This window comes from Peromyscus maniculatus, chromosome 10, assembly GCF_049852395.1.
Source record: "Peromyscus maniculatus bairdii isolate BWxNUB_F1_BW_parent chromosome 10, HU_Pman_BW_mat_3.1, whole genome shotgun sequence".
NCBI classification, from domain to species: Eukaryota; Metazoa; Chordata; class Mammalia; order Rodentia; family Cricetidae; genus Peromyscus; species Peromyscus maniculatus.
Window position 1 is genome coordinate 48,632,365 of NC_134861.1, and position 144,179 is coordinate 48,776,543.

At 45.9% G+C, this 144,179-nt stretch overlaps 1 protein-coding gene and 1 long non-coding RNA gene across 12 annotated transcripts; one reads left to right on the plus strand and one right to left on the minus strand.

Annotated features, from left to right (window-relative positions):
* Positions 1-2,857: 2,857 nt before the first annotated feature.
* Ccdc149 (coiled-coil domain containing 149) lies at positions 2,858-98,542 on the minus strand. Of its 10 annotated transcripts, none has more exons than XM_042285991.2 (13): positions 98,479-98,542; positions 64,544-64,705; positions 61,595-61,633; positions 46,057-46,164; positions 31,824-31,940; positions 30,878-31,050; positions 30,152-30,224; positions 28,785-28,869; positions 26,108-26,252; positions 19,532-19,608; positions 17,983-18,015; positions 13,909-14,025; positions 2,858-5,220 (listed from the first exon to the last, which is right to left on the minus strand). In XM_042285991.2, exons 2-13 carry the CDS (start codon positions 64,601-64,603, stop codon positions 4,796-4,798), a joined length of 1,452 nt encoding a protein of 483 aa, XP_042141925.1. In that variant the 5' UTR covers positions 64,604-64,705; positions 98,479-98,542; the 3' UTR covers positions 2,858-4,795. The 10 variants fall into 10 exon arrangements, with proteins under 10 accessions (XP_042141925.1, XP_015850510.1, XP_076402406.1 ...); XM_015995024.3 differs by lacking the exon at positions 98,479-98,542 and adding an exon at positions 96,206-96,420; XM_076546291.1 differs by lacking the exon at positions 98,479-98,542 and adding an exon at positions 75,569-75,941 and having other exon boundaries at positions 13,909-13,975.
* On the plus strand, positions 18,276-30,955 carry LOC121832771 (uncharacterized). Of its 2 annotated transcripts, XR_013042901.1 has the most exons (4): positions 18,276-18,622; positions 20,417-20,496; positions 26,164-26,315; positions 28,260-30,955. It is a non-coding gene; the product is annotated as an uncharacterized LOC121832771 (long non-coding RNA). The 2 variants fall into 2 exon arrangements; XR_006076488.2 differs by lacking the exon at positions 20,417-20,496.
* Positions 98,543-144,179: the final 45,637 nt, after the last annotated feature.

A 144,179-nucleotide genomic window follows, 5' to 3' on the forward strand; every position in this document is an offset into this window, starting at 1 on the left:
CCTTCGTAGTTTTCACTACTGCCATATGATCAAAGAATTTCAGGTGACAGATTGCACGGAGTGAGTTGCTACAGAATGCGGGAAGCAAAGCCCAGCCTGGGCTTGGCCTCGGGGAAGGTTGGGGGAGGGTGGTACAGATAACTGCAGACCATTAATCCCCCAGTCAGCAAGGATAACACTGAAAAAGCATTCATTGTGTGTATGTGCACGATGTGGGGATGAGGGCGTGCACTTGCCTTGATGCATGTGATGTGTGGAGCTCAGAGAACAACTCTGAGGAATCCATTACCCAGGTTCTGGGCATTGACAAGTCAAGCACCTTTGCCCACTGAGCCAAAGAGCCCACCCTCCACTTCTTCCTTTTATGCATATGGTGTGTGTGTGTGTGTGTGTTCCAAACTCTCAAATGTACTGACTCTGGAGCTCACTGTTTTGGCTAGTATAGATATCTGGCTCCTCAGAGTCTGTCTGTACCTCCCAAAGGCTTGTACGACAGGAGACTGCCACACCCACCCAGATTTTACAAGGATGCTGGGCATCCAAACTCCAATCCTCAGCTGCACAGCCAGCTCACAACCAGCACCGAACCATCTCCCCAGCCTCCAGGCTTCTTTATTTCACGTAACTGTGGCACAAGGTCTAGTTAAATATGATACATGATGATGGGGGAACCCAGTTCACTGTGTAAACAAGTTACTCTTTCATTAAACGAAACTACAAAATAGCAAGTAATTTTAAAAAACAGTACCACGTACTTAAGGTGATTTTATGTTGTATGTGAGTGTCCATGCATGTGTGTGGAGGTCAGAAGAAAATCCGAGATGTTACTCCTTGGGCAAAGTCCATTATTTTTATTGTTTTGAGACAGGGTTTTAAAACCCTGGAATCCACCAAACAACTAATTTGGGTTGCCCGGCCAGCTCCAGGGACCCACCCACGTCCATCTTGTCTCAATACACCCGGCTTACAAGTGTGTGCCAAAACACCTGGATTTTTGTGGTTTTGTTTTGTTTTGTTTTTCTCACTTCCCTGCTGGGACTCAAACTCAACTCCTGCCTAACAGGCAAGCCCTGTTCTAAAGGAGTGGTCCTGGCCTCAGCTCAGATTCCCTCCCCACACATTCCCAGGCTCACACAAGACTGGCCAAAGTGAAACTTCTCAGTGTTGTGTGCACTGGCCCTCCACACAGCCGAAAGAAAACATTGTCATTTAGGGAGAGGTGTAAATTGCCCCCATGCTGTGTCTTGGTGTTTTGTTTTTGTGCAACCATACTCTAGAGAGCCTAGGTCTTCTTGCTTTTCCCTCTAATTAGACCCTCTCCTGCACCCCTGTTGGCTCTCTCTGATCTTACCCTGCTCTATGTTCAGCTGCCTAGGGGAAAGACTGCATTCAAGTGTGATTTCGTGGCCACCCTGTGACTTTCGGACAGCCCACCTGCTGCCTCCGGAGGGAGTGCTCAGAATCGGGAAGGAAGGATGCTTCCAAACACACCTTCCAGAACAGTCCAGCAGAGACCTCCAAAGAGGAGGGGGGGTGGTACCCAGGCATTCACAGGGCTACACAATGAAGCCAGGAAAGCACCTGGATTTGGGGGTGGGGGAGGGGTATAAAAAAACAAGAAGGACGAAAACAAGTTGACATTGTAAAGTGACAGACTTATATTAATGCGCAAGTAAAATGACCTTTTCCTGCTGGAAAGTGAAGCTGGTGCAGGTCTTCTCAGGCAGGGCTGTAGTAAGAAGCCACTGCGTGGAGTGCCACCAAGAGGGCCCTCACTAGACCCTGGCATCGTGACGGATGATGGGAGTGTGTTAGGAAGCTAAGAAGGAGCCTCCATTAAACCAGTTGGCTTAGGTTAACTGTGGGGAGGAGGCTCTAGCCGGGACCTCCTGGCTAGTGGGCCTCAGAGGGATGCTGAAGACAGTGGGGGGGGGCAGCCAAAGAGAGACAGGAGGGTCTTGGGGAGGGAGGAAGTAAGGATGAGCAAGTCTGGTTTCTCAAGCACCAATTCGTTTCGACATACCTTAGGACCATCCACGCTTGAGGGCTCACAGCACAAAAAATACAGAGTGCAAACACTCTGTTTAAGGACTATGAACTCGGCCTCACCTCTCTAGACTGCTCTCTGCACCTCAACTAACTAAGGTGGAAAACTAAGAGGACAGGGACACCTATGGAGGGAAAAAGGCTAGGAAACACAGCGGACCGGAATCAGGGAGGAGATGAGAGGACGTGGTCTTTCCCTAACAAACAACAGCTGCTCTCCAGCTCCATGAAAAAGATATGCAGGAGTCAAGTCTACTTAATTGCTCACTTTGCTGCCTAAGATGTGATTTTCTTTTGTCAATTTCTCTCTTGGTATCTTCCTATCTAGGGAGAACCCAGAGGGCAGACCTCGATGAGTCTTTACCCATCACAATAATAAAAATACGTCCCAGCTAGGTGTTTAGATATAGGCATGTGCTATTGTGTGACTAGTAAAGTATGACGGAAACCCGTTTTCCTTCTCCTTTGCCACTTAAAACATGTTTATACATATGTGGGAGAAATATCCTTGTGCCTGAACACAATGTGATACTAGGTGATGTCTGGAGCTGTTGCAACCATGAATGCAAAACAAAACAAAACAAGAAAAAATGAGAGATGGATGCCCAGATCCCTGGAAAATTCTTGAATGACGTAGTTCCAAGATGCTCGACATCTGAAGTCTTGGCCACACAATAGAGTTCATTACCCTATAGTATAAGTTCCTCTGAGTATGAGCTGTTGCTGGGAATATCACGATGGACACAGGATGGTGGGGTTGGGGAGAGAATGCCACAGCTAACTCTTTTAAAAAGACCAAAGGAAACCGTAATTAGTGGCTGGAACTCTCTTTATTGTCTGGAGTAGAAGAACCCTGTTGGACGGGCACAGCAGAAGTGGGGATGTGCATTGTCATGGTTACATGTGCAACAACATCAGCTTATTGGCTCTGATTCCATCTAATAACACAGGTCCCTCCCAAGTTGCCTGCATACAATGGGCTCAAGTTATGGATTCCTATCATCCTGGCTCCCTAAAGCAGAGATCCTGGGGCTCACTGCAGTTTCTTGCCCTACTAGACTGTGCCAGAGTTTACTATGAACCCCTCTCTCCTGAAAGTGATGAATGGCCCCGATGATGTGTACCTGTTGGATGTGCATCCAAGCCAGAGCTTCTGGGAGGTGCAAGTATCTATTTTCTTTTACTGAGCCACATCTGGCTGTTTCCCCTGGCAGCCTTGGTGTGCTATGCAGCAATACTGACCACGTGTAGCCAAACACATATCGCCACCTGAGGCCCCTATCCAGCAGAAAAAAAAAAAAAGGCACCTTCAGGACTACTGGCCTGTGTTGAACTTACAGCCTCAGGGCTTCCTCCTCCACGTGGCTGGACTTCATGGGGAAAGGACAAACAAATACAGAGGGATAAATAGAACACTGGGACCCTGTCTGAAGGTGTCTCCTTGTCCCTGGGAGTCCCAGGACACAGACGGGTTTTAGGATGAATGGGAACATGTGCCATCTCTGAGCTTCCCTTTCTAGCTGGAGTTTCCGAGATTCGGCTCTCAGAGGTAGTGTGAGCTTGGGGAATCTCAGCCGCCTCACATACCCGGGGAGAGGAACTGAGCCCAGCTCCAAGGACAGTCTGGGCTCAATGGCCCTGCAAATTTCTGTAGCTCATCTGCACTCTGTGAGGAAGCAGCAGGCAGAGTGGTCTACTCCCTCCTCCCCCGCTGGACCTTACACTTGGTGTACAGTGGTCAAGGCTGTAATGAACTCATCTCTGCTCCTTCCCTATTAGGCCGTGAGTTCAGAGTCCTGTGCACTGTAGAACTCTAGCACCTGGAGGCTCAGATGCAACATTCTGTTGATGGAGTGAGTGATTCAGGGTCTCAAGTGGTATGGGGAAATGGGATGAAGCTAAGCAGTGAGCTTCTCCTAGAACCCAAATATCCACATCATCCTGTGCAGCTTGGGCTGGATAAAGACAGCTAGTGTTTCTAATATCGTGTGAATAACAATAATAACAACAACAACAACAAATCAGAATGCCACGAGGAAGTCCCCTACCCCTGGCAGCTCGTTACCCTTCCCTTCAGGCCATCGAAAGCTCCAGACCTAGGCTAGAACACTTAGATCTGTACTCAGTCAACACACAGCCTCTCCAACCTGCAACCTGACTTTCCCAGGCTGCTCCGGTCCCTCCCACCTACCACTGTAAAACATTGGGTGCCAAGAACATCTACTTCTGGGGGATCCCCAGAGACCCCTCCATGACAAAGTGCAGCCATGGCCCCATGAACACATTTCATTCAATTACATCTTTCTTCCAGCTACCCAGTTATTCCCAAGACTGAGACCCAGTGGGGGAAAAAAAAAACCCCTTTCTTTGCCAGCTTGTCCCATCACTTTGATGGACAACATTAAATGCTAATAGAAAAACATCTCTCTAATAAAACAAATGCTGACAGGAAGGGATGTGGAAAGGCAGCCATATGGCAACTACGATTCTTGTGCCCGGCCGTGTTCACAGCGGCACGTCTTCGGCAGACAGAGGTGACACCAAGTAGCTCACAGACCAGCATTTAATAAATCAGACAGAGCTGGCGCCATCGGGTGCTCCCAGCTTGTAGCCGGATCAGAGCAGTTTTCTCATTTGCAGACAGGAAGGTGTTTTAGGCGAGAGTGGTTGGATGCCTGTTCTGAGCCTTCAGCCTTTCCTCGCTGTCCCTGGGGCCATCAGTGTGTCTCCCCGTCTGGCTCTGTTTCCCTCATGTTTGCACAGTGCTTCTTGTGTCTCCGCCCTCTGACAGCCCTCCGTCGTGGTCACCGTCCACACTAGACGCTTTGGCCTCCGGCTGCATGGAAGGCAAGGGGTCCTGCTGGAGAGCTGTGGTGCACCTTCCCTGGGGGGACAGGCCCGGCTCACACCTCTGTTCTTCCGTGGGAGCCTCCTTTGTGACCTCCTCCAGGTCTGCAGCCTCCCGTCCATCAGTCAGTTGAATGGCCTCCTTTCCCACCGTGTTTACGTCCTCTGAAGGTATCTGGGGTAACCAGGGATGAGGAGAATGTGAGCTCTGGTTCCTGTTGCTCGGCGGTGTTGGGGAGCTGACAGCAGGCTTCCCAGCATCCTCGGGCACTGTCAGCGCCTGGGCAGCTGCACAGCTTTCACCTCGCTCTTGCTTCTGAACCTCCCCTGCAAACAGACAGAGGACAGCATCAACCCTCTGGCGGCAGGTTGGACTCACCTTTCTCTCCCCTCTTCCAGGCAGGGCACTTGAGCCCAGGGGGATGAAGGACCCATGCGTAGAAGCCAAGCAAGCACCTTCTTGAAACCTCTGCCTTATTGCCAAAGAATCTCATCTGTCCATGGACGACTAAGTCTGAGGACAAAGGCTGTCTTTTGGAAGCTGAGGGAATACCTTTAGTCCTCTAGTGACAGAGATTCCAGCTGCCTTCAGGGCAGGAGGATAGCTTGGGGAGATTTAGTGTCATCCCCATCCTCATTCTCCATCAGCACCTCCCACTCTGAGGGGAATACACCATGTTTGCCCAGCTTCAGAGAAAAGACTGTGTGCAAACAGCTTCTGGCTCCCTCCCTCAGCACCGGACTCTTGGCCTTAAACACGTCTACCAATCAGCAATTCTAGAAGAGCAGCAAGCAGGAGGCAGAACACAAGGGATGAGCACTGGGTGCTGTGACCTTGTTCCCCATCTCCCTACTCACTTGCTTTGTGATCACAGCTTGTCTGGCCTCAGTTTCTCAGATAGGTGAAAGGGGGGACTCTAATGTCCCTCCTTGACCTAATAAGTAATGGTGGCATTAGGTCACCATCAGGGAAGAGGAAACAGCTCTTAGTACCAGGACATGTGTATTTAATACCAGGCTATGGGTTTTCCATAAGCTAGCGTGTGCTGGGACCTCAGGAACAGCAGTGATGAAGGACATGGAAGACGCAAAGCTGGGTGAGTCTAGCATGACTTGGAGCAAACACAAAGGCCCCGGGAATACTTCCGGGTACTCCTGACTGGAACTGTAGGGGTAGTAGAACAACAAACACTATAGTTAGGCCTGCCGTTGGACACGTAGAGGGATGTTCTGGGGTTCACAGCCGGTTGGTGGAAGACTGGCAAGAGGCAGAACACATATTCCTTCCACCTTCCCATGCCACACCTGTTGAGGGAGCCTTGCTGATTCCAGGTTAGCTTCGACACCATTCACTTTCTTTGCAAGGTCCTACTGGTCAGCTCCCGATGGCCTGCTGCCTCAGTTTCCAAGGTTGGCTCACCCACATGTGTCCTTCCAGCCATGTAACATACCTGTGATAGGTTTACTGTCAACTTGTCTGGCTGAAGAGGTATCTAGGACTTAGGAGATACATCTGTGTGTCTGTGGGGCCTTTTTAAGAGAGCACCGATGTGCGGGATAGTGACCGGAAAGGGAAGATCTGGCCGGAATGTAAGGGGCACCTTCCAGCTGGCAGCCCAGATAATAAACAGAGTCCGAGGAAGGCAGCAGAGTGGAAGTGCAGCTTACATCAGCTGATATCAGGCTTTCCAGCATAGGATCAATACCAGCAACTCTCTAGAAGCTTCCAAGCATTACAGCTCCAGCCTGGGACTGCTGGGGCATCCTGCTTTCTGCACTGAGAACCTGGTTCTCTGCCTGTCTGCTGTTAGACTACCAGTTCCTGTAGTCTAGAGTAAAGCCTATCCAATAATCCCTTTATCATTTATATATGGACCTTTTCTTGGTTTTGCTCCTCTAGAAAGCCCTGACTAACACAATACCCCTTAGGTCTCTGCACAAACCATTCCATTTCCTCTAGCTCTAAAGTCCTGGCTAGCTAGGACTTACTGGGTTCCCCTTTCTGCTAGGAGCTGCTCAACACACATGGCATGTTTTATCTTATTGTCGAATTTTGGTCCATGAAATCGGAAGCCTCCACTGTCTTGTCCACAGTGTCTGAACAACATCTGAGCATTCAAGAATATTTTCAAAACAGAACTTAACTTTTATTCTTGAGTAGAAACATAACATGTGTGGGGAGAACTGGAGAGGCCTGCCATGACTGTGACAAACACTGAGATAAACATCTTACAAAAAGAGAGAGGCTTTGCCTGGGCTGGGGTTGGAGCCCATGTTAGTGGGGATTGAACCTAGGGCCTTGCACAAGCTAGGCAATCTCTCTACCACTGAGCCACATCGCTAACCCTCGGATTTGGGCTCGCAGTTTTAGGGGTGCTAGCCCATAAGAAGCTGTCTGTTGCTTTGTGCCAGGCAGCTTGTTGCCATGGAAGCACAAGGTGAAGCAAACTCACATGGGACCAGAAGGAACAGAAGAAACAGTGGGGGGATCGGGTCCCACTAGCCACTTCAGGGCTGTGCCCAGACACCTGATGGCCTTGCTCTAGGCTCCACTTCATCATCATCCCATTGCTTTCCATTCCCAATTTTGATTAACGTCTTGGGTCTGTTTCCAACCCCTCCCTTGTGAGGTCTGTAGCGCTCAGGTCCTAACTTCTCCATTCAGTCCCTCTCTGTCTCCTCTGTGGCATGTGTTTCCACCAGCCACAGCCTCCTCCCTGGCTGGCTCTGCCTGTGGTTTCTGCAATAGCAGTTTTCTTCCGGTTCCAGTCCACTTCTGGGTGCACATAGATTACTGTCTTGTTTTGTGGCTTGTAACGAATGACCACCAACTTCGTGGCTTTAAAACACACATCTATTTCCTGACAGCTCTGGGGGTCAGAAGTCCTCTGTTGATCCCCACCCCCCACCCCCCGGCAGATCAGGAGCACAGACCTTGGGTGACTCTAGGGCACAATGCATTCCCGACTTTCCCCAGAGTTTGGGGGTTTCTTGATTTGTGGCAGAATTCTTCCAATGGCCATCTCCATAGCCACATCATCTGGCTTATCTATGTGGGCCATGCCTCTCTCTTGCCTCTGTCTTATAAGATGATCAATCCATTTAGGACTCAGCTGTACAATCCAGGATCATCGTCTCACCTCACTACCCACAGATGAATTCCATCTGCCAAGTGCTTTCATCATGGGGGATAACGCTAATTGGTTCCATTGGAAACCCCTGAGAACATCCTTTAGCCCTCAAGATACATACCCCCTCCTCCTCGTTTCCTTTGTTGACCTGCTGTCTACTCTAGTTCTCTGAGTATACCTTTCTGTGTATCTGTCCTGGTTCCTCGTCCTTCATTCCATCCAGTTATTGGCAATCTAACTCCCACCCATGAGGACATTCCTTGTGTCTGCTCATTACGTTTCCCATAGGAGATGTAGACTCATGACTCTAGTGTCCAGTCGGATCCACCCCCACCACCCCTACCACCTCCTGGAGAATCTGCTGTTACATTCTAGAAATGGCTTCCCCCCACTACCACTACCACCCCCCAACACACACACACACACACACACACACACACACACACGTCTCCTCCCATTGATTGTCTCAGCACTGCCTTGTGATCACATGGACTTCAGGACTTCAGACTTCAAAGCCACCTAAGTGTCCTTCCTTATCTTTTCTGCCGTTTGTGAAATGTAAAATCCCAGCTCTGTCCTTCAGCACTGCAGATGGAACACCGTGTCTCTCCAGATTCATGGGTGGAAGCCCCCTTCCACATCCCCAATTCAAAAGGGGGCATTTGGACGTGAGACTTTGGGAGAAGCTTAGGTGCATCATGGATATGGGTCATTCACCATGGCTGCAGTACCCTCATAAGAAGAGGAGACCAGAGCCTTCTCTTTCTCCAGCATGTGAGCCCACAGCCTGGAGGGAAGAGTGCCCTCACCAGACGCAGAGTGAAATGACACCTTGGCCCACCAAGCCTTCAAAACTATACGCACTACATAATGCAGCCAGACTGCTCGGCTCTGTTCTACAAACCCATGGTGCCTCAGAGAAATGCTTCTGGCAGCTCTCACTCTCACCCTTCCATGGCATCAGTCACAGCTTGGCTGTCTAAAGCCTCTCTGGTCTATGTCCTCTGGGTTCAGGGAGATTGCATCTCAACAAACAGGTAAGTGATACAGGAAACAAGTACACCCAGACCTCGATTTCAGACAGGGGTCAGGGGTATCCACTGTGTATGAGGCTAAAACACAAATTTGAGAGGATTCCTTATGGACGTTAGATGTGTTATGTATTTTAAAATACAAACCTATAGAGTTGAATACGTTAGGTATACTAAAACATGGAAAGTGGGTGTAATGTGAAAAGGTTGAGTTAAAACTGCAGCTTAGAATTTCTGCAACATGTGATAATTTATTACATCTATGATCCATTTTAACACAATGCATAAAAGTATTGATGAGTATGATTGGTAGGGGTTTTGAATATGTCTATTTAATTAAATAAATATTCACTGGGGGAGCCCTTAGCTACCTAGTATGCATTTAAAGGTTTAAGAAACTTTGAAATAGCTGTAAGGTTGACAGAATCTATCTGTAGATTTCCAAACAGTTGGTAGAGAGGCTTTTGAATGGCCCTACCACCTACAGTATGGCAAGTATCTGAGGTGGTGAATGTACCAACTGCTCTGATTCGGTCTTCATGCATTATGTCCATGTGCGACATGTCACATGGCATCCCATAAGTCATAACTAAGTACAGTCATTATATGTCAGTTTAAAATATCCTTAAAATGTCTGAACTTTGTTAAAGCAGAACTGAAGAACCCCAGAAGAAACTAAACTGAATCAGAAGCTCTACAAGGCTTAAGTGATACCACCAAGGTGGAGAGGGTGACTCGCACAGAAGGAAGTGACGCTGTGGGTGGGAAACTCTAGAGCCACTGGGAGGAGATGATGGGCTTCACCCACGCAAGGCAAGTCTTGCCTCTTGTCCCCAAACCTCTTCCTTCTAGTTCTCCTGATACAAATTTGACTTTTCACATTTTAAAGGAGCCATCTCATTTTCCACAGCCTTGTGGATAACCACAGGGGAACCCTAGAGACAGACTCTTCAGCAATTTTGTTTTTTTTCTCTCTCATTTTTCAAGTCTGTATTCAGTCATGGACACCTTGTGTCATTCTTTTCCACAGGTCTTATCCTGGAAAACGAGCCCAGCGCTTGACTTTACAGTGAAATATATGAACACATATATGAGTAAAGCAAGCCTTGAAATGGAAAAAAAAAATTGCCTGTTGTGATCTGTTCAGCCAAGATAACAGTGTGTGCAGTTCCCAATAGGGTCATGTTCTAATCTACACTGCCAAGCCAGGGGTCCCCCGATGGCTTTGCCATTCTGCTTGGGTCTATGGACTTGCACCTGGGATCTTGTTAGAACTACAGGGTCTCAGGCTCCACCCCTCATCGACTGGATTCAGAATGCACATTTTCTTAAGGTCCCAGGTGATGGGGGTTCCCATTATAGTGCAAGAAGCACTGTGACCTTGACACACAAGTCTCACTGTGTCTTCCTCCGTGTGGAAAACCTTCAAAGGCTGCAGATTCTGGGGAACAAAGGCTGAGCTTGTCACCTAGTGCTCATGCGTTCATGATCCAACACCCACTTCTCTTTGTGTCTGATGTCCCCACTCCTCTCCTCGTACCCTTCCAGCCAGTCACATGGGTCCCTTTTGTTACGGCATCTCTCCCATGGCCATCGTTGATTCCCTTTCTCCCTGGAGCTCCCACTCCTTTCTCCATTCCAAAGAGAGCCTTTGGGGGGCAGCCCAGACCCCACCTCCTCCGTGAAGATTAAATCTGGCCACAAGCCCCCTTTCTTGTGACAGGTGTCCCAGGAGGCGGTCTGGACCTCCTGAAACTTAAGAGCTTTTATTTTTTTCACCTCACTTATATCACGCTACCTTAAGTACGAAGTCTTGCCTGATTAATTTTTTAACTTTGCCAATGTACTATGGCAGAGACTCAATAAATATCTTACTAAGTGCTTGAATATATGGACTTATACATGTATTCATGAAAAAGTGAATCTATTAGCATACATCCTAAATACCATGCATCACTTTATGAAAGCAACTTAAATTTATAGTATTCATTTTAGGGTATATTCAGGTAACTACCCCCCAAACTTCTCAAAATGGTACTTTCTGCAAAGAGACAGAGATGTCTAACTCCTACAAATATTTAGCTACACCCGAGGCAGCTCAGGGAAGTAATCCCATCAATTTCAAAGCAACAAATGAAAATCCTTACAGTGGTTGTGGAGGGGCCTGAGACACACTGAGTCAAAGCCGACCGCGCTCTCAACAGAGTGGGGAAGTGTTATATTCAAAAGGAGCGAATTATGGTGTTTCCTGCAGCTACATTTTTCACCAGTGTGAGATGAATAAACTCCTTCTGGAAATTACTCTCATGAAATTACTTCTCCTGAGACAGTTAATAGTATATTCTGGTGCCCCTGAAAAATTAATTAACCTTCCTCAGAACAGTCTCACCCCTAAACCACTGGCAGTGTGTTTTTACTGTGGGTCAGCCGAGACCTTTGCCACCCTCATTTACATCTAAGGGGAGCTGGTCTAAATTATGCCAGGGCCTTTTGGTTGCTGGTGCTTCGCCGTGTGCTGTTTCCTTATATGATATTCCAATCCTGTCTAGATGTGTGAATCTTGTCACCATCCATCTTCCCCACCCCACCCCTTCTCCTCCTCTTCTTCCTTCTTCTCCTTCTCTACCCCCTCCTTTTTTTTTTTAATGAAAAGCCTTTGAGGTTACCAGGGAAACATTTTTAGTGTAGACTTTTGTTCAGGGGATGAGGAAGGTAGTCCCACTGTTATCACCATAGGCTACCGTACAGCCACAGGAAAGGGATAATGGACACCCAAAGAGGATGATAGACACCAGAAGGAGGTGGTGGACTCCTGAGGAGGACGGCAGATACTAGCTGTGACTCTGTTGTCTGCTCCCATTTACTTGGCTTTTCCTGAGAGAGGCTGGATAGTGCATCTTGGGATCAGAACAATACACATTCTGGAAATTGGGAATGTGGGTACAGCAGGGTTTACCAAGGCCCTTTCTCCTCGTGTTTCTCTAGAAGGCCCCCAGACAGCATGCTTAAGTCAATTATCAGGACACACAGAGAACTTCTTAAACATGTGACAGCCGTCAGGCCTTCACTAGAACCTCTGATCCTTTGCTATGGGAACCAAAGCTCTTTGCTAAGATTCTGGGGCGTTGATTCAAGCCATCCACGGGAAGCTTCACTTTTACTTACAGACTCACAGCGCTGACATCTCCATAAAAGACGTATGAATTAGCCAAAAGTTGGAAAATATTATTGCAAATAATAGTAATTATTCTGGGTTGCTGTCACAAACAGAATTAATTATCATTAATACTTATTAGTCACAATACACACATCAATAAGGATGAGGCAAATGCTTCATGACAGAGTAGAAAGAAAAATATTGTTGTTGGTTTTTTTTTCTCTAAAAGATGAAGAAGAAATAGTGTCATAGAAAAGATCGTTAGTCCCCTAAAAATATGTCCCCCGCTCATAGGCCCAAAGGGGACATTTGTCATCTTTTGTTGGCTCGCTAGCTGGCTGGGCTTTGTTGTCCTCCTGAATGTGGCAGCTTTCAGTAGGAATTAATCAGGCCACAGCAGTGATGAGGCCACTGGGACACTGACAGCCTCTCAGAGAACGTGTCCTTGTTCCCACCCGGAGCTGGCTCAGGACAGGCAGGAACAATGCACGCTGATGACGGGACTCTGGAAGCTATCATTTTGAATCAGTCCCTCACTCAGGCTGCCCTTGTGAAGATCAAGACAGCTAGAGCTCATTTCAGTACAGCAGGCTCAGGCCACCCAGAACAGTCAGAGGCTTTGGTGCTCCACGAGGACACAGGCTGCCAGCATGCCATGACCACTAGCCGCAATGCAAGGCCACAGTACACTGGAGGCCAGTATTACAGGCAGCACTTGCTATAGGCTGCAATGACCCAGTTCTGCTTTCTGGCCAGTGTGGATTCACCAGGGTAAGGGGCTGTATCCAGTGATTCTCCCATGGGTACCTGAGAATGTTACTCTTGAAAACCTAGCAATGTCTTCTGCTTTTACTGCTCCCACCCTGTGAAGAGCGATCTTAATAGTTAGAAGATGCTGGGTGAACCTTGCTGGCCCCAGCTCTGGTGGGCAGAACCACCTGTCTATCCCAGTGAGTCCTACATTGGTCCACTAATGCTCTAAGTTCTAAGCTGTGAGCTGGTTGGTTTCACAGTATGAACTAAAGGATAGAGCTGGCCAACTGGGCTTGATAAAAAGGTCGTCCAATCATCAGGGGAGGAGGGTGGGTCAATCGCACCATGGAGCTGAGAGGTAGTCAAGACAGCTAAGTGTAACTTGGCAACTCTGAGCAGGGTGAAAACAGGACGGCAAGGTATCACCATGGGTTGATCCTACAGCAGACGGATGAACATGGGAACTGAGCAAGGACAGATTGGAAGGTGGGGAGTTCTGGAGAGGAGCCTCCAATGACACAGTGAGTGCCCAGACTGAGCCACAAGTGGGAGACCCAAGAAACCCTGAAGGAAGACTTTGACTACAGGTTGGATGTGGATGGGGAAGAGATACTGATAGGAGTCGATGACTATAAGGTTTCAAGCTTGAGTAACAAAAAAAAAAAAAAAAAAAAGAGGAACCAGGAAGAGTTGGTGATGTCACATCAAAGAAGCCCACAGACTGCTGGGAAAGTTCAGTCTCTGAGAAATAGGAGATTGTAGGTACAGATAGAAGTGCATGCCCGTGTGTGTGTGTGTGTGTGTGTGTGTGTGTTTAGGTATAGGGTGAGAATGTCTTCATCGAGTCCCACAGTAGCTGTAGGAGGAGGTGCTGCTGGGCACTGGCATGTGCTCTGTAGAGGGTGCAGACCAGGAAGAAAGAGCAAACCTGAGAGACACTTACCATCCCTGGGGCTCTCCTTGTTCTCAGTGGGCTGTTCCACAAACTTCAACAGTGGGGACCTTGACCTCTGTATGGTGGGAAGAGTCTGGTCACTGAACAGTATAGTGTCTTTGCCCCCTATGAAGAAGATGGGAAAGTTGGCTTGTCATGTCACTGGTTTAGCTGGGTAACATTTACAACCCGTCACAGTTTTCATTGTTAACTTGAGACACTGTAGAATCGCCTGGGAAGAGAGTCTCAGTGAAGGGATGCCTTGATGAGGTTGGCCTCGGGTATTATTTTGACTACACTGATTGAGGTGTGAACACCAGCTCACTGTGGGTGGCACCATTCCCTAGTCAGGGGATTTGGGGCTGTGTAAAAGAAAATGAGCTGAGCATAAGCATGCACACAGTCTCTCTCTGCCCTAACTGGGGATGTGACTAGATGCTTCAAGTTCCTGCCATCTCGGCTTCCTACAATCTAGAATGGTAGGTTGAATGCACCCTTTCTTGCCTAAGTCGTTTTTGTCAGAGTGTTTCTATTGTAGCCACAGAAATGAAACTAAAATGCCCCCCATACAATGAACTGGCTATTTGGTTAGGATACTCCTTCAGCTGTGGGCAGTACAAGTAATGTAGCCAGTAGGTCGTTCCCTAGTGTGTGGATAGAGCATGGCAGTTTCTGTGATGGAAGACCTTGAATCATTTCCCAGTGGCTGCTTGGGAACAGCTGCCCACAAGTGCTCCCAGTAAAGGGAAGCTTGTATGGCTGTGAAGGAGTGAGCAGTTGGGTGGGATGGCAGCAGTGGCAGAAGCTTGGGAGGGACACTATACTAGCTGTGCTCCGGATAGAATCACCTGCTCACTGGGTGACAGCAAGGGCGTCACGTTCCTTCTCTAACCCTCGCATTTCTCATCATGGGTGGTTGTGAAGACAAAATGAAATGGCCAGGAAAAGGCCTTGGGTATTTAGAGAGCATTTAGCAAATGTCACCTGCTGAAGTCATCAGCACAGACTCCCCCACACCTGATAGCTGTCCTAATTGCATCTGGTCATGCCAACTACGTGACTGTCACAAGGCAGGTGGTATCGAGTCCTCCACATTATCCCAGCTGTATTCCCACTTGGAACATGCGCTCAGCTTGACCTTCCTGCTTGTTAGTGTGAGTTCCCCAAAGACAGTAGAGAGGTTTGGATGAGAGGCCAAGGTAAAAGGCACCGCCTTTCCATTGTAGAAGGCAGAGCAGGTAACACAGATGAGCAGCAGGGAGGAACAGCTTTGAACATGAGCATGACTAACAGACACACTGGCACCAAATGCATGGATGAACAGTGGTGCCATTAGGAGGTCAAGTGAGCCCATAGGCACGCTATGATGGCAAGTCTTGGCTTGAAAGGCCTAAGGATTCTCTGGTTGGAAACTGTTGGGCCCCAAACAAGTTGCCCAAGTTGTGAAATTCTGCACACTAGGTCAAAGGACCAATAATGCAGAAGGCCACATAGGCTTCTCATTCGGCTGGCACTTGAGTGGCTGCAAGCTCTGCTGATTCCATATGGCACCAAAGTCCTCATTCCTGCCTCTAAAAATGAACCAAGTACTTTCAACCCCCAGATTTTCTTCCACAGGCTGATGCCTTGGAGTGCAGACAGACTGAAAAATGAAAAGCTCAAATAGCTAGATTATAGCCTCTAGCCAGATCGTTTTCTCGCTTTTAGTATTTCTGTGGATTGTGTCTGTCTGTGTGCCTTCATATCTCTCTCTCTCTCTCTCTCTCTCTCTCTCTCTCTCTCTCTCTCTGTGTGTGTGTGTGTGTGTGAGAGAGAGAGAGAGAGAGAGAGAGAGGGGGGAGAGAGAGTGGGGAGCGGGGTCAAAGCTCTTAGATGGGAATCAGGACAATCTTGGATGTTGGTCCTTGTCTACCACCTCATTTGAGACAGGGTCACTTGGGCATTTGCTGTGTACACCAGGCTCTCTGGCCCATGAGCTTCCAGGGAGTCTGTCTCCCCATCTCATCTGGCCATCAGAGCACTGGGGTTACAGATGTGTGCTAAAATGCCTGGCTTTATGTGGGTTCAGGGATTCAAACTCAGGTCCTCCTGCTTGCACTTTACCCAAGAGCCACCTTCCAGCACATGGTGTTTCTTTGTAGAATGTGAACACAGCACTCCTTAGAGCTACCTATATAGACTTGAGAAGACCCGAGGGAAGGATGGCAGCCGGTAGGAGTAAAGGGATCAATCCTGGCTAGGGGGTGTGGCCTGCAACACCTACCATCTGGCTTCTTTACAGCAGGCCCTTAGCTTTGAAATTATCAAAGGACAGCCTAAACAGCTTGGAATAGTCTCAGCTATCTAGATGCCTTCTCTCTACAGCCTGACATTTGTCAAATACATTTACTCTTCAGCAAGATCACAAATTGACTCCAAGTCTAGCAACCACCATCAAGATCTCTATGATGGGGCTGGGGGAATCTAACTTATTGGTAGCAAGCTTATTTAGCATGCATTTGTTCCTGGGTTCAGTCCACAGCACTAATGAACACCGTGTGATAGTGGATGCCTGTGATGCTAATGCTTGGGAGGTAGGAGGAGGAGGATCTGGAGTTCAAAGTCATCCACAGCTACTGCAGCAAGTTCAAGGCCAGACTAGGCTCCATGAGACTATCTCATGAAATAAAACTAGATGGTGCTGGCCAGGAGAGTGCAGAGGAGGAAAGAGGGGAGTCACAAAGCCTCTGCCTTGTGGATTCTTTTTCCACAGCCCAATAGAGTCTCAGAAGAGGTTTTTCTGCCTTCCGGATTCCTCCTCCCTGGTCCAGAAACCAGTCTCTGCTTACATCATTTGCCCATGTATCTTGGCTCAGAAGGAACCATGTTCCTTCAGCACCCATCAAAGATGGCATGAAATGTGAAACACACAAATGCCATCTGCTATGACCTAATTGTCACCTAACTCCCTCCCTGTGTCCTGTTCTAATATGAGTATAGCAGACAGCTTAGGAAAGGGGAAAGTGTTCTTCCTCACGTCAGCTCTGACCGGAAGTTGGCCAGTATAGAAGACCGCTGCTACATCAGCAGAGAAAAATGCTGCGATAGATTAGCAATGTCTGTCACTGGTGTGAGAATGGTGTACACAACGTACACCAAGTATTCGTCATCCTGAACCTTCTGGTTCTTAACTGTTTTTCAGAGAGGGCCATCAGGCACCTCTACCCATCCTCTCTCTACTGCTTCTGTGTTGGTCACTCATTCAATGCTAAGCCCTTAATACTTTGTTATCTCCACCACTGCTTGATGGGGATTCATCTTACTTCTTGAGGTAGACTACAGGTTCACTGGGGATGGGGGCAGGCTGCCTGGCATGGTTGGTGCTGTATTCATAAAGCTGAAGCTCAAAATAGGTACCAGCCCAGGGATGAGCTGACTGATTGGAGGAGACTTTGCTCATCCCCTTTCAGATGCTGGTAAATGAGACAGTTCTCTGAAGCCAATGGCACTCGGCACATTCCACTGTGATGTAGCTGTTGCTGGGGGAAAGGACGAGAAAGAAGAAGAAATGGAGGAGGTAGAGGAGGTGTGAGGGGGAGAGGACACGTTGCTTCTTGCTTGGCCTACAGTAGGTTAAATGGAGACACGTAAAACAGAGACACGTGGGGGAATTGATGTGATCCACACAGGAAGTCACCCTACTCCCTGATTCTTCTCTCCAGAACTGCAAACACCCCCAAACAAGGCTACACCCACAGATCCTTCACTCGTGCCCCAAAACATGGCTGTTGCAATGACAAAGACTATGTCCAAAGGGGAAAAGTGCCACCCCCTGTCCTGTGCCCCCATTTGTATCTGTGTGGTGACCAGAGACTAGAACCCCCACGCCCACAGCATAAAACCCACTGAGGCTGGTCCCTCAAACTAACTGCTCACAAATGCTTGCTTTGTGCTAATTTAATTCTCTATTCCAATTAAGTTATTCTATCTAGAAAGTTCACAGAGCGGTGGACAGCAAATGTCTCCTGTTCATCCACATGGATGATAGACTGTGTCCCCGATTTAGCCCCCCCTAAAAACCCAAGTATTTCAAAATGAACGTACTCCCAAATCCGACTGAAACATTGTAGCTCAGGCCTTCCGCAGCAAAAAGAAGGGAAAAACAGTCATTATTGTAGAACAGCCATTTGAAGCCCCACCTGACCAAACAAACAGCAGCCACAGGAAATTCCCAGCTTTGATTCACCCATTCAACTTCCGTCTTTCTACATAATTCACACAAATGAAAGAGTGAGAAAATTCACCAAGTCATTCTGAGAGGGAGAAAAAAAAAAAACACCAAAGCTTCGGTACATGCACAAAAACAGCAATTTGACTGCACAAATAAATGGCAAATTTGTCTGTCTGTGTTGGAATTCAATGCAGTGGAAGAAAGGCCTTCACAGAAGATGAGGCTCCAACATCATCAAAAGCGGCTGGTACAGAAAGCGCCATTCAAATCCCCGGGACGGCACTCGCCGCTAATTAGTTCTGTGAGGTCTTTTGACATCCAGTTCAAGGAATCTCTGCGAAAAAATTCCAATTTATGAAACACACTCGCAGGCAACCTAAGGCGGCTATTCAGATTTCCACCAAGGAGAACGTGATGTTGTCCACCTCCTCTCCGGTGGCAATTTTCATTTCTCATCCGTACGGCAGCGCAGCCCACGGGAGCCGAGGGAAGAGACCGCTCTGCGCTGAAAGGGTAAGGCACTAAAAATACCCGGACAATGTTCCTTCCAGGGAACCAGGAGGCGGCAGAAAATGATAAATATAAGTTTCCAAACAGCGTCAAGACAAGGCGAAGAACTGATGGGGTCTCCTGAGAGGGGTATTTTACCGGGATAAACGGGATAAGTATAGCTCATTAGAGAGAATCACCACGGCCTCTCACACGTTGGACAACTGTGGTGAGAAAAATCTCCTCAGGAAATTTTTGTTTTCGAGCTACATAAAACCGTTGGGAGGGGGAAGGCAGGAGAAGGTGGCTGTGAAGTACATCTGGGTTGGAGAAATTGTTGGCGCTTCATTTTTAGTACTGGTGATTAAACTGAACAAATCTTTGCGTGGTTTTTACATTCCATTTTAGGGCTGATGATTAAATTGCACAAATCTTTGTAAGATCTGATATTCGGTTTTTAGGACTGGTGATTACATTGAACAAATCTTTGTATATTCTCTCATTCGTTTTAGGAGGGAGGGTTACATGGAACAAATCTTGATGATTACCGATAAGAAATGAAACAACTCATGGGCTTTCACAAAGGTTAGCACGCGCGCGCGCGCGCGCGCGCGCGCACGCACACACACACACACACACACACACACACACACAGTGGACAGCTTGAGAATTTAGGCTACGTAAACTTCAGTGCACCACTCACAAGATTCCTAAAATTCACTGTATATTTTGAGTTTGTCCCTTCTATGGACCTGCCATGGACCATGTTTCTCAATTTGAAACATCTGTGGGTTGTTTCTCAATAGCCTTCAAATCAAAGGGCCTCAAACAGGCAGAATCTTCTTGCAAATTGTGCCAGACAGTTCTTTTTAAAAGTGAACAGAATCCTAAAGAAGAAGAAAGCCACACCACTGTTCACAAGTTCCTGCTTACCTGGAAGACTCCACAAACCAGAAACTTCCAGAGTTCTTAGTTTCTTCTCCAGCTCTGCCACTCGATTCCCTAGGATTCTGGAAACGGCAGGAAAATATTAAGAGGAGAATGAGTCACATGTCAGGGCTTAGGCCTAGGTAGTAGTAAATGGGGAGGTCAGCACATTTAAGAACAGTGCTAAAAACAGAGCAAGTGTGCTCATGTGCACACGACACACAGTCTATTGAAAGTTCATGTGGAACTTGAAAATAAATAGAAAATAAAATTTCTCTCTCCCTCCCCCATCTCTCTCTCTCTCTCTCTCTCTCTCTCTCTCTCTCTCTCTCTCTCTCTCTCTCTCTCTTACACACACACACACACACACACACACACACACACACACACACACACACACACACACATATGCTTCGATTGAGTTCTGTTCCACAAGGCAATTCCCTGGAGGCTGAACAAATATTTCCTCACTGTCCAAGACACTGCAAGGAATTTCCATATGAGAATTGTTCACTGCTAAAGATGACAATTGATTTTGAATGCCCTTTAGTGGCAGCGACCCTCATTCTGTGAGAGTAGGTAACATAGAGGGCCACACTTGGAAATGTTTCTTCTGAGGCAATAAAGTAATAAGATCAGTTTTTGAAGACTCATACTAGGTGTTACTGATGCCCATGCCCTAGACATCAAGAACAATGTCTGATACCATGTAGGTGGCCAATAAATGTGTGTAATTAAACACAGGCTTTTTCTTTTTTTGTAATCTGCGATCATCTATGGTAAAAGTGAATAACAAGAATTTCAAAAGAGTTTTCAGTGGGACTATGGGATGGCTCTGCAGGTAAAGGCATCATCTGTCAGCAAGCTTGACAATCCAAGTTCCATCCCCAGGACCTACATGATGGAAGGAGAGAACTGACTCCTACCTCCACACACTAGACATGGCACATGTGCACCTGCCCCCAACACATGTAAGTAAATGAATCTCAAAAAGAATTTTAAAAATAATTTTCAGTGATTTGGGAATCACCAGGATAATGAGATTGCTTTCCAAATGGCCATTTGGACTCACTGGGATATCTAAGTTCTGAAACGTGCACTAGAGAAGATCAGACTGTGAGCTCGGAGGGCAGGCTTTGTGTGCATGAAAGGTAAACATCTGTTCATCCGCTCCAGACATTAAACATAGCTGAGACATGATTGACAGTCATCTAAAATCTTGCTTTCCAGTGGTCTAGAATTGGAAACCAGTCTTTATTTTTATTTGGAGGATTTTCTTGGCACTGCTGTGCTGAAATGACACGAAAATCTCCTTAATAGCAAATTCTCGATTCCTTTCAGTGGGGAAAAATTAGAGCAGCAGAATTATTCTCCTACGTCTCTTTTCTATTCCAGAGATAGCTGCACACACCCACATACACTCAGCACCATGAATATGCATTTAGCTGTACATATATACAGCTCGGTTCATCCTGATTTTACCTGAATCGACCTGCGGCATCTTAATCCTCCCTTTTAGTTCACAGGGAAAGTGGCGTTGCTCTTCCTGGTTTCCTTCATCTAGTGACCACAGCTCATCTTTCTCTCTTTTCCTCAAGTCTTGCACTCTGCACAGTGCTCCTCATCTACTTCCAGTTTTGCACCATCTGTTGGGTCTGTTTTGCTTTCACCCCCTTGACCCTCCCGTAGACACTGTTGTTCCTAACACCATTGTTCCTAACCTGCCTTTCGGTATTTTGCCTAGAGCTTCTGATCCCACCTCCCTTCCTCACAGTTGATGGGTCTGACATGCAATCACAACAGTGCTCGTGCTTGTTTCTTAATGAGATAAGATTGCATGTCTGCAGCTGCCTCTTAGGACAGAAGCTAAGGCTTCACTACTCCTCAGTGATGCTGAGGGGTGCTCCGAGCTGGGTTTATAGGGAGAGTACAGGTTTTGCTCATGATGTTTCTGGATTACCCAGCCATTTCTCCCAGAAATGGGATGAGTGGAGTGGCCGGTACCTCCCTATCCCCCCCCCCCCCACACACACACATTCTACTTCCAGGGATCCCGCTCGAGTTTGTCACTGGTAGAGGTAGCTGTGTTCTTTGGCCTGATACCAGCACCTGGATTGTAGGGCTGGGGGTAATGAAGGATCTGGAGAGAAGCTGTAGGTATGGCAACAGCAGCCACAGAACCATCAGTATTAGTGACTGCAACTCCTTAAGAATCTGTGCTCACACAACTATGGATCTAGCCACAGGTGATGTACAAAATTCAACCCAAGATGCGTTGCGTGACTGGCAGGGATCTCCTTCCTGGCCTCACACAGCGACTCAGGCGGGGGTTGTGTGAGCTGGTATGAGAGGCTGTGAGAGCCGCAGTGGCTAGCAGATCTCAGGATGCAGAGAAGGGTAAGAACAAATGTAGCTCAGGAAGTCTGACCAATCCGAAACCAGCTCCTGAGATCCACCTCTGTGCTACAGGCTGGAGGGGAAACTGAAAGGAGAGGTCCCTACCCCTATTCCTGGAGGCCAATAGTCTGTTAGTAGACACACATGCACAATGGTTAGGGAACCTAAGGACAGCTGATACGTATCCAGCATTTGTTCCTAGCCAGGTGTTATGCCCTTGAACATATACACTGCCCTGTTTTTTGGTTTTGTTTTGTTTTGTTTTGTTTTGTTTTTCCCTGTTTTTTGTTTTTCTTCAACATCTGGCTAGGTAGTCCTTGATTTACAGATGAGAAACTTGAAGCTCACAGAAGACAATGACTAACTCAAGGTCACACAGCTGGTAATCAGAGGGACTAGATTAAAAACTAAGCCTGAAAACTCACAAATCTAATAAAAGCTGAGAGCAAAATCGAGGAGCTATGAGGAAGGGAGAACCAGAGAGGCTGGTCGGGCCTCTGAGGGAGAAGGAGCCTGTGGCCGTGCTGAGAACACTCAGACTTTCGATCTCAAGTTCTGGGGAGCTACTGAGGTCTTCTAAGCACCTGAGAGAAGTTTAGGAAGTGGTCCTCACCTGAAGTGGAGCACAGACAAGGATTAGGAGTAGAGGCAGAAATTCCACTTGGTCAGAAATCAGCCAGGAAGGTGAAGATGTGCCCAACAACCAGTGGGGATGCAGGGAAGCCAAGGAACGGGGCCACGAGGAGGAAGGGGAGGAGCTGAGGCCGCATTAAAGATGCACGACCACAGGGCAACTCGTGGAATAGGCATGGGGCCAGGCAGGAGATCTACTCTTGCCAGTGGAGTGAGGCTTGAACCAGAGGCTGCAAGATGGGCTGTGACAAGGAAAGGAGCAGGGACAAGCCAGAGCCCGGGCGCCACTGGGAGAGAAGTGCTAATGGGAAGAGTCTGCTCCTTTCAAGAGGTGCATGAAAGATGTGAGCTATCCTATGGGGGGAGGGTGTCAGGAGGATGAAGGGAACCCTGGTTCCCCAATGAGAAGCTAAGACAGATAAGCAGACAGGAAGGGAGATGGGTGTGCCGGAAGACAGCCAGTAGCACACAGATGCAGGCAGGGCAGGAGGTGGAGGCACACACAGGCTTGGGAGAGCAGGGTTTTCGTGCGGGTAGGATGGGAGAGTTTGTTTGTCTTGTTTTTAAAGTAGTTACAGGTCGTTTTCAGATATAGTAGAGATTTTGGTATATACTCCCCCCCCCCCCACACACACACACATGCCCTTTCCCTTAGTTTAAGAAAATCCTCCAGATGTCAGGCCCCCATACTGACTTCGCAGCATGGCTTCTGATGACATCCCTGGGAATAAGATCAGAAATCAGCAAAGAGAACCCAGGAGCTGGCCGATCTGGTAGAATTTCCAGGGGAGGGTCCAGACAAAGGCCCCCTCGGCCTGAAGGGGAAGCTGTGGCTCTCTGCACTCCCTGGCATAACCCACCTGAGGCACTTAGAAACTCTGCGGTGATCCAGGACCTCACTATTCCATGAGATTTAGACACCTTCCCAGCTCATTTACCATCCGCTAGGGAAGCAGGAAAGGTGTGTTACTGAATCTGCTGCTTGGCAAGGACAGGTGGTACTTCAACAACCATCTCCTCTCCTTGTGGCATCCACCTTTTAGGGAAGGGAGCCTCCTCCCGTCTTTAGTGCTAACTAGGTAATGGCTAATGCATCATCATGAAGCAGAGCCAACAAATGGCCAAGCCACTGAGCATCACTCAAACCTAAAGTCCCATGGTGCTTAGCAGTCATCAAGATGGTCCCCCCAGGACCCTCTGCCTGAAGGGGGCCATTGTCAAAGAGTGGAAAAAGCCAGTAGCCAGAGCATGAGCTTCCAGAATGGAAGGTCGTCAGTCCTGAGGTACTACCTCACCTTAATAAAGCTGTTTTGCTTTGTTTTTGTTTCTGTTTTGTTATAAGGCTAAATCATGAGGGGTACCAGGGAGCTGACCAAACTCTCATTCTGTTCTCAGCCCTTCATCTATAGGACAGTTTACTTCTTTATACACCTCCAGGGACTATGAAACTGAAGGCCTTCAAAGACCAAACACGGCAATTGAGCACTCCTTCGTGTACCAATATGATGCTACCTCCATGACCTGCTGTTCCAGGGGAGAAAGGCAAGCCAAGGAATAAAGGCACCGAGGGTGCTCCTCCCTTTTCTGTGAGAAAGAACAGCTGCTTTTTTGTTTTAAAAAAATCCAGGAATATATGAATACTTAGGTGCGTTTTCATATACGGTACCTTTGTTTGCATGATTCGAAGGTCACATGGTACACAAGAAAAGGTGACTTCTCCCAAGGAGGGGGTTTGGACAGCTAAGATGTGTGGAGACCCATGGTTGTTTAACCGTGGCTCAAAAAACTATTTTAAAAAGAGTAAATGTGCAAAGGAGTGCTCAAAAAGCAAACAAAATAACAACAAAAAAGCCCATGAGGAATGGAAATGTCAGCCTCCACAGAGGGAGAAAGTGGTTTGCATCTGGGGCCTACGCCTATCGCAGTGGGGTTCAAAGGAGCCCAGAGCCCCTGGCCAAATGTCTCTCAGGAATGAGAAGCAGGCTCACTTCAGGCTTCGGGGGATCCCCGAAGACCGCCCTCCCCCATCAGATTCCCACCCGTGCTTCCTGAGAAGTAGCTAGCTGCAGTTCAGCATGGCTGTTTCATTTTGCAAGGCTGTTGCAAACATCTCCTGTCAATAAATTACCCTGTCATCCGGGGAGATTGCCGGCCTCCCTTTGATGCTCTTGCTTTCTCCCACATACATCTTCATCTCTGGTACGGTCCTCTCCGCACTCCATCATTTCCCTTTTCTCTTGTGTTTTTATAACACGTTCAATCATTTTCCTGTGCCCTCTTCCCTGCGTGTCCCCGCCTTGGGCAGTCCCAACTCTCAGGTCCCTCCCCTCTAACATCTGTTCTTGCTCCATTCTTCTGCAGTGCCATTGTGGCTCTGAGTGTGAGTCTGAGCAGCAGGACCATCTACAATTTTCAGGGTTCTGTGCAAAATAAAAATGTGTCCTCCCCCACCCCACCCCCCGGGGGAAAAAAACATCATGAACTTCAGGATGGTGGTAACAGTATCTGGCCAAATGGCAAATCCTTCTTTGTGTAGATCGCATGCCACAAAACTGGCCCTGCTGTGATTGAAATGCACTCCCGTGTTAGAAGCTAAATTTCCAAGCTCATAGGTCAATGCTAATCACCTTTAGGAGGTGGTTAGGATGAGATGATGTCAGGAGGGTGAGGGCCCCACCATAGCATCAGTGGGTTTATGAGAAGGCTGTCCAGGTAAGCATGCTTGCCATATCTGACCATGTGGTACCTGGGTCATATTCAGATGTGGCATGAAGGCCATCACCAGACATAGTGGCATGCTCTTGAACTGGGCCTCCTGACATGTGAGAAGGGAACTTCTTATTTTTAAAAATATTCATAAATTACCTAGTCTTGGATACTCAGTTTCAGGAACAGAAAATGGACTGGTGTGTGCAATATTTATTGCTTTAATTTACTGTTCTTACTCACCATTCTCAGGACATTTTCAGCTTGGCTCTGTTGCTTCTGACCACTATTTTAAACCACCTTAACTTGCTCAATTTGACACAACATAATCAACACTCATTAAAAATCAAACAGGGTGCTCCATCTCATTGACCTTTCCTTTTCAACATCTTTCCTCCGTTATCCAACAGAGTGACAGGAAGTTCCCCCACAGGGACAGCAGCCCATAGCAGCTGACAATGGTGTTCATGGTCATCAGAGACCCTCAGAGTCAAGTTATGGCATTGAAGGGACACTAGGCAGCTCCCACCTCAAAAGGAGAGCTAAGGAAGAGGCAAGAGATCTGGCCTTCTCCTGTGGGAACTACCATGAAACTGGTGTTAATAGGGGACAGCTCAGAGGACATGCTCACTAAGAAATCAAGATTCCTGCTTCATTGACTCTGGTGGATAACCTGGATGCGCGATGCAAAGTATAAGCATAGTTCTGGTTTCATGGGGTTTACCCCCCAAACCCCCAGATTTCAGGGTTCGGGGATGTTACCTTCTTCCCAGAGTGCTTGTGGTTTACCTCGGGGAGCCTCATTCCCACTCTCCTACCCCCCGAGTCTAAGGACCCACTACATACCTGTTGGTTTGTCTCTGGTGCTGAATGACCATGTTTTTCTCATGGATCGTCTCCAGCAGGGCCGTGGCCAGAGACTTCAGGTCGGCAATGGACTGCGGAGTAGCTGGGAGGCTGCACCCGTGATCTTCAGAGAGCAGATCCTGGACTAGGGAGGACACCGAGTTGACAAGTCAGTCATGGATTCTGAAACACAGGGCTGCAAACCCAGGTCAGTTCTTCCCGGATAACGGGGGTCCCGAGCTCAGACATGATACTGTGTTTTACCGAGAGTCTATCCCAACTACTGCAAGGAGAACGACAGAAAACTCAGTGTGGGGCTAAGTAGGAAGGCCTCAAGGAAGTTCTTCTTTCCATCAAGCCGGGATGGAACCCCGGGCTGTCCTGCTACGCAGTGGCTCGCTCATTGAACCACACTCACATCCAGCCATCTGCAGCCTGTTCGGAGATTAACAACATTTTCACTTGCCAGTGTGTGTAGACATTTTTATGCTAATTCACTGAGACTCTGAACTGGGGGGGGAAAAAGACCCCAAACCCAGCAAGTGTTATTTATTTCCATTGTGTTAACAATAAAGCAAGTCTCAGATGGGTTAAAAACACTTGTTCAAGGTCATACTGCCCAGCAAATGACAATACTTCCCTGCCCTTCAGGTGCTCTGATTATGGTAAAAGTAATATACCACTTTAAAGGGGTAAATCAATGGGGAGAAAACACAAGTGATTGCCACCCTGGTACTCCTCCTGACCATGAAAAAACCACTGCTGTCCCGAATATCATTTCCTGTGTTACTATATGTATGTATACAAATTCATTCACTATTATTCTAAAATGGGAAAAATACTACTTTCTCACCTAACAACATTCCATCCCAATAATATCCCCTAGAACATAAATGTGAACCCTCACTTTAATACTCTATCTAGGTTTTTAAAAATTCCTCTAGCTATTGCTAGATATTTACGTCATTTGCAGTTGAATGTATGAAGGAATTTCTTATAGCAAAAGTTCATATGTGTCTGGTTTATTTCTCGCTAGTTCTTGCTAGGGGATCTGTTTAGGTTTTTCCTAATGGATTGCCTCGCTCCTACCTTTTGATTACCAATCCCATAGATCATGTTAGTAAGCTTCTCTCTTAGGTTTTTCTAGAAGACTTGAGTCAGTGGGTAACTCTGCCTGTGGTGTTTGAATACGCCTGGCACTTGAGACATAAGAGGTGGGACCTGGGTCCAGACTCAAAGCTGGTTTCCAGGTATGGTATCCAGGACTAACCATGCATGGGTTTTTTCCCCCTCTCTGTCTATTTCTCTGTTTCTCTGTTTCTCTCTCTCTCTCTCTCTCTCTCTCTCTCTCTCTCTCTCTCTCTCTCTCTCTCTCTCTCTCTCTCTCTGTGTTTATGCATATCTACATGTTCATGTGTGTGCATGCATGTGTGGGTTTATGTGGAGGCTATATATTGACATCAGTGTTTTCCTTAATCTCTCTCTCTCCTTTTTATTTTTGACTCAAGGCCTCGTTAGGCAGCCCTAGCTAGCCTAGAACTTGATATGTAGACCAGGATGGCCTCCAATTCCTAGAGATATCTGCCTGCCTCTGCCTCCAGAGTGCTGAGATAAAAGGCACTATGCCTGCACAACTTTATTTTTTTGAGACAAGGTCTCTCTCTGAGCGTGGAGCTCACCAATTAGGCTATGAGAGGCCTGGTCAGAGAGCACCAATGATCCTCTCACCTCGTACTCGCCAGTGCTAGGATTACTAGTGTGCACCACCACAACCAGATTTTTACGTGGGTGCTGGGGACCTGAACTCAGGTCCTCATGCTTACATGGCAGACACTTCACCTGCTGAGCCACCTAGAGGGGCTTTTCCACATTTTTATAGGGTGCTATAGGTTTCCATTCAAAAACACTTCTAGGATGTTCATTTCTAGTTGAGTGGGGGAAAAGAAGTTGCTTGGGAAAGAACCTTGATTGTTGACTCCACTGCAGATGCTATGTTTTTTAAAGCTAGTTCTGATTAAGACTGGGCCATGATAGCTGCTGGTCCACACTGTCAGCATCTGAGAAGCCAGCCAGTGCAACCTAGGCTTACGTCGAGAACTGGCTGCAAAATATGAAGTACCAGACTCAAGCTTCCTGCTATTTCTTCCCCCAGACTGCTCCCGGAAGATCATTATTTTTCATTGGAATCGACAGGAAGGGGGAACAAAGCTGCAATCAATAAAAGCTTCTTTGGAAACGGCATGCGTTCCCATGATCCATCGTGCAATGATCTATGCAGCAGGGGGCTTTTCCGTTATGTCTGCGGAGGCCAGGAGAAATACACTTCAGGAGGCTGGGCATCTAGAGCCTCTCAGGTGGTGATGGGGAAGGAAAAACATTCTCAAGAGGGTCCAGTCATTGAAGAAACTCGGAGGTGATCGTTCTTAAAGTGGGGTCCCCCACTACAGCAGCATGGCCTGGGGACCCTGCAGATGTAGATCCTCAGGTCCCACCCCCAACACCTGTCAAACCCAAAACCTGGGTAGGGGGTAATCTGGGTTGGAAGGACTCAGGCAATCCTGCTGCAAGTGGCAGTTGGGTGCCACTGTTTTCTGCCTCACAAACCCAGAGGCTTGGATGGGACATGGACTACAGCTCTCTGCTCAGAAATTGGTCCAACCTGGACATTAACTCCTACCTTGCTTCGCAGACAGGACCCCAGTCAGAGCGCTACTGCTGGACTTGCCTTGGCTCTTGGAGTTTTTCCGTCTCTCGAGAGCATTCTGCAACAGCAATAGAAAAACCAAAAACCTTGTCAGGAAAGACAGCGATGGAAAAATACTTTGTTAAGGAGATATACCCCGTGTACTCACAAGATCACTGGCAGACTCCAAATGTAGCCTAAAACATAGAACTCTCAATCCTTGGGATTTTAAAAGACTCCATATAGAGAGCCTGATTGGTTTTTAAGTTACTGCAAAGGAGAAAGGCAGTAACTGTAGTCTCTTATCTAACATGTAGAGAGTTTGTTATGGAAATCACTTTAGAACAGACATGAGATGAAGACTACATTTGCTTTCATGTACCAATGGTGGTATTTGGAAAGATATGATGTTTGGATTGTAAAAGGATCATGGTCAGTTAGTGATGTCTGCCTTGGACACAGGATTAAGTACACATGTTGCTATGGTCATTCTTAGAATGGACTCTTGTCTTCACACTGATGTATAGTAGTCAGCCATTGTTTCGAATATGAACACGATACATGACACAGGAAAGGATGCATATGGTTATAAATGCATATACTAAAAAGCACATACTTCCTTCTTCATGTTTATATACAGATTGATGTAAACGAGAGTGTGGCTTCCACCAAATGGAAAGCCATGGTTACCTCTGAGGACAAAGCCAATGTCAACAACCAGGACAATGAGCCAGCTCTCCCTAGAATTCTGTTGGCTATAAAACTTCCGCAGCGGGAAGAACCATCAATCTATTTTCAAAGCAGAGAGTCCCAGGAGAGTTTTCCAATTATAACACTTACAACTAACACTGCAGAAATAGATATTATCCAACCAATGGAGTTGGAATTGGACTAAACAACAGTGAGGCAAATTCAAACACTCTCCCCTCTCTGTGTGCCTCAAACTTTAGCATTTGGGTTGTGATGCTCCATCCTTGCTTCTTCTCCCACAGAAGCTATTTTCTTGGGGATAATTATGAGATAAACAGCATCTGACAACTAGACATTTCATAGAGGAAGCGGAGAGGACCCCTGAGGTCAAAAGGCTGAGGCTCCAAGGTGGAAGCACATAGGAGTTCCCAGGATGCCCTGTCCAGACTATAGACATAGAAACAGATACGGGGGTGGGGTGGGGGACATGGCGTTGGGAGTTGACCTTTTTGTGGTTGGTTTCACTGGCTATTCCAATTAGGGGTCTTACTGGACTCCATTTGGGAGGACAGGAAAGGGATGGGATGTCTTTAAAACATAAGAGGGAATGAAAACAGGCTGACAGGCAGATGCTGAGTGGAGAATCACAGGCTTGGTCTTGATTGTGTTACCTTGTATTTGGCAATGTTTGACTTCAGAAGGCTGACCTCCTCATGGAGTTGTTTCAATCTCTCTTGGAGATATCTAGAAGAAAAAAAAATTCACATAACCAGGATGGGCATGGGGGAGGAATGAAGCCCACTGAATGATAAGAGCAAAACATGAAGCCCAGGTGTCATTTGTATGTAACGACTTCTTTCTCATCCTGGAGGGCAGGGGCAGGGAAATGTGACCTTTTATGAAACGGATTCGATCAAGGTCAGACATGCCCGAAGCACAGACACCCCATTTTAAAAACAGCCCTCTCGGAGATCCCCTAAGGGACAACAACATCCTTTTCATATAATTCTCATTAAGTGATTCCACCAGGGAGCAAACCAGGAAGAGAAGACGCCAGCCATAACACGAGTCAGACACATCCACACGCTGAAATGTGCCTGGGGGGGAAGACACAGCTAAGGGAATTTCTCCATTTATTTTCTTATTCTTTCTCCTCTCCTTGACAGCAATCACAAACAACTCTTCCTGGTTCTTCACCCTCGTGGCCCAAACAGAGGTGTGGGAGCGAGGGAGGCTGGATAAGTGGGCGTCTCTCCCTTCTCTTCTTACTTTTGTAACCAGTCCATGCCACTGCCAATATTTGGGATCTGTGACTTGCTCTTTATTCCCATCGCAGCTGTCTCAAGTGCAGGCAGGGCTGCAGGAACCCCCAGACTGCCTCCCTCAGCTGCACTCACCTGTTCTCCATGCACAGAGCATCCACATCAATGATACGGTTCTCGTGACCACCCAGGATGTGGTTGAGCTCCTGGTTCAGCCTGTCCACTTTGTCCTGGTAGGAAGCCCGTTCTTCCTTAACATCCTGGAGTTCATCCACCGAGGCCTGCAGGTCATGTTCTAAGGACTCGATCTGAAATCCAAGGAGTGTCACAGTGGTCCTCAAACGTGGGCTTTTGGGTCAGGGGTTAGCTTCCACTAGACTGGCTGACTTGGAGAGCTTATGGATACTGATCATGTGTTAGTTATCCACACTGCACTGCAGGCTGGGTAAGGGCTGGAGCTATGGAACACTTTCCCCCCAGACACTTAGCATGGGTGGGACAGATGAGCCTGATCTCCAACCCCTGCACATTGCTCCCATTCACAGGCATGGAAAGAGCAGGCTGATTCTAGAGTCTTACAGATGCTTGCTGTTCCAAGCCAATAAAACCTGGGCATCCTGTGCTCAGTTAGCTCGAGAAGAGAAAAGGGAGTCCTTGCTCCTGTAGCTGCTTCCCAAGCACAGCTCTGTGCCTTCTGAAATCTCTCCCACAAAGCATCACTTAGCATCTTAGTGGGAACTCGTAAGTTAAAGGGCAGTTTCTCACTTTTCCTGCCCACTGCCTATGTGGGTGGCTGGCGGCAAGTCTCTTGGTGTGCTCAGAACAATGGACAATCAGTGCTGGATACCCCCGGCTAGGGGTCACACACTCAGCATGAACCTAGCAAGAGCCGAGGAAGTCTAGCCCTCTCGGCATCCCCTGGCCTCCTCTTGTTCATGGACACACAAGCATATGTTCCCTGCTTCCTGTTAGGAGGGGCCGTGGGAGCATGTGTGTCCTACTTCCTGTGAGGAGGGGCCATGGGAGCATGTGTGTCCTGATTCCTCTTGTGAGGCCACCCACAACAGAGCTCAGCAGTCACCTGTTCCTTAGCTCGCTCCAGCTGCTCCACCAAATCCTCTCGCTCATGGGCTGCGAAATGCCTCCTGCCAATTTCTTCATCTCCGAGCCTTTGCTTGGCAATTGTCATCCTCAACAGCTGCATTTCCCATTATCAGAACAGAAAGGCAAAGGAAGAGAGAAAGAATATGAATGAGTACATCTCCCCAAACCTCAAGGACCTATATAGAAATGTCTGGAAGAATAAAACTCTTGCAGGAACTACTGGAAGAAAGTAAAGGACAAACGACTTGCCAATATTATGAAGTTTTAAGAAAGAGAAAATTTCTGTAACAATTTGTGCTTGTTAATACACATGCGCAGACATCCAGGGTAACACTGGGGTACCCAGGCTCGACCCTGGAAGGTGGATGTGCTATGGGGCACTGCCACAGTGAGGAAAAACATCTTGAGCCTCATTTAGACTTAGCGAAGATCCAGAATTACCCCCTACGGCTGGTTAGGATCTGCTGAGATGGACACACCCCACATTGAACCCCTAGGCCATGCTATCAAGAACTTTAAAAATGCTATTCAATGTCTAGTAAATGCTTCTGTCAATGTGGTCTGTGAATGATCCCAGGTGTGGACTAGCTTATCGAGAAGACAAGTAGAGTGCACTGAAGAACACAAGTCTTGCCTGCACTATGACCAAGTATATGCTAAGAACTTATGTGTGAGAGAATGCATAAAGAGACCAAATACATCAAGTACTCAGATAGGTGTGTTTGGGGATATGGATACTGTGCATACTGTCTTCCTAGCTCCCACCTCCCAGGTAAGGCCACAGCAGGAATTATGGGAGAGGTCCCAGGATGAACCCATAGTCTCAGAACATCTATGCCTGCCCATCACAACGTTCTTATCCTAAAAAGGTTCACCATGCACTGACTTCTCCCTATGGATGTATGTGGATACATACCCATGAAGCCCCAGGAACACATTGCTCCTATCATGTGGGTATGACAGCCCAGCATAGCTCACTGTGAGCATGCTCTTTCTTGCTTCTGCTTGAGCCTTAGAATGGTGACCAGTACAAGGGCCTAAACTTCAGCATTTCTGAAGGATTTGGGTCAGGTGATCGACAGAAAGTTAATTTAAGCCAAGGCAGAATTACCTAATTCAAGTTATAACAGCAATGAACTTGAAAAGAAATGAATACTGTAGAAATGCAGACAGGATGCAATGACCCTTCACCGCTCCATTGAATCTCACAATGTCTGTTGTGTGCCACGGGCCACAGCCTGGCAGAGGATAGAGGATACTCACACACAGAACTGCATTCTTAATGGAATCTGCTAAGTCTATCCTTGGAGTTCACAGCTCATGGATTTGTGGGTTTCCCTACTCCATGCAACTTACTTGTTTTCACCCCCAAATCCATGTTCAAAGTCTTCCAGTGTCATTCACAGAGTGAGAAAAATGTGAAGGCCAGACGTTCAGCCCACCTTCTGCCTCCCTGCCTCACACTATGGATGGCCTGTCTGTGGCCTGCTTGGTGCTGAGTGCCCACATTTTTATTTTTCTTTGATGACTTTGGTGGTTTTATAAAAGTCACATACTTGTGGGACTCAGTGTGTTGCCTACAGGCATGTATATACTGTATGATGGTCATGGCAGGGTAGTTAATACAGACTTCACTTTCCACGTTTATCATTTATCATGGAACTCTTTGGAAGCTAACTGTTCTGCAATACACAGTGCACGGTGCCAATTGACCATAGTCACCTACTGCGCAATAAAGTGTGGCACTTAATCCTTCCAAAGTGTGGCTGTGTCAGGATGCTGACACCTGTGCTCTCCCATGCCACCTCACTCTCAGAGAAACACTGTTCTCTATGCTACTCGGTCCTGTTCGCTTTTCTGTTTCTGTGATAAACCACTCTGGCCAAAAGCGACTTGGGGAGGGAAGGGTTGGGCTTGGTTTACACTTCCAGGCCACAGCCCATCCCTGAGGGAAACTGGGTCAGAAACTCAAGCAAGAACTGCAGGAAGCAAAACCGGAGCTACTGACTGCCTTGCTCCTGGCTCATGCTGAGCTAGCTGTCTCAGGTAACCCAGATGCAACTGCCCAGGGATGGTGCTCTCTCCCAGCCCCACCCCAGTGGGCTGAGCCCTCCCACATCAATCAAGATAACCTCTCACAGACATGGCCACCGGCCAATCTGATGGAGGCAATTCTTCAGGTAAGGGGCTCTCTTTCCAGGTGATTAAAGGTTGTGTTAAGTTGACAATAAAAACTAGCTAGTGCACCATCTCTGTGAAAAACCCTTTTAAGAGTCTGGATATGAATGTGATCATGTGGTAATTGTCTTTCTGTGCTTTCTTTATCCTTCCTTCCTTCCTTCCTTCCTTCCTTCCTTCCTTCCTTCCTTCCTTCCTTCCTTCCTTTCTTTCTTTCTTTTGCTAGCACGATGTCTTCTGGATTTCATCCATTATGAAGACAGAATGGTATCCCACTGGGTACATGTACCATATCTTCTTTATCCAGTCCATTGATAGACACTTAGGTTGACATCATGCTGTAGTTAGCCCGAGTAGCACATCAAGGAACGTGGGCATGCAGGCATCTTTTCAATACACTGATTTTATTCCTTTGAATCCATACCCGGCAGTGCAACTGCTATAGTTTGCTGTACATATATAACATTTTATTTATTTATAATTTGAAGTGCTACAGAATTTCCTCCCATGGCTCTACTAATCTACACTCCCATTGGCAGTGTGGAAAAGGTCTCCTGACAACGGATTCATGCATACTGCCTGGATGCTGTCTAGTGTCTCTGAGTACAAGAAGGAAGGTTGTGATGTGCCTCATCGGGAAAATTTGTGAATTAAGGCAGCTCCCTCTGAGTCTAAGTTAAAGAATGGGTAAGCCTTTTAGTTCAGTGCTGATAAATTAAACATCTCTGTTAAATAAGTTCACATTAAATGGAAGCATACAGAAAACATAGTTGTGTTAAGTGTTGGCATGGTAGCTGTGGCAGAGGCTGGCAGGAGCCTCCCCACTTTTCCGGGGACCAGACGGCCAGTTCTCTCACACTCAGTGTCGAAGTGGCCTCGTGGAGCACATGGACAGCAGAAGTGGTTGATTCAAGTAAGAGCCTGAATGTGAAACATCTTCCCTGTCACCTGGTCCTTGGCTCAGGACAACAGGATTCTGAAAAGCACATCCCCAAAGATACACAGCGAAGCTGAGAAGCAGCGTTTGTCAAACCCCAGAGGCTGGATCAGAAGCACACAGGCTTTTGGCAGGAGACCACAGGAGACTGAGGCTGTGTCTTGAAAACTTGAGCCTTCCTCTGACATGTAACATGTTAGACAGACAGCCTGAGCTAGATGTAAAGAAACCTCAATTTCCAGTCACAACTGGCCTCATTGCACATTTCACTGAAGAGTCATATGATTATGTTTGTTCAGTGCCAATTAATTACTACACACGCCTAGTGAGGCCCAACCCCACACAACAGAGCCATCTTCACACTGGATGCTAGTTAAATGTCAATCAACATGTTAGCTATCATTTGGTGTTTAATGTGCAGATAATATTGCTCCCACACTGCAGGGCTGAGCTGGTTGAAACACTTTTAAATGGAAGCTCAAGTTGGGTCTGAAATTTAAATTCAGTCAGCAGAAGGGACCTGATGAGACTATCACTGTAGCTACATAGAGGCCAGGGCATCAAGCCTGCCTTCTACAAGGACAGCTCATAGGCTCTAGGGTCACCTGCCTAGGGCTTCCCACACTCACTCCCCAAGAATGAGCAATTCTCCAGGCCTCTATATCTCTCTGCTAAGAGCACAGCATGAAACAAGAGAGAGCGTGGAGGCAAGTCAAGGAATACTGGGTTAGAGGTCACATAGGTGAAGAAGAGAAGTCATTCTAAAAACGGAGTGACTCCCCTTATGCGGAGAGCGATTGCATTTATGTGTTCAATGTACATATACTCCATTTTCCCAGCTATATATGCAAAGTTGTAGTGTTTGCAGTCATCAATAACATTACAGTTTGGAAGCATGCATGCAACTGTTTGCCCTGGACTGTGTGTGAGATTTAAGGACCATCCAGGTAATCTGAGCTTGCCCCATGATGATGACAGCCATGGCCATGAAGAACGGAAGGTGTTCTTCTTTCTCTACAACATTAGCTTAGTCCAGGAGCAGAGAAAGTGTGTGACTAACTATCATCAGCTGCTTGCAGCATGGTTATCCTCATCGCCATCACCTTCATTACCATCATTGCCGTTATGATCGCTGCTGCTGTCATTCACCATCACCACCGCCACCACCACCATCACTTCATCATCATCATCATCATCATCATCATCATCATCATCATCATCATCCATTCAAGAGCTCCTAACAACCACCTGGGGAAATTTGCTGTCTTCAGAGATGGCCGAAGCTGAGCTCCAGACCCAGGCTTACAAGAGAGCATGAGGGGGTGGCTGTCTACCATGGGAAGGGACAATAAGCATTGCTCCCCAACTCTTGCTAGCCTCAAACAGGGCATCACAACGATACAGCTAGTCTCCTAGTGCCAAGAGGACTAGTGTTCTGTCAGCAAGGGACATCACCACTTTCTGATTTAGAGAGAAATAAATGTTTATGAACGAATTATGGACATGAGTCCTTGGCTGGTGTGCAAGGCCCAGCTGCAGCTCAGATGTCGCTGAGGGACAGGGAACAAATCAATGTAGCAGGAAGGCTCCAGGTTCTTCATCAGCTATCCAGGCCCTACCAGGCTTAACTTAGTCCTTGAGTCAGAGAGGCTGAATCCTTCTTGGACCTCTTCCCAGCCCCCCCACCAAGGTCTTTAACATCCGCTAACTTATATATTGTTTCCATTTGCTGGAATCCATTTTATCCAATGGGCATTGGGAGGCAGCCAGGATGGGAACCACTATTATCTGAGTGTTACCTGTGTTCAGATTCTTCTGCTAATCCTAGCTTTGTGCCCTGACAAAGTCACCTAACCTTGCCATGCCACATGTGATTTGTGAATTTAAAATACAAAGATAAGCATGATGTTATAGATACATCAGTGCCGGTGCAAAAGAGTTTGTCTGCTGGGCATGGTGGTGCATGCCTTTAATCCAAGCACCCAGGAGGCAGAAGCAAAGCAGGTGGAGTCTGAGTTTGAGGCCAGACTGGTCTGCAGAGTACGTTCCAGGACAGCCAGAGCTACACAGAGAAACTGGATCTCAAAAAACTAGAAAGAAATAAAAAGTTTGTCACTTATAACAAGATGATGGCCTGTGCTCCACACTTGGGTCTCAAGAAACTGTCATCCACATACTAGGTTGTGTATCAGCTAATGAGCTCCATATTTGGGCCCCAAAAGCAATGTGCTCATAGCTTCCTGCCCACAACAGACACTTGAAGTGGCTTACTCTTACAATGGGATGAGTGCAGAGTCCTTGCTAAGACAGAGAGGCCCACATGACCCTCCTTACCTGCCCCAATGCCATCTCCTGCTACCTTGTGTCTGCACTTCATCCATCCTGTCTGCCGCCTGGTACCCATCCCAGCTCCCAGGCATCTGTACATCCTCTGCCCATAGTCATAGAACTTCCCAGTCATTCCTGTCGTCCTAGTCAAGGCTCAGATTAGAGACTTCCCTAGACATTTCATCTCAGCTAAAGCCATTCCCTCTCTGGGCCCCTGCTTTCCAATGCCTGCCTCTCTGCTCATCTGAGTGTGGCACCTGCCATCAGCTCCACAGTCCCTCCTGAAAACTTCAGAGTCCACAATCCAGTGTCAGGCTCCCTATGGAGAGCTCCAAATGCTTCTCAGATCAGAGCTGCCTCTCTGCATTGCCCCACACTGCCCAGAGGCAGATCCTGATGTCTCCTCCTTACAAAGAGGCAGGATCAATCTGGGTTCTGGTCTCCTTGACCCCTGTCCCCGAACCAGTGCTGTCCAGGGTGCTGAAACATGTTCAACTGGGAGAAGATCCACTTTGTATTCAGCCCATAATGATGGTGCCCAGTTGGGTGAGGGCACAGACCAAGAGAGGCAAGGTCACTGGTTTAAGTCACAAGTCCTAGGAATGGCTGAAGTGGGGTTGGTCCTGGCTGTCAAGGGCTTGTCCTCTGCTGTGGTACTGTTCTGCACCACCCCTGCTCAGGGAAAGCACATGCGCTTCTGCAGAGCCTGTGCTGAGCGCTAGCATGTGTTATAACTTCCCAGTGTAATCCCCAAAAACACCCTAGCTCAGTCCTGCCTCAGGACATTTGTACTTCATCCTCTAGAGAGCTGTCCTCCTTCTTCCAGGTCTCTGTGCCCTGGGCATGTGAGGACAGTACTTCCCAAGTACCCATACCATTAGCCAGCTAGCCTCACGTTCTGCCTAGTCCCCGGCATTGCTGACTTATCCAGACTGTGTCCTATCCAATACACCTTCAACTCTCTGACCCTTAGTATGGAGCACAGATCACAGCCACACTACCCTACTGATATGGCAGAGGTACAATGGTGAAACTCCACTTCCCAGAATCTAGAAAAGGGGACTTGTTTGTTTATTCAGTTGTGGCTCTGCCAAGACTGAAGTCCCATGAAAGTAGGGATTACTTTCTACTGTTTCTTGTGCCATCTCCAGAGCGTATGAGTTACATGAACTGAACCCATGAGCTACGTGAGACCCTACCTCAAAACAAAACAAAATGTCTGCTATGCTCTAGAGAGAACATCTCATTAGGGCACCCCCTTCTGGAGATTAGTCCAACAGACCCCCTCTGTGAAGCGCCCAGGAACAGCTTGCTCGGACACAGCTTTCCCAGCTCTCATCCAAGACCATGACAAACAACCACAGCTAAACATGCTTTCTTTCTTTCTTTCTTTCTTTCTTTCTTTCTTTCTTTCTTTCTTTCTTTCTTTCTTTCTTTCTTTCTTTCTTTCCTTTTTAATAAACAAAGTATACTTTAATTGGTCACCTGCTTGCTCATTGGCCTGTCTTTATTGGCTGATGGCTTAAACTTCACTGCTCTGCAGATTCATCCAACCACCCTCCACAACCGGCAGTCACAGAAGGGCTCTGTGGTTTTACGGGGCCAACACCCGATCAAACAGAGGCACTTAGGGCTGCCAGTTGGTGGAAATATAAAGCTTATTATTAAAGGCAAAGCCTGCATTTCTCCATTGTCACAGAGACAGCTGAAAACGCAAGCTTTCTCGCCTCTGCACATGCCATGCTGGTTAGGGGTCTGCTGCCAGCCAAGGACTATGATCTCTAACATGAAGCAAAATGAAAAGCACATAAGAGCCACCACTGCTGTCACTGTCCCACAGGGTCTGGGGGTGGCTGCTGTGGGTGCATCTTCCAGGTGCTCCTTTAATAGGGTGCACAGCACATGAAGAGCTTCCAGAAGCCCTGCATAAAAATGATGCTTGCTGCTAGCCACACCTGGGTGGTGACGAGGGGGCTGAGCTTGCAGGTCCAGCTGCCACGTGGCAGACTTTTCACTTGGATCATGACCTCTCCTGGGGCACATATTAGGGGCCCTGGAAATAGTGGGACCACAGGTGGGAAGTTTGTGACTGCTGATGACCCTCTGGTATGAGGGGATTTTCAAGCAACACTGGCCTATAACATGTTAAAGCTAACAGTACCCTCCCATTCAGAGAGCTTGCTGCACAGTGAGCAGGATGGAGCACATATTCCCTCATTAAATCTCGCCACCCTACTTTCTCATCTTCTCACACTAGACACTGTCTGATGACTTTATGTGTTTTGTTCTGTCTGTCTCCCCAATCAGCCTTTACGTTCCCTAGTGAGGAACTTTGTGTTTCTCAGCCTCTTATGCAATGTTAGCTGCTAGAATACAGGAAGTCACCAGGTGTGGGGGAGTGAACACAGAAAGAAGCCTGACCACCACTGACGGACATTTTACAGATGAGCAGACAGAGACCCCAGAAAATGACTGGATTTCTTCGGACCACTCACACACTGGCACACACTTGGGTCTAAGCATGCCCAAAGATGGGGACTCCTGGGTTGTCTCTGCTGCTGCTCTTCAGCCAGATCCTTCTGGGAAGCGAATCATTCCAAGATCATAGGCATCAGTTTGGTGGTGTGCTGGTTAGTTTTATGTCAACTTGATATAAGCTACAGTCATGCAAAGGGAGGGCACTTTGATTGAGAAAATGCCTCCATAAGACCAGGCTGTAGGCAAGCCTGTAGAATATTTTCTTAACTAATGATTGAGGGGGGAGGGCCCAGACCATTGTGGGTGGTGCCACCCCCAGTCTGGTGGCCCTGGGTTCTATAGGAAAGGCTTCGAAAACCATGAGCAAGCCAGTAAGCAGCACTCCTCCATGGCCTCTGCAACAGCCCCTGCCTCCAAGTTCCTGCCCTGGTTGAGTTCTTGTCCTGACTTCCTTCAGTGATGAACTGTGATGTGATGTATAAGCTGAATAAACCCTTTCCTCCCCTAGTTGCTTTGGCCATAGTGTTCATCACAGCAATAGTGACCCTGACTAAAACAGGTGCCTGATGTTTGCTATGACGTCAGTCCTTCTGCCAAGAAAGCTGGCTGTGTTCCAGAAGCTGGGCTGTCTCTGCCAGAGAGCTGGTGCCAGCTCCCCTCTTAAGACTCAGATAGCCTCTACAAGCTTGCTGTTGAACTTTTAGATCCACAGGGATCCCTTTTCCTGCCACGTTCCATCCCCTTACCCTTCCTTCTATTCCATGTCTAGAAGAAAAGGCAGGCAAAGACCAGGGGTGTAAAGGCCATTCAGAGCAGGCTCAGTGGCTCAGTACAGATGCATGGGGGGGGGGGGAGTCCTTCCCACATAACTGGCTCTTTCCTCTCACAGATGAACACAATGAACACAGATGAACCCTGCATCACCCTCAGAATCTCCCCAAGGTAATGAGTGGAGCCTGGAGACTTTCTTCCCCAGAGTCCTCATTGACCTTTAAACACTGAAATGTCTAATCCCGATGCAGAGGAAGTGAAGACAGGGGGATCCCTGAGCCTTGCTGGCTAGCAAGTTCCAAATTCAGAAAGAGACCCTGTCTCAAAAAAAAAAAAAAATACAAGGAAAGGGATTGAGGAAAACACCTGAAATCAATCCCTAGCCTCCACATATATGCACAAACATGTACAAGCACATACATGCACTTGCAATCACCCACAAATGTGCAAACACATCCATACCAAAAACAAAACAAAACAACAACAACAAAATCCCTGAAATTCTGAGGAAGGAGCAGCTGCAGGCGGGTTTTCAGCTGTCACACCTCTCATCTGGTTTGGGTTGGGAGTTTATATTTATGTGGGTGCATTCTTGCTCCTCTTCCCAATTCTTGAGCAACAGTCAGAGGGAGGTCAGGTAGTGATGAGTTCCGAGTGCTCCCGGACATGTCACAAGATGCCTGCCTCTCCCCAGCTTATGCAAATACTAAGTGGCCCTAACTGCTGTAGTTGCAAACCCTCCAGAAGCCATTTGGAAGTGCTTTATGAAGTGTAGGGCGCCAAGGCTCTAGCTGAACAAATAGAAAAATCAGTCTCTCTGAAATATCCAAGGCAGGCCAGTTCCTGTCACCTCAGTGCTCATGTGTGCTTGATACCTACAGCCTGCCTTCTTGTGGCATGGCGAAGGGTCACTATTAAAATGGCGGCTTGGAGACACTTCCCACAGGTGAGGTGTCCAGCAAACACTGCCCTTGGTCCCTGCTTGGTCTGCAAGCAGCAAATACCCAGGCTTTAAGTATACTGAGTGGAATGGGGCCGACCATGAGCAGGATTGGCATGGGTATCCCATGGTCGCCAGAATTGGTCCTCTGCCCTTGCACCTATCAGGTCTGCCCAAGGGCTCCCAGCTGGAGTTGCTGTCTGTCCCTTGCTGGGACATTTTGCGTTTCTAGAGTTTGTGTTTCTGTGTCTGAGTTCCTCACACCAAGCAGTGTGGTGATGTGGAGTGGAGGACCTGTGCTCTCCTCTCGTCTTCTCTCTCTCACTTGAACTCCTTTGTCCCACTCTCATCTTGGCTGGTCTTGATCCCGAGATCCTCCTGCCTCTGACTCCCAAGCACTGAGATTACTCATGAGTCACCACGCCAGTCCCTTTGGCCTTCCTTTGGTTCCCTGTATCCCTTCACAGCACTGCTCACCCAGTCAATGCATTCCGCCCCTTCCCGGAAGGTTTACTAAGAAGGGTCCTAGACTGAAGCATGGGCCGAGCACTCATCTTCAGAGCACCCCCCCTGGGGGGGGATAGGGTACAGGGCCACACACGTGTCAGTTGGAGAAGCAGAGCCAAGCAGTGAGGGCATGTAGGGACTGACACCTGAGAGCTGGCTAAGATGACATTTAATCCACGATCTGACTGGAAAGGGAGTGGATGGGAGTCAAGGAGAAGGCCCCAGAGTACATAATAGGTGCCAAGATCCTACCACACAAGGCATGCATGGCAGATCGGCTGAAATCTGCATGAAGAAGATGCTATCAGACAGACTGTGGCTGGAGAAACCTGCAGTGGACAGACCATGGATGCCTGGCACACGGTGACAAGGACATGGTCTGCATCCGGGAGATGAAAGAAGAGTGGGAGCCCCACGTGGCATAATGGATCAAAACAACACAAATAAACAACCATCAAAACCACCGCCACCACAACACACACACACACACAAAGACCTCAAAGACAAAAGGCTTAACCAGTTCTCTCTCTACCACACAGCCCCAGCTACCTTTGAACAGGACCTTCAGTTTCAAGAAGTCTAGTACCACTGTGGAAGGAGCAATCTTATCAAGGCCTGGAGGTGGGTGGCCATGAGCCTCGAAACTGCAGATGCAAAGAACAGAATGGTGACTCTGGGGCTTGCTGCCATGTCCTTGTTTGTTTGTTTTTTTTTTTTTTTTGTTTTTTTTTAAGAGGAGGAACCAGATACTGAGCAGGGGTTTGGTGAACAAGATAACAGCCTCCAGGTACCTTTCAGCAGACAGATTACTCCATAGGCCACAAATGAGTCACTAAATCCAAACCCTTGGATACAAGCTGACATGTGTGCAAATTACAGCTTTCAGACAACAATTGAGGGGAAGAAGCCCAGGCTTGGGCACACGCGCACGCACGCACACACACATGCACGCACGCATGCACACACACACGCACACGCACGCACCACAGCCACCTTTGCTTCCCTTGAAATATCAACTGCCATCGATACTTCCTCAAATTTCTTAAGCTTAAAAGGCAAAAGAAGGCTGGGGAAATGGCTCGGTGGTTGAAGTCCTTTCTGTACAAGCAGGAGGACTCCAAAGCCACAAAAATGCCAAGAGAGCGTAGCGGCTTCCCTGTGATTCCAAGTTCAAAATGTGGAGACGGGCCATGCCGACAGCAAGTGAGCTAGTGAGTTCAGACAGATCAGGAAACTCTGGGTTTGATTGAGAGACCCTGCCTCAAAGGACAAGGCGAAGAGCTGTGGAGAAAGATTTCGGAGAGCAGCCTCTGCACATGCACACACACACAGACACACACACAGACACACAGACACACACACAAACACACACACACACACACACACAAATACACACACACACACAAACACACACGCGGGGGCTTGGGGGTGGGGAGGCAAAAGATCAAGATGTAACCAACCGGCAAAGCAGAAAGGTAATTAGAAGAGTTAAAATCAGGGGTAGCTCAGAATAACAAGAGGAAACAGGGAAATAATACACTAACAAAAAAGCATGAATCAGAAATAATCACACTTTCAAACTGTTTCAGTGGGTTTATGGTGCCTCCAAAATCTGCTTTGTATTTTTATGAGCTTAAAGGAAACGACTACACATTTCATTAGAAAGACCATGCTCTCTTGTTACTGCTGCAGAAAGGAACTGCCAGAGCTGACCTTTGATCTCTGACCTATGCGATGCATCTGCCACATAGGAGCCTGCTGAGCCTCTGGGGTGCTAATGAGAACCTTTTTCTGGGCACTCTTCCTCACCCCTATTTCACAAGCAGGAATAACAGAGCCTAATTTTTCAAATTTATGTTAATGGCAGAGGTTTATTTATTTATCTATTTTATAGTAGGTAGATGGGAAAGAGTGGAAGTATGCCCCTTTAGTCCCAGCAGAGGCAGGTGGATCTCTGTGAGGCCAAGGTTAGTATAATCTATATACAAATTCCATGTCAGCCTGAACTCTAGGTGAAATCCTTTCTCAAAAATAGATAAATGAAGACTTAGTGCATTTAAAAATATTTTTACTTATATATTTACTTCATTTAATATAACACTATATGTCCCGGAACTGTGAGCTAAAATAAAATGTCGATGTGCACTGCTCTCAGAGAATAAAAGAGGGCCTTGGGTATTCTCTGTCATGCTCCATGGATTCCTTTTGACATATGATCTCTCCGTGAACCTGGGGCTCTAGTTTTCTTCACTAGGCTGCAAGCCATCAAGCCCAGAGAATCTCCTATCTCTGCCCCAACTCAGAACAGGAGTGACAGACACATTCAGGACATCTGGCTCATTAAACAGATGCCAAAATCTAAACTCTGGGTTCCAAACGCCGGCCACAAGTACTCTTAACTGCTGAGTCATTTCTCCAACCTCATCTTCCATTACGATAACAAAACACCGATGGCTGGGTACGTTATAAAGTAAAGAAGTTTTCTTGGCTCACGTCTTCAGAGGACTCCTAGTCCTCATGGCTGCAGTATGGTGGATACAGAAGGTGTCAGCAGGACAGGGAGGAAGTGAGGGAGCAGAGAAGAGTCAGCTGCTCCTATGACACTGACCCTTGTGATCAACTAGAAACCCGATTTGCTCCAGTAAACAGGCAGTAAGTCATCCCCATGTGAGCGCACTCATGACCCAACCTAATAGACCCCACTTCTAAAGGTCCTAGCTCCTTTCAGAACTGTGACTGGAGACGGTGGTGGGTAGTCGTGACTGACAGCTAGATATGACTTAAATCACCACAGAAACAAATGACCGAGCACGGCTGTGAGGAACTTCCTAGGTTAGTTTAAATGAAGTGGGAAGACTCATCTAAACGTGGGCTATGGGTGCCTACCAGCTGGAGTCCAGAACTAAATAAGAGGAGAAAACTTAGCCAGTACCATCTCTTCCTGCTTCCACTTCCTGTTCCTGTTACCATACCTTCCTCCATGACGCTTCCCCAAGTTGCTTTTATCCTATGCCAAATTTCCAGTGCACAGCAGGGGTGGGGTGGGGTGGAGGGACGACACCATATCCAAACCATCCGGGCTTCCCCCTAGCAGTCAGCACTGGCCTTTCTGATCTTTTCTTGTGGAAGAGTCCCCTCTAGGCGACTGTCTCCCAAAGGGTACTAAACTTGTTTTTCCTCTTTTCTTTTCTTTTTTAAAGTGAACATCTTTCAAAATGGTGCTTTCTGATAACCAACAACTCCCCACAGAAGAGAAAACTATCTTCATTTGTCAAGGAATTTGATAACATCTCGAAAACGTCTCCCCAAGATAGCACCCCTGAACACACAGAGACACAATACAGCATTTCCGACTCGAAATCCAGCGCCCTCTCTGTTGGAAACACCGCCTCTGGCGAAGGGCTGAAAATGAATCTGTCCATGCCGGGCAAAACGGAAAATTATTTGGGGGAACAGAATTTAACTTCGATAGTTTTTCTTCTCTTTTTCAATTGTACTTTTGTTCGTAGCTTCAGCTGGGAGTGAGCGAGTGCACACATTTAGTTTGGAGTTTATGAGTTCATATTTTATAATTAACGTTGCCAACAGGGGAGTTTGATTAATGCCGAGCAGTGGATTTTGAGCAATGTTCCATACAAATTGCCAAATTTAGCAATAAAGTAAATTGGTGATGTGAACATCATTAGTAGAATGACTACTTAAAATTCAAATCATCAGAGCCACAAATCCATTATTTGTATAGAAGGGAGGAAGTATCACATTTGGTTTTATTTTCGCCTTCAACCACATGTTGTCTACCACCAAGCTGAATATAATGAAAGTTCTAGAATGGGTTGGAACAATATTTTAGGGCTGCTCAGAAACACACACACATGCGCACGCACGTGTGCACACACAAAGGGGCCGTGATAACAGCAAACGCTAAACTGTGAATTTTCATTATTGCAAATATAAAAATCTCTAACAGTCTTTTCAGCCAATGCCACAGTGCATTTCCTGATGTGCTACATACACAGAAACTTCCAGGGCACGCTCACACAGTGAGCCTTTCCCTGTCAACAGTCACAGTACCTTATTGTCACCCTGGACCTCGCCAAGCCTCTGCCGGAGTTCTTTAATTTCTTCTCCCAGATGTTTATTCCTGTCCTGAGAGTCTCTCAACAGCTGTGCAAGATTAGCCTGGAAATATGAACACAGCGCAAGAGCAGTCAGGATGGAGGTATGAACAAATGTGGGTTTTCCTGACATTATGGATGCCGGCATCCAGCTCAGCCGGATCCCACAGAGTCCAGTGCAAGTGAATGTGTGTGAAAGCAGCAAGCATGGCCATCACCCAGTGACAGCTCAAGGAGATGGAGGTGAAGTGGGCAGCAAGCCTCCATTATTTAGGGAGGGGGGGGTCCATCTCCAGAATGGCTCACAAAAATGGACCAGTTACAGAGGAATCAGTTGTATTTGACTATTTCAAAACTTCCCTAAGAGTTTGTCACTAAGATGTCTATTTTTTTTTGGGGGGGGGGGCTTGCTGTGCAAGCATAAGGACCTGAGTTCAAATCCCCAACCCCGACATAAAAAGTCAGGTGTGACTGTGTGCACAGATATAACCCTGGTGCTGTCGGGGAGGAGGCAGGAAGACGTCTGGGGCTTGCTGGCTGCTAGCCTAGCTCAAAGCTCCGTGAGAGACCCTGTCTGGAGGGAATAAGGTGAAGAGTGGTTGCGCAGGACCCCTGATGTCCTCTTCCAGCCTCTGCACCCTCACAAGCACATGCTTGTGTGTATATACTCCCTCCACACACATACACACAAGTAATAAAATGTCCACTTTCCAATGGATAGCGTTCAGCCCTCCAATTAGGGCCGAGAATGTAAGAAAACCTTCTTGTCCCATTTAGATCATTTCTTCTCCTCCTTCAGATGTGTCTTGTTAAATGAGCTCTTCTTTGCTACTTCAGTGCCCAGAATCAGTGTGTATGCTTGTACGTGCATGTGTGTGTGTTCACACATGTGGAGGACAGAGATTGACATTGAATGTCTTGCTCAACTGCTCGCCACCTTATTTATTTGTGACAGTCTCTCACTGAACCTGGAACCCACCAATTCCATAGGCTATCTGGCCAGTGACCCCTAAGGATCCCCCGTGTCTCTGTCTCCACATCAGCGGGATTGCGCTTGTATGCTGCTGTGCCTAACTTTTGCATGTGTGCTGGTGATCAGACTCAGTCCCCATGCTTTTGCAGCAAGCACGTTACCCACGACGCCACCTCCCCAGGCTGAATGCCCAGAACCTCGGTTGCCATTCTAAAGGCAGCTGTTTCCAACATTGGGGTCCAGTTGGGATTCCTTAATCTCCCATCTCATTGTTTCCTGATGGTGGTTCCCATGGTGCCAAAGAGCCCAGGCTATTGCTTTCCACCGCAGTCTTCAGAACCCCCCCCCCCAGAAGCTTCTCCTCTCACAAGCTTCCTCTAACTTCTATCTAGACCTGGGGTACCGACCCTGTTGGGGGGGGCTCACCGAGCCAGCCAGCTGCCTTCCTTTCCCCCAGAGCAGCACTGCTCGCACCGTCTGACATACATCATCTCCTCTTGAGGCTCCCCTGAACTCTTGACACCCCCTACACAGCTTCATGCTTCCCTCCACTCAGTCGTCAGCTTGCCCTTGTTCCCCGTTCTCCAGAAACCCGCCCTTATTTTACAGACCATAGCTTGTTCTGACTCTCACCCGACTGATCGTGTCCTCACTGCCTTTGGCAAAGACCACCACGGAGCAAGGCAGCCGGGCACACGGGGCTTGTGTGTGTGTGTGTGCGCGTGTGTGTGTGTGTGTGTGTGTGTGTGTGTGTGTGTGTGTGTGTGAAAGGAGGAAGGGAGGAGAAAGATGGTGCCTCACAGCAGTCACTCAAAGGGGTGCACACGGAGATAAGTCCCCAGATTCCGTCATGCGGAAGTTGAGGAAACCCAAATCCAGAGGCACAGATGGACAACCCATCTCTAGTGGCCACGTCTCCAAGGCCTCCAATGCTACACTTCAGGGCATGATTATGTGGGGTAGGAAAAGGCCGCAAGGGAAAGAATATAAAGATGAAATTCTCACCCGTTCTTAAATGCCCCTCCGATCGGGCCTCCACAGCCCACTGGTTGGGACTGCCTCCTGTCCATTCCTCCCAGGTACCTGACCTCCATCCATTCTCACTCCTTCTTCCTCCACGCCAGGTCTGATTCCACCTTGGTGCCCAAACCCTGTGTCAGCTCCTTCAGGGTTTTGCATAGAGGTCACTGGTCCCCACAGGACCCCCCTGGACCATTGGATTTAACACGGCCACCCTCCCCTTTGCTCCCGTGCCTTTTGTCTGAGGCGCGTGCCATCCCCTAACATACCATATAATTTACTTCATGGTTTATTGCTCGCTGTTTATTTCCTGACTCCCTGTCCCTGCTAAAGCGTAAGTTCCATGAAGGGCGAGGAACTTGGGTCTCTCTCTCTCCCGCCCCGCTCCTCTAACACAGCTAAAAGGGGAGATGAGACGTTGAGCTGGAGGTTCCAGCCTTGGCAATGGGAGGAAGAACACCAAGTACTGAAACCAGTGCCTGGCATGCAGCCTTGCCTGGGACAAGTCCTCAGCCCCTTGGGTTCCAGTCTCCTTTCCCTAATACAATCCCCACTCCACAGTACAATCTAAATCTTCAGTCCCATATTTGCATGGCTCGTAGCTTACAATATCTTGCTTCCCACTTTCCCAGAATTCTGCTCTCATGAGATAGAAAGTTGATGGTGGGTGAGGAAAGTTAGACTCCCTTTTGTAGGCAGAGAAACAAGGAACCATTGCTCCCAATTGACTGTGGGGAGTTCCCCGGTGGGGAATCAAAGTGACTTCCCAGTTTGGTCACTAGCTGTGGGGGTGGGGGGATTTTTCTCCATCTTCAGAAGGGAACTAACACTGAACTTTCCATGTGGTGATCTGAAAGGTACACAGTAAACATAGAATACTGAAGACGAGGCTGGGCACCCAGGGGGTGCTGCTTAAAGCCCCTCCCCCATGATTCTAACTCGAATACCTTGACGACAGAGTTGTGGGGATACAGCAGGTCCCTCTTTGGCCACAGCTGGTTCTTTATGATTCTGTACCTATATTGTTCATTGTTTACTCATTTATTTACACACATGACTATTGGGCATTTGCTTTGTGCTAGGCACTGTCTGAGGTCTAGGGATGCAGCCATGACCCAAACAGACAAAACTCTGTGCTCTCGGGAACTCACATGTAACTCACATGTAAATTACATGTTGTATGACATGGTACAGAAGGAGAGTGACTCACTAGGTCAGGTCTTAAGCTTTTGGGAAAAATGAAGTACAGGAAACAGAGTGTGCAGAGGAGGTGGCATTGAAAAGGAGGTGGTAGGCCTTGTGGGTACCCTGGGGGCAAGGATCTGGGCAGGAAAGGGGCATTCCTCACCTCACATCCCAGAGTTCTTTGGGCGGGGGAGAGGGAGCAGTTCAATGACACAGGACAGGCTGGGTCCAGGTACTGAAGGTAAAAGATGTTCTTGATTGACATTTCCTGGTTCCTTCCCCGTGCCTTGCTCCCACTGAACTTCAGAAAGTTCCCTGACGTTAGCTAGGCTCATGGGTTTTAGGAAGCTAGCAGAAGCATCCTCCCAGATGGAGGGACAGGTACTAGGCAGGAAGGACGGTCTCAGGGGAGGAGCCATGGCCGCCTGCACCTTTCCATGAGCAGCAATCAAAACTTACGAGAAAACCAAAGCACCAAGATGGCCACACCCTCAGACTTCCCTTTTCAATCAACAATGGCTTGATCCCCTGGTGAGGAGGGGAGACCCTGAGATTTAAGGACCACTACCACTGAATTAGCAAAGCCAGAGTAACTCATCTCGTGCAGCAAGAGAGCAGCATTCCTCAGTCCATTTCTTATCAATGAGTGCTTTTGTGAGATGCAGCCAACATGAATTATTAGGAAAATAAATTTAAGAAAACCCTGTGTTTCAAAGCCATGCCCATAAGACGGCTCTAAAAAGCCTCTGAAAGCCTGCTCCCAATTTCCCTGTCTATCTTGTCACGAACCAGGAACAATTAGGATGCATCATGGCTCCAGACCTAGGGCCTCACTCTAATAAGTGCTGACCCTGGTGCTCCTGGACATTTGGACATAGAGCAGGACAGAAACCCATGATAAACACCCATGATCCCAGAGAACACTGGGGTAGAGGCTTGGGCTGCAACAGGAAAGGCATTCAGAGAACCAGAGCCATGGTCATCAAACCTTATTTAGTATGTAGCCCAGCTGAAAAGAATGCAACCACAATAGCCCGGCATCCTGCCATCACCCACAATGCCATGGTGGTGGTCCGTTGGAACCACAATACTTCTGGGACTGTGAGTTCACAGTACATCTACCCCAGCCTTGAACCTGACTTCAGAGGTAGCAGTAGAAGGGAGGGGAACCCTTGCCTTAAAGCAAGTAACTATAATTTTCTTTTAAACTTATCCAGTGGGGTTGTCAGCACACAATCCTTCTCTATTCAAGCCTTCTACCTTCTCAACTCTGAAACACTAACTAAAAACCCCAAAATGACTATTCTGCTAGGGTACCCAGTTCCACGAGAAACACCTTAAAGCAGAGGGGTAAGGGGGGAGGGTGGCACATTTTCAAGAGCTTGGAATAGAGGAGCAAAGTTCACACAATTCTCCTGACCAAAAATAACACCCATGACTCACTCACTTGCTCTAACAATCCATCAAGCGAGCAGGTGGTGGCTGCTTATAATTTATCCGCTATGCAGAGTGCTTTGTCTTCCTGCTATTGAGAAGGACTCCGTGACCATCAGGTTGGAATAGCACTTCGTGAAGGAAATGTCAGGGAGAATGTGGCAACGAGCTAAGTTTCCGAGGGAAGGGAGACAGGCCCGGGAGGAAGCTTCTTTCCAGCTCCAGGGCAGGTATTGGCCCAGCAGAAAAGCTCAAAAAGGTACACAAAGAAGCCTCTTTTAAATATTCAGATCAAGCTAGAAAAGGCTGGCATATTCTCCTTGGTAATAGGAGTACATGCAGAATACAGTGGGCAAACTATAGAATACTTATACCCGTAAGTCACTCTAGTGGTCTAGGAGTTTGTCTACTAAAGTTATGACTGCGGACCAGTGAGCAGGCTCAGCCAGTGGAAGTGCCTGCTGAGACTGACATGTGAGTTCGATCCCTGGGACCCCCATGGCAGAAGGAGAGAGCTAACTCCCTAAAACCATCCTTTGACCTCATGTGCACACACAGAGATAAATAAGATATAATCAAAAATTATAATTTGGTGGAGATGGGAAAAAAAGAGTTGATGGAATAAAATAGGGACAGAGGGTGATGAGATGGTTTTTTTATTATTATTTTTTATATATATTTATTTATTTTTTATGTTGTTTATTTATTATGTTTACAGTGTTCTGCTTGCATGTATCCCTGCAAGCCAGAAGAGGGCACCAGATCTCATTACAGATGGTTGTGAGCCACCATGTGGTTGCTGGGAATTGAACTCAGGACCTCTGGAAGAACAGTCAGTGCTCTTAACCACTGAGCCATCTTTCCAGCCCCGAGATGGTTTTTTGATTAAGAGCACTTGCTGCTCTTCCAGAGATCCAGAGCTTTCAACTGCTGATAACACCAGCTCCAGGGGCTCAGACATGCTTTTCTTATTCCACGAACACCCTTACACACCTGCCCATTCACATGTAGACCCAAACGTACACATAACATATAACCTTAGTAACAAGTTGGGAGAGGTGAGGTTCAAAGGCTACTGGTACACTCCATTCTGGAGACCCTTTCCTTTAACAAGGGGAAGCTCAGGGACCAGCACAGGATGGATGGACGGACGAGGCATGGATGATGCACACTATACTGGCTAATTTTTAATGCCAACCTGACACAAGCTAGGGTCATCTGGGAAGAAAGAATCTTAGTTGAGGAAAAAAATATGCCTCTTTAGTATTGGTCTGTGGGCAAGTCTGGGGTACATTTTCTTGAATGATGATTGATGTTAGAGGGCCCAGTTCATTGTGGGCAGTGCCATCCCTGGGCTGGTAGCTCTAAGAAGGCAAGCACAAGCTAAGCCAGCAAGGAAGTAGCTCTCCTCCATGGCCTCTGCATCAGTTACTACCTCCAGGTTCCTGCCTTGAGTCCCTACCCTGACTTCTCTGGATGATGAACTTACATGTTGTAAGGTGAAATAAACCCTTTCCCTCAAAGTAGCTTTTGGTCATGGTGTTTTATCACAGCAATAGAAACCCCAACTAAGACAGCTGTGTGCCTGAGCATCTCCCCCAAGCCTAATGTGGGAACAGTGTGCCCTGGGAATGTTCTGCGCAGGGCAATTGTCACACCTCTTTTTTTTTTTTTTTCCGTTTTTCGAGACAGGGTTTCTCTGTGTAGCTTTGCATCTTTCCTGGATCTCGCTCTGTAGACCAGGCTGGCCTCGAATTCACAAGGATCCGCCTGCCTCTGCCTCCCGAGTGCTGGGATTAAAGGCGTGCGCCACCGCCGCCTGACTCAATTGTCACACTTCTTGATGGCTAATATGAAGACATCAGGGAGCCAGCACCTCTCACCCAAACCTCGTGGCCACCTTTTGGTCGGAAATCTCACTGGGGAAGCTTAGTCTCCCTTCTGCAAGTCCTCTGGAATCTGTTAGATACACATCGTCTTAGTCATCAAGCCATGGAAAGGTTAGTCGACATCATAATATAAAATGATAGGGCTTGGGCTAGAGAGGTCACTCAATCTTAGCCTCAGTCTTGGCAGTCATGACTGTGTATTGTCCTTCCAGAGGACCTGAGTTCAATTCCCAGCACCTTTATCAAGTAACTCATAACTGTCTGCAACACCAGCTTCAGGAGGAATCGACACCTCTGACCTCCTCAGGTACCCACACTCACACATGCACGCACACACACACACACACACACACACACACACACACATACACAATACATAAATAACTGATGTATACTAAGAAGTCTTATAACATACCTCTCAGTTTACAGACTTATCAGAAGAGGAAGTCAAAAACAAAACAAAAATAAGATGGGACAGAAAAAGAAGCAAATCCTTGACTTTCTCAAGAAAGGAGAGAAAGAAATAGAGACCAGACTCAGAGAACACTGCCAAGTTGCACTGTACTGAGAAGTTTAAATCCTGGGCCTCTCGAATCCACAGCTTCTGTGGGCCATAGTACAAGACAGAGCAAAAATACATTTAAAAATATATACCCTACGTTGATGATGAAACATCAGTGTTCTTAAGGTCTACAACAGAGGGCAAATGTAACTGCAGTGTCCACGATGCCGTCTTGGTCCAGCGGTAGCTCCTATGTTCGCAGTAATTGAGCGAAACTTGCTTAGCAAAGGGCCCCTGCTTGTAGAGACTGCCAGAGCAGTAACCTCCACCACGTGGGCAGCCCCCTTACTTACAAACACCAGCTACAGACAGTGCGCGCGTACTGTTCATAGTTTGGGGCAGCATGGCAGCCTCCCCTACCTCAGTCTCCACCACCCTCCCAGACGAATGTCTTCCCAGGCAAACCTGTTAAGCGACTTCAGGGAAGGCACAGCTTAACTAAATATTTGCCTGATCCAGGACATTAGGATTTTGCTTCTGCTTGCTGGTGGCTCCCAGAATAACTCCCAAGTGCTTTAGAGTGAGCTTATGAATCAGGGGCACACCCACACTCCATGTCAAGTCGTTAGGAGAACTGGCAGAGTGTGGTAGTCAGGATGGAGCCGCAGTCCTGTTGGGGAGGGCTCGGAGCAGCTGGACCGGGGTTGCCTCCTAGCGTCCCTAGTGCGACAGTTAAGTCACTCCTTTCAAAGTGTTCAGAAAGAACACCTCAAAGCACTTGAAGTCTTTGAAGGAAGTTTTAGGTTCCGCGCATCAAACCAGGATTCGTGTACAAAGTCATTCTGATTTGGGAGCCCTGGGGACTAAAATAAGCTTGACCAAGAAGACTTTGCTGAAATAAAAGCCCCCCTCCTTTCCTGCACAGGGCCACTCCACACTCCGTTTTCTCCAGAGCTGTCATCTTGCGCATGTCACTGTATAAATAAGCCATTCCTTTTTAGAGGCAAGAAAGCAAGGACTCCCTGGTGGGCCAGGGGAGATGCCTCCCAGGGTACTTGTGCTTGAAATCAAACAACCAAAGACAAAGATATTAAAGATGTGTTTGACTGTCTGTTCAAGGAGGAGTTTGGGGAGGAGGAGTGTGACCCAAAAGAAATCCCATCACCTAAGAAGATTAACCCAAGATCATCTCAATTCCCCTTTGTCTCCTTCGCGGGAAGTGCTTGTTTAGCAAAAGAAAAATATTTAAAAGGTCGTTTGAGATCTTCCCGTGATCTCTCCGCGCAGTGCAAAGGGGCGCGCTGTGTACAGTTCTGCCTGGAGTAACGCAAAGACGTTTTCATTTCACTATCCCACGAGAAGCTATTAGTGCAATCGCTGTTGTCTTGGTTTCTTCACAGCTTCTTGAACGGCTGATTTGCCACTGGAAATTGAGTTGTTTGAAAAAGAATTCCAAGGTCCAAAAGGAAGGCGTGACAATTATATTCCTAGAATTTACAAGCATGAAGTTCAAGTCTGTGTTTTAAGGAGATTACGAAAGAAGGGAAAAAAGACAGACAAAATTATGGTCAGTGGCTGGTGGCCACCAGAAAGAAGACTAGCTTATGTAACAGGTTCCCAAACCTTAGCACAACTGACGCCATGATGGAAGTATCATTCAGACCATAAAACTCAGCATGTAGGCAGTACCACGTGCCAAAACAAAAATAAAGACCTAATCCAACAAAGTCCATAGCTCTGGGAAAGTCTCTTAATGTATTAACCTTGTTGTAGTTCTGTTTTGGCTTCTGTAGTTCTGTTTCTGGCTAACTGTTCTTAATACCTGAAGCCAGTCAACCCAGGATATTGTTTGTGTGCTTAAAAGTTCACTCTAAAAAAGGCTTGGGACTGAGATTCCCAAACATCCAGTATCATCTCCAGTCAGATACTACAGACTTTCTATTGACTTAAACCCATGTCCGAGCATTATCTGGTGGATTCTTCATGACAGCTTAGTGTAAAAACCCTACCTCCATTTCTGGTTCTCCACCACTGCTTGGCAGAGGGCTCTGAACAGAACTTCCAAAATGGGCTGGACTAATGGCACTGACTTGCTCAAGAAGTCTACAAATCAAAGGTAGAACCAAAACCCTGAACCAAATCATCACCACATACAGAGTCATCTAGAATCTAGTCTTGCTCTTGTGCTGTATGGCCTTGGATAATTCCAAGAAAATTATACAAGACCCGGCATTCACCAAGCAATCACCAACTACTAGGCAAAGCACATAGAGTGGATATTCTTGGTTGTCAACTTGACTACATCTGGAATTGACTAAACCTCAAGTGGCTGGGAAAACCCATAAGGGATTTTTCTTAATTCTATCATTTGACGTGAGAAGACCCAGTTTTACTAAGGATTATTTGAGATGGGAAGGTCCACCTCTTATTTAGACCACACCCTCTGCTGGCAGCCTATATAAAAGACTTGGAAGAAGGAAGGTCTAGCTCTTTGCTTGCCCTTGCTCTTCCTGGCAAGCATTAGAGCCTACTTTGGTATTCGAGCATACACTGAAGACTAGCTGAGACATCCAGCCTCGTGGAATCTTGGACTTTCCATTGGTAGACAGCCATTGTTGGACTAGCTGGACCACAGCCTGTAAGCCACTCTAATAAATCTCATATATATATTTGCCTGATCCGGACATTGTGATTTTGTTTCTGCTTGGTAGTGGCTCCCAGAATAACTCCCAAGTATTTTGAATATAAATTATTAATATATAAGATTCATTCCATATATTCTGTTCCTCTGGAGAACCCTGACTAATACAACACATTAGAAGCCTGCCTACAGAAGTTACTCAAAAAAAACTTCATGAATATGTCTCATTAGTATCTCCATTTTGATGAGGATGAAATGGAGGCTCAGAGAGGTTATTCAGCTTGCCTAGGGTAAGCCAGCCAGTAAGCAAAAGATTATACTTGAATTCACTGGACTGGGATATCATGACATTTCCTTTATGAAAGATGCACCTCACCAACATGACCTCAGGTCATAGCAGGACTTACACATATCAATATGAACATCTCTATAGTCTCTTAGAAAGCACACAGCACTACAACAACTAAGGATGTATTACTATTTTCTATCAAATTATGAGATGAACCCTCAATACATTTACAACTCCTAAATGCAGTCTGTGGAATGCCAAGGACCCACAGGTAGGCTTCAGAGGATCTATGACTCTATGAAATGGTAGGCAAGTTTTTGTGACAAGCACATGGGCTTCTTCTAGAATGAGAGCCCATGGTTTTGGACATGTTTGTAGATCTCTGATTCCCAAAAGGATGAGAAGGTATGATAAGGTATGGTCACAGCATCTCTCTTCCAAGAAATGAACAGGCAGGAGCTTAGTGAGGTCCTTCCAAGTCAGAGATGGCCATTGCAGGATGATGGGATCTCAAGAACCAAAGTGGGCAACTTCTTTTGCAGTGTGCACATCTTGTGACCTCCACATTGCCTGTTAACTTGGTGGTTGGGTCTGGTTCAGTGCCATCTGTTCATGCCAGGTGTGTTCACTTTGTAGCTGGAAGGGTAAACACTACACCTTCTGGCTCACATCTGGGATCAATGTGCAACATAGGCTAGATGGCACCATGTCAGGGGTATGCCCCCACTTCCTATTCATAAAGCAGTTAAGAAAATGAGCAGACCTCCCTTTACAAACACATGGACTGTCTGTTTTGGGCTAAATGGAAAATCTCCTTGGAACCAGAGTCTAAAAAGCAACTGCATGTTCTTCCCCATTCTGAATGGTTTGATATAGGGCACTTTAAAAAGACCAGTCAAAACCATTCACTGGTCTAAGAATAGGAACAAAATTTTAAAATACAGGGACAGAGCCTTCTACCTAATGCCAAGACTGTTCCCCCAATTTACTCAGCCAGAACACCTTTTGGCCACAGTTTTCTCTCCTTTGCACAATTACTGTCTACCATCCTATATTTAATAACTTTGTTTACCAGCTTATTCACAGTATCACCATTAGAATTAATAATAACTGCATTGTTGGTCATTCATACCAAGATACTTTGGGAAGTGAGGGGCTGATGCCAGGATAAGAGGTGAGATTAAGGAGTGGTGGCTTTGACAGCACCAAGTTCAACAAACTCAAGGACTTAGCTCTGGCTCTTTCACCCCAAATCCTTCCTGTCAAATGAAGCACTGGACACATGCAAAGTGCTCACTAAGGTCCTCCTGAGACCCAGCAGTCAGCACCAGCAGCTGGAATGCATGGTGGAGCTCAACCTCTACTTCCTTATCAGCAAGTCACATGACTTCTACATCCCATGTATGTGTAACTTCCTGAACCTCCATAAGCTTCCAGTTCCACCCTGATCAGACATCTCGGACTATAACCGTAGCCTGCCTCACTTGACTGGGCAGGAATTAAATGAAGTCACCCACGGGGCCTGAAAGAATGAGAATGAGTGAACAGTAAGGTTGACTATGCTTAGCATATGTTACTCCTAGATCATTTCAATAAGGTACATAAAGCAGATGACCATGACACTGTATACCAGCACCCATCTCATGGGCTCAGTGGGAGCCACCTCACCCCTGCAGAAAGCCTAACCCAGTCTGTCTGACCCTGAAATCCTGGCCTATTCTCTTCCCTGAGACCCAGGAAACTGCCTTTTTCTCAAGGCTAAAGAGGTAGGTTCCATAGTTCCAATGTCATTAGCGGCCACCTTTCCTACTCTGAGGAAAAAGCAGGGCCACTAAGAGAAAGGATGATAAGCAAGGGAGTTGACCTGGAGGGCAAACCTAGGGTCACTCAAGCTGGCCTCCCTAGTCCCCAGACCAGCTGTGTTTTTGTCTCCCATGAGGACTGGACAAGCAATTCTGACGAGGATCCTGTAGGCTAGGAACCATTTCTTCAGCCAAAGCAACTTTGAACTCCAAGTGCAATCAAAAGGCTCCCAAGAAGGACATCATGTCCTATAGAGAGCTAGGAGCCATGGACAGGTAGCATCCTAGAAGAGAATGACTTTTATTTAAAGAGAGGAGGAAGAGAGAAAAACAGAAGAGGTACAGAAGGAAAAAGAGGAGGAGCAAGAGGAGAAGAAAAAGCAGAAGGAGGGAGAGGAGGGGAAGGAGAAGGGAGAAGAAGAAGAGGAGGTAGAGGAAGAAAAGCAGGGGAAGGAGAGACCTTCACTAAAGCTCACCTGTGCCAGGCTGAGCTGAGCACTCCGCTTGCCCTGTATCATCTGCCCCGCTGTGGACACTCCACACAGTGGGCATCATATTTATCCTATCTTATGGAGGAGAATGCTGAGGTACCTAGAGGTGTCTTCGTGAGTCACCACATTCTGGAATACATCATTGCTGACTGCTAATGACCCTTCCATCCCAGATGACCAACCTAAGCCAAGATCGTAATAACCCTCAGGGGCTAGACCAAGAATGGGAATATAGCCTTCATGGGCCAACCTAGAGGACAAAGCTTGACCTTTGGGCATCCTGTCCCTCCTGCTCAGGGGATACAGCTATAGAAGGAAGCTGACCACAAGAAGAAGTGGCCTTGACAGTTGCCACAAAAATGGAGTTCTCAGGTAAGCTGAGTTTGAACTTCAGGTAAATAATGACTTATACTTTGGTATGTGCGTCCCCAACATTGAGTGGCATGGATTTTTATCCTCAGAAAATATTCACTGGCTGTCTGACTTCAAGTCTACCTGGGTACCCTGCATTTGTATTTGCTAAAGATGCCTCAGAGGAGAGAAAAGGCACAACAATCTCAGGAGACTGCTGACCACACAGCCCTTTACCTGAAACATCTCAGAGCCTCTGGTTCCACAAGGCTATCACATCCTTGACCAGGGCACAGTTCAGAATCCTCTTACTTCCACCCCATCCTATATCTCCTGGGGCTAGCCAGTGACTTCCAAGCCAGGCAGGAAGGATGCTCAGCCCAAGCTTCAGCATCATGTTAATTCCCAAAGGGTCGGGGACTGAGCACCGTATTAAAAGCTACCGGGCTCGTGTTTGGCACCTTGAACTTGTATTTTTAGAATGGTAAGGATGCGGCTCGACAGACTTACTGGAATTCATCGGATTCTCTTCAGTCAATGTAAATGTGTCATTATAAAGTCACAGAATTCGAACGCACTTAAAACTGGAAGCCTCCTTCATGAATACTAACAAACTCTGAAATCACAGGGAAGACGACTGCCGACAGCGATCGAAAACACCCAGCAAGCCAAGATTAAGGATTTCAGTTTTTAAACAGTAATGATAAACTCCCATGTAATTTTGTTTAGAAAAAAACATCAATTAGCCACAGAGAAAAATTAGACTTTAGATCAAACATGGAGCATTATAAGCTAGTCACATAGAGCGGGAAGGAGTATGCGAGCTAGCGCCTGGACAGGTGGATGTGGACTGCGGTGCTATTTAAAGATAAAAGTGTGTGTGTGTGTGTGTGTGTGTGTGTGTGTGTGTGTGTGTGTGTGTGTGCTTGACACTGTTCACCAGCATCAGATATCTCAAGATAATGAACCTATACATTTTATATGCAATACCTTGCACATTAACCATCAACTGTGTTCACAGACGCCCGTCAGCTCTGAACACAGGATGTTGGGGTAACTCTTACAGCTGAGGACAGATAGTCGCCGTATCTTGGTCTATACCCACCAGTCTGAAGTGCTGCTCTAGTGAAGAGGCCTGCCATACCAGAATGTACCACCATTAACTTCACCACCACCGGGGCACATAGAACCTCTAACACACAGTATGAGGCAAATTAGAAAAATTGCAAAGTGAAGGGAAGTCTAAGAAAACTGTCATAGGAAAAAGATCACTTTTTCACACACACGTAGGAGTGAGTTCAAATTAATCCATAAATTAACAGATTTAATCAATTTACTGTTAACCAGCATTTTAAAAAGAATTTTAAAAGAAATTAAATTGAGATACCCTCTTTTGTCATCTAGCAAATTTAGAAGCTCACTTTCAGCAGTTTAATGAAACAATTTTCACAAATTTCCAATAGGAGCTGTGTGAGGAGAACAAGAAGACTTGATAAAACATTTCTCAGTTTTATGAAAGAAAGAAAGAAAGAAAGAAAGAAAGAAAGAAAGAAAGAAAGAAAGAAAGAAAGAAAGAAAGAAAGAAAGAAAGAAAGAAAGAAAAGAAAGAAGGGAGGGAAAGAGACAGAGAGAGAGAGGGAGAGCAGGAGGGAGGGAGGGAGGGAGAGAGGGAGGGAGGGAGGGAGGAAGGAAGGAAGGAAGGAAGGAAGGAAGGAAGGAAGGAAGGAAGGAAGGAAGGAAGGAAGGAAGGAAATGTGAAATGGGAGCAGAAGGAACTCAGGCAAAAAGATGGACCAACAGACATGAAAAGTGCACCAAGGCCAAACAATTACAATTGGTAGGACAGCCGCAGGCCTGTACCGGAAGCAACATGGAGCAAAGCCGGATGTTCGGGAACAGTCACGTGACAGACGAGGAAGTAAGAAAGGTGGCTGACCACTAGAGAGGATTGGCTGCCATGCAGAGAAAACTAAGAAGACAGCTTGGGAGCTTTGATGGAAGACGTGTTTAAGTCTGAAGGGGAAGAGCTCACAGCTGGGCAGCAGCCTCCTCCACTGAGCACCCAGGCCCCAGCTTCCCAAGGGAAGCTTCCCAGAGGCCCCGGGTTCAGTCAGCTGGTGTCTCCCACACCTTGTTGGGTAGTGCTCAGTACCCATCTGTGCTCAGTACCCCTCTGTGCTCAGTGTCCCTTTGTGCTCAGTACTCCTCTGTGCTCAGTATCCGTCTGTGCTCAGTACCCATCTGTGCTCAGTATCCATCTGTGCTCAGTACCCATCTGTGCTCAGTACCCCTCTGTGCTCAGTATCCCTCTGTGCTCAGTACCCCTCTGTGCTCAGTATCCGTCTGTGCTCAGTGCCCCTCTGTGCTCAGTACCCCTCTGTGCTCAGTGCCCCTCTGTGCTCAGTGCCCCTCTGTGCTCAGTGCCCCTCTGTGCTCAGTATCCCTCTGTGCTCAGTACCCCTCTGTGCTCAGTACCCCTCTGTGCTCAGTATCCGTCTGTGCTCAGTGCCCCTCTGTGCTCAGTATCCCCCTGTGCTCAGTGCCCCTCTGTGCTTAGTACCCCTCTGTGCTCAGTACCCCTCTGTGCTCAGTACCCCTCTGTGCTCAGTATCCCTCTGTGCTCAGTGTCCCTCTGTGCTCAGTGCCCCTCTGTGCTTAGTACCCCTCTGTGCTCAGTACCCCTCTGTGCTCAGTACCCCTCTGTGCTCAGTACCCCTCTGTGCTCAGTGTCCCTCTGTGCTCAGTACCCCTCTGTGCTCAGTATCCCTCTGCGTCTCCTGGTCCCTCTTACAGCCACATCCCCCAACATCTTAAAAGATTCCAGGAAGTTTTCTCTAGACAGTTGGGGATTCCCAATTCTTAGAGCTGTGTCAAGGTAACAGTCACCCCGATGTGAGTTGCGGAGAAGAATCCTTACCTGCTTCCTCTTTTCAGGGGGAAGAGATGGGTCTCCGTCCTGCGAGGAAACAAATACGAAATTTCACTTCCTACGAATAAACCCGGACTCACCACAGAATCAGCCCTCAGTTGGACCAAACCGTGACTCTAAATTCAGACCAACCCCCATCAGCCATGGAGCTAGTAAGGTGAGGACAAGCTCGGCAACTCTTTAAAAATAACTACCACTTGATAGGGGACCCCAGAGAATCGGCTCCAATCAAGACCAAACATGGATTTTCCAAAATGATGTTTCTAAAAGGGAAATCTAGATGGGTCAAAATTACTTTTGAGCAGAACATAAACTGAAATAGTGTTTCATTTGTTTGAAGTTCTTTGAAATCGAATAAAAAGAATAGTGACTGACATGCACACAGATAAACACATGCACACACATGCACACACATGTATACACACATAAACATGCATTCATATGTACATATACAAGCATTCATACATACATATACAGGCACACACATGTACAAATACATATGTACACACATACAAATGCATACATATATACACAGGCATACACACATAAACATGTTGCATATGCACACACATGTGCACATGTACACACATGCACAAACACACATATACACATAAACATGCACACATACACACAGGCACACACATACATACATTTACACACACATACACACATACAAGTAAACACACATGCAGAAGAACACACAGGGACATATAATTACACTCATAAATAAATACACACATGCACATATACAAACACACACATTATATGCACATATGCACACACACCTGCATATTACTTATGGGCAGAATAATCAAGGGAGGGAAATCTGACTTGCTCAGATAAATAATACTGGGAATTTTTAGTTCTACTGGGAATTTTGACTTATAAAAGTTGAGTCCTTCTCCCATTTTTTGCCTTTGGGAACATAACTATCTCAAGAGAATGAACAAATGCTCACCAAATGAGCACCCTTTTATTATTATTATTATTATTATTATTATTATTATTATTATTATTATTATTATTATTATAGTTTTAACAAGACAGCATCTCTCAGTGTAGCCCAGGTTGGCCCCAAACTTCCCATTCTCCCACTTCAGCCTGCCAAGTGCTGGGCTTACAGGTATGTGCCACCAAACCCAGATAAGTGAGTTCTCTTACAAAGACACCACTCACATATCTACCCAAGTTATCTGAACTTGAAGAATATTTCTATTTCTACTCCAGGACAGTTCAACGGTCCCAGGCAAATGATGAAATGTTAATAACAGAGCCTACACTTCGTAGACACTGGGCACACACCTGCGATCCCAGGACTTGGGTAGTGAGCACATGAAGACCACAGGTTGAAGGCCAGTGTGATCCACATGGTGAGTTCTAGACCAGTCTGGGACACATGCAACAGTGTGTGGACCGAGGAGAGGGACCGCATCGACAGAGGAAGGAAGCTGGGGTGTGAAGCTGCACTGTTCCTCTACTTCTAATTCACATCCTTCAAAAAATCCATAAGAACCCCAAAGAAAACCGAATCACCCAGAACAAGGGGAGGGTCATAACTATAATGGATGTGTCCCTACCATGAGGACTATGCCAAGGCTCCAGAGGTCATGTGATGGCTGTTCTTGTTGTCAACTTGACTACATCTAGAAGTAACTAAAACCCAGTGGCTAGGCACACATAGGAGGGACTTTTTTTTTTTCTTTTAAAATTATTTGACATGAGAAGGCCCACTCCTTATGCAGATCTTTGAGGCAAGAAGATCCACCTTTACTCTGGACCACACCTTCTGTTGGCAGCCTAAATAAAGGACTTGGATGGAGGAAGCTTGCTCTCTCTTTGCCTGCTTGCTCGTGTTCTCGCTCCCACTGCCAAGTCCACTCCTTCACTGGAATTGGAGCCTACTTATTTGGGATTCTGAGACATCCAGCTGTGTGGACTGAACAACTACTGGATTCATGGACCTTCCCTTGGTAGACAGCCATTGTTGGACTAGCTGGACCACAGCCTGTAAGCCACTCTAGTGAACCTCCTCCCCCTCCTCTCTCTCTCTCTCTCTCTCTCTCTCTCTCTCTCTCTCTCTCTCTCTCTCTCTCTCTCTCTCTCTCTCTCTCAATATGTGTGTGTGTGAGTATGTGTATGTATATGTGTATTCATTCTATAAGTTCTGTTCCTCTGGAGAACCCTGACTAACATAGGTGACTTCAGCCTGGGTATAAGGTCTAGGAAGCCTTCACTGCAAAGTGCTGGATAAAGAGAGCATATTTTAGACGGCAGTGGCACATGCCGTCCAGCAGAACTCCATGCCGAGGCAGAAAAGAACAGCAGCCACCATGGGAGCCCTCAACCCTCATCATACAGCAGCCATCAGCCACTTGTGGGTTTTGAGCCCATGGAATGTGACAGGGCCATGGGGAACCGAGTTTCTCATTTTCTTTAATGCCAATTAATTTAGTTAAGTTAGACAGGCATATGCAGCTGGCAGCCTCTCTGTATTAGCACAGATTTAAGATATTAACACTCTTTAAAATCTCAAGGAAAGTTCACATCAGCAAACTAATAGGGAAACAGCCACAGTAAACACATGTGGACATGAGCATCTTCACATGTGTTAGATCCAGCAGCCTGGAAGTACATACATGTGGAGCAGACTATAGAGGAAATACGTGGTGTGCACATTTCTACTTATAAACTTTGGTTTGGTTTGATTTGGGTTTTTTGTTTGCTTGCTTGTGACAGGTTATCAAGCCTCTAACCAACTATGTAGCCAAGGAAGGCCTTCAATTCCTGATCCCCCTGCCTCCACATCCCAAGCTAGGGTTACAGGCATATACCTGGTGAACTGTTGGGAAGGGGTCACTTTTGAAGAGAGCACATCGTCACATCCCTTTTTCCCATCTTTAGAGAGGGGACCAGCTGCCTCTCCAGTGTCAGACTTACAATCAGCTCTCGGTACTTCTTCTTCAGCGACTGGTGTCGTTCTCGCAGCTGATTGGCCATGAGTTTGTACTGGTCCCTCTCCTGCTGGCAGGTGTCCAGCTCCTTGGAGAGGATCAGCAGGGCCTCCTTCTTGCTCTCCAGCTTCCGTTTACATACCAGGTACTGTAGAACAAATGAGCACTGGTCAGAAATGGCAGGTGGGCTTCTACAACCCCAGTGCACTGTGCTCCGCATTCCCTCCTTCTCGGTGGTTAGGAATCCCACACTTTTAGACACTAACCAATAGCACGTGGACAGAAAGGCCGCCATATTGCCTGATACGTGGTTCTCTCAAGACAGAGCCAAGCCTTAGCTGTCTGTGAACTTTCACACACTGGGGCAGCTATAATAATTTATTGCAAATAAGTTAAAAGGTAGAACTATAAGCCAGCAAGATGGTTTAGGGGTCAAAGTACCTGCCAGCAAATGCTGATGGCCTCAATCTGATCACCTGAGCCCAGAATGCTAGGAGAGAACCAATTCTCACACACACACCATCCACATGCACATAATAATAATAAAGTAGGACTATTTTTAAAATTACATATAAGGATAAATAGATGTCTAGATCCCAGATTTATCCAATATGGCATGTGTGTGTGTGTATGTGTGTGTGTGTGTGTGTGTGTGTGTGTGTGTGTGTGTATCCATATAATATTACATACAATTTTATTAAAATTTCACAAAGTAATACACATAAAGATATGTAATGAAAAATTTATAAATATTGATAGGAATCATCTCTTGCTAGTAATTTATTTTCCTCAAGTTTTAAATTTTTTCCTTATGCTTTTCTGTTTTTTTCTAAATTTTTGAGGATAAGTCCATATGCTGTTGATCATAAAAATAACCCCAAATATTGTGAGAACTATTTCTTTGAACCTTGGCCATTCCCACCCATGAAACCAAGCAGCCGCTTTCCCCTGGAGAATTGGTTCACTAACTCGGCTCTGATGGGTAGACCCTCTTCTAGGATCAAACACAGGCACCCATCCATCACCAGAGAGTAGGTATTTTTGCCACACTCTGAATTCCCCCAACCGCCAGGCCACTGACTGGGACTCCTGCCTTCAAGCAACGGCATTTTGTATCTCTGCGTCTCCCTCCTGCCCTGCACCAGGAAGGAAGCTCAGCCAGCAGTCCCACCACAGCGGCCCGTGTGAGCCTGGAGAAGCTTCTACTTTGACTGGATATATTACACTGCCTGGCGTTATTCACATATGTGAAATGTGGCACTAAATACCTTTTGAATTTTCCCCATAAAAGACCAAATTCAGAGCATTCATGAAAACAATTTATAGTTTCATTATACACCCTGACACGAGCGCTTTGTCATTGTGGGCGCTCGCACAAAGCAGAGCAAGAACCGGCACTCCCCTACCATTTGAGCCAATGCTCTTTACGGACAAAAAGCATTACTCATATATAGTGCTTGCTCAGAACCGACTTTGTTAAGTTCAATTTCAAATAAATGAAAGGGGGGAAAAAAAGAGAGTCTTGCGCATTAGCACGTTTTTTTCCCCTTTAAAAAAAAAAGTAATTGCTTAGTTTCAAAAACAAAGGGGAAAGAAAAGGCGTTCTGAGGCAGATTTGAGTTCTGAGAAAGGACACTTCACCTTGGTGGAATTTTATTCCCCACAGTAATGAGGTTGGAATCCTGCCTTAAAACGCTCTAGGTTCTGAGACTCTGACATTGTCTGCGGTGACGCAAGGTGGTCCTGTTGCCACAGTGATTTCTCAAGAGTCAAGTCCCCAACAAGTAAATATCAGAGGTGAGTGGCTTGAAACCCTGAACGGCGGTGTCCTGAGGGAGGCATTGAGGTTTCACAGGGGAAAGCATCATTCCATCACTTAACCCATCCGCCCTTGTCCTCGTCTTTCCCCAGTCAGCCGCCCCAGTTGCCGGGGCTTTGGGCGTCAGTGGTACCAAGACTCCATTTACGGGATTCATACCCGAGGCCCCAAAGATGTCCAGTGTCTTTGACTTCAGGGAAGAGAATCTCAATCGTATCAAGACATTTCAGCAGTTAAGCTTGCCTAGCACACCCATCTCATGAAGTGGACGGCAAAGTCTACCTCATACTGAGAAAGCAGAAATTCAGGTTCCCTGCCTTTGAGTGATCCAAGAGGAAAAGCATCTCTCTCCCAAGGCACGGTCCAAGTTGGAAGCTGTGAGAGGCAGTAGAAAAACTCCAGCTTCCGGCTCTGTGGAACCTGGTAGAAGCCAGACACGGAGGCCTTGATAAGCCAGGGTGGTCCAGAGTTTGAGACACTGAGTTCTGCAGGTTCACCCCTAAGCACATGACAGTTAAAGTTTCATCCTAAAGCAAGGCTCAGGAAACATCAGAAACGTCTGCAGAGGGGGCAGAAAGAGCAGGATGATGGGGAGGAGCAGGAGTGCCAGGAAGGCTGGCCTGGCATTCATGAGCTCAGCGCAGCTAAGGCTAGCCACATGGGAGCTAGTCCAACAGATCCAAAAACACTCCACAAGGCAGCGCTAACTGGACACAGTGGTATACCAACGAGAAAAAAGAGGACATGAAGGCATGAACATGAGAAGGGGACATGTTGGGGGAGGGGGGTCTGGAGCTGACAGAGGAGTTGGGGTAGATGGGATTTTTATTACAAAAAGCATATATATAGTATACATATGCATCATACACATACCCATACATACACACATATATATTCAAAGAAAGCAGAGGCGGTCTGTACAGAAAATGAAGCCACACTGAGAAAAGGGTGGTCCTAGAAAGTGATCGCTCAGCCGTACTTTCTTCTGCTGGCTGTAGTCTAGAGAACTAATTGTTAAAAACTTTAGGCCAACACTATCTGTTTTTATCAGCAGGAAAAACCTTAGGCTGAAGCCTCACTTACAAAACAGCCCAAAGTGGATCTGAGTGCAGAGCTAACAGAGTGAAGATTTGTCTTCTTAGACAGCCACCTGCATCCACAGGCAGCATCGAGGATCCAGGAACGAAATGTCAGCGCTTCTAAGATGCAAAGGTTTACTTGGTATGGGAAGACCCAGGGGACCCTGGAGTGTTTCAGTGGACAGGAGAGGCTGCACAGAAGCAGAGACGCATTCATTGGCTTCTTTTTCAGACTGCAGAAGCTCCTCCTGCCTTGATTTCCCCAACATGATGGACTATGCCTTGAACTGCAATCTAGAATTGACACTTTCTTCCCTAAGCTGCTTTTGTGAGAGTATTTCATCACAGCAACAGAGAAAAGCTAAGCCAGTGGCCTTGTCTGATTTTCCTGTCCTTTCTGTGGTACGACTTGGTCTAGAGCTGTGCTTGGTCTTAGAGAGTGGTTACTTCCAGCATTTCCTCTGTGACAGTAGAGACTTCATCTTATTCTTTCCAGATTCCCAGTGCTGAGAAAAATGCACGGTACACAGCAGGTGATCAATACATGTGCATGTACATATACATGTATAAGATATAACACTGTAAGTGATACAATGTATGAATTTTCTCCTTTATCCTACTATATGCACATGTATAACACATATAGCATGAATAAGAGATAATAATGTATGTACATAGACGTTATTCACATGGATGGACCCTTCACATGTTATCTAGAACTTCATCAGACCTTGTGGCATATGCAGTAATGCCCCCATTCTACAGATTCCCTGACTCTGAATCACCTAGACCAGGCTTCTTAGTGTACAAATGAGGAAACAGACTCAGCATGGTGAAGTGACTTATCCAAAGCTGGCTAGTCAAAGCTAGTCAAACTGGTTATTTGTCTCACTCCAAGTTCAAGGCTCTTTCTGGATAGCAAATGACTTCAAGTTCTTGACAAGTAAGGGGAAAAAAAGAAAGACCATGAATTCAGAATAATGCCTGAAGGTTTTGTTACGATAACAGTGGGCATGTAATGATGATGATGTGAGAATGTATTATTAACTACTAGTTACTCACTACTGTACTCTGGATAATACTAAAGGAGATAAAAACTTCCCTCCAAGGAACCACACAGGATACAGTCATGGTAGAAGTCTCGGCAGAAGAAGCCAGCATATCTGAGCTCCAGTCTTAGCGTTACTACTTCCTAGCTCTGTGATCAGCCAGTTAACCACTCTGCACCCCAGCCTCCCTGCTTTTCAAATAAAGATGGAGACAGCACCTTCCCAGGGTTGGCATTTTAAAAGTTAGCATTTGTGAAACATCTAACGCATTAACTGTAATCTCAATGACTTCCACTCAGATGGCTTGGGGTGAGACAAGTGGGGAAATCTTAGAAGTGAAGGTGTTCACTGGAGGAAGGGGGTGACATGTGATGTGGAGCCTGCAGGTCAGGGAGAGGGGGTCAGAGGTTTCTACGGGGTCAGAGGTCACTGTGACAGGCAACAGGAAGCAAACAGAGCTCTAGTAGGGAAGCAAAGGTGTGGGCCTCCTAAAGACACTGGAGTTGTACCGTGAGTGGAGGGGTGAAATTGGCTAGGGGGCTGTTTGGGGTGAAGGTAGAGAGGCAGATGAGGTCTAAGGGTGCAGATTTGGCTGAGCAGTTCAGACTCTCTTCTCCCAGGAATGAGGAACCTGGGGTCTCTAACTAGAGGAAGATCATTCAGAATCTTTTCATGGGGAAAAATGCTATCCTGTCATCCGAGGGGGGAAATCATATTGGCCTGCACAGCATGGGCACAATTTGCGATGCAGCCCACAGTGGGAGGAAAAGACAATGGGGCTCAGGACACCAACATTGTTGCACTCTGCAGTGTGATCTGCCCAGCAGGCCTCCGGAGAACACTCTGGCTCGGCTATTTCTTAATGTGGTCTGTCTTCGCCTTGTCTAATACAACATGGTTAGACAGGATGTTCCCCAGACAACCAGACACACGAGGAATTGGCCTCAGCCACAGAACCTGATATAGGGATCATATTGGTGGGTCATTGAGTCACGTGACTGCCCCCACCACACTACAAAGGCGGTGAGCAGGACAAACCCAGGAAAATGCTCCACTCTAGCCCCTTGGGTGGGGCCAGAGGATTCACCTTTAGTCTCCTTATTTCTTTGCTATTGCTCTCTAGTCAAGTAATAACTCTGTTGGCCAAGTTCACAGATGGAATAGGAATGGTGGATTTTTCACCCTCTTTCCAGTTTCAAAACAGGAGACACTCAATTTATTTTCAAGAAAGGAGAAGGAGCAAAGACATTGGTTGTTGAATGTTTGCCGTGTGTCCAGTATTCCTAGAAGCAATAAGAACTTTTTTTTTATTGTATTAGTAACAGTAGCCACCACTATGGCAAGCTCACCATTTTCCATTCTATGCTGGGTGCTGTATTTGTTCCCCGTGGTTGGCCTCTGTAACAGGCAGTAAGATTAACCCCTTTTTTGGAATGGAAGATTCTGAGCCCAAAGAAGTCAATCATCTAATGATTGCAAAGGTAAGAAGAGATGGTAGGGTTGCACTGTTACCTGTACTCAGAAATTAGGATACTCTGGTGGGGGGTCACAGAGATAGACACTCTAACATAGGAATGTACTAGAAGAATATTGGCACTTGTAGACTTGGCTAGTGAGAAGAGACTTAGATTAGGGGGAGGGGAGGTATGAAGGGAACTGTAGACACTGAGGGCAAGGCCCAGGGCACCCACCACCAGGTATCATTACAGGAGAGTTTGGGTCAGAAATTGCCAAAAGGGTGAGCTGAGCTCCAAGTGTTCGAATCTTTTCTATCTGCAGGGCTCTTGTCCACAGTCCTATGGTAGACAGACTGGCCAATGACAATAGTCTCCCAATAAAGGAGCTCTGAGAAAGAGACATGAATACTGGGAATTGAGAAAATGGCCAACTCAGGGAAGATCCATTTTACTGACCATTTCTGAACATTGCTAAGGTTCTGGAACTTTCTCATGGCTCATGATTAAAGGCTGAAAAATAAATGATGGCTATTTGCCAGCAATCCCTTTTATTTTCATTGACCTCTGAGCTGCTATTGATCAGATGCAGAAACATGTGTCACCCGATGACAGTTGTGGGCTGTTGGGACTCCTCCAGCTGCAGGTGGGCATATACCTACCAGCTGGAGAGAGGAAAATGCCATCCACCAAGTAGACCAGGCAATCCAGGAAAAGCGAATGGAATGAACTCCGTAAAATATGCCCCGTTTCTGGCATGTATACTAGATATCGTGAAATATTTTTATTATCCACTCAAAAATAGATTTCTTTTGAATTGCATTTCAATTACTTTTTTGAAGCTGAACTCGTAACTCATATGTGATGTTAATTCACGCCCACAAGTGAAGGTAGTCGTACTCGTCACCTTAAGAACCCAATCCCACAGTTTGGGCTATTGAGTGGCTTTTATCTACCCATTCCCTGTTATCTGCAATAAAGCAAATCATAATTGCTACAAGGAAGACCATAATAATTAAACGACTATCTGACATACTACATTAGGATTTGGACAGCTTTACGACTGGCTAACTGCGGCCGAGAGAGGAGGTAGCTCAGTGTCAGGGGAGGATGTCTGCCAAGTGACCCTTTCCACCAAAGAGTGACTCTTGGTTCTTTATGATTTTTAGTGAAGGAATCCAGCTGGTTTTCCTCCACCCTGCACGAGCATGCCTGCTACCCCAAGAAAGCCTCACAGACAGAGGATAGCACACAGAGCTGAGGGTCAAGAGCCGGGATAGTCCCCAAATTTGTTAGCTGAAAACTCACTCTGCTTGGAGGTACTTTGTCCCCTAGAGCTGTAGTTTGGATGTTAAATGTCCCCCCAAGGACCCATCTGTTTCCTTTCTGGCTTAGTAATATTAGAAGGCTGTGGATCCTTTTAGAGGCAGGGCCTCATGGGAGGTCTTGGGTCATGGGAACATACAGTTGAATCGACAGTGTAGGGTAAGATGCTCTTCTCTCTCTTTTGAGTCCCGGCCATGAGGTGAGCAGCTTTGTTCCAACCTACTCCCCACTATCATCATCCTAAAGCTGAAAAACAATGCGGGCAACTGGCCATGGATACAGTCTTTAAAATGCCAAGACCCTTCTCTCTTGAGAAGATACTTACTCTCTTGTTTATCTCTCTCTTGATAAGTATTTACCACAGTTATGGGAAGCTGACCACACCAGGTCACCCTCTCTTTTCCATTCTGTTGTTAGTGCCCTCTTTCCCCCCGCCCCATCTCCCTTCAGTCACCCCTCCTTCCTACCCAACAAGAAGCACTGCGTAAACATCACTCAACAATCAACACACCTTCTCCACCTCCAAAAAGCCACCTCTTTGTTCTGAAACTTGTGCGTGGCTCTGCCCTGTGATGTCTGGGCAGACTCTTACCACAGCCTCTTCTGCATTCCCTACCTGCCCAGTCCACAGCCTTTGAAAAGCCTAAATCAGGCCCTACCACTCTTTTTTTTTTTTTAATTAATCATTCACTCATTTCATCTATTTAGAGAAAGAGAGATTGGGCACACATCAGGGGACAATGTTCGGCTGCCTCCTTCTACCATGTAGGACCCAGGGATCAAGCTAGATCATCAGTCTTTACAGCAAGCAACTTTACCCACAAAGCCATCTTGATGGCCCGCCTACCATTCCAAAAAAAGAAAGAAAAAAAAAAAGGAAGAAAGAAGAAAAAGAAGAAGAAACACTAAAATATAAAACAAAACAAAACTCTGAATGTTAAAGCCCCTCAGTATTTGGCTATAGCCTACCTCTCACGTGACTGCAGCTGCTCTTCAGTGCTGGGGAAAGAGTCCTGTCCCGAAAGCCTCTTACCCTCCCCGTGGAGGAAGAGTGGCCTCCTGGTGGCTGCACAGAACTCTGACTGCACCTCGATGAGAAATGAAGTGGGATCGGATGGGGTGTGTGCAAGCATGCGCACGCCACGCATGCACATGCTGCAACACAGTGCCTGCCCAGCTGCCTAATCTAGGCCCCTGGCCTCTGCTACCAGGCCTTTCCCATACAGTATCGAATCCCCAAAGACAAGCACAGGCTCTAGCCTACAGTGAGAGCCCAGAACATACTAACGAATAGAGATGTAACTTCCGTCCCCAGTAAGTGAATGTACACATACATTGATATGCAGATGTATACATTTAGTGTTAATTTACATATTTTAGTGAGACAGTCATCAATTTGATATTCTGCCGAAATCTCTAACAGCTGTGTCCAACCCATGGCCCAAACATGGCTACAAATGCTGCCCAGCACAAATCACAAACTAGGGATTTGGGGGAATTATTTTATAAGAATGTTTTGTAACACGATTGTTCTATTCTGGAATGTGAACTTTGTAGATGACAGTTTCACACTGCAAGGTCAAGAGGCTACGTACTGGTGAAGATTTTCATGTCCCAGTTCTGCAAGCAACAGTGTATCCATGGAGAGAAGGTGGGCGAATTCCTTACAGTCATCACAACAGGATTAGCGTTTTGACCTTTTGGCCCTTAACACAGTCCCTTCCCCACGTGTGTCCTTCTAAGCCCTGCACATTTGCCAAACGGGCACCCAGGACTGTCCCTTAGAGAGACACATACACGTCCTTAACTTCTTAAAGACATGGGCTGGACATTCAGAGTAAAACACCATGCGGGGCAGCCACACTACCCTGCCTGTTACTGAAGTCTCTGCCTGTAGAATCCCAGCCTCCCCTGTGCCTCCCTCAAGCCTTAGGTCCAAGCCCGTCCTGCCCACCTACGCCCATCCTCCACGGGCGCATCTCCCAGCGCGTGGGCCCTTTGCTCTGTTGGTGTTCGCCTCTCTAACTTCCAGCTAACAACCCGGCCATCCTAAGCCAGTGGCTTAAGGATTCTAATGCCATCCTGGAAGACGACTGTTTTTATGATCCATCTTCTTCAGACTCACCATCACATCCCCCCCCCTCCCTGGGATACTTTCAACAGGCAAACTTTGATGATCTGAAAGCCCCCGGGACATGTGCTGGAATTTAAGTTAAGTGAGATTTCAGGTAATTGGAAAAGTTTATAACGTGAACCGCAATAGCTGGGAGGTATGTGAAATTCCCTGACAGTCTTGGTTAACTGAAGTGGTGAATAACGAGGTGTGCCTGCAGATCTGTCTCAATCCTTCTCTCCTTACCGCTTCCCTTCCCTCCCACCATCTCACCTCCACTCCCGCCCCCTCCTCCTCCTCCTTCCTTCGGGCCTGTAAGAGATGAGGAAGAATGCCAGGGAAGGAGACTGCCTATCCTTCTGCTGGCCACAGTGAGCCAGGGCATCCCTCTTCCTTTGCTGAAGACAGCACATTTTTGTCAAACTCACTGCCTCCCCAGAGTGATGCTGCTGTCACCAGTGTGAGGATAATCTGACCTTGCCTGGAGCCAAGACGCTGCCTGCCAGTGGAGTGTGCGACTCCAGTTGGTTAGAGAGATCAAATGTTCAGGAGGCGGCACTACCATCACCCAGGCAGCTGCGGAGGCTCTCCCAGTCCCATCCAGGTTGCTGAGGGAGTGGGCTCCTCAGGCACACTGGATTCAAGGACAGCCTGTGTAAGGACCCTGTGCACGGATCCATTTTCATACTATATTATGCAACAGTCACACACAGACTAGAAGAGGGAATTTTCTGGCCATCTCCACACGGGAGAAAGATTCAATTCAGCTCTTCAGGGTTGAGTGGCAGAACCCTTGGCACGTGTTAGTCAGGCTGACTTCAAAAGCTGGGAACCAACAGTGGCTCAGCTTCCCCTGGAATGGGAAAGAGATAATAAAAAAGCCCCTAGGCCAGGGATACCGGTGCATGCCTGTAGTTAGAGCACTCGGAAAGCTGAGCAGAATAGGATTTTGAGTAAGAGGCCAACTGGAGTCACAGAGAAAGACTGTACTTTTCCAGATAGGGTGGGAGGTCTGGGTTGTAGCTCAGCGGTAGAATATCTGCCTAGCAAATGAATAAACAAACAAACAAACAAATACAGAAATTTTTATGAAGGCCCTACACTTCCACTGGCAGGACTAAAGTACCCCCTTTTGAAAAATATCAGCTCCTAATTTCTCAGACCTTCTCCCAACAGGGCAAGCCAAAGGGGACCCAAGGCTATTCTCTACCTTGAGAGGAAGCTCCCACTTCCTCCGAATGCTGAAACACAGCCTCTTCAGGACTCACTCTGCCTCCCAGGCAGCTGCCGACAAAGAGAACCCAGGAGGAACCAACATCAAGGCATCATGTTGGATTTGGGGTTTGGGGAACACCGTGTGGATTTCATGGCCATCACCCACCCAGGAAACACAAGGAGCTGCTCTCCAACCCAGTACTTGGAGGTTTTCCCCTCCTACACATAATACATATGGTCATCATCACTCTGGAGCCTGGTACCCACATATGACACAGTTCTTTGCATCCAGCATTGATCAACATCTCCATCCCAAAGGAGATTGGGTTACTATCCCCTTTACAGAGGAAGGGAGGGAAAGGTCTGCAAGGGGTTTGCTCTTAAGGAACCCAAAACACCAGCAAATCATTACAGTTTGTCCAAAGCAAAAGTGGGGTTTGAAGGCAGGCCTGGCCCGCGGCTCTTGGGCCACACTGCTCTACCTCACTCACAGGAGGGTGCCAAGGATTCTATATTACAGTTCACCTAAACTGAAACTCTAACACCACCAACCATTTTCCTTAGATTGTGCTGGAGATCCAGCTGCCGATTCCACGTGCTAAACAGGCAAAGGGTACTTCAGCACCTGAGCCACATCCACAACTCCCAATGATACATATTCTATCATCACAGTAATCAAGAGAATTGTGTCTGGACCATCAAAAGAAAGCAAAGTCTCTCTCCTTGGGTCTGACAGCAGGCTTCACCTTTCTGCATCTCCTGCTGGGCTGAGCAGTCCCACAAGTGGACCAGAGAGCTGGAGACAGAGCCTGCGTGGGAACAGCCTCTGCCCCCATCCGCTCATATTGGCGCCAGGTGCATATCCTCTAAAGCAAGGAGGTGCTCCATCCCAGTCCGCCCCACACACGGGCATCCGCAGCCTCGAGATCCTTCAAATCAACCATGCAAATCCTTACCGCTTTAATTACCCAAGTAAGTAGAGCTCTTTCCACCATCTGCCAGGATTCCAACCAATCGTGATCATTACAGTCGTTTTCTCTGGATGAGAACCTCATAGACATCCCTAAAGGGCCACTTGGGCCCTGAATTTCCGCCTGCAGGATGAAGGTGTCCCCAGCCGCAGCCTGAGGCGGGGAGCTGTTTGCTCCCTCACTCTGCTCCCCGCTCATCTCTTCCAGAGCATTGCTAATTTGCTCTCCCGCTTCATCTTCGCCCGTACTTATTTTCTTTCCACCATCTCCAGGCATGACTGATTAGGGAGAAATTTTCCTCAACAAGAGCTGTCAGTTCAGAACCAGCCCACAGCAAAAATTCAGGTGGAGACTCATTCCGGGATGCCGGGAGGGGGGTTCAAACCACTGGAGTTTTCCGAGAGCAAGCTGAAGTGTAAAGACTTGTTAAGGAGGGTTCTTCACCACCCAGATCTATTTCTCTGCCCGTCGACCATGCGCATGGGTTGGTAATATGAATAAAGGGTCCCCATCGGTGGCCTGAGACTATGGCTTTTCAGAGAGATGGAAAATCTTCACTGGCTACAGATCACCAGTGGAACTCAAACCAACACTGGGCACAGTTTTGTTTCCCTCCACAGTCTGTTTGTCCCCACCATCCATCACCTCTTTGGCCACTGCCATTAATCAAAATAGCATGTAAATGTCAATAAGGTGCGCTGTTTTTACCTGCAAGGACAATCTGGAGGCCTGAGGCTTAACAAAAGCATTCCTGACGACACACTCAGATGGCACTGAGGCAGGTAACATCACCGTTTACATATTTCTCTATCAGTAAAGGAATTCAACGTCCTCAGTATCAGCACACGTAGAAATGTCAAATGGACTGCTAATTCGATGGCCAGCCTGACCATTTATGTCTAAAGGAGATTAAATGCAGAGATGGGGAGACCCCGGTGGACGCAGCAGTGGTAAATGTAACAAGCAAGGCCCTGGATTTGGGGATCATATTCAAGGTCTGTCTCTTGCTGATCCATCTATAAAATGGGGACCATGATTGCAGCAGCTTCATACAGCTGTGAGAGGTTAAAGAGACCATGAAAGTGGCTGTTCAGCCTGGTACTCTCACATCTGCCCACTCACTAAGAGGCGGTCTTCTCCTTCCCTCCTCCTGTCTTGCCGTTGTCCTCCTCCTTCTATTCCAAAGGACGTGTTTCATTTTTATTTGTCTTTATATGTGTGTGTCTGCCTATGTGTATGCAGGCGCTCTCAGGGACAGGAAGAGGGTGGGTCCTCTGGAGCTGGGGTTACAGGCCGTTTGTGAGGCACCAGTGTGGGTGCTGAGAACAGAAGCCCAGTCCTCAGGAAGAGCAGCAAGTGCTCTTCACAGCTGAGCCACCTTTGCAAGCCCCACAGTGACTAGTTATCGGTACTGGTCGGTGTCTGCATTGTGGCAAGGTACAAAGACTCAATTATTTCAAACTGTTACAGCCCTAGCAGACAGGGCTCTGGGAGCTGTACCCGCCGGCACTCATGTGGCCCTCACAATGAAGCCCTATGAAGTAGATACTGTGATTGGCCCATAAATGTGCAAAGTAGCAGATTAACGAGATGGAAGCAGAGCTGTTCTCTAGAATTTCCTGGACAATTCTTAAAGGGAGTGGAACTCCTCTTCATCTCCTCCTCTTCCCTGCAGCACACTGGCCCATCGAATGGACAGCCTGCGAGCCACCACACCACTGCTAACCTGTCCTTCAGGGACAAAGGCAGTATTCCTCACTTACGCAGGGCAACAGCATGCCCAGGTGACTGACATCGAAGAGATCTGGCACCCTGGGTGGGAGCATAATGTGTGTAGTCTAGTTCCTGCTAAGACTCTGTGTCACCACTGACAGCTGACACTGGCTGTCCATGACACAAAAGCGTGTGAGTCCTCTAGTGGAGTGTTAAAAGGGTTTGAATGCAAGATCATTCCCCTCCCGGTATCATAATGCAAAAGGCAAAGAGATGGCCCAGCGGTTAAAAGGGCTTCCTGCTATTCCAGAAGACTCAGGTTTAGTTCCCAGCACCCACACTGGACAGCTCACAGCCATCTGCAACTCCAGCTCCAGGGGATCTGACACCCTCTTCTGGCCTCTGCAAACGCAAGAGACATACACAGAGAGACACCCAAACATACACATAAAGAAAAATAAAATAAATGAAAAGCATCCTTTCTAAACTCAAGAACTCAGCATAGTGGGGTGGCTGGCTTGCTCGTTTTCATTGGTGTATTTATTCACACGTTTCCTGAGGCTCTGGCAGAGTGGGAAACACAAGCTTCAGAATCAAAAAGCCTGGGGGGTTCAAATCCCGGCTCCTGCATTAATGCACACATTCTCTTCTGTTCACTCACCTCTCGGTTGTTGACAACATTGATGACAGTCATATGCAGATGGTAACTGCAGCTATCTCGAATGACAACCATGAGGAATGAGTGACAGTCCATAGGAGATGCATATACCACATGGATACCTCCTCTCTTTTGGAAATGCATTTTATGTTTCAAAAGAACTTTTATCCGTTTGTTCATTTTAAAATTATTTTATGTGTAAAAATGTTTAGCCTACTTGTATGTCTGTGCATGATTTGTATGCCTGGTACTCATGGGAGCCAGAAAAGGCCACTGGATCCCCCTGAACTAGAGTTAGAGTTAGTTGTGAGCCACCATATATGTATTGGAAATTGAGCCCAGATCTTCTGTAAGAGCAGCAAGTACTCTTAACCCCTGAGCCATCTTTTCATCTCCTTCTAGAAATTTCTAAGAAAAAGTTAAAAATTGGGATGAGCAAGCATCCTAGACTTTGCTGTGTCCTGTCAACACCAACATGTGATCACTGTGCTAGGGTATCAGATGCCCTTTCACACACAGGCAAGGACTGGCACCAGAATGTCCCACAGAACCCAGGGGTGCTTAAGGAATGATCCATGGAAGCCAGAAGCCAATGTCCTGCTTCTCCCCAACCCCCTAAAAAAAAAATCACACAGAGAGATCATACCTCACTGCCCCTGAAGCCTGTTCCAGAGCTCCTGATGGCAAATGCCTGACCTCTCTGACAATGAGAAACAATGCAATGTTTCTAAAACATATGCCTAACATCTAACAAATGTATGGTTTTATCAATACCATAGAATCCTGTCCTACCATTGTGAGTGCTGGCGATGATGAGTGATGGGTGAGCGACATGGAATGATCTGATAGTTAGCACTCAGTAGGAAAAAGAACGAGAAATCAAAATACCATATGGTGACAAAAAGCAGAATAATGGTGACCTCGGCGAGGTGTGGAAGAGAGAAATATGTTGAGTAAGAAGCGCATATAGAATCTGTTGGAGAGCTTGGAATATTCTGGATTTTTATCTAAGTATGGCTGCCAGAACATAGTCCAAGAATGGAGTCAGTGAACATTCTGAATGCTTGTGAGACAACTCCAAGAAAACAAGACAAGAGTTCCGTGACTTCAGTTTCTTCAAAACACAGAACTGTTCTTGGAATGTGTTTTCATGCTCCTCCCAGGTGGAGTGGATAGGAGTGAGTTTACTTCAGGTGTTGTTATTCATATGCCTTATGGGAAAACATGTTTTTGCCAGTGTGGCTTGTCTTTGTGACTGTATGCTTTACTCAGGTGACTCTCCTCAGCCCTCAGAGTATAAACTGTCTGATGTTCTGAATGAAGTTGGATGTTGCATGAGTCTTTAGTTTGCCTCATTTTCAGGCCCTGCTCTCCCAGGTTCACACTGTCAACTAGAGCAGGAAACACGTGGCCACGTGGATGCATACTTATGTAAAAAAAATTCACAGATCTTTCCACATACAATGTGTGCTTTCACTCCCTGGATGTTAGTCTCTATATAGATACAAAGATAAAACAGCATGTACTACAAGCTCATTTTGTAGAAATAATAACATGAAAAATGAGAGATCACACTTATATGTTAATAGCAGTTAGGCCTGGGTAGATTATAGATATTTTTCTCTCCTTAAACACATCCATATTTTTGTAAATTTGAAGCTTACAGAGAATTTACATTACTCAATATTAAAGTCAAAACCCATCATTACCTAAGATATTTATCATGCCTATATAATAGCTTTAGCCGTTTACTTTTCTTCCCAAATCCTTTCTGATTCGAAAATCTAGGCCACCATGGCCAAGCCTTCTCTGTTGCCTGAGGACACTCTACATGGCCAGGGAGAGGCAAGTCCAGGGTAGGGAAGTAAACCCTGAGAATTATTAGGTCATCTGGTATACCTGCTTCCAGCCTGCACCAGTAGAGAAGGTCTTCTGATGCCCCCTTTAGGATGCAGTCACAACTACAGGGCTCTGAACCCATTGTTGCTGTTGCTAGCCTATGTGGAGCCCAGGTTTGAGCCAAACCCCAGAGTCTTGCTTTTTAATTCAATGTTTGGGATGTTGGCTGAGTGAGATGGGAGCCAACATGAGGAAAGATAGTTTCCGGAGGTCTAAAAGTAAGAAGAGAGGAGCCTGAACACAAGGAGCCTGAACCCCTTGTTTCATGGGAAACATGTGATTTGAAATGAACATAAAGCTCCCTGCTCTCAGTTCTTGCTAAGTAGCCACAAATAAGGGCTCTGAACTTCTAGGTACTCCATAAACACTTGGAATCCCCATTTCTTTCTCTGTAAAGCACTACCTGCCCAGTCTAACCATCAATGTGGTGGTGGGGAGAATGTCCTTTTGGATTGTGCACTCTGATTTTTGGCAAAGTACCTAGGACACAGTTAACACCTTGAGGCGTGAAGAATTATGTTATTAACATTTTGCATTATGAGAAGATGACCACAGTGACCAAAGACATTGTGTGACTGGGGCTAAAGAGACATCTCAGGAGTTAGGAGCACTTGCTGTTCTTCTAGAGGATCCAAGTTCAATCCCCAGTATTAATATCAGGTGACTCATAACCATCTGCACCTCCAGCTCCAGGGAGGGGATCTGACACCCTCTTCTAGCCTCCACAGGCTTGTGGGGGGGGGGAGCACTCAAATGGAAGACAAAATATAAAATAAATCTTTTTTAAAAAAGAAATTGTGGAACTTCATTGCAGAAGAGTCAAGCCTAGGTGGCAAATGATCTTTGGAGCAAGCTAATTCCAGGCAAGAGCAGAAGAAAAGCCTGGTGAGCACTCATGGGCAGGTCAGATCCCATTATAGAAATAGCTCTTTATAACCAAATGATTTCCCACCCACAGCCTCTGCCTGCCTTTTCCTAGCAATATCTCTGATACAGAAAATTCCAGCATGGAAAGAATGAGGGGAAAGAAATGGGGAGGAAGCAAGTGAGTTATAGTAAACTCATAAATCCTGGGAGCTTATCAAAAGGTGCCTTGACTTGCCACCTCTGAGAGATCACGATCTGTACTTTGAAAGTCAGAAGCTCTGTGGCATGAAAATTAATAGAAAGAGACTTTGAGGGGAAAAAAAAAAACAGATGATCATGTTGTTCTCATAAAAAAAATATGATACCCTTAGTTTGATTCAGTAGTCTTTCAATTCAAATGTTAACGACAAACCATTGAGATTGCCATCTCTTCTGAACTTGTTCACTGCTGGGGGAGGGGGTGCGGTGCGGGGGGTGCACCTCGGGAGGCCAGTGGAGATTCAATGATGAATCAGGCTTGTCTTGCCTGCAGCAATTCCAGACTGAAGACAAGGCAAGAACAATCCCAGCCCAGGCCGCCACAGGGATATTTGACCAGAGTGAGTTTGGCTATACGGATGCTGTGAGATGTCAGGCAGGAAGACAACTTTAGCGGTGGCCCAAGGCACTGATGGCTGAGCCTTGAAATGCAAGTAAGGGAAAGGAGGTGTGCAAGAGTTCTGGGCAGAAGGCAGAGCCTATGGAAAGGTCGGGTGTGCGGAACCAGTCTTCATATAGAACCGGAAGTGGTTCTGCTTGCCAGGAGTGCTAGACGTATGGAAAGAGAAACACAATATAGAGTTGGTCCATTTGATCTGGATGAAAGTAAAAATGTCTTAACTGACAGCAAAGTCTGGGCCCAAGTGAGAGCCAGTAGGAGCCGTGGAGGCTCTTCGAGCAAGGAAAAGTTATGCTCAGACTGCTAATTCTGGCACTTGAGCTGGCAGTCATGGCTGGGACAGAAAGGTGGCAGATACTGGGTGCAGGAAGGGTGATAGCATGTCTAACACAATCCCGGAAGAGGTTACTGTTAGTTCTCTGTGAGCACATGCTGTGTCTTTTTCCTACGCACTAAACTTGACTTTACTCATCAAAGCTGGAAATCAGAGCAGTCGACAGATGTTCTCAAGACCAGGTGGGGTTTGGGGTGGAGAGGGGCAGAACAGTGTGGGCCTGAGATGAGATGATGCTCAGGGACAATGAAGGGGGTGCAAAGCTGGAAGTCAGGGGGTTCTCAGATGAGGTCATAGACTAGAAGTTGCCTAGACTATCCAGAGTAGCCAGCAAGCACATTGGCAAGGTCTGGAAAAGCTGTGGAGGGAAAGGGGACAGGCTGACCCCAGCATACACATCAAGCTAGAACCAATTAGAAAGCAAATTGGAACAGGCTACAGAAAGGGAGTCCCCCCACCCCACCCAGCCACCTCCAATATTGCCTTCATCGTGGATTTACAGATGGCAGAGCAAGCAGGCCCGTCAATCTGTGCCCCATCAGCATGAATTTTCAATGGCATCGTGTTGACAGCTGCAGCTGACACATCACCTCCATTTGCAGAGGCATCTCTAATGCCCCGGGGAAGGATTTTCCTACAGCCTGACAAAGATGAGCACTCTCTACGGGAGTGGGGCCTGGAAGCACACTTCTACATCTTTTCACTTCCTCTTCTTTTCTGAGAGACACCAGGCAGGTACTGTTCCTCTTTATAAAAATTCAGAGGAAATAAGGTATCCACGCCATGAGGAGATTTACCCAAGTCCAGGTAGCACCAAGTAGCAGCCTTTGATGACTTAGGTGGGCTTGGCAATTTGAACTAGGGAATGGGCCAGGACCAGCGGGTATGCACTAGGACCATTTGGACCGAGAAGGAGCGGAAGACAAACTCAAGTGGATTGAAAGTACATGTGAGCAAGGTTCAGGCACAGGAACAGATGGGCTCCTGCGTCTGCCTAGCCCTTGTCCCTGTCAGCCTTTGACCCCATCAGCCACGCCTGGCAGACCAGTCATCTCCTCAAGCAGCTTCTTCTGCCCAAATGACAGATCACACCATCATTCACCTCCACAGTGAAAGCCACACTCATGACCCTGCTACTTCCTCTACTACTGCGAGGGCACTCGAAGTCCGAGTGTCCTTACCTGAGGCCAGATGAGCTGAGATCTTGCCAAGGGAGCCTGTATTCTGCTAGCTCTGCACTTTCTCTGTCTCTATTTCCCTCTGCCCAAAACACCCTTCCTCTTCCTCACGAGATGGTTAGTACTGTTAACTTAACAGGGTCTAGAATCACCTAAATGACAAATAGGAAGGGTTATTTAGCATAGGTTAGCCTCTGGGCGTGCCTTTGAGGGATGATCTAGACTGTTAATTGAGGTACGAAGACCCGCCCACAAGGAGGACAGCACCATTCCTAGACTGCATTAGCAGGGGAAGCTAGCGGCTGAGGACGATTCATCTGCTTCTGTGGGTGCAGTGTGAGCAGCTGCTTTAAGCTCCTGGTACCTTGACATCCCCACATGATGGACTATATCCTAGAACTGTGAGCCAAAGGAGACCTATCCCTTTCTTCTTTCCTCCCTCCCTCCATCCCTCCTTTCTTCCCTCCCTCCCTTCCTTTCTTCCTTCTCTCCCTCCCTTCCTTCCTCCCTCCCTCCCTTCCTTCCTTCTCTCCCTTCCTTCCTTCCTTCTCTCCCTTCCCTCCCTCCTTTCTTCCATCCCTTCCTTCCTTCCTTCCTTTCCTTTCTTCCTTCTCTCCCTTCCTTCCTTCCTTCCTTCCTTCTCTTCCTTCTCTTCCTTCCTTCCTTCTTTCCTTCCTTTTTTAAGTTCCTTCTGTCAGGGTATTCTATACAGCAACAGAAAAACAACCGAAAACCCCACCTGCTGAAATTCTGCCCATCCTTCCTGCCCCAGGAGCCACTCCACCCAGAACTTTGCTCCTTCCCCTGCTTAACTGCCCCACTACCCCCAAAGCACTTGTCCTAGTGCATCTAATGGTCAGCACCTCATGCTTGGTCACCGTGGACCCCCGACACAGCTATGCCGCAGAAGAAGCTTTGCACCAGAGTATGACCTGAAGGATGACCTTTCCCTGTGACCCAGCCTGGCCCACAAACACTGTGTGGGTGGACCTCCATTCCTTTGCGCCAACCATTCCTACCAGGATCAACTGGGAGATGAATCCCAACATTGCTGAGCCCTATCTGTGTAGATCCAACTAATCAAACTATGCGTCGATGGGCAGGGGCATCCATGTTTCATTTTCCATATATGAGGATGTGAAACAAATGGTTCAAAATGGGTCAGTCCTGTCAGAGTCCTGCCTCAGCCTGTGCTCCCAAGCAGTCACCTCAAAAAAAGCTTCAGCATTTTGAAACTATCTCCTGGCTCTCCATAAGCGGTCACGTCCCATCTCTGAAGAGTTCACTAACCTCGAAAAAGCTCACTCATATATACATAGAAGTTCCATTCTCTCTCAGGCTGCAGGCAAGTGCTGACGGAATAGTCTTTTCAGATAAGACTCACGAGAAAGGAGAAGTGCCAGCTTCCAGCTCAATGATCATGATGATCTTGGGAAGCATCTTAGTCAGTGTTCTACTGCTGTGAAGAGACACCATGACCAAGGCAACTCTTACAAAAGAAGGCATTTAATTGGGGGCTTGCCTACAGTTTCAGAGGCTTAGTCCATTATCGTCATGGCAGGGAGCATGGCAGCCTGCAGGCTGGAGCAGTAACTGAGAGCTACATCCTGGTCCAAAGGCAGAGAGAGAGAGAGAGAGAGAGAGAGAGAGAGAGAGAGAGAGAGAGAGAGAGAGACTGACTGACTGACTCTGGGTTTGGCTTGGGCTTTTGGAACCTCAGAGCCCACCCCCAGAGACACACTTCCTCCAACAAAATGCCTGATATAAGCAACTCAAAAGGAAGAATGGTTCTTGGTTCCTAGGTAAGGTTGGCTGGGTCCCCTGCTTTCAGGCCTGTGTCAAGGCAGAAGCATCATGCAGGAAGAGCACGGTAGAGTGCCGCGGCTCACCTCATAGCATCCAGGAAGTAGAAGAGGAAGAGGAAGACTCTGGGGCCATTCATATCCTTTCTCAAGTGGCCTACTTCCCCCAAGAGAGCCTCTCCTCCTAGTTCTCATCACTTCTGAATAACACCATTAAAGTATGACTCCATCCACAGATTCATTCATGGATGGGGCCAGAGCCTTCATGATCCGCCTCCTCTCGATGATGAATTAAACGTTTGATACGTGAACTTTGTGTGAGGAATACTTCTTATCCAAACCATAATAATTTGTGCTCCCTAGGAACCGGTTAATCCTAGGTGCCGTTTTGTCTGAGGCCCCCAGGATAGGAGCAGACCCCTCACTAAGCCTGGTTCTTGCAATGAGGCAGCCAAAGCCAGCACCGTGTAGCAGTATCTCCCAATTTGAAACATTCTTTCCTGGAGGGAAGCAGGAAGCCCAGGAAAAATCACAAGAAAGGAAGCTCAGAAAGTCACCAAGGCCTAAGATCTCAGAAACTCACAAGACCCAAGAGGCCCTCTCTGTAGTGACGGAAGCAGTGAACCATCGCCAGGGACGGGGACACTCATCAGGGGAGCGGTCTGCAAGAGGGACAGAGAGCTCCGTGGATACGGGTTTTCATGAATTGTCATCATCCTGGGGCAGGTTTTTTGGGTGAAACAGCTGCTTCTGAGTCACCCATGCTCCTGTAAATGACTCCCAGGAAACTGGCTGTACCGCCAAGCTAGAATGGAATCTTTTCTTTGGTCTGTCAACAGTGCCCGATGTGGGGAAACAGACAATGGCTCAAGCCTCCCCACAAAAAAGTCAGGCAACAGCCCCAGTTTGGTGTGATTGGTGGGAAAGAGGCTGTGTGTGCGCGTGTGTGTCTGTGTGTGTGTGTGTCTGTGTGTGTGTCTGTGTGTGTGTGTCTGTGTCTGTGTGTGTGTGTGTATGTGTGTCTGTGTGTGTGTGTTTGTGTGTGTGTTTGTGTGTGTGTGTGTGCGTGTGTGTGTGTGTGTGTGTGTCTGTGTGTGTGTGTCTGTGTGTGTGTGTGTGTGTCTGTGTGTGTGTGTCTGTGTGTGTGTGTGTGTGTGTCTGTGTGTGTGTCTGTGTGTGTGTGTCTGTGTGTGTGTCTGTGTCTGTGTGTGTCTGTGTGTGTCTGTGTGTGTGTGTGTATGTGTGTCTGTGTGTGTGTGTGTTTGTGTGCGTGTGTGTGTGTGTGTGTGTGTGTGTGTGTGTGTGTGTGTGTGTGTAAAGAATATCATTTACTCTGGTCATTTTCATTGAGAGACTAGCCACAACCCTCTTCCAGTCTTCAGCCAAAGTGTTTTACTCAATGTAAAACTCAGTTAATTTTTCAACATAATAAGAGTAGAAATTGTCAAATTTAGAAGTACATATGTGAATTTCTCTGCATAGGAGAGAACATGAATCCTATTAGTTAAAAATAGCACTTGTGCTCAATCCCCCCCCCCACATGCTAATTTTAATAAACTTACTCTGAAATTAGCCTGCCACTACAAAGATAGCTGCTCATCAGAAGCATTCCCAGTGAGCACTCAGCTCTCCTCACAAGAGTTCAAGGACTCCCAGCAAGCTGAACAATGCAGAGTTCAAAATAGAACATGCACCCTCCTTACCAAGCTCTGTGGTCCCCCACCTCCTGTCATTCCCAGTACCCTGATGCTTGTTACTCATCGATTCAATGTGAAACTCAGTTCACTTTGGCCATCACTGCACCCCATCTGCCCCATCCAAGCTTGCTGTGAATCCTGCATGGGTCTCCTTTTGAAATGTCTCCCATTGTCATTGTGTTCAATGTCCACTAATTCTGTATTTCCTTATCTCTCATTCTTTCAAACATTGACCCTCTAATATAGTCTACACCTATGACTATGCTCCTCTGCAATGGACAAATCTGGTTACAAACTGAAAGCTTAGAGTTACTTATTCTCAAGAAGTTCAATGCTTTGGGGTCCAGTAGAGAGAGTGACAACCACAGAATAATTAGGATTCATTGATGTCATGTACGTTCTATTGGTCAATTGTTGTTTGCTGTTCAAGCTTACTGAGAAGCTGAGTCCAGAAAGGGAGTACACACACACACACTTTAGACCCAAGCACATTTATGTCAAGTGTCTTCTGGAACCCTCTGTCCTGGGTCAGACTTGCCCAGACCTCTCTATGATAGAGAAGGGAGAACAGCAAGAAGCCAAGGCATCATGTGCTTGAGAACAGCTAGAAAGTAAACTACTTCCAACTGTGGTTACTACTGTTTATCCCATAGAACAAAACAGCCTGCTGTTCACCTGTGGAAAGCTCATCTGTGGGGAGGATGGAGAGGACCCGCCACCAGCTGACTGTTCTTGCTTCCCTAGTCCACCCTGGTAGATGTTTAATGATGCCATCTCCATCTGCTGCTATTTCTTTCGCTTGGAGGCCGAGCTGAGGGGACACTTTGCTTGGCCCAGGACTCAGGAGAGAGAACTCCAACTGTCTGTGTCTCCGTGAGACTTCCCCACTTCATTTTCTGCTGGGTGTCTGTAAGCTCCAGATCTGATGGGATCTCCTTCATTTGTTCTCTCAATTGTGTTCCTCCAGTCAAGTCTGCTAAATGCTGTAAACTCCAGGCTTAATATTTTACTCTCTCTGCACTTCTCTCTATCTGCTAACTTCTATTTGTTCTTTTTTTTACTGACTGTATACTTAATAAACTCATTTATTGAAAACCCGAAGTCTGGCTATCATAGACCTTTCTCCAAACCACACAAAACAGCTGAGAATGTTGATGTTGGCAGAAAAGATGAGACCAGTGGTAGCTCACCCTCACCTGTCCCTCTCCAATTCCATTCCCACTGCCTGGCACCATGCCCTGCAGATGATTGAAGTTCTGTGACAAGTGAGTTCAATGGAAACAAACCGACCCCAAGCACTTTCATCCACTTGGACTTTAGCTGAACAAGCATTCGGTGCCTTTCTGCTCTAGCTACATCAGAGCACACTCTGCTGTCTGGCCTCTGAATCCCTTTGTTACCTGATCTATCCTGGGGATCTCACCACGATGCATTCTATTCCCCCAACCAAGTAGCTTCTGCCCCTTCTTGGAATGTTTCCTCTCAGAGCAAACACCAGCTCAGGCTCACGCCCATCTCTGCTCATGATATTCTTTGCTCTGTTTAACTAAAGGGAAGGGACTGTTCACATTCCACTTCCTCTAAGTCTGCTCCTCTGGCCAGCTCAAGTACTATTGCACATAGTCCTTTTATTAAATAAAAATATTATCGAATGGGAGTGAATGCTTCAGAACATTGACAGGATAGGCCTGTCTTCCCACCTCACCTCCATTTCCTGTGGTCACTGCCATTTCTCTCTGTGTGTGCCTGTCTATTTTTGAGAGGCCAGATGTTCTGCCTTTCCGTCCCAGTGAAGGAGAATCCAGAAAAACCCAGCTAACAAAGTGATGGTCTTTTCCATTTTAAATGCTTTGCCCTCATGATGTCAAGGCATAAATGGCTCCCCAGAAGCTCCTTCCACCAAGCTCTCCCAAAGATAAGAAAGTATATCCTACATCAAGGGCAGAGCAGAGTCAGAGTATGAAGGAGGACTTGGTCTTTGGTGCCTTAGAAGGAAAGCTGAGCCTTACCTGATGAGTGGTGGAGGAGGGAGAGGGCTGGGGAGGGAATGTGCATGGCTAATTTAGATACAAACTGGTCAGGTTGAAGAATTACAGAGAAACAGAGTAAGGCTGTCAATAGCAATGGCTGTCTTCAATATCCACTGCCTCCTCTTCAAAAGAAAATATATTTACCGTAGTATTTACATGTAATTTACATAAGGAAAACCACCTTTGTAAAGTTTGAAGTTCTATAAACTTTAATAAACTTATAATTATCCCCATAATCAGGACATAGGATGGGTCCATCAAACATGTTCCTCTTTCATGTCACTATGAGGCTCTGGCAAACCACAGGGGTTTTCTATCCCGTTACTTTTGACTTTTCAAAGATTTCTTTATTCTTTGGTCTCAGTATTAACCATCATCAGCTGGACACCAGTGTCCCGACCATCACCTGCACACACTAAAGAAGTGCGGTGTTTTATGTGTGTCAACTGAACCTTAGTAAAGGTGTGTTTAGAAGACATACGACGGGCTAGAGATACGACTCAGTGGATGAGAGCACTTGCTGCGCACTCATGAGGACCCGGGTTCAAATCCTCAGTACCCACATAAATAGGCAGCTGTTGACATGCCTGTAACCCCAGCACTAACCCCAGCAAATGCGGGGAGGGTGGAGCCAGGAAGATCTCTGGGGCTCGCTGGCTGCCAGTCTAGCTCCAAGGTCAATAACAGACCCTGTCTCAGGGGAATGTGGCAGAGAGGGATAGAGCAGAACATAGGATATTCTCCACTGGCCACAGATACACATAGACACACAGACACAGACACGCAGACACGGGCATATAGACACAGACACCCATAGACACACAGACACAAACACAAAGACACAGACATACACACACACACACACAGACACACACACACACTGACACAGACACACATAGACACACAGACACAAACACACAGACACAGACATACATACACAGACACACACACTGACACACACATAGACACACAAGACACACAGACATAGACATGCAGGCACAGGCATATAGACACACACACACACACACACACACACTGACACAGACACACATAGACACACAGACACAGACACAGGCATATAAACACACACATACACACACACACACACACTGACACAGACACACATAGACACACAGACACAGACACAGGCATATAGACACACACACACAGACACACACACACACACACACACACACACACACACACACTCAGAAGTGACTACCACGGTCTGTTCCTTCCGGCATTGGAGACTCCAGTGGCTCTGCACCCTGTCAGTTCTTTATTAGTTTGTTTGCTGATTTTCCATTCTAATAGGAGTGTTGTGGTTTCTCCCTGTGGTTCCAATTTCCATTTCCCTAGTGACTGATGATGCTGAACATCTGTGCAGGTGCTTACTTGCTGTCCTTATCTCGTCTGCAGAGCAGCGTGTATTTAACTTTGCCCATTTGGAAAATTAGATTGCTTATTTTCTTATTTAGTTATAAGAATTGTTTATATATTCTAGATATGAGATGTATATTCTGCACATACCTCCTCCCAACCCATGGCTTGTTTTGCATTTATCATGCAAGTTTCTCAGAGGCAAATAACTTTTAATTTTGATAAAATTCAATTTATCTACCACTTGCTTTGATGATTTTCCTTTCCATGTCTGTAGACACTCTCTCCCTTTTACTCCAGTCTTCCTAAATACAAGTTGGGTATATCTAAATGAAGATTATATTTTCTTTCTATCCTTTCAGTCAGTAGTGGCCATGTAACAATGCTCAAACCAACGGTTTATGACCAGAAGTAATGTAAAAAGCTCTCCATCCATGCCTCAGTCAAGAAAAGTCCCATGCTCTGGACTCCCTCTTCCCTCTTCCTCTCTCCCCTTCCCATGGGCTGGGATATGAAGGTAGCAGCATCTGGGTTCAACTACCCACTGATGACCATGCCTCAAATCATGGTAGAGCAACAAGATGGAAGGAGCCTGGGTTCCAAACTGACTTACAGAGCAGAGTGTAGGCCCACCTGGGCTGCGGCCTTATAACATGGGAGACACATTGATATCTATCTTATTTAAAATACCACATTTAGAGAGTAGGTATCTTGGATTTTTAACAGATATATCCTTTTTTCTTAGAATGTGAAGTTACTTAGACCCAAGTTTTGTGTTCACTAAAATTGGAGTCCTAGAGTTTATGCTCATTTTTCTAAATTTACTTGCCAAAAACAAGGTCAGCACAAGTTGGCATTAGTAGGTTTTATCTTCACAACACTTAAGGGAGTCAAGCATGGTGGTGCATGCTTTAATCTCAGCACTCAGGAGGCAAAGCAAGTGGATCTCTGTGAGTTTAAGGTCAACCTGGTGTACATAGAGAGTTCCAGGATCGCCTCAAAAAAAAAAAAAAAAAAAAAAAAGAGTATTTTATTGTCATCTTAAGGGTAAGAGAAAGAAAACAAGGAGTTCACAGGAGTTGCATGGTAGCTCTTCCCTTCTTTGGATAGTTCCCCAGTTTCAGTTGGGGTCTTTTTGGCCCCCCTATTCTCAGTCTATAGAGCCTTAGTAGACACCTAAGTGCACAAATCCAAGCCTAAAGCCATCAGATTTTACATTGCTGAGCAATCCCTACATGACAAGAGGGTGACCTCTAGAGGGGTTTAAGGGCCAGGCATGATGGCTCATGTCTATATTCCCAACATGTGGGGGGGAGGGGGGAGGCAAGAGAATTACCATGAGTTCAAGGCCATCCTAGGCCACATAGTGACCCCAAGGACAACCTATGCAGCAGAGTAGGATGTTGTCTAAAAAAATAAAATAAAATAAAGGAGTTTGTAGTGTCCTGGGGTTTTACGGGACATTAGATTACTGCTTTGACGTCCTCTCTAGACTTGAACTTGAGAGGATGGGAGGCTGACTAAATCCAGGAAACAAGTAGGCCTAAATATGGAGGGGGAAAGAAATCCTTTGTGTGACAAATCAGAAACACAAAAAATCCTACCCTATCACAGTTACTAGACACGTTAGGTAGAGCTTACTATAACACTGCCACATACAACTGGGGTACACCAACAGAAATCAACATCCTCAATGTCCTGGATGATAGAAATCCACATCAAGGTGTCATCAGGTCTGTGTTTCTGAATATATCTCTAAGAGAAGGTTTATTGTTGCCTTGACTAGCTTCCAGTGGCAGTGGCAAGTCTTAGTATTCCTTCACTTGACGCTAACTTCAAATTCTGCTTAGGTCACCAGCTAGCCATCTTTCTCCCGTGCCTTCACTATGTCCTACTTCTGGGTACCTCTGTGTCCAAATGTCCCTCTTCTTATAAGGACACTAGGTATGGGATTAGTGTCCAAGTAGTAGGACCACATCCTGACTTTGTTGCATCTGCGCAGACCCTACTTCAGAATAAAGTCACGTTCATAGGCACAGAGAGGTTCAGTTGGACATGTATTCTGGGGGACACAATTTAATCCACAGCATTGGCCAAGAAAATTCCTTCTGAGTTTAGCCATTTTAGTTCAAGATTTTGATCATTTGTACCAAGCAAGAGGCAGAGCCAAGATTTGTCCCTAAGTATCTTAATTTCTTCAGAGTCTAAGTCAACACTAAAACTAAAAGCTGGGTCTTCTGCTTCATTGGCCACAGGCCTGAACTTTAGTGGCTTGGAGCTGAGATGGAGAACTCACCATCTTTTGTCTGCCTCACAGCCACTGGATACCACATGCCCAAAGTAACCAACAAAATTTCAAGCAGTGATTAGGCTAAGAGATGATGGTCAACTTGACTGTCTTTAGAATCACTGAGAAGTGGGGGGCACTGCTACAGACACATTTCCAGGGAAGAAAGATGGAAGGGAGAAGACCACCCTGAATCTGGGGAGAACCATCCCATACCAGGGGCCTGGACTGATAAAAGGGAAAGTGACGGAGAAAGCCAACAGGGGCTTGAATTCTCTCTTCTCTCTGTTTCTTAACCACCAGCATGCTCTGATTCGCTGAGATTGCATCATTTACTGGAGGAACCTGCTTCTAGCTGTGGTATGGCTTAGCCCTAGCACACACCTTTAATCCAAGGCTTTCTGCTTGAATAATGCAAACAGGATGAAATAAAATCCACCATAAGTCGAGAGCAGAGCAAGCAACCAGTTGATAAGAGAAACCATAAAGAGTTGGAGGAAGTAAGAGGATGGATAGAGAGACACAAGAAGTAGAAGGGAGGGACATCTGGTTGGTTAAGTTTTTGTTTCAGACAGTGTAGGAAAAAGCTCTCTTTCTGGGACAACAGCAAAGGAGGAAGCAGCTGGGTGCTTTCTCTGCCTTTCTGAGCTGGCAGGTTTTCACCCCAGCATCTGGCTCTCAAGTCTTTACTGATAAAATAGATCCATAGAGACTTAGATAAAAACAACAGCCCAGGGCTCCAGGCAAGAAGGGAAATGGTGTGGGGACCCAGATGGGACAGAAATTAGGACTTCTGCAGAAAGAGATGGTATCCCCTTACAAAGTCCATTTGGCCCTGGTCCCCAAATCTTTTGGTAATGCCACTAGCCATACTTTCTTGAATTCTACATGACTGGGTACCAGGCCCAATAAACGAAAAGGGAATCCTGCTGGTTAAATAAGTGGGCAGGTAGTTTCCTGGGCAGCTGAGATTTCAAGAATGGCAGACTTGGGGCCACATCTCACAACACACATTCCTCAGCACTTTGAAGCAGGAAGTGGATTTGTTTCCTGTGGCCAATGCAACAAATTGATACCAACTGGGAAATAAAACAACAAAACTTACTGTCCCAATCAGGGAGGTCATATGTCCAGAATCAGTGTGCCAGTGGGCACTCCTTGGTTTGTGGCTGCACCCCCTCTAATCTCTGGCAGTTTTCATATGCTTTTTGTCTCTGTGTCTGTCTTCCTAGAGCCTTATCACCATGTCTCTGTGTCTTGTGAACCTCTTCTCTCACTCCTTTCTGAAAGTCATTAGACACTAGTCATTAGATTGAGTGGTCACCCTAAATATAAGATGAGCTCACTGCAAGGCTCTCAGCTTCACAATATCCACAAAGACTTGTTGTGGGATAATCTTTTTGTATGCTGTGAAGATGTGTCTCTGCTTAAGGCACCTTCTGATTGGTTTAATAAAGAGGTGAATGGCCAATGGCTAGGCAGGAGAGAACAGGCAGGACTTCCAGGAAGAGAGAGGAACTTGTGAAGAATCTGAGGCAGCAAGATATGGAGGGAGTCAGATAATATAGCATGGAAGAGAGGTAATGATCCATGTGGCAGAAGGTAGATTAATATAAATGGGTTAATTTAAGTTCTAAGAGCTCATTGGGAACAAGCCTAAGTTTTGGCCAAGCACTCATAATTAATAAGAAGTCTCCTTGTCGTTATTTGGGAGCTGGCAGTACAAAGAGAGACTTACTACAGAGACTCTACTTCCAAATACAAACAGATGAGCAGCTACAGCTCAGACATACCTATGGTGTTTAGGAAGCACAACTCCATCCACTGAGGTAGATTGGAGACCCAGAAATTTGCACTTTCATGGGCATCCAAAAGGACTCTAATCTGTAGGCCTTACTTTGAGGAAGCTAGTCCATTTGTTGCAGATTCAGAGATGGATTAGGTATGGTCTCCTGTCTTGGGAGACATACCATTTCATGAGAGATGTAGACAGATTACATAAAGCACTGCTTCATAATGCCAAGCAAGAACCCCAAGGCAAGTGTACCAGAGTTCAAATTATGCTCCCTCTCGTTACAAGCTGTAAGACTTAGAGCATGTTCCTTGGCTTGTGTGAGCCCTGATTTCCATACTGTTTAAAAAGCGATTCCTACATATGTTGTTGTCAAATGAGGCTCAGACAGAGAAGGGAAATATGGCTTCCTGTACAATAACTGACATGAAGGGCAGAGTCAAGAAACAGACATTAGTTACTAGTAAGGCAGAAGGCAAATTCTGCTTACACTCACACTGCAGGTTTTTTTTAATATACATCTGTGCAAAGGAAATTCCATTATTCTACTGCATGTTGCTCATGATATAAATATAGCCACAAAATTATGAACTTACTTAAAACATGCAAAGTTTTCACTTTTTTTTTTTTTTTTTTTTTTTTTTTTTGTAACTCAGTTGCATCATTCTTGTATGCTATACTATCAACAAGGTGAAACTTGTTTGGAATGGATGAGACAACTTTTTAAAGACCCATTCCAGAATCTGTGGGCATATTCAGCAAGCATTTATCAATCACCTTCTGTATATGGAGCTCAAAATGTAGGCACTGGAGAGCCAATTAAAAAACACAGACCAGCCAGGTTACCACTGCCATGCAATGTGGTCAGTACAAAATAAGCAGCTGCCATTGGGAGGCACCCTCGAGGGACACCTGGTACAATTTAGCATTTGATTACACTTCCTTTCTTTGTTTATTGAGTGACCTTCTCCCCAGACTACACCAGTAAACCTCACATGTTCTTTGAAGGCAGGAGGTTCTGAGGTGTCTTCTGAATGGGTGACCACTGAATTCTAAGCAGCGAATAGTGAACCTAACTTCTTGTTTGTTGTTTATTTGTTTGGGGGAGGATAGGGTCTCGTGTAGAGCTTTGAACTCGCTATGTAGCAGAGGATGGCATTGGATTCCTGATCCTACTGCCTCTACCTCTACCAAGTATTAGGATCACAGGTGTGTATCCCCATTGCCAGCTAAGGTGTTTGACTTCTAATAAGCACTCTCAACACACATCTACTAGAACAGGGAATATTGTACTTTGAGTCAGAGCCCAGCACTGGATTTCCATGGAGAAGCCCCTCTAGCCTCCTTTACTGGTATGGATGATTCTTGGTGGGCCCAGGGACAGATTCCCAGTAGATCTATCCCTTGACATAAAGCCTGACAGATGGAGGAGAGAGAGCTGAGCTGAGATATAACGCATCATCCTACTGGAGGTTCGTCTTTTCCAATGCTAGACTAACACTAAACGAACTAAACTAGGGCAGAGGCCCTAAGTAATGGAGCTCACTCTACACACACTGGGCGTTAAAAGGCTAGACAACTGGAGGACGCATCCACACAGATGGTAGAGGTGAGTGGTAGCTTTCTTGGGACAGGGAGACATTACTCTCCCTCTCACCTGAAGAAGCCAGCAGCCCGAGCCAGGCAAACAAACAACTCTGGGTGGATTAAAGAGGAGGCCGCCTCAGAGTCTGGAAGCTCACTCCTGGGACTGCTTCTGGCACACTCGCAGGGGAGGGTGTGGTGTTGTCTATTTCCACGGGTTAAATCACCTCTGCACCTGTCTCATTCCTTGGAGAAATGAATGACTCCACCACTTCACACACAGTAGGCGCAGGAAACAGGAGTTGAATGAATGGAGTAAGAATGCATGAACCAACCGTTGCAAGGACTCCAAACCACAGTTCCAAGCCATGCCGCCTGGCCCAGTTGTTACCCAAGGGCCCCGGATTGTCCCCCAGGCGTCACCTTTTCAGCACCAGGAATCATCCAATCGCTTGCCTCCAAAACAGTGGTGACTAGGCTGGCAGGTGGGGCTTGTCTTTCCCTTCCCGGATCCCAGGGCTCTTGAGTCTCTCCTATCCTAGGCCAAACCCTGGCGGGCTAAAGGCCCCTCCCCAGAGCCTGGCACCAGATGGCGCGGGAGACCGCGGCGCCCCCGCAGGCCTGAAAGTGCGGGATGGATCGCGCACCTGCAGGTCCTGCGGGGGCCACCTGGTTCTCGGCCTCTCGGGGGTTGCGGACCCGCTGCAGCCGCTCCCGAGGCGGGCCCGGAGCCCCGGCCTCACCTCGCTCACCAGCCCCTGCCAGTCGCTCTCGGTCCGATCGCCGTCCATGTCCCCTCCTGCGTGCGCCGGCCGGCTGCACAGACGCCTCCCTTCTCCTCCTCCGGCTCCTGTCGCCGCCTCCACTCCGGCCCCGCGCAGCCGGGAGAGGGCCGGGCACCACCGAGCCTCCGCGCCGCCGCCGCCCGCGCGGCTGCCTCCACGTCAGCCTCCGCGGAGGAAGGGGAGGAGGAGCCGGGCCCCAACCACTGCCCTGCAGCTGCCCCGGGGCCGGGGCCCGCCGCGGCGCCCCGAGGACCCCAGGCCACCAGCCGCTTCTCTTAGGGAAGGGAGCCGGCCTGGGAACCTGCACACAATCCCAGACCCCATCATTCCCAGGCCTGCGGTGAGGGAGGGAGGCTGGCGAACAGGTGGGTGTCACCCCAACCCTGAGAAGCCAAACTCCCCCATCCAGCCATCCGCTGCCAGGTCAGGCCTCCACCATTGGAATCGAAGCTCCTTGAAGGAAGAGCCTTCCATTTCACAGAGGAAGGTGTGGAACAGTGTTTGCACGCAGCAGGTGCTCTCTATATTTTTTGTTGAGCACACAAATGAGCTCCTCCATACTGTACACTGATACTGGTTTTTAAAGCGACCAATATTTGCCCCCCTTTTTTTTTAAAGTATCAGATATTATATTTAGAACGCAAATGCAAAAATTGAAAATTATTTAAATTCTGAATAGGGCCAAAAAGCTCAATGGTGGGACTTGGCACGAGTTCAAGACTGTGCCATCCAGGATTCTATGTAGAAGAGGTGGCAGAAAGAGTCCAAGAGTCAGAGATGGTAGACAAATTCAAGGAAACAGCATTTTGCGAGCACAACAGGGCTGATATACATATGACCTCTCAAAACCTACAAAAGCTCAAGCCAGATAAGAAGAACAGTAGCCACAGAGTCCCACCCCTAACCAGGAAGCCATTTGCAATTGGTAGCTGCTGGGAGAAGGGGAAATCGGTTTTCTTAAACAGAGTGGCATTTCAATCACACTCCAAGGCAGGTCCCATGTACAGGAGTAGTTGGCCAACGCAAATAGGACACCATGATTTTCCCCCATGCTTTTGTTTGTTTGTTTGTTTGTTTGTTTGTTTGTTTGTTTGTTTGTTTTTAAGAGAGAAAGAGAACATGAAGTTGGGTGGAGGGAAGAAGGACCTGGGAGGATTTGGGGAAGAGGAAGGAATATAATAATATTTTGTATGAAATTCTAAAAAAAAAAATAAATAAAAACACTTTATAAAGTTAATTCCATTGAACTTTCATTAGAGGGCAGACTAGAAGAGAATTGCAGACAGAAGGGAACCTCAGGTGGGTACTATGTGACTCCCTCATATTTGCCAACCAAACGCTTCCCATACTTGGGGAAACACACAATTTGTGCAAATGAGTAGGCAGTCTCAGAAGCTGTCAATCCATTTGACAACTGCTGAAGCCTCACAGCCAGCCAACACATATTTACGTGTTCAGTTCCTACTGGTAGTCGGTCACTCCTGTGATGTTATATCCCTTTCATCAGTTAAGAAAACTGAGTGCTGAAATGTGGAGAAACGGCTTTGGGCCCCAGCCTGCTGTTAACCTAAAGATGAAATATCATGCCTGAGAATGGGAGACACTGAGCTCCATTCTTGGCTTTTTTCCTGGCGTAGTAGACTGTTTCCAAGATGGCAGCCTTTCTGTCTCTTCCATTAGCTCTCATTCTGGGCTCAGTCATTTGACCAGCTTTACCCAAGCAATGTTTGGGTATTATAATAATCAAGTCACTAAGCACCTTGGGGATGGGGCTTAGTATTGCATAGTACTCCTGGGAGCCTAGGAGCACCTCCATGAAAACAAGTCCAGAATGGCCTAGTGGTTATCCCATGACTCCCTGGAATGGCCAACCACCAACCAACCAGTGCATGTGTGAGGTCCCCATCTGACACAGATGCATGGGTGAGCCCGGCTACAATGGGAGAAGAACTGCCCATCTGAGCCTTGCCCAAGCTGACGACCCACAGACTCATGCAGCGAATAAGCAGCGCTTAAGCCTCTGTGTTTGGGGCTGATTCGTGGTATATCAGCAGATAACTGGTATGGATGATGGTAGCACAATGGATGAAGAAGCCTGAATGGCTGAGCTCTCCCTATCCGACTTCTTAAAGGCCTATCTGTGCCTGACATCACAGCCGATGGAGTTCTCATCCACAAAAGCTTTTACAACACACGGACAGGGAAGGGGCTATGCGAAGAAGCCTGCCTACCTGTGAGTTCTTGAGTTTGTGCCTGAACTCATCCTGGGAAGGGTGAAAAGCCCTGAGTCCACGATCTCTGTCCTGGAGGTATGCAAATTAATGCTCTAGAGAACAAGACAAAAGAAAAGAAAAATAGAAAGAAAAAAAAGGAAATGAACTAGTATACTGCTAAATCATCTTGTCTTCTCTCCATTCCACCCCACCTAGCTCATTCCCTTTGCAATCCAAGCAGGTGGAAAGAGGTCATCCCTCGATAGAACCGCTAGGGTTAATTAACTCAAGGCCAAGCACTTACTCCTAACAGCCTGTCTCTTACCTGGAAAGCAAGGTACTGTCTGCCAATATATTGCCCTCTGGCAAACCATCTGCTTCTCTTCTGACCTGTCGATGAAATAGACTGTAGGGAGAGTGGGCAGATCTGGGGCCATCTGCCTTGCTCTCTGCTGGCCTTCAGGTGGGAAAGCCCCTTCTGGATCCCTGGTTTAGCTGAGTCTTTAAACTCAGCTGCTGCATGGAGCCATCACGGATATTTTAGGCAGCAGGATGGGTGATCAATGAACTGCTAAGAGCCAAGGAGCCTTCGTTTGGAAAGCATGGACCTTTAAGACGACTGCCTGTGATTTGCTTTTTTTTTTTTCCCCATGCAATAACAGACATCGATCAAAGTATTTAAAGGGAAAATTGGAGAGGAAATCGAAAGGTGTCAGGCCTCTCCCACACCCCCTCCCCCAGCAGGCTGAGAAACCTTCCATGAACTTGAAAAACACCATCCCGAGCTGCTGGGGGCTTCCTGGAGATTTCATGTGCCAGCTCCCACCGGCTCAGCCGGTAAGATATGAAAGAATCACCGAGAAAGACAGCGGAGCTGCAAGCCATTCTTTTTTATCTCTTTTCATTTATGTAGCCTGACATTGAGTAATAATAATAATTAAATCCAGTTTAAGCTTTTAGGCACCTAGACCAGAAGGCCTCTAGACACCTCATCAACAGCAGCCCTGGCTGGTGCAAACAAAGCTAATTATATTGTGGTTAACTGTTCTCAAAGAAAATAAAAATAAAAATAAAACCATTTACAAGTGTCTTCACCTCGGACAAAAGCAATCCATTAACTGTCCTACCCAGTGCTGGTGCACACAGGGCCAGTTTAAAACAGGTGACCTTCTGTTCAACTTCCCACCCTGGCACAAAAGACGGAAACACTGGCCTTAGCGCTAGTTCTCACATCCCCTCAACTTTCTGAAAAATCATCTCTCGAGACCCAATTTCTTCATAGGTATTCATAGCCCCAAGACCAATTTTATTGATTTATTTCTACACACCTAAGGTAGCTGGAGTGCTTAGATGCCTTTGAAGGATGCTTCTCACTTTTCAGAGTCTGAGGGGGGCTTAGATGCGGAAACTCCAAAATAGTTCAATCTAAGAAATTAAACCAGTAAATACTAATGAAAACAAGAACAACCTCCCCCCAAAAAAAAAAATAAACTCCTGGGGGAGACTGGGGAAGAAAAGACACGTGGAGCTGACTGTCAGAATGAGTTCTCTGCTGAGCAAGATCACCTGGCCCTGTCCCAGCGGCTTCAGATACGTGGGCAAAACCCCAGAGCTTTGGATACTTGCACAGAATTGTCGGTGTGGATTCTAGCTGCCCATGTGAAAATGTCAGAGTTCTCATCAAATGAAAGGAAGTTGTTCTCCTGGAGAGATGTTTGGGCCCTCCCCTTCCAAACTGTCCAGGCACTAGTCAGGGCTAGTTCTCTCCCTTATCATTGCCTTTCTTTTGCCTGAATTAAGAAAACCTGGGGGAGGGGGGCAATGATTCTTAATGCTTGTGTTTTATGAGGGGTGGGGAATGGACACACCCATATGTTTAATTGGCTCTGTGGAACTTAAACATTGCGGATATCTCTTGTTCATAAAGAAAGGCTCATTTTTGACCCGCCCTACCAGGAGCCTCCATGGGCTGGCTGCTCCTGATTTTAGCTTGAGACAGAGAACTAATAGGTCTTTATGTTCCTTGCAAGAGCTTCCTGAAGAGCCTTGAGACCTGAGGTCCCCTGGGCCGCTGGCCTCCGTTCTGTGGAAAAACAAGGCTCTGTCTTTTCCACGGCTTAGGGACACTCTGTGAGGGACCTCATTCATCATTTCCCTGCAGAGGGCCAGGCAGCCGAGGGCTAGATGAGGGATTCAGGCCGCTTTCTCATTCTCAGCATGCTGTGTGTGTTAGCTGGTGGAGTTCCTGGGGCCTCCCTGCCACCTCCTCTAAACCCTCCCTGCCCAGCGGCAATCATGCACGCTCACGATCCGCCTCCAGCCCGGCTGGCTGCCAATCAGTCCGGCAACAGGGGGTGGGAGGAAGTTCCACTTCCCGCTGAACCGCGCCGAGGTGCTCCGAGCCACTGAGTGGGGCTGATGACCGCCTGGCAGGCTCCAGGACGCGACTGTCACCCGGAGCAGTCGCATGCCTGGGCTGATTGGCTAGGGCGTTGCGGGAGGCAGTGGCAGGGAGAAGGGGAGGCGGAAGAAGGGAGGTTGAGAGAAGGGGGCTGAGATGCCAGGGCGAAAAGGGAAGAGCTGGGAAATGAGCTGGAGGGTGCGAGGGACCCAGGAAAAGGCAGGACCTGCGCGCCTGGTGAGAGGCCAGGTAGGAAAGAACCTCAGGAGGAGAGCTGAAAACCTTGGGCGCCAGGGAAAATTCAACCTCAAGCCCTGTGGGAAAAGGAGAGAGCCCCGGGCACAGAAGGAGTTAAACAGAAAAGTCAGACAAAGTCACTTGGCGCTCAGATCACTCAAATATGTTGTACTTATTGATAATGTGTTTCATCCATTCTGCGGGGGCTGGGGGCCGTGATTCAGCACAAATTTGATGTAAATTTATGGAAATAGAAATGCAGAGAAGCCGCAAGCTCCAAGCTGCTGGCGGGTTGGCTGCATGGCCCTCAGCGAGGGGAGGTGACTGCTCTCTGTACTTGGGGAGCTGAAAATAGAAACGTATGACTTGGGGGCCACTGGCCTTTCCTGCAGGCCAGGAACAGGACTGACCCTGTCGCTCTGGAAAACTTAAGGGGAAATAAAAGTTTAAAAGCTGATGACTGTCCAAAATAGGATCACCTCCATTGGCCTCCCGTCTCTTTTCTGTCTGAGGATGGGGGAGCAATTTTTACCCAGTGGTTATGGACAGGCGGGCTTATGTGATTAGGAAGGGGAGGGAGGGAAGAGAATTGTCATTCTCAAGAACCTACTGTGTGCGGAGAATTAGCTGGTGAAGCGACAGGCATATTTTTCCCTCTGCACTGTGGGAGAATCATTTGACAGGGAGGGCGAAAGGTGGTATTCCATAGAATTGTCTGGAGCTGGTAAAAGGTTTACTGCCCATTAGGCTGTCCTTTATAACCGCAGATGGGAGATTTCTGTCCCCCACCCCTCATAGCAGGTCGTGACATTTGTCTATTAATGTGGCTGGCCCAAGTCAATAGCAGTCTCTCTGGCCTGACTGCGGCCAAACATTGCGGGCAAGCTTTCACAGTCTAGGAATTGCTTCTCTGGGCCAGACAGACCTTGCTTTGTAGTTTGCAATTGAATTCAAATAGGAGAATCAACACACCAAGGGCAGGTAAATATCTCCGTGACAGAATGCTTACCCAGCATATATGAGCCTCAGCTGTCATCCCCAGTACTGAAAAAAAGACACCAAGATGCAGCCCCAGGCCAAAGGACGTCACTTTCCCTTCATTCCTTATTGTTTAAAATACATATTTCTTTTTATTTTATGTGTCTTAGTGTTTGCCTACATGTATGTAAGCGCATTGTGCAATGCCTTATGCCTATGGAGGCCACAAGGGATGTTGCATCCTCCAGAACTGAAGTCAGTAAGCCATTATGTGGGTTGCTGGGAACCAAATCCTGGCCCTGTACTCTTAACCTCTAAGCCAGTGATTGTCAACCTGTGGGTGGTGGCCATTGGAAAACACATATTTCTGATGGTCTTAGGAACTGAAATATCCCTCCGTAGCAAATTTACAGTTATGAAGTAGCAAGGAAAATAATTTTATGGTTGGGGGTCACCACAACATGAAGAACTGTATTCAAGGGTCAGGTCTCAGCATTAGGAAGGCTGAGAACCACTCTTCTAACCATCCCTCCAGCCCTCCCACATTCCAGCACTGACCCTGCCTTCTGTTAATGCTACATTCCTTTTTGAATGCACAAGGAAGGCCTTCTGGGAGCTTGAGTTTCCAGGCTTGGTTTGATCTGGACGTGAACAAAGAGGAGGTTATCTGAAGTCCAAGATTGTGGGTTGTAGGGATGGTGAGGCAGATGTTTAATCGGCTGAGTATGATCCCATCACGTATGATCCCAACACGTGTGAAGCAAAAATTGTCAGTTCTTGGTGACATTTCAGATACTGCTTCAAGCTCATTAGGTCAAGAGTCCTTTGTTCTCTGGTAGAACAAAAAAAAAAAAATGGCAAGCGTGATTTCTACATGGAGCATGCCAGCAAGGATGTCTGCCAGCTTGTAATTTCCCCCGATATTGCAGCAAATGTCTCATCTTAGGAAGGAAGTACATGGATGAACTTTCTGTACCTTCACATAGCACAGTGGTTGCTACTTATTAAGCCCCTTTCTTCTCACGGGATAGAAAAAAAAAAAAGACATTAAGATGATGTGCTGGCTAGTTTTTATGTCAACCTGACACAGGCCATAGTCATTTGGGGGAAAAAGAACCTCAGTTGAGAAAATTCCTTCAAAAGATTGCCCTGTGGACCATTTTCTTGATTAATAATTGAAGTGAGTGAGCCCATCACACAGATAACAGTGCAACTCCCAGATGGTTGGCCCTAGATGGGATAAGAAAGCAGGCTGAGCAAGCCATGAGTAGCAAGCCAGTAAACAGCACTGCTCCATGACCTCTGTATCAGTTCCTGCCTTGAGGTCCTGTCCTGGCTTCCCTGGATGATGGACCAAAAACCCTAAATAAACTCTTTCCTCTCCAAGTTACTTTTGGTCATGGTATTTATCACAGCAATAGAAAACTAATTAAGGCAGCTGATACAAGAGCCTTGGTGGTGTCTCCTTTGACAAACAGTGTCATTAATTCATTCAGCTGGGTTTCATTGAGCACGTCTTAGGTACTAGGACCTAGTGCTATAGCCTCAAACCTCTTGAAGGGTAACAAGTAGATCTCCAACACTGTAACACTGAGCACTGAGGACACTTGAAGACTGGATGCCGCAGATACATGACGTACAACCTGCCTCTCCAGCAAATCAATCTGATATACTTAAGGGTGAAAAATGGGGGGGGGGCACTCAGTGAGTAAAGTGTTTGTGTTGTGAGCATGGGGACAGCAGTTCAATCCCCAGAACCAGTGTTAAAAAATACTTTTTAAATACATACTTTTCAAATGCTTGGGGGCCTACAGAGATGGCTCAGTGGTTAAGAGCACTTCCCTCTCTTCCATGGGATCTGAATTCAGTTCTCAGCGCTCCCACCAGGCAGCTGAAAACCACCTGTGACTCCATGTCCAGCAGATCCAACCCCATCTTCTGACCTCTGTATTTATACACAAATAGCATGCACACAGACACACACACACACACACAAACACACACACACACACACAAATGAAATCTTTTTTTTTAAGTGTGTATGATGATGCATGTTTGCATCCCAGTTCTGAGGAAGAGATTCCTGGGGCTTGTTGGCAAGCCAGGCTAATCTTCTTGACAAGCACCTGAGCCGTGAGAGACCCTGTCTTAGAAAAACAAAGTGGGTGGCCCCTGAAGAACAACAGCTGAGATTATCCTCTGGCCTCCATGTGTGTGGACACACACATGCACTTACACACACATGAGTACTCACACACACACACACGTTTTTAAAAGGGTAAATTTTATGCTTGTTGTGTGTCTATGTTTTTTTAGACTCTTTGGAGAAAAATGTTTAAAAACAGAAAACGGGGTGCATTTCAAGATGAAGGGAAGGGAAGACGGAAGACTGCAAAGACACAGCAAGCATGAAGCAGGAAAATCTACGCAGCAAACCCTGAAACCTTCAAAAGAGGGAGCACTGACCCCTGTGAAAGATGTGAAGCAGTAATGAGACAAAACATAAGAGAAACAAACAAAAACCAGTCGGTTGGACAGTGAGAGGAGGAGCCCGGGCAGTGTAGACTTTCTGTGCTCAGTCTCTACAATGGGTAGAGTTGGACCAGATGATATGGAAGTCCTAAGGCTCACTGGGACTCTGTATAAAGCCTCGTCAAGGTGCTGTAACTGTCCTCCAAAGAAAGATTCTAGAACCTCCACTGTCTTAGATACTTTTCTGTTGCTGTGATTAAAAGCCACGGCCAAGGTGTCTTGGTCACTGTTCTATTGCTGTAAAGAGACACCATGACCATGGCAACTCTTATTAAGAAAAGCATTTAATTGGAGGCTTGCTTATAGTTTTAGAAGGTTAATCTATTATCTTCATTGTGGTAAGCAGACAGGCATGGTGCTGGAGCAGTAGCTGAATGCTTTACATCCTGACCCACAGGCAGAGAAAAATGAGTGATGCTGGGCCTGGTGTGGGCTTTTGAAACCTCAAAACCCTAATGACATACCTCATCCAACAAGATCACACCTCTTAATCTTTTCCAAACAGTCCCACCAACTGGAGACCAAGCATTCAGAGATCTGAACCTATGGAGGGGAGAGGCATTCCCCTTAAAACTACCCCAGCAACTTATAGAAAGAAGAATTTATTTGGGCTTATGGTTCCAGAAAGATAGGAGTCCATCACCGTTGTGCTGGGGAAACATGGAAGTGAGCAGGCATGGTGGATGGAGCAGCAGGTGAGAGCTCACATCTTAAACCACAAACATGAAGCAGAAAGACTGAACTGAAATGGTACATGACCTTGAAACCTCAAAGCTTGCCACCATGAGCTTTTACAAACACTTGGCAGGTGTCACCTCACTGAACCTTCATAAAACTATCTCATAGATAATGATCCCAGGCCTCATATTCAGCAGGGGTGTTAGTTGACACCCTAGTTCCTATGATCAGATATCTGATACAATTTAAGGGAATAAAGACCTGCTTTGGCTCAGAGTCTGAGAGGTTTTAGTCCATGGTCAGCTGACTCTGCTGTTTCTAGACTGTGGTGAGACAGAATATCCTCTCAGACGGATAAAGCTCTTTATTCCAAAGTTGTCACCCATTTGTGGCAGGAAGCAAAGAATCAGAGAGAGGGAACCGGAATGAGATATAACTCACAAGAACAACCCCTCCCCCAAAAGCTTACTACCTCCAACTAGCCCCCACCTCTGGATGTTTCCATCACTTCCCAATAATGTCATCAAGTTATGAATCTACCTATGAATAAATTCGTTGATGAAGACAAAGACATTGTGATCTAGTTACCTGTTCATGATTGGAACCACCAGCTGGGATCCAAGCTTTCAGGATGTGAACCTGTGGGTGACACTTCCTTTCCAAACTACAAAGGTAGGTGTCCTGGCTAGTTTTATGACAACTTGATACAAGCTAGAGTCATCAGAGAGGAGGAAGCCTCTATGGGAAAAATGTTTCCATGAGATCAGGCTATAGTCAAGCCTATGGGACGTTTTTCTTAATTAGTGATTGATGTGGATGGGCTCAGCTCATTGTGGGTGGATGGTCCTGGGTTCTATAAGAAAAGAGACTGAGGAAGTCATAGGGAGCAAGCCAGAGGTTCCTACCCTATCTGAGTCCCTGCCCTGACTTCCTTCAGTGATGAACAGTGATATGGAAGTGTAAGCCAAATAAACCCTTTCCTCCCCAAGTTGTTTCATTGTGTTTCATCACAGCTATAGTAATCCTAACTAAGAAAGTAGGTTAAAGCCAGAAGGCTCTGTTGGCTAGAGAAATGTCCAAGCATGTCCATAGATGTTAGTAAATAACAATTGGTCCCTACCCTTCAGGAAGTGTGGTGGTAATCTAATTGTATTGAAATATTATTTTGATTTATACTGAAATATTAATTTGATTGTATGTTAATAAATAAAGTTGTCTGGGGGTCAGAGCTATTAGAGCCATAGCAAGAGTGTGGCGGTGGTGGCACACGCCTTTAATCCCATAGATATCTGTGTGTTCAGGGTCAGAGCTATTAGAGCCATAGCAAGAGTGTGGCGGTGGTGGCACACGCCTTTAATCCCATAAGATCTCTGTGTGTTCAGGGATACAGCCAGCATTGGAGACATATGCCTTTAAGACCTAGGGGGCTGTACATTCAGACAGTGACGAGGCAGTCATGTGTTTGGGTTTACAACCAATGAGAAGGCAGAACAACATACTTTAAATATACGAACCGACAGGAAGTAGGTCTCTTTTCGCGAAGCTGGGACAGCAGGAGGAAGGGTGAGATTTTAGCTCTGAGCTCTGACCTCTCGGCTTTCTCTTTTACATTGTTTCTGTGTTTCTTATTTAATAAGACGGTTGGTTACATCTACATCTGGCGCCCAACGTGACAAGAATCCATTAAAAACTGCTTGGCTTGGCGGCAGGTCCGCTTTCCCGCAAGGGCGGCAGGCGGCCCGCGGCGGCGGCGGCGGCGGCGGCGGCGGCAGCGGCGGCACACGGCGGCCGGCGGCGATCGGCTTCTTAGTCCGAGCTGCTGGCATCCTAGTCCAGGTAGCAACTTCTAGCCCGGGCCTAGGTCTGTGAGCAGCTTGCCTAAAGCCGGTGCTACAAACAACTCAGACCTGCCCTGCCGAACAGGGCCCTGCCTGTAAACGCACGTGGTCGGAGCTTAAGGAAGCCAGACCCAAGCCTTGACTCGGCACAAGAGGGAACACGTGGCTGCATTTAAGCTTTAGCCGGCTACGCTTTCTTGTGCATTCTCTCTTTTCTCTCTCTCTCTCTCTCTCTCTCTCTCTCTCTCTCTCTCTCTCTCTCTCTCTGGATTTACACCTGGGACACTAGGTGGCTGCTTTGAAAATCCCCTCGGATTTCTACTGTTCTACGCAGATTTGGTAAGTCATAATATATCAGATATTTTAAAGGAAACTATCTAAAAGAGAATTTTTTTCCACATTAAAAAACAAATGGGTTTTATGTGTACATTGGAAGAAAATTGGTTTTTGTTCGAAATTTTAGGCAGTCTGGCAATGGAAGAACTATATAATATTAGTATTGGTGGAATAATGCACCTCATCACTATAATAATCCACATTTTAATATTTAAAAAGATAGTCAATTTAAGTGCCAGGATAACAGCGTTAGAAGAACTTGTTAAACCTGTAAAAATTCAGACAGAAGAAATTAACAGTGAAGTTGTTTCAAGTCAGGATCATAAGGTTGCAGAAAGAAAGCCTGTTTTCACACAGTCACCCTTAATTTATCCTGTAACAGTACAGCAGATGCCTGATCAAATGGCTACACAAAATACTTGGGCTCCAATTGAAATGTTGGATTTAAAAAGGTTTAAGGAGGCAATAGTATCTTATGGCATGCATTCCCCATATGTAAAGCAAATGTTAAACACTTGGTCAACATATAATAGGATAGTACCACAGGACTGGCGGGACCTCGCACAAGGTGTTCTGGAACCCAGCCAGAGACTTCAATTTCTGACTTGGTTTAAGGAGGAGGCTAAAAACATAGAAAAACAATGGAGGGATAAAGGAGTACAAGTTTGCCAGGATCAGCTTATGGGCGAAGGCCAATATGCTTCAGCACAAGCACAATGTTTATATGATGTCCAAACCCTAATTTTATGTCGAACGGCAGCCTTGAATGCATGGGACAAAGTTGAGGAACCAGGAAAAAAATCTGAGTCATTTACAAAGGTGAAGCAAGGCCCAAAAGAGTCTTTTACAGATTTTTTACAAAGACTGGCTTCAGCAGTAAAGAGAACGGTCTCGGATTCAGAAGCTGGTAAGGCAATAATTGAATCTTTGGCCTTTGAGAATGCGAATGCAGCATGCAAAAGAATAATCAGGCCATTAAGGGCAAGATCTGCACCTATGGAAGATTGGATTAGAGAAACAATTAATGTTGAAGCTGATGAGCATGATGATACATGGGTAGGAGAAGTAATTTCAAAAGGTTTGAGGAGTGTTAGATGTTTTGGATGTGGAAAGCAAGGACATTTGAAAAGGGACTGTAGACAGGTCATTTCCAGAAACAATGTTTCTTCAAGGAACAATGGCAACAGAATGCCCCTTCCTTCTGGAGTATGCAGAAGGTGTGGTAAGGGAAAACACTGGACCAACGAATGTAGATCAACAAAGGACAGACAGGGTAATCCTTTGCCTCAGTCTTCGGGAAACTCCCAGAGGGGCCTCAGGCAGGCCCCCAGTGCAAATCCAGTTCAAACCTTTCCGGCAGCCATAGAGGAAATGCCTGCTCTGGAGAGCGATTAAATAACCAAATGCCTATTGGAATAAATCATGCTGGTCAGAATGATGAAACAGAGAGAATAGAAAATTCAGGAGAAAACATAAAGAAAATTTTTTGGCAAACTTCTATTAATGAACAAAGACCAAAATTAACGATAAAAATAAATGGTGTTTTGTTGTCTGGTCTGGTAGACACAGGTGCGGACGTTACCATAATTGCACCAGAATTTTGGCATCCAACTTGGCCTCTTCAGGAGGTAAACGTTCAACTGTTAGGAATTGGGACATTATCTCAGGTGAAACAGAGTGCAAGATGGCTCGAATGTATAGGTCCAGAAGGACAGAGAGGAAAATTAAAACCATATGTGGCTAACATAACTATGAACCTGTGGGGTCGAGACTTGTTGCAACAATGGAATACTCAGATTAACATCCCTCCAATCTCAGAAACAAATCATAAACTAGCACATGTTACTGAGAGAAATATTAGAAGATATTGTTCTAATGAGTGGTCACCAGCCATCCATATTATACAAGAACAGAGCACAATAACTGATGATCTTCCAAAGACACCAACAGCTCTACCTTTAAAATGGTTAACAGACAAGCCTGTATGGGTCCAGCAATGGCCTTTAACAACAGAGAAACTCCAGGCTTTAGAAGAGCTGGTAGAAGAACAGTTAAATGCTCAGCATATTGAAGAATCAACCAGCCCTTGGAATTCTCCTGTATTTGTTATTAAAAAGAAATCTGGTAAATGGAGAATGGTAACAGACCTTAGGGCAATTAACAAAGTAATTCAGCCAATGGGTTCTCTACAATCTGGGATGCCTTTGCCTACTCTGTTACCAAAAGGATGGCCTCTCATAGTTATTGATTTAAAAGACTGTTTCTTTTCAATACCCTTACAAGAAAAAGACAGAGAAAGATTTGCTTTTACAGTGCCTACTTATAATAATTCTCAACCGGTTAAAAGATTTCAATGGAGGGTCCTCCCACAGGGAATGTTGAATAGCCCAACTCTGTGCCAATATTTTGTACAACAGCCATTGGAAGTGATACGTAAAAAATTTCCTAAATCTATAATTTATCATTATATGGACGATATTTTACTAGCTGACTCAAATGCAGATACTTTAGAAATAATGTTTGAAGAAGTAAAGAAAATTTTGCCTCGCTGGGGATTACAAATTGCTCCTGAAAAGATACAAAGAGGAGATTCTATTAATTATTTAGGATATAAAATAGAGCTACAAAAAATTAGACCCCAAAAGGTGCAAATTCGGAGAGATAGACTACAGACTCTTAATGACTTTCAAAGATTATTTGGAGATATTTCTCATCTACGAACTATTGTTGGGGTAAAAAATGATGAACTGACTAATTTGTTCAAAACCTTAGAAGGTGACAAGGACTTAAATAGTCCAAGAGAATTATCACCTGAAGCTGAGAAAGAATTAGCCTTGGTAGAAAAGAAAGTGCATGAAGGACACGTGAATCGTATTGATCCAAAGCTGGATTGCATTTTGGTTATCTTACCTTCTAGGCGTTCTCCTACTGGAATATTAATGCAGAGGGAAGATATTATATTGGAATGGATATTTTTACCAAATAAACCAAATAAAAAATTAAAAACTTATGTGGAAAAAATCTCTGACTTGATTTACAAAGGAAAATTGAGACTTCGTCAATTAGCAGGCATAGACCCAGCAGAAATTGTCGTACCATTAACTAAGGAGGACATTGAAAAATTATGGACAGAAAGTGAACCTTGGCAAAGAGCTTGCAGTAATTTTTTGGGAGAAATTAACAGCAAATATCCCAAAAGCAATAGAATTGATCTTATAAAGAGAGCTGAATGGATCTTGCCTCGAATTGTACGGCAAAAACCCATATCTGGAGTTCATACATTTTATACAGATGCCAACAAAGAAGGAAAGGCAGGTTACAAATCAGAAAATTTAAGTAAAGTGGTTCAAAGTCCGTATAATTCAGTGCAAAAATCAGAATTGTATGCTATTCTGTTGGTATTAATGGATTTTTCAGAACCTCTCAACATAGTAACTGACTCTCAGTATGCTGAAAGAGTGGTGTTACATATTGAGACTGCAGAATTTATCCCTGATGCTTCAGAATTAACTTCACTATTTATTCAATTACAAGATACAATCAGGAAAAGGAATCATCCTTTATATATAACTCACATTCGATCCCATACTGGTCTGCCAGGCCCTCTAGCACAAGGCAATGAAGAGATTGATAAATTATTGATAGGAAATGTGCTGGAGGCCTCAGAATTTCATAAAAAACATCACGTTAATAGTAAAGGTTTAAAAAAGGATTTTTCCATAACCTGGCAACAAGCCAAAGAAATAATAAAGAAATGTCCTACTTGTTCCTTCTACAATCAGACGCCATTACCAGCAGGATGTAACCCAAAGGGTACTCAGAGAAATGAAATCTGGCAGATGGACGTGTTTCACTTTGCAGAATTTGGAAAATTGAAATATGTACACCACACTATCGATACTTATTCAGGATTTCAATGGGCAACTGCTTTGAGTTCTGAAAAAGCTGATTCTGTAATCACTCATTTGCTAGAAGTTATGGCCATCATGGGTATACCTGCACAAATCAAAACTGACAATGCTCCATCATATGTCTCTGTTAAAATGAAACAGTTTTTTGCTTATTACAATATAAAGCATATTACAGGCATACCACATAATCCTACAGGTCAAGCAGTTATAGAAAGATCAAACAGAACTCTAAAGGATATGCTAAATAAACAGAAATGGGTAACAAAAACCCCCAGAAATAGACTGCATAATGCTCTTCTAACTTTGAATTTTCTGAATGCCAATGAGAAAGGAACAACAGCTGCAGAGAGACATTGGATAATAGAAAAAACTACAGAATTAAATCAGCCTATATACTTTAAGGATGTGCTGACCTCAGAATGGAAACCAGGGTATGTATTACATTGGGGACGTGGTTTTGCTTTTGTTTCTACAGGAGAAGATAAGCTGTGGGTACCATCAAAATTGATAAAGGTTCGATTTGAACAAGAGAGACCTCTTAATTAGAGGAGGTGATAGTTCATCAACCAGCATGAACATCCAATTTAAACTAACTTGTATCAATAAAACATGCCTTTTCATTTCATCAGATAATAACTTGCCAAAAAGGAACATCCCCAAAATTAGTCTTGGGGAAAGGTTTTTGTTTTTGTCTTTTAGGAGAATGAAGGTTAAGGAATCTGAAGAACACTGGACAAATGAGACAACTGAAGAAAAGGGACAAATCATCTATCCCAAGAAACAGAGTGAAACGGTGTATGGGTATATATTATCTAAAAAAATTTTATGTCTTCCTAAATGTTTGTTTCTGCTTTTCTCTAAAGATTTAACACTCTTGGTTTTCTAATAGTCCCAGTTCAATTAAAATTTAAAGCTGACTTTGGAGTTGGAGAATGGCTCTCTCCTTCTTTAAAATCAAGCATGTTGTTAAAAGGAAAATGCAAACTCCCTGTATCATGCCAGAATAAGAGCCATTTCTGCTATGGTACAGGACAAAAGCAAAATTAATTAAGGGACTATTCTATTACTAATCTCAACTCTTTGATTCTATTCTGATTCTTTAAACTGTTCTCAAAGTATAAATTTTATATCAAAATTTACAAGATTAATATATATATATATATACATTTTAAACTTTGTTAAGATATGAATGGTCACATAGAGTACTAACTAATTCTAGAAAAAAGGCTAGCTGCATATATATGTTTTTGTGTTCGAGTCTCTTATCAGTTTTCTGCAGGAAATCATGGCCAGGCCTAACATCAACTGAAGTCTCCAGAAAGAAGATGGGGCCCCACAACAACAACAATTCCACGTGGACAATAATAATATCATTAAGCTGACAAACATCATCCATAGATCAGCTTTGAACTACAAGGTGCTCAGAGCAAATTTGAGATGACTAGCTGAGATGATCCAGTCTCAAAGACTACTTGAATAAGGACTTGAGATAAACCCTCAACTTTGGCATTATACACAGACTGGATAATGAAGGATATAGTTACCTCTCCTAGAATTTGACAATTAACCTAAAATTTTTCTTTCAGGATAAAGAAAACTTCGCCCATACCCAGCAGGAAGCAATTTTAAGAATACGACGCCCACATTCCCAAAGAGGTGGTGTGGGGCGGGTGGTTTTTTGGTCTTTTTAATGGGTTCTGGGTCTGGGATAATTTTCAGTATTTAGGGGGGTTGGTTACAAGTTATTGTCAAGGGTTAGGAAAAAGGCTAAGCAAAGGAGATTAGATTTAAGGTTCTTGTTTAAAAAAAAAAAAAAAAAAAAGAAAGAAAGAAAGAAAGAAAAAAAAAAAAAGAAAAAAAAAGGAAAGAAAAGAGAAAGACAATTACTAGTTTTAAATACTTTACATTGGATTGAATTGTTTTATATTGTACACAAATTTGAAACTGATATTGTTAGAAAATGCTATATGTATATTTCTAATTGTATTTATTCCATCCATTTAACAATGTAATGCAAATTTCTGATCCTTGAATGTTATTATTATCAACTATTAGGATATAAAGAAATGAAAGCTAGTAGTTAGACATTATCATAGAACTTGTAGTCATATTAGATATGTTTTAAAAATTGAGCAGAGATGTTTTAGACAGGTCATCTTCAAACCCTTCAGAGATCTACAGAATATGGCATTTAAAATGTTTTAATAACTTAGAAAATTTTTCTTTTTTGAGACATGTCGGCTCCTGGCAGTACCAATCTACTTTAGAGAAAATATGGGCATTGAAGAAACTGCATATGGAGTCAACTTTCATTCTGGCAAAAGTTAGCCACTGGACAACAAAGTATCCTCGAATCAACAGGACAAAATGGACAGACAGATCACGAAACAAGGGACTACTGATTCTTGCCAAAACAAGTGTGGTTATGGCTTTATCAAAAGGCATCTTCTGAGGCCAGGACAATATGGCCCCATCCCTGAAGTGGCCTTCGCATCCGGAAAAGGTACGGTGCCCTTTTCTTCGAAGGCAGCTTAACAGGCAGAGGGCCGATGGATTCTGTTGTACAATGGAACAGCAGCTGAAAGCTCATGCCTCTCAAAAGTAGACTGGCATTTAATAGAGGGATGTGGAGAAGAAGGGGATGTTGAGATGAAGCCATATATACACAGCCAAGAAGAATGGACAGCTGAATTAAAAAACTGTCAACAATTTCCAGAATTTAAAATCCTGAATCATGACAGGACACTAGTGGAATTCAGGTGTTTCTGGTACGTGGACTGCTCTCACCCAATGTGAGGTTGAACTGTTGACCTTGTGTACATCCTACTTCACAAATGAGTCTGTCAGATACACTAAGCCTATAGGCTGAAGATGATGCCCCAACACTGCGGAGAAACCTCAGGTGACTGCCCAGGCAGCTGGCTGTTTCTGTCAACTCACAAAATTTTTTTGGAAGTTGCTTGCATGCACTTCCTGTTTTTATTTTTGTTAGCTAATATTATTCCCTTCTTGGGTCTCTGAGGGAGTTGAAGATTAGTTAGTTATGGTTGAAGATTAGTTAGTTATAGTTGAAAATTAATTAGGATAGAAAGTACATTAGATACATCTTGGAATTATCAAAATAGGATAGATAATGGAATTATTTTCTCTGATTCGTCAAATACCTGTTTAGGTATTTATTACTTGTATATATTGTATATAGTTATTGTACTTTTGTATATAGTTTTTCTTTTGTTAGTCATAACCTTTTGCTTTTTTCTTTTTATTAAAATAGAAAAGGGGAAATGTGGTGGTAATCTAATTGTATTGAAATATTATTTTGATTTGTACTGAAATATTAATTTGATTGTATGTTAATAAATAAAGTTGTCTGGGGGTCAGAGCTATTAGAGCCATAGCAAGAGTGTGGCGGTGGTGGCACACGCCTTTAATCCCATAGATATCTGTGTGTTCAGGGTCAGAGCTATTAGAGCCATAGCAAGAGTGTGGCGGTGGTGGCACACGCCTTTAATCCCATAAGATCTCTGTGTGTTCAGGGATACAGCCAGCATTGGAGACATATGCCTTTAAGACCTAGGGGGCTGTACATTCAGACAGTGACGAGGCAGTCATGTGTTTGGGTTTACAACCAATGAGAAGGCAGAACAACATACTTTAAATATACGAACCGACAGGAAGTAGGTCTCTTTTCGCGAAGCTGGGACAGCAGGAGGAAGGGTGAGATTTTAGCTCTGAGCTCTGACCTCTCGGCTTTCTCTTTTACATTGTTTCTGTGTTTCTTATTTAATAAGACGGTTGGTTACATCTACAAGGAAGTCCCTCCCCTCACTCCTGTCTCCATTGGGTATTTCCACCCAGGGGAGACCCAAGTGGGCACCTCTCTTGTGCCCAGGACCTCCTCTTCTAAGAGCTCTCTTTGGTTGCCCCTAAGTGCCCCCTTCCCCGTGTGTCTCCATAGCCTGAGTTGCCAGGACCCTGAAGAGGGAGAAAGGGCCTGGTGCAGGTGGTGTCAAGACCTCAACAAGTCAATGTTTGGTGCCAGTCTTGCCACCCAGCACCTGTGCTACGTCCTCGGGAGCTATTGTACCTGCTGCTGCTGGCCTGTGGCCCTATGGGGATGGCAGCTTCTGCCAGGCACCTGTGGACTGTTGAAGACTTGGTGTCCTATCTGCATTCAGAAGAAGAAAGCAAGGATTTTAAAGAGTTTTAGGTGACTTCACCAACAACACACAGCCTAGTGAGAAGTGGGTCTGCATACCTCACTATTGTATTAAGCGAGGGTGTTAATTCGACAGGGATGGTGTGACCCTAAGCTGGGTGGTTTTAACAGACAGTTTGGTTGTCCATCGGTTCTAGATGCATGAAGTTCAAAGTGTTGGCAGGGTCGGTTCACTCAGAGGCCTCTTTCCATGGCTTGTTGTCCATATCTACACTCTGTCTTTTCACATCATTCCATATCTAAATTTCCCCTTTTTTATAGGGACCCAGGCCATAATGTATTGATGCCCACCCTACTCTAGTGTGACCTCATTTTAACTAATTACATCACCAATGACCTTATTGCCAAAGAAGATCCCTTTGGAGTACTAAGTGTCAGGACAATTCAGCAAATGAATTGGGAAGGATGACACAACCCAACCCATAATATGGTCTACATTTTCAATGTGATGTCTCCCTGTCTCTCTATATCTATTGTGTTCTGATGAATGCTCAGCCATTCCCAAGGCTTCCCCTTGACCTCAGCCAGAAGAAGTTCTAGTGGGTAACTGCACAGTATTTATTATTTCCCCTCACCCTATTCAACCTACTTAAGTTTGTTCTACCAACCCATCTGAAACCTGGTTGAAGGCTGTGAAATGGGCATTTTGGACTAGTTTGTTGTTGTTGTTGTGTTTTTCATGCTTTTCTGATGTCCTCAGGCTCACTATTGGTCCTACAATCAGCACCTGGCCCATAAGTCGGCCTTTGTCCCCATAGTCATTTACTGAATGGAGGTTTGCAAGACCCTGAGTTGCCACTCACATCTGAAGATTCCCTTCCTAGCTCCAAGAAGTCACTTCAAAGACTCTCTCTGCCAAGTGCTGTGGCAGGACTCTACTCCAGAACACATCTTTCAGCAGGTCTCAGGCTCCATTCTGTGCCTGTGAGGTAACTGTCTGCTTTCCCGAACACCTGTGAAATGCAGTCACCTTGGTCTTGGATGCAGCGTCCTCGGACTTGGAAACTCATTGGACCAAAAATGTCTACAACTTATTTTTTCCCCTTAGATTTTCTTTTTGTATTGATTTTCCATTTTTAGCACAAGATTGATCACCAGCAAAATACCAATTTACATACAGATTCTGCTAAACTCAGCACCCTACATACTTGGAACTTTTTCATCCATAAACCAATCTTTTAAAGAGAGAGCTTCTATTATCAGAAGCATCTCTGAGGGACATCAGAAGACCTAGGAGGAGCACAGCCAGGTGAGGAGAGCCCAGCTGACTTGTGTGCATGGTAAGTCAGGAGCCAGGGATGCATGTGAGCAGGTTAAGATGTTACCTAGCTCAATGGGTAACATGAAACTGACAAGCCTTGGTCAGGTAGCTTAGAAGGTCATTCAGCAGAAAAGGTAGTGGTGCACGCCTTTAATCCCATCACTTGGGAAGCAGAGGCAGAGGGATCTCTATGAGTTCAAAGCCAGCCTGGTCTACAGAGTGAGTGCCAGGACAGCCAGGGCTACACAAAAAAACCCTGTCTTGAAAAACCAAAGAGAGAGAGAGAGAGAGAGAGAGAGAGAGAGAGAGAGAGAGAGAGAGAGGTGGGGGTTATCCAATATTCAATGGTATCCAACAAATACTTTGTGGGTGTCTACTATGAGATAGACATTGTTTATTTCCTGGGAATAGGGCAGGGCACAAGGACCCAGATCATGTCTGGGAGACAGCTACAGGACTGTGGGGTCGTGCATTTCAAACAACTGTGCAAATCATTGCTTAACCATCCAAATGGTAAGTCTATCCAAAAAAGCACAGAAGGTTGCTATGACAGTGTATAATATAGAAAACTTAAGTCATTAACAGGAAGACCCAAGAAGATGTGAAGTGGACTAGCAAGCAGCTGGGCTGAAAGGAAGCTCAACCAGGACAGAGAATGGGTGGGAATAAAGGGATGGAGTGAAAACACATGTGACCAGAGGACAGACAGTAGGGAAGGAAGTGGCAACAGACTGGGTGGGAGGGAGGACCAGGGCCTAAGCCAGGATAAGGACTTCAAGATCCACCATACAAGCCCCAAGCTCAGCCTATGAACAGTGTATTGGGATTGAAACCAGACCCTAGTACAAGACCCACATACACCAAGAGAATTGAATTCATATGCACGGCTGCTGTGTTTGAGGACAGCCATGTGAACAGGTCATAAGCAGAGCTCAGTTCAACAGATTTAGTCTTTGTGTGCTTGCAGACCTGGTGTCAAGCATGGGAAAGACAGAGCCTTCCAATGATGCCAGTCTCAGCCACCAAATCTTCCCACCCGTGTCTCCAAGGAACATGGAGCCAAGTATGCCCATCCTACTGTGCCCTTGATGGATTCTTGAGTGTAGAACGTATGGCTTCAGTAAGGTGATCTACCCCATGGGTTCTGAGATGTCTGTGCAGCAACAGAACTGGATCCCTGGATGTGCTTTTGACTTAATACTTGTTAGAGTAGAGTTTGGTCTAACAGGCTTCCTTCTTAACTACAAAGTCTCAGAAAGCTGATCTCATCACCTTAGGGCCCAAAAGCCTTTGGGTCAGACAGAGGTGGTTGCCATCGCTGCAAATGGGTCTTCTCATTAGGGAGATGAGTTTGACCTAGAGAACATGTTTCCTAGGCTCCTTGGCAGTGGCTTAAAGCCATGTGACCAAGTTTACAAAGTGTCATGAAGGCTTGAGAATGACAATACTAATGAAACTGCATTACCCTGTGTGATGGCTATATCCCTGGAAGTCGGGTGGTTCCATTTCCACCACATTGGGGGAATTATGAAGCAGTCAAAAACTTGCCTTGACTCCAACTTTTGGTGAGAATAATGTTGAGATGATGTCTCGGAGGAGCTTGGGGATGGAAAAGTTATTACAGTCATCTTAGCAGAATACATTCTGCTCAAGAGCCACACACACTGGCCGCAATACCCACCACACATGCAAAATGAGTCCCTTTCTCTTCAAAAATACACAGCATGTCATCCTATAATCAGACCCTCATCCTTTAAACATTGTCCAAGCAGGGGTAGGGCTCCTTGGATACATTTTTAAGAAAGATTAACACCCTTAAGAATCATTTATCTTGCTCCTCCCATCCGTAGCTGAGAGAGATATGTCTTGTCCCCTGTACAAGCATCACATGCCAGAGGACAAGCTCTAGATAACTTCTGTCAACCCTCCTCAAACACAGGGACCAGAGAAGGTATCCATGGCATCTACAATGGCACTCTGTCCTGTTCTCCAGGCATCTTTTTTGCAGCTCTTGGTCCTGCCCTCTGAGCTATCATTCTTTTCCCATAAAACATGGACTATGCACACATTGGGCTGGATTGTTCAGTAAGTTTCTTGCCCTTCCGAGTCTGGGGTGGGGTCAAAAAGCTTCTTTGGATATTGATTTTCATTTTTTCCCTCTAAGTCAAAGCTAACATATTCTTTGTAAAAGTACTGGGGTTTGGTTTTGTTTTACTATGTATCAGTATAATGTCAGCTCTCTCAACCACATCTGCACATCATTTTGGGAGATTTCCACGTTTGTCCTGGGCCTTTGTTTAGACCATTGTAGGACAAGGCCCTCGAGACTCTGAGGAGCCATCACATAATGATGAAAATCAACAAGACACACTAAAGATGTGCAGGACTTTGATTGTCCTGGAAGATAGAGGATGGAGCTCTGGATCCTTCTGAGAGCCAAGCAAGGGATCATACACCTTTTCCTGATTATTGTCCAAGACTTGTTTGTAAGCTCTGGAGCCTTTTCTGCCTTGGTACACTGTAGTGGAGTCTTGCTCTAGCCTCCAAAAGCCACTTGGAAATGTAAGAAATCATCCTCTATTTCACTTCTCTCATACGGTTTTAGGCAGCTGGAAGTTGGTTAGCATCCTCAACCCTCTGCCTGGATGCCAAGTTTGGTGGACACATTCTGTCTTACACGTTCTCACAGAAGCAGCTCTGCTGAGCTTCCTCCCCCTGTATAGGAAAGATGCCCCTCCTGTCAGTGTCTGATCATGTTTTCCTGTTCCCATTAAACCTTCCACAATCTCACTGAGGCACACCCTCTCACCTCTCCTGCTCTTCCAGAACATGTGTGATCTTCCAGAACATGTCTGCCTTGGACCCCAAAGCCAATGATCCCTACTTCAGTTTCCTGTTATAATCATCTCCCACTTCCAGATTCTGAATTTTGTTCCACATTCTCTGTTTCTGTGGCTGCTCAATCTATTCCCATGATTGCTAACATTGGTGCAAAGTAGCCATTGTACTATACACATAGACTATGTGGGTTAAGCTTATATCTGTCCCGAGTCTTGGCTGGAAATACTTGAAGGCTGGAAGTGACTTCAGATAGGGAGCCTGGATCATTGAAAGGCCTCTCCAATCAAACGTTGGGCACTTAAGCAGGAAGAGCTCAAAAACCGGAGGCAGAGTTCCAACATGGGGTCACTCCAGCCACCCAGCTCCTAACAGCATGGCTGCCTCCGCACAGCCAAGCTTCTTGTACAACAGCATGGCTCCAGTGTGGCCACTAAGACTCAGCAACCCTGCATGGTCACTTCTGCTGGGATTGTTTGGTTGCAAGAAGCCCTAAGGGAGTTGGACTCTAGAGGAAGGGACAGAGACTAACCCTCCTTGCTGGAAGAGTGTCAGGCTACATTGCAGAGGAGTCCCTGGGACTTGAGAGTTTTGAGGCCATCTTTGGATGTGGGAGTTTTGAGGCCGTCTTTGGAAAATAGAATTGCCACATCCTGGAAGGTCATTACTGACGACACAGACCCCTGTTCCCTCACACTGCTGTACTGATGAGTCAACAGTATCATTTGCGTGAATGAAGGACCTTATGTTATTAAAAAGAAAAGTTGAAACATAAGGCAAGAAGCCAAATTCAGCCCCAATTGAACATTCTCTGTATTACAAATACAGCATAAATATATGTTTTCCATTGCTCTTGCAGAGCAAACAGCTGCATTTATTTGCGTCCAAAAACATGGACAAGTTCCAAACCATAAGCAAAAAGGAAGGAACTCAAGAAAACAACTCCAGCTTCTGTAAGTATGAATCCTCATGAAGATGCTTGTAGGGTTGATTGAAGCAGGTGTGGAAACCTTCTAGCCTGAAGTGTGCCACTTGCAAATAACCCCCTGCCATATAATGGTGTCACTCTCAGGGAAATACTTATACATTTAGCTCAACAGTCAAATGCCTATTAAGCTTCTTCATCAGAACTTGAACCACCAATTCTCTCTCTCACCTCCAACATATGTCAATGCTATCTCTAATCTCTCTCCTCCCCACATACTCAGAGAGAGAGAGAGAGAGAGAGAGAGAGAGAGAGAGAGAGAGAGAGATGAGAGAGACGAGAGAGAGAGAGAGAGAGAGAGAGAGAGAGATGAGAGAGACGAGAAAGATGAGAGAGAGAGACAGAGTTTCTAATATTGTCCTTTAGAGTTCATACACACACACACACACACACAAACACACACAGACACACACACACACACACACACACACACACAGTCACACTTGACTTAGGTAGCAAAAAAAAAAAAAAAAAAAAACCCTCAGGACCCTGGTAACCTGTTTGCAGCATGAAATCTATTCTTCCTATGTTATTTCATGTGAGTTCTTTCCCTTTGCCCATGATAGAGTCTAGAAGAAGGATGGGACTGGAGAATGTTTATAGAACTGCTCACCTCTCCCCCATCCTGTTCTAGCCCCAATCTGGGAATCTGAAAGTGTTACGTAATGCATTCCTCCCTAAGACTTAGCATTAGCAAGAGAATGCTTTGAAAGGATTCGATTACCTCTATGTCTTTGCACATAAACTAGGCCTTCACTGAAAAACTCAGTTCAGACTTGATTTGCCGTGGAAATCCCTAGTTGTGGTTAGATTTTGAGGGATACAGAAGGGAAGCACCACTGAGGAGGACTTCCTGTGTGCAAACACTATCCCTAGTGCATCTCTAGAGACACGTGGAAGAAGTTAAGGTTTCTTCTGTGTGTAACTGGAGCAGGTCGTCAGGAAGGAGGAGGTGAAGGGGAGGAAGCTATGGGATGGCAGAAGCAGAGAAAGTGGATGAAAGTTTGCTTTGAAGGAAGCCTTGGAAATCCAGTAGAGTGGATACTGTGTAAAGGGAGAAGGCTTGGCAGCCATCTGTATATTTCTCTCGTTTTATTCATGAACTTACTGACTCTATCACTGACATAACTTGACCAGGATTGGGTGATCAAAAGCCTGTGTCTCCACTCCTTCGGTTCCTCTTGCTTTCTCAATTCCAACCACATCAACCAGTCTTCCTCCTACCTCAGGGCCCACTCTGGAGATGAAGTGTCTCTCCAAAAGACTCATGTGCTGAAGACTTGGTACCCGAGTGACAGTGCTCTTAAGGTGTGATTAGATCATAGGGGTCCTGACGTCATCCAGGGGTTAATCCACTGGTCCTGCTGGAGGAAGCAGGTCACTGACAGTATGGCTTGTGAATTTCTTTCTCTGTTTCCTGGTGGCCATGAGTTGAGTAGCTTTCTTCTCCAGGCCCTTCTGCCATGCTGTTTTTGTCTTGGGACCAGCTCACCGTGGACTGAGATCTCTGTAACCATGAGCCAAAATTCCTACTTCCTCCCACGAGCTGTTTATGCCGAGTATCCCACCACAGCAAGCGAAGGCTGCCTAACACAGGACAGTTGCATTCAGAATGCTCCTTCCAAACTCAAGAGAAGAGATTCCAGTTGTTGTTTTAAGGTCCCGACTTGTTGTTGACATGTTCTGGCTGCCCAGGAAAACTAAGAAGATGTTGTCTTGGTCCTCACAGGACAGTGGCCTCCTCCTGTCACTCTCCAGTGTCTCCAGGAACTGAGCTGAGTACAGATGATAAGGTACACAACAACAAGCTTCATGCAAAGGGTTGGCAGCCCACACACCATGATGAGGTGGCATTTATGGTGAATGGGACGATCTTGTCGGGTTGCTAACTCAACCTGCCAGCATGCAGCACTGTTGAGTGCTTGGCTGGCCTATCTGCCTCATTTAAACAAGGAGTCCATACCTGCATCAGGGATAATGCTCCACACTTGCACAAGTGCCTTATGAAAGGCCAAGTGCAGGGAAAACCAGCCTCAACACTAGCAGAAATCTGAAGGTTCCCAGTCCCATCCAGACTTGGCCTATATGGGGTGTTTTATGACTTCTGTGCTTTCGAAAGCAACTTTCCGCCCCCCCCCCCTCCAATCTACTAATTCCCCAAACAGCTCGTATCTGTGGCACTTTCTGTTCAGCAAACATCAGCCCACAGTGGCTCATGGGTGAAGTCCCAGCAGTTCTTTCCAGAGTGGAGCGACCTGAGTCTGAGAGATGAGGAAATGTGACAAACCCTCTCCTCCCTTCTCCTCATTAACCCACCAACACCATCCTTTCCATAATCATCTTTATAATTATTTCAAGTGGAGAAGGAGCAACGTCCCTACCTAATGAAAAGTAGGTGGGGGAAAAAATAGAAACTGTTGATAGGTGATTGAATAGCCTCTCACAGAAATGCGAACAGTGTGTGATTAGGGAGTTTGAGAGACTGGACCTTGACACATCTTTCTTACACTCCCCTCTCTAACCTTTGCAGGTTTTTCTATATCCAGTCAGATTCTTATCTTTCTGTCCTAAGAATTTCCTGGTGTCCTACTGCAGTGCCTCCTCTCAGAGGTCACCCAGAACACCGTACCCCCATCATGGAATCCTCCACAAATCACCTCCTCCGGCTTTCCGGGATTTATGATACTTTAGAATTTGTATCACTAATATCCATGTGCTGTGTAATGATATGGTCAGTGATAGACCACATCTACCACATACATGCTGCTCGTTCCCGGAGATAATAATGGACTTGAAAAAACCCTATCACTCAGTGATGCTGTAGTCATAGTAACATCACAGTATTTGTGAAGCCTCGAGTATAACAAACTGACAGCTCTGCCAGTTGTATTAAAGACACAGCAATACAATTACAGAGCATACAGCGTACTCAGTAATAAACACTTGTGTTGCTGGTTTATGTGTTTACCCCACTGCACTCTTTATCATTATTTTAGAGTGCACGTCTTACTTATTTAAAACAGTGCACTGTAAAACAGTATGCTGTACTATTTTGTTGGCATCAGACTTACCATTTTTCATGTTTATGGCATCTCTTCTTTGCATCATTTTCTCTTACGCTTGATTTAATCATGTACTGTTTGCTCATCATGACCCTGGGAGCAACAGGCTATTTACACATACACTATCTCCTAGGCATGCAGAAGTCTGTACCACCCAGGTTTGTTGTAAGTACATTCTGTGATGGTCTCACAATGACAGAATATCAGTGCAATGCATTTCTCAGAACAATGCTTCTCTTTGGACAATGGATTGCTATGTGTCTTTCTTTGAGCCCCCACCCCATGTGTGTGTAAGTGTGTGTGTGTGTGTGTGTGTGTGTGTGTGTGTGTGTGTGTGTGTTCTCTTGCTAGATCACAAGCTTCAGATTTTGCCACAGTCACATTCTTCTCTAAATCTCCAACTCCAGCTACTGAAACACATGCTTTTAACAGAATAAGAGCTCAGGAGCTGGAAAGGGGGCCCAGCTTTTGGGGGCATTTGATACATTGATGATTCAGAAGCATCTTTTAGTGTGATGATCTGAGGGCTTGGGCCCTTTCTGCCTTGGGGATTTGTGAACTACCGTGCAGTTTCCAAGATCACCAGACTGCCCACATCAAGTGTACTGAAGAAGGAAGAACATGGAGGGTTAGATATAATTGGGTACTGGCCAAGAAAAAAAGATTGATTAGAGTCTCTTGTAACTGAATATTTCAGGTGAAATTTGCCCCTGTTTCTGGGAAGAAGAGGCAAGGTGTTTCAGGCAACAGCACCCCCCACATACATACACCTAGCATTGCTCCACAAATACCTTCTCAGCGAATGACTACTGAAAAGCTGCTGCTAAGCTTCCAGTTTTGTGTTATTTTAATAGATATCTATTGAACTCTTTTTTTAAAAGGTTTATTTTGTTTTTATTTGTGTGTATGTGTCTGTGGGTATGTACAAATACATATGTGAGGGTGCCCTAAGAAGCCAGAAGAAGGTGTTGGATGCCCTAATTGGAAGCTACAGATGTGAAGAGGGTGTTGGATGCCCTAGATTAGAAGCTACAGTACCACATGTAAGCCACATGTGTACTGGGAAGAGAACCTGGGTTCTTCGGCAAGAGCAATCAATGTTTTAACTGCTGAGACATCTTCAGCTTCTAAAATGGATTTCAGTGTGCAATATATATATATATATACATATATATATATGGTGTGTGTGAATGCGTGTACATATAAACATATATATAGTTTTTCTAAATCAACTAAATCTTTTCCACTTTCTACTTTAGGGAACTTCAGGGTTTTCTTTTTGCTTATGAGGGGTGAGGTTTTCCTTTTTTAGAAACATTCTTCCTTCCTAATGATGGGATTCAGGAAAGGTTTGGGTCACTCTTTCTAGGAGCTGTTCCCTGAGACAGGATTCTGCTTTCAACAGGAAATGCAGTGTTACTGATGCTCTGCATAGGGAGGGTCTGGGGAAATGGGCTGGAAATCGTGATAGTCAATCTCCTGAAGAGTTAAAAAAAATTGTCTCTTTCTGGGATGGACTTACAAAACAGATGTCTCATGTTCAGAGATGTATTGGGAAAGGAAGGGACCCTGTTGTAATTTAAATGAAAAAGGTCACCCATAGACTCATATATTTAAATTCTAGGTCCCATTTGGTGGTGCTGTTTGGTACCTCAAGGAGGTGCAGCCTTGCTAGAGAGAAGCACATCACTGGAGGCAGGCTGTAATGGTTTATGGCTTCCATCTGCTTCCTGTTTCCTGTGTGTGAATGACCAACATGACCAGCCATCTTCCTGACCCTCTTGCCTCCCATGCCTTCCCAGCCATGATAGAGTATATTTCTCTGGAACCATAGCCAAAGAGACTCACTTTCCCTTAAGTTGCTTTTGGTCATTATATTTTTATTGCAGCAACAGAAAAATAACTAATATAGAGCTACTGGCCCAAGTAGGTCCCACCCAAAGCCGTGAAAGCCTCTTGCTCACTGGACTGACTGTACCAGGTTCTCTGTGTAATTATCCCAGGAAACACACATTTCATGCTTTCTATAATGCCATATATAATAAAATTAGATTCTCTCATGTGAAATTAATAGGTCTGTCAGTCTCTGACTGCCACTTGTGTCTTGAATCAAGCTGGTGCTGTTCAATAGTTGTCCTGATTTCATTCTCTGGGGCTGTTTCATTCCCATCATCCCACCCGTACACAGAAGAGTCAATAACATGTGGTATGTGTATACAGTGTAAAATGTGTTATATATCGTCAGACTGGACAGGCATGATGATGCATCAATGAGGAACTAAGCATAGCCTTCCAACAATTTAGCAAATGTGGGGGTTATATTTTGCTCATACTACGTACTCATCATGTGGTTATCTGTATGTGTCAGTAGGGAAAGGCATCTCTGCTCCACATGCACATTCATGAATCTTTTTTAAACTATTTATTTGTTGAGACTCACTAAATTGCCCATGAAGCTGGACTTGATCTCCTTCTGTAGCACAGTAGACTTTGAGTCTTACAGATGTGTACAACCAGGGCAGCTTTTACACACAGGAGGGATAAAAAGCCTTCCAGATTCCGATACCAGTGTCTCCTGTCTCTGAATTCCAAAGGCATTAGACGTGGCATCTTTTATAACACATGTTTCAGTCTCACATGGAAGCCATAGGAACATGTATACCCATACTTGCTATCCATGTAAGACAGAAGCCACTCTGTGCATGTTACCCTCCTGTCTGCATCTAGTAATTCATTTCAACACTCACAATAATCCCAAGAGGGAGCTACGTTTTCATGCCCAACTCACAGACAGGGAAGCTGAGACACAAAATAGTGTGGATTCTAAGAGGGCACACACAGGCATTTCGGTTCCCTAGCACAAACAAAATCATGGCTCCCCATTTGAACTTCCTCATCAGTGAAGAGCAAAATATAAAACCGATTCAGCTCTTAGCTCTTCGTTTCTCATGGAGCCAACTACAATTCTAGGCACTCGGATGGTTTTCCGAAGGCTTTGTACACAGTGGAGCCTTTTTCAGTGAAGATCTATCTTCAATGGGACTGATCCTGCCTACGCTTTCCTTCCTGCCCTGCCAGACTGCTCCTGCTTCCCCAGGAACCATCTTAGGAGACATGACTCCCCCCCTCATACTTAAAAAGCTACAGGTCATCACAGAAGATAGAATGGGGTCTTCGGGGACATTTAGGGGGCAGCCAGGCAGAAGCAGGAGAAGTTAAGGTAAGACACTCGGGAAAGACTCGAACCACTTTGTTTATATTGCGTTTGATTTTGTGCTTAAGAGACTGTTAAATTGAAGTGGGGGAAGTGTGGCTGCTAAGTCTATTTGGCCTTCTTTTGAGTCCCTAAACTCTGTAAATAAATCCAGGTCCCCAGAGAGGACTCTCCTTGGCTTAAATGTGGATTCCTGGTAAGCTGTAATCCCCTTCCCCTGGCCGTGAGCCTTCTGCAGACTAAATTTAGAAAAATTAAATTACAACCCAGCACTGTGGCTCCCAAAATGAAATGTATAGGACAGAATACCTGAAAACACCAGAGAGAATGTTGCTCAGAGGGAAGAGTCAGGGACCCAGTGATCAATCTCACATGTCTACGCTCGGAGAGGCAAAGGTCCTGTTCATTTAGAGAGAAAATGGGACCGTGCCAGCCAATTTAGAACCATCAGAGCAATGATTGGGGAGAGAAGCCCCTATCTAATTATGCCTCTGTGTTCCAACCAGGCATGAAAGAAATCACAGTCAACCTGTTTCAGAGAAAGGTGACTGCAGCGTGCTGCGTCCGATGTCTGTCTCACGCAAGTGCAGCCATGGCCGGGGAGCCGGGGGAGGAACTACCGGGAAACGGTCTTCTTGGGTGACTAACAAAGAGGGGGCTGTTCTTGCAGTTTGTCCTGATGGAAAAATTGTTGGGATCTCAGGAATTAATAAGGAACTAGCAGTCCCAGATTGGCTGTGCTGTCCTAGAAGTATGGACTTGTATGTACTTAAAGGGGAGGGGCCGAGTGGCACTAGAAATCTACCCTGGGGAGAGAGGGGACTAAGTGACGCTTTGTCCTTAACCTACCCACAGGATAGCTCCGTGCCACCCAGCGAATGGTAATCATGCCCATGTCATTTTAAAATGTGCTTCAGACCTCCAGCCAAAGCATTTTCTGGATGTTCCTTTTGAAACGTCGGTTTTCTTAGTAACTCAATACAGATCTCTGATTTAAAAGGAAATGTTGGGCTGGGGGTAACAGCTCAGTGGTGGAATGTGTGTTTAGTGTATGCAAGGCTCTGAGCTCAACTCCTAGCACTGACGAATCAGTAGAATAAAATAAAAAGTCTTTTTAAAAGAATAAAAGGCAAACATAACTAGATGTTGGGACTTAGAGGACTTAAAAAGTATTTTGCATTTTTTAAAGTTTTTTTTATGTGTATGAGTGTTTTGCCTGTGTATCTGTATATACACCACACGCATGCCTGGTGTTCACAGAGGTCAGAAGAAGGCATCAGATCCCCTGGAGCTAGAGTTACATGGTGGTAAGACACCATGTCAGTGCTGGGAATTGAACCCGGGTCCTCTGCAAGAGCAACAATTGCTCGTAACTGCTGAGCCATCCCTCCAGCCCCCAAGGAAAATATCTGGATATGAGTTTTTGGTTTTCTTTTATTTTGTTGTGATCAAGTAAACCTCGTGTATCAGTTAGCATTCCTAGTATATTAATTTATCCAACAAATATTTATTAGTCCTAAAGTAGACAGAGTATTGTCCTAAACATTGAGATTAGTGTGGGGCGTTTACCCACCACCCCCACAGTTCCCCAGAGTTTTCTTGAGTGCGATCAGCAGGAAATATTAGATAGAAGGATTTATTGCGGAGAATATCACGGAGATAAACAGACAGAAAATAAAGGATAGCCTCAAGAGGGCCTGGAACCTATTCCAACGGGCCCCGACTGTCTCTGGCCCAGGGTTTTTATAGAGACGCCAAGGGGTGGAGCAAAAGACCTCCTCCCCCAACACAGCCAAGTGCAGACCATCTCAGACACCTGCACTCAGGCCCGTGGTCCTGATCATCCTCTATTCGGACCTGCTGGGTAAAGCCACAAGGAACCCGAGAACAGGCTCCCACAGATTAGCATAGTGAAAACCTCTTCCCCATGGAGTTTATATTTAGAAGAAAGAGGCTCAACTGATAATATGCAGTTGACAAACTAATAATGGTTTGATTTCTTATTGAGAGCAATACTATAATGAAAACCAAATACAATGAAGCATTCAAGGGTGTTTTACTTTTCTATTGTCATGTAACAAAGTATCCCCAGGTTTAGTGGCCTTAAACAACCACATTATTTTTCATGATTCTATAGGTAAGAAAGGTGTGGTTCTTCTGTTTTATGTGACATGGGCAGAGGTCAGTTACTTGAACTAGAAGGGATGATCTCAAATGCCATTCATATATTTGATACTTGTGGTGGTTTGAATAGGAATGCCCCCCATAGAATCATGTGTTTGAATACTTGGCCTATAGGGAATGGCACTATTAGGAGGTGTGGCCTTGCTGGAGTAGTTGTGGCCTTGTTGGAGGAAGTGTGTCGCTGTGGGGTGGGCTTTGAGGTCTCATAGATGCTCAAGCCACGTCCAGTACACAGTTGCTTCTGCTGTCTACGGATGAAGATGTAGGACTCTCAGCTCCTTCTCCAGCACCATGTCTGCCCACACACCACCATGTCCTACCATGACAACAATGAACTAAACCTCTGAAACTGCAAGCCAACCCCAATTAAATGTTTTCCTTTGTAAGAGTTGCCGTGGTCATGGTGTCTCTTCACAGCAATAAAATCCAATCTAAGACAATACTTCAGTACTCCTCCCTGTGTTCTCTCTCTCTCCAAGGGTTATGCCACCGTTTTCTAGTCTAGCCTGGCCTTCTTCACAGCATGATAACCGGTTAGAGAAAACAAACCAGGAGCTACCAGATCTCCTAAAGGCTAGTACTGGAACTGGTATGCTGCCACCTCCTCTGTGATCTTTTGGTCACAGCAGGTCACAAAAGCAGCCCAGACTCTATGATGGAAGAGTGGACTCCACCTATAGAAAGACAGAATCAATTGCAGCCATTGTCAGATGCTCTCTGCTATAGAAAGTGACTGTGTTCAGTATTGTGATGTTAGGAAAATGACAGTTGATTAAGAATTTGAGCTGGGTGGTGGTGGCTCACACCTTTAATCCTAGCACGCAGAAGATGGAGGCAGGCAGATCTCTGAATCCAAGGCCAGTCTGGTCTACAGAGCATGTTCCATGACAGCCAGTGCTACATAGAGAAACCCTGTCTCAAAAAGAATGAAGGGGGGGGGGGTTGATCCATAGCAGAGAAGGGAAATAAGTGTATTCCCTCTTTCCATGAAGACAGAAGCCTTGGAAGGGGCTAAACTTAGTGTTGAGGGTTAATTTTAAAGATAAAGGTTCTCAAAGATACCAGAGAGATGGCTAAAGAAACGTGACCATGTGACTATATAAACAGCTGATGGAGACAGAGAGGGTCAGGAGCCTTGAAGGTCAAGATTAGGTCTTGATATTAATTCCAATTGTGTTAAGGCACTCTTAGAGAGGCAATACAAAAGGGCTTAGGCACTAAAGGATCGCAGAATAAGAAGGATCGCAGTATACTTTAAATAAAACGTGGCTACACTATTTCTTTTTTCTACAGCATCTACCTGCTAACGTTCATGAGCAGGGTAAATGGAAAGCTGAGAATTTTTTCAAGGATGCAGCTTTTACCCTAAGTAAAAGAGAGGCAGAGTCACTTTCTCAAAAATGATTGACGGGCTCCTAAATCACTTACATAGTGATCCCCAAGTGCCAGGCAGTCGTCTAAGTAACTTGAAATGAACCCATTTATTCCTAGAACCGGTTATGGATAATATCCTCCCGTTTCCTAAGGGATGACACTGAGTCATAGAAAGCTTAACAAATGTATCTAAAGGTACACAGGTAGAGAGAGTGACAGGGCCAGAATGCGGGCAGGGCAGCCTGGCTCAGAGACCACGCTGCTACCCACTGCAAGGCCCCCATCCCGAGTGGGAAAGGGGTTGTACAAGTGAGTGGTTCCAGAGACAGACCCTGGAAGCAAGAAGGGTGAGGAAGGAGAGAAGCAGCAGCGAACCACCAAGGGTTCACAGGGCCTGTGGAATTAGAGGTTTGGTTGAGTAAGAGTGGTGAAAGGAATGAGCTGGTAAGATGGGAAGAAACAACTGGAGAGCAGGGTGCTAACTGAAATCAGATTTTGAAGCGGCGGAGCTCTTGATAATGTAAAGTCTAGACTGTGGTTCTGGGGATGACCAGTGTCTTAGTTATTGTCCTGTTGCTTTGATGAAATATCATGACCAAAGCGACTTATAAAAGAGAGCGTTTAGGGGCTTGCTTACAGTTGCATAGGGTAAGTCCATGACCACCGTGGCAGGGGGAGTGGAGACACATAGGCAGGCATGGTGCTGGAGCAGTAGCTGAGAGTTCACAGCTGATCCGTAAATTACAGGCAGAGAGAGAGAGAGAGAGAGAGAGAGAGAGAGAGAGAGAGAGAGAGAGAGAGAGAGAGACTGGGCCTGGTTTCAAAAGCCCACCCCCAGTATGTGGTGATATATTGTGTACCCTAGTAAAACATGCCTGAAGATCAGAGAACAGAACAAGCCACTAGATTAAACATAGATGCCAGGCAGTGGTAGCACCCACCTTCAATCCTACCACTCGGGAGGCAGAGATCCTTCTGGATCTCTGTGAGTTCAAAGCCACCCTGGACTACATGAGATTGACTCAGTCTAGGAGAGAAACAGAGCCAGGCAGTGGTGGCACACACCTTTAATCCCAGTACTTGGGAAGCACACATGCCTTTAATGTCTGGGCAGAGAAAGGTGTATAAGCCATGAGGAGACAGGAACTAAATTTGGGCTGAGGAAATCTCTTCAGGCTGAGGTGTCCTAGAAGCAAGAGATGGCTTGTTCTTTTGTCTCTCTGATCTTTCCGTATTTACCCCAATTTCTGGCTCTGGGTTGTTTTTTTTTTTTTTTTATTAAGACCATTTAGGAATTCGTGTTACATCTGGCATCCAACTTTTGGGGCACAAATTCACGAAAAAGCTGCTTGCCTGTGGCCTTGTAGTCCCTGGCTCAGGCTCGAGCTGCACATGGCCAGAGTCTCTACCCTGCTGGCTAAGTTTTTGTTGCAGCCTCTCTGCAGCAAACTCCATAGGTTTGGGGCTTTAAAAACCACAAGAGTTAGCCGCTTTTGCACACTTCTCCCATGCTGAAGGCTGTGTCTTTCTCTTCTTTCCTCTCCCAGTGGGTTCTTGCTTTCTCTAAACCCCCTCCTCAGGCTGCTGCCATACCATCATCTGAACTGTTATTATCAGCAGATTTGGTGAGTCAATTGGGATTTCTTAAAGGGAGGAATTAGTTAAAAGAAAGTTTTTTCCCCACATGAAAAAATGGAAAACATTTTTACAATGGAGGGAATTTAGTCTCTGTTTGATAATACGATTGTTGGTCTGAAAATGGAACAATTAAATGAGAGGATAATTAATATTAATGGCATAGATGTAATGTCAATTATAAATATTATTTGTTTGATCACTTCTCTTTTATCATTAAAAAAGTTGTTTAATATGGGTGTGAAGATAAAAAGTTTTAGAAAAACCTGTTAAAACAGATCATATAGCTATTCACACCCAGACAGAAGAATTTAAAGGAGAATCAATCTCCACATTGCATTATAAGGTTACAGAGAAACAACCTAAGGCTTTCAAACAGCCAACCTTAATCTATCCAGCAACTTTACGGGAACTACCCAGTGATAGATATCCTCAAGGCTGTGTAAGAGCTGACTCGACTCCTGTGTAAATGCTAGATTTGAAGAGATTCAAAGAAGCAATAGTCTCATATGGCATCCATTCATCTTTCATGAAGGAGATATTAAACTTATGGTTAACTTGTAATAGAATTATCCTTCAAGACTGGAGAGATTTGGTTACAGCAGTCTTGGAAGCTGGTTCCCAGTTACAGTGGAGGATCTGGTGGAAGGATGAGGCTAAGACCATTGAACAATGAAGTAAAGTTAGGAGTATGGAAATTTTCTAACTTCTTGGAGAAGGTGATTACACTGATATACAAAGACAATCTTTATATGATGACCACACCCTGGCTTTATGCCACATGGCAGCCTTGAATGCTTGGGACAGAATTGAAAAAGTAGGAAAGGAAATTGAGTCATTTACAAAAGTTATACAGGGACCAAAAGAAACCTTCACTGACTTCTTACAAAGATTGACTTTAGTAGTAAATAGAATGATACCAAATAAAGAAGCTAGACAGATAATAATTGAATCTCTGGCTTTTAAAAATGCTAATGCACAATGCAAAAGGGCAATTAGGCCATTAAAGGCAAGATCAGTACCTTTGGAAGAATAGACCCAAGATATAATTAATATTGAATCTCATGACCATGATGATCCTTGGATAGGAGAGTTGATTTCCAGAGGTTTGAAGAAAAATAGTAATGTCAGATGTTTCAATTGCAGTAAACAAGGTCACCTAAAAAGAGACTGTAAACAGGGTATTCCTAGAAATAATGTTTTTCTCAAGGAATAATCCCAACAGAATGCCCCTCCCTTCTGGATTATGCAGAAGGCATAATTGGACTAACAAATGTAGATAAACAAAAGATAGACAAGGTAATCCCTTGCCTTTGCCATTGGGAAAGGCCCTGAGGGACCTCTCACAGGCCCCCATGTCAAATTTGGTTCAGTCCTTTCCTGTCACCGTGGAAGAAACTCCTTCCCAAAGCAATTAAAGAACCTAACGTCTATTGTAAAATACCATACTACTCAGGGTGATAGAACAGCTATAGAAGAGAAAACAAAAAATTCAGGAGAAACCATAAATCAAAATTAGTAAAGATTGGATGGAAACTCCCTAATGTTAGGGTTGAGGAAGGGTTTTGTTTTTGTCTTTCAGGAAAATAAAGGCATCCAGCTAAGGAATCTGAAGACCACTGGACAAATGAGACATCTGAAGAAAATGGACACATCATCCAGAAAACTTGTCCTAAGAAAAAGATTTTCTGCAGTGAACCATGACCATGTCTAATGCAATCTCTGAAGTCTCCAAAAAGATGATGGGACCCCACAATGATGATTCTATCAGGACAATGGTAATGCTATTAAGCTGACAAACAACACCCAACGCCAAATGGAGAAAAGCTTTATTAGGTCCAACAGAAATGAATATTGGCCAGAATTAATCAAAGGTGAATGTATTGGAGGGAGATCAAGGAATCCACAGAATTGACAAAATCTGTAGGACCTGGATGGGAAATGGACAGGAATAATTAGAACTTGGGAGGGCTCGGCAGGAGGCTGTGTGAGCCTGCCTGGAGCAGACGACCTGCCAAGCATTATGGTTGTGAGCTGCTATGGTTCTGGTGAACATCCCCCAAGTGTTTATTCGTGTGTTCAAGACCCAGTCCTAGGACTACAATGGATTGATCAATCAATCAATCTTTAAAAAATAAAAAATAAAAAAAATAAAAAAAAAAAAACTTCTTTTGGCCAGGCGTTGGTGGCGCACGCCTTTAATCCCAGCACTCGGGAGGCAGAGCCAGGCGGATCTCTGTGAGTTCGAGGCCAGCCTGGGCTACCAAGTGAGCTCCAGGAAAGGCGCAAAGCTACACAGAGAAACCCTGTCTTGAAAAACCAAAAAAAAAAGAAAAAAGAAAAAAAAAGAAAGAAAGAAAGCTGAGCACATAACAGAGGTGGTAAACACTTGTAATCCCAGTTTAGGGGACATGAAGACAAGCAGATACCTGGGCTCACTAGCCAGCCAGTGTCACCTGTTGGACAAGCTCCAGACCAAAGAGAAACCCTCTATCAAAAACAAAATGAAACAAGATAGACGGTTCCTACAGAACAGACTCCACATACATGCAATCACACCTGTACTCATGAACACACACCTAGGCAACCATGTGCATACACATGAAAACACACACATGAACACGCACACGCACAATCCTTATGTTTCCAGGGGTGGTAGCACATGCCTGTAAGCCAAACACTTAGGAAAGTGGCTGAGACTAAGACAAGAGGATTGGGAGTTTCAATGTTGCCTAGGCAACATGGTATGGCCCTGTCTCAATAACACCAACCAAGATCTACATCTCAGTGTTATTTAACTGGCAAAGACCTATTTCTTGCCCAGTATCTGTAGGTAGCAGGAAGCTCTTGTCTTAGCCATTTTTCTGTTGCCGTGAATAAATACTTGACAAGAAGCGACTTAAAAGAGGAAGTGCCTATTTCAGTTTACAGTGTGAAGGGCTACAGATCATGAAGGGGAAGACCCCCAACAGCAGCTGATTCCACAGTGGCAGCAGTGTTCAGCTCAGACCCCTCACTTCTGAGATCATGGCAGAACAGGAAGCATAAAGATGACAAGAGGTGAGCAGGGCTACTGAATCTCAGTCTATACTCCTGTGGTGGCTTGAAAGAAAATGGCCCCCAAAGGGAGTGGCACTAATGGGAGGGGGTGGCCTTGTTGGAGGAAGTCTGTCACTGTGGGGGACGCGCTTTGAAGTCTCTTTTGCTCAAGCTCCCCTCAGTGTGACAGTCAACTTCCTGTTGCCTGCAAGAAGTAGGACTCTCAGCTCCAGCATCATATTTTCCCTGCAGGCTGCCATGCTCCCTGCCATGATGATAATGGACTGAACCTCTAAAACTGTGGGCAAGCCACCCCAATTAATGCTTTCTTTGTAAGAGTTGCTGTGGTCACGGTGTCTTTTCACAGCAATAGTAACCCAAACTAAGACAGCTCCCAATGACCCACCTCCCTCACCCCTTAAAAATCCACAAATGGGCAGGTGAGATGGTTCAGCAGGTGCTTGCTGCCAAGCCTGGTGACCTGAGTTAGGTCCCCAAGAACCCAGATGGTAGAAGGAGAGAATTGACCCCCAAAAGCTGTCCTCTGACTTCCACATGTTAGCTGTGGCACATATGTGCACGTGTATCTACACACACCACAGAGAGAGAGAGAGAGAGAGAGAGAGAGAGAGAGAGAGAGAGAGAGAGAGAGATAATAAATTTAGCTTTTTAAAAGATTAGAGGAAAAGATTCCACAACTTTTCCAAACAGCACCACTGTCTGGGATCAAGGGTTCAAACACATGAGCCTACGTGAGGATATTTCTCACTCAAAGCAGCGCTGATCCGCTTGGTCACCCAGAGATTTGGGGTGACAAAGGTTAGACTGTTTGCACAATAGATTGTTTCCTATCTCATTGCTAAAGAGGAGAGGAAAAAATAGAGAATTGCACACCGGCTCTTCTATGCTCAGGCCCTGAAGGGACATCACCTCTGCTCACAACCATTGGTCAGAATTAGTCACATGACTGTCCCTAAGCATAAGTGGGCAGATACAGAGGGGAGAGTTCGTGGAATTTGGTGACAAGTCAAGATTTGGGTTCTGGAGGAAGAAGAGGGAGATTGGAATCCTTGTGAGGTTTTCAGGCACCAAATTCATACTCTTCCCTAAACACTGAATTACCTCCTTAAGGATATCTACATGTGTGTGGGCGGAGGAGAGGGAATGTTAACCTTTTTACTGTTGTAACAAAGTGTCTGAAAGAAACGATGTAAGGGAAGAATGATTTATTTGGGCTCACAGCTTCAGATGATGTGGTTCATGGCCTCTGTGTTTCTGGGCTGTGGTGAGGCAGATCATGGTGGAAGGATGCTCTAGAGTGAAGTCGCTCACCTCATGGGGGCCAGAAAGCAGAGGGTGCAAGAGAAAGCATGCCTGCCGAAAGGCTTTCTCTGCGTTTCCCACCCAGCCTCCATCGTAGCAGACTGCATTCAGGATGGGTTCTACAAGTCCACTGTACCTGTAAATAACCTCACAGACATAGGTAGTGGTGTACTTTTCTAACCTTTTAGACATCTTTCGGTCTAGTCAAACTGATACTCCACATTCGCCATCATTGCAAGTATTTAATATTTTTTTATGTGTCTTCTTATTCCTCTACAAAAATGCTTTACACAGAACAGAGACACAGTACATGCTCGAAATCTCTCCTTGGCTGGTAGATTGATTGATATATAACATGAAGTTCAATCACAGTGAAACAGCCATAGTTCACCTGCACCACAACCTTCAAGTAGCATCTATTCAGTTCACCCAGGCCCTAAGAATGCATCTATACCACATATCAGTTGCTAGCATCAAAGAGAAGTGATATACCAGGAGGAATATGAGTTTGGGAATGCAATGGGAGGGGGAGGGCAGGAAGGTACATAATTTCTTTTTTCCCTTCGACCATTAAAATAAGCTTCAATTTCTCTGGAGGAAACGGCATTAAGTGCTTACAAAATAAATACCTTTTAACGGTACTGAATCTGTTGCCAGGGTGGAAGTACCATCCTTTAATATAAGCAAATTTGGAGCGCTCCTGTGTGCTGACTTCCGTGGATGCCCTAAATGACTGGAGCAGATGATGATAATGATGATGGCGGTGATGACAGCTATTTCAGGCAAGGAACGCGTGCAGCGTCATCGGAGCTCAAGGGCAGGTCCATTACTGGTCCTGGGTCCTGCCCCGGCCGCTCTGCTCCCCTCCCCTCAAACCTTCCTCTGCCCTTCAAGAGGTAGTTTTCCGGACACTTGCTGTGAGAACTGGATGCTGAGTCGGGAGACAAACACGCGCGACTTCTGGGATCTGCGTCTCACATTTTGTGTGAGTTCCCACACAGGTTCTTCCTGGGATCCACTCCTAGACTGTGATTCAGTAGGTCCAGGGCAAAACCCAAGAATCTGTACTTGATAAGTAAATAGCTCCCACGCCCTGCCAAATCCATGCCCATCACAAACCTCAGAATGTAATCGCATTGGCTTCTGAGATGAGATGAGACAGGACAGGTTCGGTGTGGTATGGCTGTAGATACAACGTAGCCTGACTGGAAGTAACAAGCTTGCAGATTGCTCAGTGACGGTGAGATTGTGCTGTCTTGGATTGAGGGTCTAAATTCAATATGACTGGAGTCTTTATAAAGAAAAGAAATGCAGCTCACAGACCCAGAGAGACATAGTAGAATGCTGTGTGATGACCTAGGCAAAGTCCGGAGTGATGAGCCTACAGGCTGAGAGAAACCAAAAACTGCTGGGAACACCAGAAATGAGGAAGAGGCAAGGAAAGATCCTTCCTCGGCCTTCCAAGTGTGTGTGGCCCTGCTGGCAGCTTCCTCATAGGCTTCCAGCACTGTGAGAGAAAGATTCCCATTGTGTTAAGCACTCTGGTAAATTGTTCAGCAGCCCTAGGAAGCAGATGCATCATGTAGTGCTGATACTGTTGGCATGGGAACCATAACTTGAGAACCATTGTTTCAGGGCCTTTTTATAGGGGAAAAAAAAAAAACCTAAAGAATTCAGATGATGACTTTGTATGAAAAAGGACATTCAAACATGGATGTTTTTCTCTTTTATACTGGATCTGTAATGGACATATTTTGTTTGAGGGTGACTCCAAAGCATCCTGGATTTTTTTTTCTAAGAAATGGTCATGAAAATGATTATTCTACAGACTACTATGAAGTTGGAAGCTTCTTTCTGTGGTCTGATACAATCAGTGTAGGCACATGACCCAACCTTGGCTGCATTATACTCTCTGTTCTGGAACTTTGGGTTGGAAAGTTATGCAGATGCACACATCTGGCGTTTGCTATTCCCACTGCTGTGTCCAGACACAGTGATGAAATGGGTGTCATAGTTGAGGTGCCTTGCATTAATCTTCCATCTTCAGGTCAATTCTCCAGCCTCCTAGAGATTCTGTGAGTCCCCCAAATCCTTCCAGTAAATCTCTTTTTGTAAATTACAGTCTGTTTTTGTTGCTTACTACAAATAATCTAACACAGATTATCTGTTGTCTTCATAGATCCCTGATATGGTCTAAACTTAGTTAAACTGAGTTTTCATTGTTCTAATTTGGATCTGAAATGCTGCCCCACTTCCGCACAAGCTCACGTTTTGAAAGCGTGGTCTCTGGTGCAGCAGTGTTTGAGGTGAGATAATTGTGACATGATTCAGTTGAGGACTCTGCCTTCATGGATGGAGTCATTCATGTATGGATTCGTAGTTTAACAGATCTTAAGCCTGAGTCTTCTCTCTGCTTCCTAACCACAATGAAGTGAGCAGCTTTGCTCCATCATGGGTGTACTCCCACGACCCTGCTCCTACGCTACACCTCAGCTCAGGCACAAAGCAAAGTCTGAAATGGTGAGCACCAAATCAGCATATCCTCCAGGAAGCCGGTTTCTCTGCAGCGTTTGTTGTGCTGATGGAATGATAACACAAATATCCAAGGGCTTTTCCTATTATAAACACGATGTGAATACTGCGACAAGGGGAAGGTGCCTGCTAAATATTTATTTTTAAAAACAGTCTTTCAGGCTGGAGAGATGGCTCACAGTTAAGAGTGCTTGCTGCTCTTCCAAGGGACACAAGTTCAGGCCGAATCCACATCGAGTGGCTCACAACTACTTATAACCCCAGCTCTGGAGTATCAGATGCCCTTTTCTGGCCTCTGCAAGCACATGAACACACATCATGCACGTGCGCGTGCACACACACTCTCTCTCTCACACACACACACACACATAAATAAAAATTATTTTTCTAAAACAGTCCTTTGCTTGACTTGTGCTTGGTTAGATGCCGTTGCAGAACTGGGAAGAATGAACATCTTGGTTCTCTGAGAGTGATCTGTTGAGGAAGGCTGTTGTTAACGGCAGACAACCAAGGAGACCACAGGTGGAAATGAGCTTTTATTCCAGCCTTGGGCAGGATGTTCACAGCCACCAGCTTGCTGGGTAAGCTGATACTAACCTTTATTATTTATTATTACAGGCTTGGTGATTAGCCTAAAGATTCGCCTCAATTTTGTGTTTATATGAACTCCAGATGCAGCCCTAAAAAAGAAACCTTTGAATAGTATTCAAGTGTAGTCCCACATTCCCTTTCTGAGCTGATTTATCACCCCTTGCTGATGTCACCTGCCTCCTCTCCTGGGCCACTTGGTCGTGCTTTTCAATTGACCAGTTGACGTCGACAGCTTCCTCAACACCTTGGAGGTCAGTTTCCCATGCAGGCATTATAACTATGCTTTGTAACCACTGGGCAAACTAGGCTAACTTTCCCTCCTTTCTTGATGTAATAAATTGAAATAATCCCAACTCATACCTCCTCCTTGTTTACCAAACTCCTTCCTCCTAAAGCTGGACACTTAGACATCTTAAATGGAATTCCCATGAGCCTCTTCCCAAATCCCATCTCCCCTTCCATGAACTCCAAGCCGTGGTTGCCTAAATCTCTCTGACACTCTTCTTGCGGCACAAGAAACAACAGATTTGGCCGCCACCCCTCCTATCGGTTTCTCAGAGCATCACAAAATGTTCCTGTTCAAAAATTAGAGGAATAGCAAAGTGCCGTCCAAAGTTCAGTCCGAGTTTAGAAAATTCATTACAATGAAAAGAGAAAAAGAATTTTTCTTTATTGCTGATAGTTAGTGGCATTGATGGATCACGGCAGAGCCATCCGCAATATGGCCAAATAACTTCACTAGAGAGGGTTTTATATAGCTACAGCTAAAATTCAATGAACTGATTCAGAAGACTCAGTATAAAATATAACAGTGGCTTCCAGTGCCAAATCAATTTGGGGGCTCGAAGGGAGAGAGAGCGCCTTCGTTCCCTCCCCTTTCATGGATGTGACTTTAACTAGACCATAAATCCCGAGGCAGAGGAGTGGCAGGCAGTGGGCTACAGCAGGTGATTTAAGAGACCTACCCTGAAAAATCAGCAAGTGGTGGCAAACACCAGCACTTAGAGACCATGTGACTATGGAGAATGTCCTCGAGAAATGTTGAAAGGCTTAAAGGATATGGGGGGGGGGGGGGGAGAGCGGAGGGTGTGTGTGTGTGTGTGCTTGTGCATGTGCGTGTGCACGTGTGTAGAAAGGAAAGGTGAATGTTGTCTTTCTCTACTGTCCTCCACCTCATGTTTTGAAACAGGGTCTCTCACTGGAGCTGACTCATTAGCGAGGCTGGTAGCCAGCAAACACCTGGGGTCCCCCTCCTGTCCTCACCTCCCAGCTCAGGGTCTATAGGTGTGTGCCACCATGCCCGGCTTGTTCCATGGATGTTAGATCCGGACTCGGACCTCCAGACTTTGGCAGTAAGCATCTGACTCAGTGGACCATTTCCCCAGCTTCCCTCACTCCTGACTTCACCCTTCCCAATCTTTTGGCTTTCACAGTTCTTCCGTCCTCTCTTCCACGATGTTCCCTGGACCTCAAAAGGAAGTTCCTTTTGGGTCCAAGAACTCAGCAGTCACTTATTCTCAGTAATTTGACCGTCACCCACTTCTGAAAAGGTGTCTCTGACCAAGGCTGAGAGCAACACTAGTCTATGGGTATAAACATAACTATTTAGAAGGAAACCTAACTACATGTCCATTTGGCAGAATATCAGTGGCTGGTTTCCCCATAGCACCTGTGATACGCCTAGCCATAGGCTTTTGGACAGTTCTATAGTGCCAACCATGTATTCCCTACCACAGAGTTAGCCTCAAATCCAGTCAGATAGTGGTTGATTGATCCCAGAACATTTGTGCCACTATTGCATCAGTGGGCATATCATGCTGGGCAGTTAAAACTTGTACACATAGAAGGTATAGCTGGGTGTGGTCATTAATGACTCCCCCCCCCCCAACAGCTTACAGAGAGCATCTTCTGGCACTATGAAAGCTATCCAGCAGGGAGGAAGCTTCCAGCTCTGTCTTGTACCCAGAGTCTTACTATCTAGTTTGGGTGGGCATCTAAGAGCAATGGTAGCAGCCTGTATTGTTCGGGGGAACATCTGGAGCTCTCTGGCTAACAACGTATAGGGAAGAATCCCACCTCTGGCATCAAGATATGGGTTTGAAGACCTATAATTTCTGGGAGCAGTGTTAGCTACCCATGCAGAGTACTTCTATTCAACCTTTAAAAAATGAACAAACAAAAAGCATAGTTTTTGTTAGGTTATAAAGTAGTAATTTTCTGTACAGCTTTTCCATGCATTCTTAGTTTTGGTTGGCCTGTCCCCATTCTCCACCTTTTTCTAAACTCCCTATCTCCATTCTCCTTTAAACAACCCCTCCCTTAGTGTCCCCCAGCCCCTTCTTTCCTATCACACGTGGCTTACTATCTGTCCCAGATGGTTTTACGTCAACTTGACACACACTAGAGTCATTTGGGAAGATGGACTCTCAGTTGAGAAAATGTCTCTATAAGATTTGCCTGTGGGCCAGTCTGCAGTACATCTTCTTAACTAGTGACTGATGTGGAAGGGCCCGGCCCATTTGGGTGGCGCCATCACTGGGCAGACAGTCCTGGGGTGTGTGAGAAAGCAAGCTGAGCAAGGCACAGGGAACGGACCAGTAAGCGGCTCTCTTCCACAGCCTCTGCATCAGCTCCTGCCTTGGGTTCCTGCACTGACGTCTCTGAATGATGTACTGCCGCTGTAAGATTAAATAAACCCTTGTCTCTCCAAGTTGCTTTTGGTCATTCATGGTGTTTTATCATAGCAATAGAAAGCTAACTAAACACTACCCTTCCCCTTGTTAGAATTCCTAGCCACTCCCCCATGAATGCGCATGCACTGGCAAGATGCTTAGTCATCCCAGGGCCTTACGTCCAATGTAATATGTGCACTGCGTGATCATGTAATCTATGTACATGCATGGCATAGCTATGTAAACCCATATGCACATGTGTGCAGGGACATATAAAAAAAAAAAAAAAAACAGGTTTCACATACCCCTCCCCTCTCTTCCTGTACGATCTTTCCATAGACCTAAGCACCTCCTTCTGTTCCCTTCCCTCAATAAACTCTTACAGTGGCTTTTCTCGCACGATAAACAGTGCCGCTTAATGAATAACATTGCGCTGCTTAATAGCTAACACCCCTCCCTCTGCAAGTTTCCCCCCACCCCATATACCTCTCTCTCATGGCTCCTTTTTGGCTACGTGGCCTTGACCACTCCAACTTGAACACAGCTATCGAAAATTAAATCTAAAGACCACATATAAGAGAGACCATGAGGCATTTGTCTTTCTGGACTTAGGTTACCTCACCCAATATGATATTTTCTGTTCCTATTCATCTTCCTGCAAATTTCAAAAGCCCGTTTTCCCTAAGTCATGGATATAATGCCATTGTGTATATGTGTCACATTTTCCTAATGGACATCTGTGCTGATTCCAATTCCTAATATTGTGAACAGGGCAGCAATGAACACCTATGTGTAGGTCTCTCTAGGGTAGGGCATAGATCCTTTTGGGGAGATGCCCAGGAGTGGTATGGCTGGGTCATATAATAGTTCTAGCTTTTGCTTTTGGAGAAAACTCCACACTGGTTTCCATAGTGACTGTTTCAGTCTACACTCCCATTAGACACCATCTCCCAATGCTATATCATTTAGGAATTAAGTTCTAATGCATGAGTTCTGGGACAAACCCCTAAACCATAGCAAGGCCTTTCCCAAAAATGTTACCAGGGCCTATGTTTGGGAGGAAGGAGTGAAAGCCAGGACCTGGGATTATATAGAGGGGATTGGTCTCCCTGGGGTAGGTGATTAGCACATTTGTGGGTATCACTGCTATCTAGTTGGTCCCCAGACATCAGGCTGAAGTGACAGATCACACATGTGCCTCCTCATTTAATGTATTCTTATCTTCCAGATCTGCTGGTTGCCAAGAGTTTCCAGGGCAAGCTGCCCCAAATGCTTCCATTCAGACTGATTCATCCTCACTCATTTTCGGAAGCTTTTAAACTTGGGGGTGGACAGCATGGCCCTTGGGAATGTGCTTTCACGCATTAGCAGTTGATTTTAAACACCAAATATGCTGCCGTCAGTCATGGAGGGACATAATAACACAACTTCAAAAGTGCAGGGTCCAAAAGAAAGGGCATTATTAATGGGAAAAATTTTAAAGTCATATTAAAGAGCCTCAAGTCTAGTGGAAAAAGCCAAGAAATGGGAACAAAATTAGCATTATTATAGCTTTTCATGGTAACTTACCCTGGGTTTTTATGGTGGCTTTATAAAAAGGGGAGGAAAAAAGGGAAAATGTAGCTGATCATAATTTATCCAACCAAATACATTTCCCATCCCCGGCGCACCTGCGATCCTGACTGTATTTAAAGGGTTTGCTTTTCAGACCCGTTCCGTGGCCCTTTACACCTTGCAGTGTCCTTGGGGAGGCGACAACATTCTGTGTGGAACATTAAACGGCAGAGCCCTCGGAGGCCTTTCAGGAAAAGGTTCAACTGAAGGGCCAGGGATTGTGCCGATTAATTTACATCTTAATAATCCAAATCTCCACAAAGCC

Bases quoted from the DNA above. Each gene is read 5' to 3' on its own strand.
- Ccdc149 (XM_076546286.1), bottom strand. From the start codon at position 75,859: ATGCCTGGAGATGGTGGAAAGAAAATAAGTACGGGCGAAGATGAAGCG. The intron at 31,051-31,823 runs GTGACTGCTGAG...CTTGGATTTCAG, and splicing joins TGGAGCGAGCTAAGGAACAG to ATCGAGTCCTTAGAACATGA. The intron at 18,016-19,531 runs GTAAGCAGGAAC...TTGCTGCGGAAG, and splicing joins TGGTTTGTGGAGTCTTCCAG to GCCTGAGCTACAATGTTTCA.